At 36.9% G+C, this 139598-nt stretch overlaps 6 protein-coding genes across 7 annotated transcripts; 2 read left to right on the forward strand and 4 right to left on the reverse strand.

The window, feature by feature from the left end:
- Positions 1–4505: 4505 nt before the first annotated feature.
- On the reverse strand, positions 4506–16616 carry LOC140161709 (lambda-crystallin-like). Its single transcript, XM_072185009.1, has 7 exons — positions 16576–16616; positions 15475–15556; positions 14757–14909; positions 9223–9384; positions 6742–6936; positions 6200–6305; positions 4506–4859 (listed from the first exon to the last, which is right to left on the reverse strand). The coding sequence occupies exons 1-7, from the start codon at positions 16614–16616 to the stop codon at positions 4630–4632; spliced, it is 969 nt and encodes a 322-aa protein (XP_072041110.1). The 3' UTR covers positions 4506–4629.
- Positions 16617–18575: 1959 nt separating this feature from the next.
- LOC140162145 (lambda-crystallin-like) lies at positions 18576–22361 on the reverse strand. Its single transcript, XM_072185417.1, has 4 exons — positions 22221–22361; positions 20449–20643; positions 19886–19991; positions 18576–18840 (listed from the first exon to the last, which is right to left on the reverse strand). The coding sequence occupies exons 1-4, from the start codon at positions 22332–22334 to the stop codon at positions 18611–18613; spliced, it is 645 nt and encodes a 214-aa protein (XP_072041518.1). The 5' UTR covers positions 22335–22361; the 3' UTR covers positions 18576–18610.
- A 4093-nt stretch (positions 22362–26454) lies between these two features.
- LOC140162587 (uncharacterized) lies at positions 26455–37444 on the forward strand. Of its 2 annotated transcripts, XM_072185849.1 has the most exons (5): positions 26455–26592; positions 32853–32903; positions 33565–34453; positions 34936–35123; positions 36510–37444. In XM_072185849.1, the coding sequence occupies exons 2-5, from the start codon at positions 32880–32882 to the stop codon at positions 37005–37007; spliced, it is 1599 nt and encodes a 532-aa protein (XP_072041950.1). In that variant the 5' UTR covers positions 26455–26592; positions 32853–32879; the 3' UTR covers positions 37008–37444. The 2 variants fall into 2 exon arrangements, with proteins under 2 accessions (XP_072041950.1, XP_072041949.1); XM_072185848.1 differs by lacking the exon at positions 26455–26592 and having other exon boundaries at positions 32815–32903.
- Positions 37445–40266: 2822 nt separating this feature from the next.
- Positions 40267–86589, reverse strand: LOC140162588 (cilia- and flagella-associated protein 43-like). The gene is given in 32 exon segments (XM_072185850.1): positions 40267–40480; positions 41896–42049; positions 42364–42444; positions 43698–43788; positions 45010–45083; positions 45863–46022; positions 46820–46932; positions 47526–47745; positions 48819–48994; positions 49639–49746; positions 50454–50573; positions 51490–51618; positions 52301–52471; positions 53028–53105; positions 53107–53235; positions 57836–58018; positions 59193–59243; positions 59422–59538; positions 61491–61595; positions 62401–62526; positions 71722–71799; positions 72741–72842; positions 74065–74242; positions 75351–75631; positions 76322–76506; positions 77189–77338; positions 78115–78367; positions 81644–81724; positions 83258–83374; positions 84007–84245; positions 85655–85757; positions 86369–86589. Coding segments are annotated over 32 exon segments (4425 nt in total). The 5' UTR covers positions 86471–86589; the 3' UTR covers positions 40267–40310.
- Positions 86590–87750: 1161 nt separating this feature from the next.
- On the reverse strand, positions 87751–110512 carry LOC140162590 (cilia- and flagella-associated protein 43-like). Its single transcript, XM_072185852.1, has 4 exons — positions 110356–110512; positions 92343–92595; positions 89815–89911; positions 87751–87848 (listed from the first exon to the last, which is right to left on the reverse strand). Exons 1-3 carry the CDS (start codon positions 110382–110384, stop codon positions 89822–89824), a joined length of 372 nt encoding a protein of 123 aa, XP_072041953.1. The 5' UTR covers positions 110385–110512; the 3' UTR covers positions 87751–87848; positions 89815–89821.
- Positions 110513–110570: 58 nt separating this feature from the next.
- Positions 110571–117925, forward strand: LOC140162589 (small ribosomal subunit protein mS26-like). Its single transcript, XM_072185851.1, has 4 exons — positions 110571–110920; positions 114346–114480; positions 117029–117152; positions 117614–117925. The coding sequence occupies exons 1-4, from the start codon at positions 110688–110690 to the stop codon at positions 117851–117853; spliced, it is 732 nt and encodes a 243-aa protein (XP_072041952.1). The 5' UTR covers positions 110571–110687; the 3' UTR covers positions 117854–117925.
- Positions 117926–139598: the final 21673 nt, after the last annotated feature.

Raw genomic sequence — 139598 nt, forward strand, 5'->3', positions numbered from 1 at the left:
CGTGTCTGAACACAGTACTGATACGAACCACCAAATTGACTGGGATAATGTCAAGGTTTTGAATCGTGAAGACAGAGAATACCCCCGCCTGGTGCGGGAGGCCCTTCAAATCAGAAAACACACTCCAGCGCTCATTCCTTAATGTACGTCCAGATTGAGTGAAAACTGATGATATTTACATGCCAACTGCTTACCTTCCTTAGTTGCCATATTTTTATCTGTAGGTATGCCAACTGCTAGAACTGACTGTAGTTAATTGTAATGTAGAGGACAGTGTAACCACGCATCTCACACTAGCACAATTTAACATGAAAATACAATGGAAACATAACATAGGCAGATTTTTAAACATGATACTGTTAACTCGACATTAGTGAACCAAATTTGTACTTTTCGAGTAAAAATAATTACAAGTCAATTAAATTGATTTACATTTTAAAATGAAAACCTACCCTTCTAAATAACTGCAACCAATTTCTTTCTGATTAACATTTTATAAAACATAATATCGTTAACTTTATATTAGTGAACCAGGTGTGTACGTTCATCGAGTTGTAGCTGGTTCAAAAATGACAACAAAAATCATAAGCACTTTCAAAGTCTACATAATTATTTTATGTTGCTATTTATATGGCAGAAAAGAACATCACACAGTAACACGAATGGTGGTCTAAGGAGCCGTTTGGTTAACATGTTCATTATTTGCAATACATTTTATATTCTTAATCATATGTGAGCAAGTGTGTACAATATTCATAGAAATAACAACAAGTTGTCCTTACGATAATACACGCCAACAAAAAAATTGTAAATGAAAATAATTATGTTATCATGGTTATTACGTTTTTTTAAGTTAAAGTTTTAAAATACAAGTTATGGTGTCCCATAAGGGTACATTCTTTGACCCCTATATATAATTTATATTACCGTATATGGGCATATATAAATGATAATAAAATACATCAAGGATGTTCCAGAATTTATTCTCTCTGCTGACAACACAACATTATTATACTCAAATAAGAATATAGCTAGTAAGGTATTTTTAATATAGAAATATAGTTATTCATCGTGAACCAGACCAAACAAGCACAATGGGGATAACTTTAATGATAGTCTACAAGAAGAAACCGAATATAATCTTAACAAGAGCAAAGGAAAGTTTAACCCAACCAATGTGTTATAATAAAACTTGAAGAAACGAAATTAGCAAGTGTCGGCGCAAACTAAAAAAAAAGAAGCTCGGTATCGGAAGCGGTGGTTTGACGGGCTGTCATTTTCATTAAAATCAAAGGAGGGGGGGGGGGGTCATGAATAATATGTCCAACGTAAATATAGACAAGGCCCGTGCGCACTGGAGAGAAGCACAGGAAATCATCGAATGATGCTTGATCGCCACTCTACAAATTGAATAAAATGTATCACCAAATTGAGTTCAAAAATCTCAGAAACTCAGCGGGAACATACACCTCTAGCTTCCACCCCACAATACACCCAGGTGTCCACGCGCAGCCTAGCTGTTTTTCTAAGAATGTTGGACATTGAGACAAAAGGAACTAAAAGCATTCCATTTGCCAACATGCAGTGTCTTTCCCCCCGAAAATAGCTCCTGCCGTGTGGGGTGACAGGGGTGGTCCTCAACAGCGTCCACGTTTGGAGCGATTACACGTGTGTGTGTGTGGGGGGGGTGTATGTGGTTGGTACGTATGGTGGAGGTGGGTAGAGGTTGTTCTTGAAGATGCCAAATAGCGTATTAACATTATACTTATATTGAATAGTAATTTCAATCGTGAAACCGTAGAACAATCTGTTGGTCAGGATAGACATATTGAATAAAATTGAAACCCATCACATCAATTCAAAGGTACATTCTTTTTTTAAAACACTGCTTACCAGCGACTTAATGTACTACAGCCTCTATTTGTACCCAGTATGTTACTTATTATTAGTATTATTAGTTACAGACAGTGGCGTAACCAGGGGGGGGGGGTCGGTGAAACTGTGTGGAAATCATCAGCATCATTTGACTAAAATTACAAGGTCACAAGGGGTAATCTATCTATCTATCTTGCGGACGCATCCGAGAAAGAGTTTACGATTCTTTTCCAGGAATCTCTATCAGCCATCAGATTTGGGAGGTCATTAATTTCTTGATTGACGTCCCTTGCCACACAGTCGATGTAGTTGAATGGTCTTCTTCCTCTACATGTTCGTGGAAGCCTCATACAGATGACATCTGAAATTATTTGGTCTTTTGCACGGTAGCAGTGGCCTGCAAATCTGGCTCGCCGTTGAGCAACGATGGAGGACACCTGTGGAACACCATCATAGATCTCTGCTTTGGTTTTATGTTCACGCCAGGATATATTTCGAACCCTCATCAACAGCCGGGTGTAGGTACCATCAAGACGGTCCTGAAGATCTTTCTTCATTGTCCAGGTCTCACTTCCATATAAGAGGATACTCTCTATGCAGGCTCTAAAGAAGGCAAGCTTGGTATTTCTTGATATGTTGGACTGCCAGATGGTGTGCAGTTTGTTGCAAGCTTTCCATGCTTGAGCTTTGCGAGTCAGAAAGTCTTTCTTGCTGTCGGCAACAAATGAACCAAGATATTTAAAGTCCGACACCTCCTTGAGTTGTGTGCCATCCCGAGAAAGGATTGGAGTTGGGTTCTTATCTCCATTAATACACATATATTCTGTCTTCTTGGAATTGAGAAAGAGGCCAACTTTGGCGGAAGCATCTTCTAAAGATGACAGAAGATCTTGGGCATCTTGTGATAACGTAGCTGTTAAAGCGATGTCGTCTGCGTAGTCAAGATCGGTTAAATACTTGTTCTTCTCTCTGCTCGTCTTATTGGGCATGATGTCAATCCCTTTGGACTTGTCAGTGTCTATCGACTGTCTGAGGAGATAGTCTACCACTATCACAAAAAGGTAAGGGGCCAAGGTGTCGCCCTGCAGGATTCCAGCAGTAGAGAGAAACTCTTCATCACCTGTTTGTACAAAACTTGAAGGATTATCATACATTATTGCAATAGCATTCACAATCTCCTGAGGGATCCCATAATTACGAAGAATATGCAGCATGGCCTTCCGGTTAACACTGTCGAAAGCTTTTGAGAAGTCAACAAACACAATATATGCCTGCTTCTTTGAGATTTTAAGCTCTTCTATTATCCTTCTAAGGGCTAGAATCTGTGGTGTGGTTGATCTACCCTTGCGAAAACCATTTTGGTTACGTCTGAGAATAGGATCTAGATGAGGAGAAATCCTGTTGAGCAGCATAGTGTTATACAGCTTGGCAGCAAGTGCTGACAGTGTGATACCTCTATAATTTGATGGTTGTGAAAGATCCCTTTCTTCGGGAGAGGTATAATTGTGGATCTTGGCAAGGCTTTTGGCTTATTTCCCTTCATGGTTTCATTACAGAAATCAAGCAGTTGCTGATGGAAGAGTGGGTTTTTCCAAACAATGGCTGGTATGTTGTCAGGACCAGGTGTTTTTGACTTGTTGAGCTTGCTCAGACCTTTTGCAGTTCCTCCATAGTAAATGGACCAGTGTGTATTGGGAGATCGTCAGAGACATTGCTGTTAAAGAACGTATCTTCAAGGTTTACGTCTTGCTCTGGTTTCCCTAGTAAGTTGGAAAAGTGTAGAAACCAGTTGTCACGACGCTCTTCAGATGTATTGCCTTTCACTCTAACCACAGGAGCAGATTTGGTGTCAGTTATCTCCCGGAGGAGTTCCCAAGAAGCTGCATGTTTATATTCATGATGGAGGTTGTCAAGTTCCTCTGTCTTCTTTTGAATAGAGGACTCCAGAGTTTCTGTGTAGGCTTTATCAAGAGTAACTTTGGCCGATTCGAGGAGCTTTTGTGATGCTCGGGTGGATCTAGCATTGTGTTTCATAGATGCACTCTTTAAGACATCTCTTGCCTCAGTGACTTTGTCTGATGCAGCAATGTTGTAGGACTGCTTTGATTTTTTAGGGAGCATCTCCAGTGCAACTTCCTCATTAGCCGCAACTAAGGTATCATAAGTGGTGCTAATATTGGGTTCTTGTAGCTCATCGTGTAGAGAACTGAAGCGGTTATAGACTGCTACCACAAACTGCTCACCCAGGATGGTGTCTCTGGTAACCTTCTTCCAGTCAATACGTTTCATTGGGTCTTTCATGGAAGTTCTGCATTTCCGGTAGCTGATTTGACATTTGCATGAAACAATCCTATGGTCCGAGTTCACACCCTCGAAGGAGCTGTATGCACGTGAATTCTTGATTGAGTTGATCCACTTCTTTCTTACCAGGACAAAGTCTAGTTGAACTAGTTGGCCATTAGGACGCCTATGTGTCCATAATCTGTTGATGCGGTTTTGAAACCTTGTGTTTGTGGCTATGAGGTTATGTTCCTGCAGGAAGTCTTTCATGTGGTTGCCATTTCTATTGGTTTCTTTAGCAGGTGTGAAGAGAGCATCCAATGGCCCAAGCTGAGCATTAAAGTCCGAGGTCAAATAACTATAAATTGCCGGATTTGGCTACTTGGTAATTAGGTAATTAGTTTGGCAGAAGCACGATGACCAGGGAGCAGCCACATTACATCGTAATTTTGGCTAGATGGTCCGTTAGATAGTTTACTGCTTTTCGGGATCCTCGGCGTCCATTTCTCTCTTTAACTTGGCCACAGCCGACATTCTCTCATCCCGCCTCTTTCGTCTTTCCTCAAGTTTATCCAATGGTATCAAGTGGTTAAGCTCTTCGACTATTTTGGTAGCTTCTGGTCCTGAGAAAGTTGGCGGTGGACCCGCGGAGTTCACTGTATCTTGCATCAGTTGCCCGTACCTCTCCAGGTAACTGCCAATACCTGATACGGAGAAAGGATAAAAATAGTGAAATATTATATGATTAGCGGCTGTGTGGTTTGAATTTTGCTATTATTTAGAGAACAGCCCATACGGTTTAATAGGGCATTTTAGATTAGGATTAGTGTTAGAGTTAAGGTTAAAGTTAGCAATTTAGCATTAGGGTTAGTGTTAGAGATGGGGTTATGCTAGTGTTAGGGTCAGAGTTAGAACTATCTTTAATAGATTGCATGTAGCAATGGTCTGTTTAGGCTATCCTCAGTAGATAACAAAATACATGTACTTTGCTATCTACAGTAAATCGCAGTATGTCTGTCTGGGCAATACTATCTTATGTATATCGAATTACGTTTTTGTGACGCTATTTTCAGTAGATATACTACATCATAGCAAAATGCATGTACGTTGCTATCTTCATTAGTTAGCAAAGGGTCTTTTTTTTTACATAATTATCTTCAGTAGATAGCAAAGAGTCGGTCTAAAATGCTATCTTCAGTATATAGCAAAATGTCCATGCGTGTATATTGGGGGAAGGAGGTGGCGGCAAAAAGGAAGGGGCGGCAGGAGATGAAGTGGCGTCAAAAAGAAGTATCAAAGAAAAAAGGGCTTAAAATTGTCCAAAATGTTTAAAAATTGTGAAACAACATTTTTTTGCGCTTCACTTTTTAAACCATAGAAAAAATGGGCCAACCTTTTCGGGCTGTTGGGAGGGGACGGCATAATTCACCCCACCCCTAGGAGCGGCCTGGGTACGCCACTGGTGTCTGTGCATTGCTATATATTGATAGCAACTGTTTGTACATTGCTATCTTCAGTAGATAGCAAAGGTTCTGTAAAATGCTATCTTCAGTAGATAGTAAAATGTATAATGCATTGCTGTTTTCAGTAGATAGCAATGTATGTAAAGTGCTAGCTTCAGTAGATAGAATCATTGGGAGATGCCAAAATGTACTTACATCGCTGTCTGTAAAAGTATAGTATCTTCAGTAGATAGAGAGGTTTGAAAAGTGCATGCTTCAGTAGATAGCATGGTGTCTCTAACTATTTTGAGTATATCTTTAGCTGATCGCAAGGTCAATAAAGTGTTATCTTCAGTAGATAACACATTATTGTCTGTCTAATGATATCCTCAGTAGATAGCAAAGTGTTCATTATACAGATATCTTCAATGGATAGTAAATTGTCTGCAACGCTATCTTCAGTGTCCATAACTGACCATGAGGCCTTTATTTTTAGAAGACAGCAGTGTTACTTTACCCTACTACTTCAACGTTCTATAACAATAATGTTTTTTTTCTATGTGCTGATGATTAATAAAGAAAAAATACTTCAAATATTTTACCGTCTGCGTTGAGATGCATGACTTCAAATGGTCCAATGAATGCCCAGCGAGGTCCTAATCCAGCCCACATTACTCGATCCATGTCTTCAACGGTTATCACACCGTCCTACAGAGAATAAATCAATGTTTTATTTATATTAATTAGATTAAGACTTATTATTCCTGGTCCTCGTATATTTTAGCCATTCAGCTTGTAGTGCTGACAATCCTCTATGTTTAGCCCCCATTAAGCGTTCTTTAACATAAAAAAGATCATAATACTTGATCCTACAGACCGCATTGTCTAAGTTCCTTGTTCAATTTTTCATATTATACCGTAGCTTCCTGTGGTATATGACAGATAATCACTTCCAACATCATGGAATTACGATAATGATACCACGGTTAACAGCACATAATGATGCTCTTACTCAAGTATACCATATTATCGGAACTTGACATGATTGTGCGTACACTTTACATTATTCTTAATTACAAATTGTTAAACAAGTAAAGCAGTTTATTAGTATAAATAATTTGTATACATGGCCTTATTGACTTACATTAACTAATCTCCAGCATTCTGCAACCAAAGCATATTGCACACGGTTTAATGCATACCCTCGTGGTTCCTTGTTCACTGTTACTGGTACTTGACCAACCTCTTCAAGTAACGCCCTTGTACGTCTGATCACATCAGGATCGGTCCATGGTGATGGGACCACTTCCACTAGAGGGGCGTGATATGGTGGGTTGATCTGTATTTCATTCAAAAATAAAGAGTAATTTCCGTTTATTTTATGAACGTTTGGTTGGTTATGCTGAAGATTCGTTGTTTTCAATACAGCAGCAGACCCACCCTCCAAAAAATGCATCAATCAAAATTAAGAAATAGCTTCATTGTATATGTAATCACAGTCATCCAAAAAAGAAAGACCCCACTACTTTGAGGGTCCGTAACTTTGATCTCATTTAATCAATTTATAAGCGGTCTTTAGCAAAGTCATAGTTCATTGAATTTACAACCGTATGACAACTTCAAACAGGCGAAAATAGTAACTTTTTGCACAATTTAAATAGAATTGGCCATTGCTCATTGAAATGAAGCTAGTATAGGGACAATATAAGTGTGCTCTTTCATTTAATGACATAAAATTTGAAAAATATTGTAAGGAACACACGAAGTTTTGATTCTTAAAACCTACATATTGGTCAAAATTGTGCTTGAACAGGTCGTTTTCAACAGATTTACCACATTCACCTTGCTATAAACATTGAATGCGTTATCTGTTGACGCAATGAAACAAAGTGTTTTTAGAGGGAAATGTTAGCTTTCGTTCGATATAAAAAAATTCTGATTGGATGAAGGGAACACTTGAGGTTTTGACAAAAACCAATCACAGATGCCTATTTCCACTGGTCACCAGCAAGAAGCTCACACCGCTCTTGTGATGCTATGCACTCAACCGTGTAGTGTAATTAAAGACTCCGGTGTATCGAGTTGGAAACTCTGCATGTTTTATAAGAGAATCGTTTTGTAGCCAAACTTTTCCAAATCGCATAATTTGCAACTTTTCAAATCGCATAAAATTCCATTCGTTTTAAATCTCAAATTTCTCGATTATTCCGATTTCGTTTGATACAAGTCACGGTTGTTTGATGGCATAGAACGATTCATTTAAAGCAAAGTTGAACACTGATGGCGCTATCGCTTAAAATATTGGCATTAAAAAACCATACAAATTAGCAATTAATGTCTAAGATCCTGTCTACTCAACGGAAACTCCTGGTCTACCACCGTCTTAGTACAAGTCCTGACGTCACTATCCTAGCTGCTATGCTAGTGTTTTTCAAATGTTGACCTTAAGTTCCTCACTTGATCAATCTCCACTTGACAGTCAGATAACACACAGTGTTAGTCCAGCAAAATACCACAGTTCGTTGATGGAAATAATTCAGTCTGTCACTTCAGTCCTTGAATCGACAAGGCAATCAAGCACTATTTCTTCTCACTAACACACAAGACCCGCGAATCGAAGTTTGAAGACTTCACACAATTTATGGTAACTTTTATACCACTACTGGCAGGGGGGGGGGGGCGGCCAAGATTGGCTCAATTTTGACGTTGTCATTGGTTTTACACGTAAACACAAAAATGTCTCAAATTATTCCAAAACTGTACGTATGTTATTAAGCACTATTTTTATCAGTCTAAATCCGTTGAGGTTCGCCAGTGAACCTCATTGCAAGTACTGTTTTTTTGATTTTTTTTGTATGAATAACGCACGATATGTTACGATATATACTGAAAATTTCCCCTGTGTGTATCAATGAGTTTACGTCGTGTAGTGGTTACGGATCTCGCCGCCCACGCAAAGGGTCCCGATATCGATTCCCATCCCCGGCGATGATTAGAAATTTTTCTTCTTCTTTTTTCTTTGAATTTAAAATTATTTATTTTCATGTGAAAATGTATATATTGCACTGGGAAATATATTTTGTGCATTTTTTTTCTGTAATGGGGCCACCCGGCCAATAGAGCTAAAAACGGATCTTGGCTCTCCGAGAAAAAAATAATTGCGTCCATCGTGCAGGCAGTGTTGCCGTCATATTGTCTGTTTTGTTTACGCTTTTGGCTGTTGCCACATTGAATAATGTAGTCCACCATCGTCTGACTACTGGCTAACATAAATTCTGTTAGGCTACAACTCCAATCTGCTGCCTCTTGTTTAATTACTCTCCAGGCCTTATGATTAATATATATATGTATCATATTATAATAATTCACTAATTATAGCATATTAAACCATTTCTAAATATAGCTCATTACCTCAACACAAACCAATCAGAATCATTCATCTGTGTAGTTGCTTACTGTAATAGCGCCACCACCTCATCCTGAAGTAATCATGATCATTCTAGTGGTTTACATTATGTATAATTGTTTACTAGCCTATATGGTCAATAAAGATCTATTTATTTTGACATGTTTTGCACATATGTCTATATTGTATATTTCGTGTCTATTTGTATTATATACTTACAGGATGGCATACTACGCACTGATGTCGCCTTTTAACATCTTCTGTAAATTTAGATGGCTGTATACCAGAACAAGAACTAGCAAGTATAGTCTGGTCCTCAGCAAACTGTTCCATCTCAAGAAAGACTTTGTTCTTTACTTCACAAACTTCTGGAACGCATTCCTAAAAAGGGGTAAAAATCAACCAAACATATAGAAAACGTATACTGTATAGAAACTTCGAGTGTGCGCTGTTTCGATTAAATTTCGATTAAATTTCGGCTTTATGGTCGAAGTCAGTGAACCGAATTTTCCTTTTTACTAAGACCTGATTTAGACTCAGTTCTCAGTCCTATGTCAATGACTCACCCCATTGGGACTGAGATACGTCCCATAGATATCTTCAGGTTTGGAAGTCAAATTTCGTGTTTAATACATATTTCGTGATAAATAACACTAGGTTGAAACAAAACCAAGGATCAAATACCTGTTACTGTCCAAAAATGGAAAATCTACTGTCAAACTTTCGCCGAATTCTACACCCTTGCGAAGGGTTCCGAATTTGCGTCAGCAATAATAAAAAATCTCCCATCTTTGCAATCAAAAACACAGAATTATACAACTTTGGATATAATACGGGCACAAGAAACCATTGCCCAACAATATAGAATAGAACATTAGAAGTTAATTGTCGAAATAATGTGCTCCCTATGTGTGCGGAAAGTGCGCAAAACACTTCCCATAAAACATGTGGGAGATTAAAAGTGCACACTCCAGGCTAGTCAAATCGTGCTTTTTATTCGATGTCGAATACAAAATTACATTCTATTTTCGTACTATTAATTTTTTTAAATAGAATCCCTACTAATTAAATTTTTGATCCCATAACTATTCGTTTTGCTGAGATATACTGTTCATTTTGATTAGGTATGCACTTTGAACCGACAATCTTATCAAAATGAATAGTTTCCGTCTTATTTTAACAAGAAACTCTTCAAACAAGATTACCCATTTCATTTTGACAAGATTCTGTTAACCCTCTGAGCACTACCTGCCGATCTAACATTGCCTGTGATTGGTCAATTACATGATATCTTCATTTTAATCACCAATCAGAATGGAGCTTTGCAAATAATTCATCCCATTTTTTTTGCGTGGTGAAATTATTCTAACAATGTTGCTGATTGGTCCAATTGATAATGAAAGCGAAGGTTTGTTGACGAATTACTGGCCACTGAAAACAATTGTTTTTGATAAAAAAAATGCCAAAAAACAAATCTCAAACCTGAAAGGACTATACAATGTGACAATCCTAATAGCTAATTTTTGCCACCTTTTCTGGGGGCAAGGCATATATATTTTGAGTAAATGGTCAAAAATTAGCTGAAAGTACATAAAAGGCCCATAATCTTAATAAATACCGTACAAACCCGTCTACAAGCATATAGTAGCGAATTTCACGCTAGCGCCCTCCACAATATCATATCATTATGGAATTTGAGCAAATCAATTACCGACACAAGCAGGTATACAATGTATTATTTTATCTTTATTTCGTAACTCACGAGCATAGCTCACTTGGTAAGGTATAGGACTTTGGTACATGAGCGCTTTAGACTATAGATCGAAAGATGGTGAGTTCGAGCCTCATCACGGTCACATGAATTTTATAAACCAAATATATTTCGAACTTTTCATTTATATTTTGGTGTTGTATTTATATTTTCTTACATTCTTCTATTAAGACTCTTTTCGTGTTCTCTCTTTTCATATTTGTTTAATTTTTTTCTATAATTGTTTTCCTTCTATTGTTTCTTTTCTTTGTTTTCTTTGTCTTTTTTCTTGTTTTTTTTTTTCTTTTCTTTTTCTTTTCTTTTCTTTGATTCATATTACCAGGAGAGGAGTGAATTAAAGGCCCATTCGGTGATTTGCTCATCCGGACGATCGTAAAAATCATCAAAATTCAGATTTTGTACTTTTGTCATTGTCATAGATGTGCTAACATAGCCTGCTAGTGGTTTAGCCGAAAACCGCATATAATCTGTAATAATCTGTAATTTATATAGAGGCATGCATGCTTTTATCGATTGACTCCAAACAAAGGATTTGAACCGATGTCCTTCACGCGTAGTGCAGTCGCAGTGCAGTCCATTCAATCAATTGCTGTCATCAACCTATTTGATCGCAGTGCATTTGTTATGTTTGTGAGAAGAACTGTCGCGGTATATTGCAATCATACTATTGTTGAATGCATTTGAGTAGTCCGCCATATTCACTGTATGATACGTCATATGCACAATCTCTTTACTGACAGTTAAAATTAGCTACATGTATTTGAATGGGGTAAATCCGATTATTGCATAACTTCGCCAGCGTATTCAAAACATAGGTTATGTAAAGGTCGACATACACGAAGCAATTTTCCAAGCAATTGCCTGTTGCACAGACCTTGGAAAAAGATTGCTCCGTGTATTTTGGATTTGCAAGGAATTAATCCCCCAAGCATCAGGCAAATTAATCCCCCGAGCAACAGGCAAAACAGTAGAGACATGCTCTACTTTCAAGGTTGTTGCATGCAATCTAACCTCCTCCAGCCAATCAGCTGAGTGAACACGACTGGTCACTGCATTCATTTGGGAATGCGTGGGGACCAGCTTGATTCACCATCCACAACATGATAATGTGTGCACATGCTACATTATACACTTGTAGGCCTATGTTTTTGTTGGTGGTGGTGTTTAGCCTTTTTTTTTTTTTTTTTCCTTAGCCTTTTCTTTATGGAAAATTGTATAGATATACAGGAGAGGATGGCAATCTTTTGCTTTCAGGACAACACATGAACCATTTGGATATTATTACGAAAATCATTAACCACTACTTATGTTTTGAGTATATCCCAAACCTATGGCCACGCTCAAGGAATTGCAAGGCCGAACATTGCTTCGTCTATTTTGATCAATTGCACAGCTTCATGGTCAGTGAGCACATAATCTCACCAACTAAGTAATGGGCCTTGCAATGGAAATTGCCTCGTGTACGCCCACCTTAAGGGATAAACTGACTGTGCATAGGAGCATAGGTTCAAGTTTTTGTTATGGTAATTAATCCTGTTAGTGTAAAGGCCGGCATACACGAGGCAATTTTCCAAGCAATTGCCTGTTGCACAGACCTTGGAAAAAGATTGCTCCGTGTATTTTGGATTTGCAAGGAATTAATCCCCAAGCATCAGGCAAATTAATCCCCTGAGCAACAGGCAAAAAGGTAGAGACATGCTCTACTTTCAAGGTTGTTGCATGCAATCTAACCTCCTTCAGCCAATCAGCTGAGTGAACACCAGCTGGTCGCTGCATTCATTTGGGAAATATAGGGACCAACTTGATTTGATTCACCGACATTGTAATGTGTGTACATCGTATGCTACATTGTAGGCTACATTGTAGGCCTATGCTGTTGTTACCACTGGGTTGTTGCTGTCAAATAAAACATCATGGCCAAAGCAACACCTATGGCACGAAAATTCCTTGACTTGCACGAGGAACACGAAGTTCTTTGGAACGTGGGGCACGCAGCTTACCGTGATAAGAAAAAAAGAACTATCGCTTTAAACAACATATCGGAGGAAATAGGAGTGAGTGGCGAGTGCACATATAAAGTTTTCAATACTTTGAATATATAGGCCTACGTTGCTTAGGGAACAAGAACATGTTATCCCATCTGTCCCATAATTCATTCATATTTTATTTTTGTTCTCCTTCTCCGCCTCTTCTTTAGGATAAGTTGTATATATATACACAGGTGATATGATTATGAAAATCATTAACCACTAAATATGTTTTGAGTATATCCCCAAATCTATGACCACGCTCATGGAATTGCAAGGCCACAAATTGCTTCGTGTATTTTGATCAATTGCGCAGCTTCATGGTCAGTGAGCACATAATCTCACCCACTAAGTAATGGGCCTTGCAATGGAAATTGCCTCGTGTACGCCCACCTTAACATCACTACTTCGGTCAATAAAGGTTGTGCATATGACGTAAATCACACCGTAAATATGGCGGACTACTCAAATGCATTCAGCAAAATTTTGCAATCAGACTACCGCGACAGTTCGTCTCACAATCATTAACGAATGCACTATGATCAATAGGTTGATGACATCATTTGACTAAATGGAATGTACTGCGCCATGAAGGACACCGGTTCAAATCTTTTGTTTTGAGCCAATCAATAATTTCACACACAAACTCTGTACAAAAGAAGTTGGCCTTTGTAGTTGAATGAGCTAAATAGTTGTCTTTGTAAGATGAAATGATTAAATTTTTGGAAGATATTCTATTTATGATGGGATAATAGATTCAAACATAGAATAATTATTATTCCTTATTTATTTTATTTTTTATTGAAAAGACTGCAATTGTGGCAACAAAACAATATTTTTTTTTAATGTCACCACAAGTCTTTCATTCAATATTATTCTGCGTTTCCTTAAGCGCTCCACAGACTCCGAGTATTGTACGTACAATATTGTATGCAACATATCTACGTTATTTCATCTATTGCCATTCTATTTCTAGTAATGTTTAAGTTCTAACGAATGGAGAGGAGCAGTTTCAGACAATAGCTTGGGATTATTGGGGCAGAGGTTATCTTTTGAATTCTTTCTTGACCACTGAAGAATAGTCAAGACTGTCAAGGACACTCGGCGCGAATTGAAAGACCATGTCACTCGCCACAAAAGAATGTCAATGTTCATAAAACACAAATAAATGTCAAAAAGTTTAATCAAAACGAGCATAAAACGGAACCAGTCCCCAGACAGTGCTCTCTTTACTGCCAAAGTCTGACGCTCTATCAATTGAGCTATATGGTCCTGATATATGAAACATTCGTTATTATGTCAATACAATTGATTTGTGTTACAATATACATAGATGGAATGTATTATAGCCACCTATTGCCAGTACACGGTGGTGCCAGTATAATTATAGTTTCTCAAACTCCAAATACAAAAAGCAACTAACTTAATTGAGGGCGTTTCTTTGATATATGCTTCTAGACGGGTTTTACGGTATCAGGGCTGCCAGCATGCCACAGGAGGAGCAGGGGCAAGTCTTCTCAGAAGGGCAGCTGCCTTCTTCTCCCCCTTGGATACGTCACGTCACTACCACCTTAAGGGGTACTACACCCTGCCCAATTTTGTGCCTATTTTTGCATTTTTCTCAAAATTATAGAGCATTGGTGACAAGTAAGATATGTATATTATAGGGCAAGGACTACAACTGCTACACTGGAAATTTTTATTTCAGCACAGACAACAGTTGTGGAGTTACAGTCAAAATGAGGGAAAACCAATATTTGATCAATAAATCAATAACTACTTGCCTTGAGTTGCTGAACTTTCAGTGCAGTAGTTGTAGTCCTTGCCCCTAAAATATACATATCTTACTTGTCACCAATGCGCTATAATTTGTGAGAAAAACGCAAAAATAGGCAAAAAATTGGCTAGTGGTGTAGTACCCCCTTAACGTTATTGTATCTGCAATTCCAACCAACCTGAATATATTTCGCTCCTCTCACTGTCTCCTCAAGATTGGTGCTCCCTTTAATAAGGGTCATTTGTTCATCAGGAGATAGAGACCCTTTTAGCAAACCTTTAGATTGAAGGTCCTTGAGTTGTTCTTCAATGAATTTCAGCCCTTCGGTTATCTATTATAGTATACGAGAAATGTTATGTATTTTTTATACGGTAATATACCGGGGTAATATACTGGTACTATAATAACGCAAATTGCCGAATTAGAGAGTTGTTGCTTGGTGGTTCACCAATTACTGGCATTATTTTGCTGTAATACTAATAGTGGCGGCGCCGGTCAGAACTCCTGCCCTCTGTTGTCCCAGTAAAAACTCAAAATTACGAAAATTTAGACTTTTTGCGGCAATTTTGCCCAAAAGTTGTTCATTTGGAGCTAAGAAATCGGAACGAAATTTAATAAATGAGAGATTTTATAATATCTCCGTGGTAAATCATTTCAAATCACGAAGGACTTGAATATTTTGGATTGAAATTTGAATCTACAGGATTTGATTTTTAATCTTGATTTAGATATTAATTTTAGATTAAAGTTTTAGATAATATTTATGTTTTAGATTGAAGTTTTGGGGTGCGCTAGCTCTTTTGAATATAATGCACCACATGCATATCATGAGGATACAACAAGAATGTTATTGACTGCACTTGTTTAATATACATTGCTATTTTTGTCTAATTTACCTGGGATTGTTTGACGTCATAAATGACGACATTGTATCCAGCACTCGCAAATATCATGGCCCAACTGCGTCCAATAAGACCACTACAACAAGAACATTGATAATAATGTCAATTTTATACAAAGTTGAAGATGGACATGGGTACAATCTTTTTTGTCTTGGTCGAAAGGATAGGACTAGTAGGCCTAACTAGTATTCATCGGAAGTATAGCATTTTCACCTGATGATCAACTTCAGTTTCGTATTTTTTATATGTGTGTGGGGAGGAGTACTGTTTGTTCGTTCGGGGCCCGGTATTCGGGTGGCCACTCTGTGGCGGAGACAAGCTCGGGTCCGTGCGATGTGGTGTGTGGGTACATGTGGGTGTCATGTATCATGCTGGGGCCGGGTGGATGGTTGATTGGAGGGGTGCTCTTGAAGATGACAAATAGTGTATTTACCTATTATACCATGTGTATAAGTACGATATACATCATATGCCAGTGGCGTAACTCCTATGCGCTGGGGGCGTCCCCGGGCGGGCACCCGGGCTAATGGGGGCACCCAGGCCTGGATACCCTTTCCACACGATGATACTTTGTGGAAGTGGAAACCTTTACCCACCATGCATAGAATTACTCTTTATTTGGGTGCCCCTTCAACACAAAATTTTCGCGCGCATTGCATCATAAGTTGTCATTTGAAAGACCGAAATTCAGCTTAATTATACCAAATTAGTGGTATCCGGGCGCCACAACAACTAGTGACGAATCTTCAAAAGTAAAGACATTGGAGAAGATGAAAACATTTCATTTTTTAATATGACGTTCATTGAAATATGAAATACATTTGATCTGAAACATTATTTGTAATTTATTTGGTAGGTCTATGGCTTTCAATATCAAAATTGATTAGATATGCACCATGCACACCCTTGGATAGGGGCACCCGATCTACTTTCGCACCCGGGCACCCTGATCCAAAGTTACGCCACTGCTGCCGAGGTACATTAGGGGTCTACACTTCGAAAGCTTTCGAACTTACGTCCAGTCATATGATTAAAACATCATTAATGTGTCCAGATTGGGTGGCAACTGATGATATTTACATTCCATGTGCTTACCTTCCTACAATACTTATCTTTTCCTTAGATTTAGTTGCCATTTTTTTTTATCTGCAGGTATGCCAACTGCTAGAACTGACTGTAGCTAAATGTAAAATATAAATCAGCGCAACCACGCATTGCACACTAGCACAATTTAACATGAAACTATAATGGAAACATAACATGCAAAGGCAGATAAATTTTTTTAAACATGATACTGCTAACTTGACATTAGTGAACCAAATTTGTACTTCCGAGCTACAGTAAAAAATAGTTAAAAGTCAATTAACTTCATTTACATTTTTAAATGAAAACCTACCCTTCTAAATAACTCCAACCAATTTCTTTTCTGATTAACATAATATCGTTAATTTTATATTAGTGAACCAGGTGTGTACTTTCATCCAGTTGTAGCTGGTTCCAAAAAATGACAACTAAATCGAGTCATATACTGTAAAAACTCGATAGTTAGAATATGTGCTTACTATCGAGCGCTTTTAAAACATGCAAACATGAAGAGCCCCATCCACAAAAGTGTAAAGGGTTTTGAGCAAATCATCGATACACATAGTTATATACGAACAATTTAACCTGCAAATGTGTGTCTCAACCTCATTAGCTCAGTTGGTAAAGCGCCGGGCTTCGGTACAATTGCATGTTTTAAAAGCGCTCGATAGTAAGCACATATGCCAACTATCGAGTTTTTATGGTATGCACTTTCACACAATAACGTGAATGGTGGTCTAACGAGCCGTTTGGTTATTATGTTCATTATTTACAATACACTGTATATTCTTAATCATGTGACCAATTGTGTATAATATTCATAGAAATAACAACAATTTGTTCTTACGATAATATTACGCCAAATAAAAAATTGTAAATGAAAATAATTATGTTATAATGGTTATTACGGTTTTTTAAGTTAAAGGTTTAAAATACAAGTTATGGTGTACCACAAGTGTACATTCTTGGACCCCTATATATTATTATAGGCATAAATGATAATAAAATACATCAAGGATGTTCCAGAATTTATTCTCTCTGCTGATTACACAACATTATTATGCTCAAATAAGAATATAGCTAGTAAGGTAGTTTTAATATAGAAATATAATTATTCATCGTGAACCAGAACAAACAAGCACAATGGGAATAACTTGATAGTCTACAAGAAGAAACCGAATAAACCGAATAATCTTAACAAGAGCAAAGGAAAGTTTAACCCAACTAATGTAGCTTAATGTGTTACAATAAAACTTGAAGAAACGAAATTAGCAAGTGTCGGCGCAAACTAAAAAGAAGAAGCTCGGTATCGGAAGCGGTGGTTTGACGGGCTGTCATTTTCATTAAAATTAAAAGGAGGGGGGGGGGTCATGAATAATATGTCCAACGTAAATATAGACAAGGCCCGTGCGCACTGGAGAGAAGCACAGGAAATCATCGAAAGGGGGAACACACTCCTCTAGCTTCCACCCCACAATACACGCAAGTGTCCACGCGCAGCCTGCTTGGGCATCAAGGCAAAAGTAACTAAAACATTCCATTTGCCAACGTGCAGTGTCTCTCCCCAATAGCCCCTGCCGTGCGTGCGTGGTGACATGTGGGTGCGTGTGGTTGTCATGTATGGTGGGTGGGTGGTTGGGTGGAGGGGTGTTTTTGAAGATGACAAATAGCGTATCAACCCATTATACTTGTATTGAATAGTAATTTAAATCGTGAAACCGTAGAACGATCAGTTGGTCAGGATATACATATTGAATAAAATTGAAGCCCATCTCATCAATTCAAAGTTACGTTCTTTTTTGAAATACTGCTTACCAGTGACTTATTATAAGTTATAGACAGTGGCGTAGCCAAGGGGGGGGGGTGTCGGTGAAACTGTGTGGAAATCATCAGCACTATGTGACTAAAATTACAAGGTCATAAGGTTCGAGGTCAAGTAACTATAGATTGCCGGATTTGGCTACTCGGTAATCAGTTAGGCAAAAGCACGACGACCAGGGGCAACCACATTACATCGTAATTTTGACTGGATGGCCCGTTAGATATTTTACTGCTTTTCGGCATCCTCGGCGTCCATTTCTCTCTTCAACTTGGCCACAGCCGACATTCTCTCATCCCGTCTCTTTCGTCTTTCCTCAAGTTTATCCAATGGTATCAAGTGGTTAAGCTCTTCGACTATTTTGGTAGCTTCTGGTCCTGAGAAAGTTGGCGGTGGACCCGCGGAATCCACTGTATCTTGCATCAGTTGCCCGTACCTCTCCAAGTAACTGCCCAAACCTGATACGGAGTAAGGATAACAAATAGTGAAATATTATAAGATTTACGGTTGTGTGGTTTGAGTTTTGCTGTTATTTAGAGAACAGCCCATTCGTCCGAAGGGTATAAGGTTTAAAGCAATAATGTGTGATTTGCATAAAGAATAGATTCCTATTTAAATATTTGTTTTCACTGATCACATCCCCTTTTAATTTTGAGCCAAACAAATGAGGTATAACGAAGAAAATTGCGATTTCATTCCAACGCCTACAATGCGTGTACTACGCTCGCCGATCATAACATGTAATACTACACGGAGCATCACGCTCGACGTGTTTACACATAAGCTGACATCCACGGGAGATGTTAGCAAGCATTCGATCGATGAACTCTGAATAAAACCGGGTCGACCCGGTTTTAATAAAAAGTTAAATTTTACTGTTATTAAAGCACTCCAAGCTTAGTCTTTCACATGGTATTTTAGTACACCACTGGGCATTACAATTATGCAAAAAGTAGAAATCCGAGTAAAATTGAGGACGTCGCTGTGAAGCAAATCACACATTATGGCTTTGATAGGGCATTTTAGATTAGGACTAGTGTTAAGAGTTAAGGTTAAGGTTATGGTTAGCAATGTAGCATTATGCTTAGTGTAAGAGATAGGGTTAGGTTAGTGGTAGAGTCAGATTTCAATCTTTAATAGATGCATGTAGCAATGGGTCTGTTAAGGCTATTCTAAGTAGATAGCAAAATACTTGTACTTTGCTATCTTTCAGTAAATCGCAGTATGTTTGGTATGGCCAATAGCCCAATACTATCTTATGTATATCAAATTACGTTTTTGTAACGCTATTTTTAGTAGATCATAGCAAAATGTATATGTTGCTATCTGCATTCGTTAGCAAAGGGTCTGTACATAATTTTCTTCAGTAGATAGCAAAGATTCGGTCTAAAATGCTATCTTCAGTAGATAGCAAGATGTCCATGCGAGTAAATTGGGGGAAGCAGGGGGCGGCAAAAAGGAAGGAGCGTATGTGCTGATGATTAATAAAGAAAAATATTTTACCCTCTGCGTTGAGATGCATGACTTCAAATGGTCCAATGAATGCATAGCGAGGTCCTAATCCAGCCCACATTACTCGATCCATGTCTTCAACGGTTATCACACCGTCCTATAGAGAATAAATCAATGTTTTATTTATATTAACTAGATTAAGACTTATTATTCCTGGTCCTCGTATATTTTAGCCATTCAGCTTAATTATAGTGCAGACAATCCTATATGTTCTTTAATTGACATTAGCCCCCATTAAACGTTCTTTAACATAAAAAAGATCATAATACTTGATCCCACATTGCATAATTACTGAATAATAACTTATTCAGTTTGTCATATTATGCCGTAGCTTCCTGTGGTATATGACAGATAATCACTTCCAACATCATGTAAATTACGATACTGATACCACCGTTAACAGCACATAATGATGCTCTTACTCAAGTATACCATATTATCGGAACTTGACATGATTGTGCGTACACTTCACGTCATTTTTAATTACAAATTGTTAAACAAGTAAAGCAGTTGATTAGTCTTAAATAATTTGTATAATGGCCTTATTGACTTACATTAATCAATCTCCAACATTCTGCAACCAAAGCATATTGCACACGGTTTAACGCGAATCCTCGGATTTCTTTGTTGACTGTCACTGGTACTTGACCAACTTCTTCAAGTAACGCCCTTGTACGTCTGATTACACCAGGATCGGTCCATGGTGATGGGACCACCTCCACTAGAGGGGCGTGGTATGGTGGGTTGATCTGAGATTAAGATTTCATTTTAAATAAAGATCATACTGAAAATAAAATATGATCAATTATATATTGGAGCGTTGGGAAAAGCTTAAAGGGCATTGGATCTAGACCATTTCCCGAAATAGGGTAAATAACAAAATAATTCTCGCATTTCACAATACTATGCGCCTCCAGCGGTCGCTGGGTCGAGGCCAAAATACGCAGTGCATCATGGGAAAATGAGTCGACATCCAAAGCCCGCGTAATACGAATACAATACAGGAACATGCATCATTGTGGGTTTAAATGTCATTATAATGATGTTACATGCGAATGCACACTAAAACAACAATTTACAACTATAGTAGATCCATATTCTATCTATTGATCACAGGGAATCCTTCGTGGAGCTGTTTTCAACATATTTATTATCACACTCGCGTGAAAATTCAATAGCAGTTAGAACGGCGATGTCGACTCTGGAGTTGAAAATTTGACTGCCAAAAGCAACCGCTGGCGGCGCATCGTATTGTGAAACGCGAGAATTGATCAGGACCACGCCATGCAGAATTAATGCTCAAGCGAAAAGATAACCTGTAGGCCTAATAAATACAGGTTACTCCAATTAAAGGAGTATTTCGTGATCCTAGCATCCTCTTTTTATGACATTTCAGTAGATATCCACGAAAAAAGCTTATTACAAAAATTTCAGTTGATTCCGATTTTGCGTTTGCGGGTTATGCATGATTATGTGTATTGCACTGCTCCATAGACATTGTGTTGTAATTTCGTTCTGGTATACCAGAACGAAATTCACATTTCACGATATCTTTGCCAAACGAATTAATCTGCAAGAAATTGTTTGTACATAAACATTATATGTAGCCAGACTTTTCCAGTGATATGAAAATCTCAACTTTTTTTGAGAAAAGTGGGGGGATGATGCTGTGGATCACGAAATGCCCTTTTAAATGAATGTAGAATGTATTCAATTTCCGCCTGTTCCCTCTCTCACAATGTGATCGTCGGCTTTTCATCCCACCTACATACACTTTAGGTTTAAATCATCAGATTTATAAAGTTTACTTCGAGTACTGTTAAATATCATTTTGTTTGATATCAGAAGGACATTCTTCGTATTCAGAATGCAATTCGATATGTCTGATGTGCTCTAATGTCCCACAATAAATACTGTCCAAACGTTCATACCCCTTCCCTTAAGTAAGATTGTCGATAAAAGATCTATAGATTTATTTTGACACACCCTTAGGAAGAAAGGTTCTTGGCTGTCCTGTATGTAGAACCCTCAAGAGAAAAGGGTTTATTTTGACACACCCTTAGGAAAAAAAGGTTCTTGGCTGTCCTGTATGTAGAACCCTCAAGAGAAAAAGTTCTTTAAAATTGAAAGAACCCAAGAATGGACCTTTCTGGCCTTACCAGAACATTTTCCAGGTCTACAATGGTTCTTTCTAATCTTTCCAGAACCATTTCCTGTTCTTTGTAGAACCATTTAAGGTTCCACATACAGGATAACTTAAGAACCATTTTAGGTTCTACTTAGAATTTTAGGTTCTACTTAGAATCATTTTCTACACTTTACTTACAGGATGGCATACTACACACTGATGTCGCCTTTTAACATCTTCTGTGAATTTAGATGGCTGTATACCAGAACAAGAACTAGCAAGTATAGTCTGGTCATCAGCAAACTGTTCCATCTCAAGAAACACTTTGTTCTTTACTTCAAGAACCTCCGGAACGCATTCCTAGGGTCAAAAATCAACAAAACTTGAAACTGTAGTGTAGAAAACTCGAGAGCTGTGCTCGAGAGTGCTTTCGGCTTTAATTTTTCATCTATATGCCCGAATTGCGATGTCAGTCCAACCGAGCTTCCCTTTTACTTGGGACTGGTTCCGACCGTGCTTTGTATTCGATGTTACATACTTTCGGCAAATATTCGTCATTCAGTGTGTAATCAGGGTATCTCAATTTTTTTGATCTTCTAGCAAATGTTTTTCGACGAAAAAGTACTTGCCATTTTGAACATTTGACAGCGAGGACCATTTCCTTTAAAATCGATGATGGATACTTTGTTTCGTCAACAAAAAATGCATTCGTTAGAAGATTCAAGCGACTTGAAATAGATTGAATAATAAATACTCGACATTGAAATATGGAGTATGTCTCGACCCTCAATATGAAATGATAACGAATTCTCGCACCGTAAGGCATATGATAACAAAATAGAGAGATTGCGATGTTGCAAACGCAGCACGTGGAACGTACGTTTTCACGTACGTTTTTACGTACGTTAATACGGTATTAAATATTGCTAGTCTCGGTTCCAAACTGGATTGTGCTCATTCGTCACGAAGGAGAACAAGTCAGCTGAAATGAAGACTATAATATTTGATCTAATCTAATCTAGGTCGATAGAGGGCATAGTGATTGAAAAAATAACATTAAGCTGAGTCTCTGTCTAATTCAAACAGGCCGCTTTTGATTTTGACTAAAATTTTGACCTACATGCTGATTAAACTTAATTGGTTTTTTTTGTGCTCCCCAAATATTATAATTGCCCCAAAACATATATTTTGGTAGATTAAAGATCACTACATCCATATATCATGACTTTACTTTCAAAATGAGAAAATTGGGCGCGTTGTATGGACTTAGACATGAGGCAAAATCAGCATATTTCAACGTAGCATCTGCGTTTTATTCTACGTTGGAATCCAAAATGGGAAATCGCAATGTCATTTTTTGTACGCAAAGTATCACACACATTTCAATGGCCAATCTCCGCGTATGAATATTGCGTTTAAATTTAGTCCATTTTTAACACATCGCTGTACCTTTGATAACTGAAGAGCTTGTTTCCAAAAGGCGCTAAATCCATATTAGTGAAATAGGAGAAAATCAACGTTTTTTAAATTAAAAGCCTTATTGGTATTTATTCATTAATTTTTGGTTTTAAATGTTAGTTCTCATGTCAGTAACTACAAAAACACATATTTTTGAGATCCTGAGTACAATGTTTAATTGTAAGTATTCTTTTATTAAACAGCTTGAAGTGGATTTAGCGCCTTTTGGAAACAAAATATCAAATAACCGTGGATTTAGCGCCTTTTGGAAACAAAATATTCAATGATATTCAAAATAATTTGCAATATTAAACAAAATACATACAAATATTTTTTTATATAGCAAACTGCACTTTATTTCAACAATGTAATGATATTTATTCACTGAAAGCTTGAAAATGTGAAAAAATTGTGCAAATTTTTTTCAACAAATTTACAACGAAAATTATGTCAAATCATGCAATTTTACACGCAAATTGTCGTCTGTGCTTGCTGGGGTGTACTAGTGTGTGTACAAGTTGAAATTCTAAACTTTTGTGATTTAAATTTTGATCAATAGTTGCCTTGTCAACAGGAGAATAGTCGTATGCAATTTTAGTATTTAATGGCCCACTGAGCACGGTGATTGGTCGAATGGATTTAGCGCCTTTTGGGAAAAAAACTGAAATGGAGTTAGCGCCTTTTGGAAAAAAAGTCAAAATTCTGGCCCACCCTGTAATGGGATTGAGCTCCTTTTGGAAAAAAATAGTTTGATTCCGTGAAACTAATGATGTAACACTATACATTGGTACCAATAACTCAATTTTTTTCCAAAAGTGGATTTAGCGCCTTTTGGAACCAAGGCCAAAAAAAAATTGTTGTGTTGCCCTCCCAAGCCTAAAATCTGGTAGTACAGCCGGCCGGATTTTTTTAAATTTTTTTACCAACTCAACCATTTGATACCTTCTATTTCACAGTAACATGAGTGAAGAGAGGCATATGCATAATATTGGCTGTATTTTCTACCCAATGTTGAATATTTTATTGAGGTAAATATTAATATTAAGACTCTTCACAATTAATTCTTAGTTTACTATTTAAAGATTTTAAAAAAGGCATGAGGTAACTTAATTATTAGTTATTTATTAGTTATTATTTTCTTCATTTTGAAACAAGTGGTCAAAGCCCAATATCAACATCTTGCATGGTACATTTTGGCACTGCAGATCATATTGCAATTATGGTTGATTTTATTCATTGATAATAATATGTGTTATTTGTTTGTTCAGGATTCATGATCAAAGTAAGAAAGTAGCAAATTAATGTAACAAAAATGTCATTTAACAGAGAAAATGACAGATAAAAAATCAAATAATTAAATATTTTGCAATTCTCAATTTTTGATGCGGGCGGGAAATAGGAAACTCAAAATCAATTGTGAAGGGCCTAACATCCATGTTGTTGGGATTCAATGAGTAAGTCCTACTATCCAATTAAAGTGCTGGCTTGGGGCACAATCTTTTTAGTGAACGTCAGGGATCCGTGAATAGGCTTGGGGGTACATGTATGATATAAAAAAAAAACATTTGTTAAAAAAAATTATTAAAAAAAAAAATTATTATACATTGTGGTCTTTGTAAAAATCTTTTTTAGCCCAAAATGAAGGTAAAATTTTGTGTTTACCAAGCCCATTTTCAATTTTACACTATTTTTTCCAAATTAAAAGGGCATTTCGTGATCCACAGCCTCATCCCCCCACTTTTCTCAAAAAAAAGTTGAGATTTTTATATCACTGGAAACCTCTGGCTACATAATGTTTATGTACAAAATATTTCTTGCAGATTAATTCGTTTATCAAAGATATCGTGAAATTACAACGCATTGTCTATGGAGCAGTGCTGTGGGAGCAGTGTAATACACATAATCATGCATAACTCGCGAACGCAAAACCGGAATCAACTGAAATTTTGGGAATATGTTTTTTTCGTGGATATCTAATGAAAAATGACATAAATAGAGGATGCTAGGATCACGAAATACTTCTTTAACATGAGGTGAAAATTTGTGTTTTTTCAATTTTACACTATGTATTTTTTTTTGGGGGGGTATTTTGGTTTTAAGGCGGTTGGAATTTGGAGGTGTTGAGTTAGGCAAAACAACTCATTTGGATATTCAAACCCCCCTAAAACACCCACCCTCCTCCCGTAAAGACCACACATTCGATATAATATAGGGGCCTAATTGGTTTTCCGCAATTAAATATTCGTTTGAAGATAATTGAAATAGGGCTTATTATTATATTATAAAAATAAAAAAATAAAAAATATTACGTTGAATATATTTAGGAGTAGGGCCTATAGGCCTACATGGCCCTTAATTTTTTTTTTATTAAACCATAATTTTGCGCACATCATTCTGGATCTTTATGATGTCACGAACTAGCATTTACTAGTATTTATATAGTATTTATTTATTTATTTATTATACTGTATTTACGCCATTTGGAATGGAACCCACCCAGTTCAACGACCCACCAAAAATTACACAACTAAACCCCGGGATTTATATAATATAACGGAAATTTCAGAGGTCGCGCGACCTGAAGAAGATGCTACATAACACTTCTATGACGTGCGACCGCTACCATAAATAGCATAACCGACATGTGTCGATTTCTTATACAGAAACTGACATTGTGCATGCATTGTGTCAATTTGTTTCTGATTTTGTGAGCTTGTGTAAGCTAATTTCTATAAACCCGATTTCACTGGAGGAAATAGATATGCAGATTATTTAAAAAGCTGTGTCAAATTTACGAGTTTTGATTGGTGGCCTGAACGTCTTTGACGGTCTTTCATCTTGGTGCGGGGAATTCGCTTCAATTATGTCGGTTTCTTTATTTATGGTAGCGATGGCATGTCTTACACTTCATACGTGCTGGAGGCTGAATGCTGCCAAGCAGCTCGAGAAAAACGTGTCATTATTGAACGTGAACTTAAGTTGGCTCGTCTCATCGAAAATACACAGGATTTCATTATAAATTGTAAATTCATCGTATCTCCGATGTCATATGGATAATGGATATTTAAGCAATTTCATCATAAGCTGAGGTGGACACTTTTGCAAACCAAAGGTAGGACGCAGCTCTTCATTTATTCTTAAATATTATTATGTCTTATATCACTAAATTCACTACCCAGCAAGCACAATTTTATACTTTCGTAACATCTTCAAAAGGGCACGGAAAGGTTGCCAGGGTAAAAACGTTTAGATTTTGAGTTAAAATATAGATTATATTAAATTAAGTTTAAAAAACGCTTTTGATTATAAAAATATTTGTAGAATTGCCACAAAATATTGTATATTAAAACGTTATGTTGACTAGGCCTATACGTCGATATTGTTTAGCAAAAAACAACAACAAAAAAAACAACAACATATTTTGACATTACAAGCTATTACAAAAACACAATTTTTGGATAGAATTTTAAAATGTTTAGTTCCTATCCTTTAGTAATTCGGCATTTAAACAACATTATATTATCCTGAAAAATGAATTTGAAAAGATATTTTGTGTTTGTTGGGTAGGCCTATAGCTTGCTAGCATTATAGATCCAACAGCCTTATAATTACACTGTATGATACTACATGTATAGTTACTGTATTTTACTATAGGGCCTTCGGTCAATGTGGTCAATCGGTCATGACAAGTAAACAAGTAAAAGTCATTTGTGTGCCGATGCCGTGCTTCAATTCCTATCGGGTTATTTTAATGTCAACTTACAAAATCAATTTGCATGATTTGGCAGGCTCGTCACCAGGATTTTTGTTTGTTTGTTTTTGAAGGGGGGTGGGGGAGGTGTGATTTTAAAAAGTGAACTGGGCAGATTTTTAAAAGTGGACCTTTAAAAAAAAAGTAGAATTGGTCTAAAAATAGGCCACCATAAACTATATTATTTACCTGTATGGCTGGAGGAACCTTGAGCCAATTCATGCACTGGTGCACATTAAAATTATCCATTGGTGCAAGACGTTATTGGTGTATAAGGCTAGCTTCAGACTCCGTATTGTACGTACAATATTGTATATGTACAATACTTTTCGTGACGTCAAAAATTATTGCACGTGCAATAAATATACGTGCCACGACTAGTTGAATCAGATTAAATAACGCGCTATAAGGCCGTATAAAATTAATATTTTGGTTCTCGTCCAGAGGATTTTCATGAATTGATGAGGGAGGGAGGTGTTTTTTTTTTTTTTTTTTCAGTGTAAAATCAGCATTGTCTGTAGTTTTCGGTCTTTTCCAACAGTGCTTGAGGAAACGATGAGGCATTTTTTTTTTTTCAAATGTGAGATTCTGAGGATAAACCCCTAGAGTACCACAAAAAGACTTGGAAGTGGTCCTTGTTCTCTAATAAACTTATTTATATGTATGAAAATTCATAAATCATTCCAAAGTCTAAAATAATTGAAAAATCTAAAAAAAAAAAAAAATCTGACAAATCCCAGAAATTGAGGAGGAGGGACGAGAACCAAAACATTAATTTTATACGGCCTAACCATGACGGTTTATTGTTTGCTAAATCCAAGCGAGGACACCAGAAAATCTATGCAAGATAAATTTCTACTGCTGCTGATGAAAAATCCTAGAGTGCGTTTGGAGGTTTTTTCTGCACTTTACCAGTAGGCCTAGGCCTAATAAATTCATAAAAAAATAAAAATCAAATAAAGATTTAGGGTGAATGTTTTTAATCACTGCTCATCTGATCCACTTTCCCAGGAAACTAAATACCGATACTCCTTAGTTTTTCCCTGACTTTCCAGACATAATTATGAGTAAACATCAAATTTAATGTTTACAAAACAATAAAATATATATAGGCCTACATTCATTTGCATTTTGTACATAAATATTAATATTAATAATGTACAAACATTAAAAAAGGGGGCCTAAGAGTATGTCTATTTTTAATCATATACTAATTCCGCCATGCCCAAACATATTTTATATAATATGAAATCGTGTAATGGCACCCAAATTCCAATCAAAAATAAAAACAAATTTGTTATCAAATACACTAGGCCTATGTTGTATTACAGGAATTTAATAGATGGTGCATTTTAATAAATAAATAGATTAACACGGGTAATGGACGATAAATATTTGGCAATACCGGATTTACCACAGAGCCAGTGGATAAAGAAATTAATTACAATTAAAACAAATTAAATGAGAAAAATGAAAGCAAGGACATTTTGGTGTTCAAAGTTCCGGTTCAAAGTATTGTTTTAGAATGCGAAGGAGTCCTAAATGTTATCCTTGCCCAGGACACTGATTAATGTAAATTCGACCCATAGTTATTTTATCTACTTTTGCCACCATTCAACGTGTTCAATGTGATTTGTGCCTATTTTAATACAATTCCGAAATCTGACGTATCAACGTTGTATCGGTCCACAAACTATGATCCGAGACTATTTCATTTGACACGGTTGTATGGATTTCAAAAGATCGGTCCTATAATAGATATCGATTAGAGAATTACAGCATGAGGCTTTGAGGATGCCGTAATCCTCTTGACAATCAACCAATCAGAGAGACATATTTCAGATATATGTTCGTATATTTGAAACTCTTTCAACTCTGAAATATATATTTCAAGTAATCTCGTTTCACATTAACACGTTTATGGATGTATTGGGATGATCATAAGTAGGTCTATAACATACACCATCATAACATGCCTCAACGATATCAACATGTAAAAAGTTGTTGCAAATTCATAACACAACGTGTTATAATGTATAATGTTATATGCCAAAACTTTAAAAACAATAAAAATATCGGTATCAATCAAATCAAAACCAGAATAAATACATAGGCCTACAAATAATACTTAAGAAACTGACTAAATCAATATATGACTAAATGTCGGTATAAATGAATCGCTAAATCAATTAATCAATCAGTAATCAATCAACAATCAATCAATCAACAATCAATCAAAATCAATCATCAATCATTAAATAAATAAATAAATAAATAAATAAATAAATTAATAAATAAATAAATAAATAAATAAATAAATAAACAAATAGGCCTAAATAAATAAATCTATAAATAAATAAATACAAACTGAATGTGCCATTTATATTATTATTACAATTTTAATATTATTAATATTATTAGTATTAATAGGCCTTTTAATATTAATTACAGTTGAATACAAGAAGACATAAAAAGATGTTCATCATTCCGTGCACGAACACTCACTAAATTTACCACTCTTAGAAATTTGGCAACTCCGTATCAATTAAGCAACCAATGATTGTAGCAAAATATATATTTTCCCGGTACATACTATTTATTGCACGTGTAATACTATACAATATTGTGCGCTTAAAGCGCGCTTCAGACTCCGTATTGTACGTACAATATTGTAGGCCTATGTACAATACTTTTCGTGACGTCAAAAAGTATTACACGTGCAATAAAATAGTATGTACCGGGAAAATATATATTGTGCTACAATCATTGGTTGCTTAATTGATACGTAGTTGCCAAATTTCTAAGAGTGGTAAATTTAGTGAGTGTTCGTGCACGGAATGATGAACATCTTTTTATGTCTTTTTGTATTCAACTGTACTTAATATTAAAAGACCTATTAATACTAACGATATTAATAATAATATATTAAAATTGTAATAATAATATAAATGGTGCATTCAGTTCTTATTTATTTATTTATTTATAGATTTATTTATTTAGGCCTATTTGTTTATTTATTTATTTGTCCTTTAAATGTCCTTGCTTTCATTTTCTCATTTAATTTGTTTTAATTGTAATTAATTTCTTTGTCCACTGGCTCTGTGGTAAATCCGGTATTGCCAAATATTTATCGTCCATTACCCGTGTTAATCTATTTATTTATTAAAATGCACCATCTATTAAATTCCTGTAATACAATGTATATAGGCCTAGTGTATTTGATAACAAATTTGTTTTTATTTTTTATTGGAATTTGGGTGCCATTACACGATTTCATATATATATAAAATATGTTTGGGCATGGCGGAATTAGTATATGATTAAAGATAGACATACTCTTAGGCCCCCCTTTTTAATGTTTGTACATTATTAATATTAAATATTTATGTACAAAATGCAAACGAAAGTATATTATTTGATTGTTTTGTAAACATTAAATTTGATGTTTACTCATAATAATGTCTGGAAAGTCAGGGAAAAACTAAGGAGCATCGGTATTTAGTTTCCTGGGAAAGTGGATCAGATGAGCAGTGAGTAAAAGCATTCGCCCTAAATCTTTATTTGATTTTATTTTTTTATGAATTTATTAGGCCTACTGGTAAAGTGCAGAAAAAACCTCAAAACGCACTCTAGGATTTTTCATCAGCAGCAGTAGAAATTTATCTTGCATAGATTTTCTGGTGTCCTCGCTTGGATTTAGCAAACAATAAACCGTCAGGGTTATAGCGCGTTATTTAATCTGATTCAACTAGTCGTGGCACGTATATTTATTGCACGTGTAATACTTTTTGACGTCACGAAAAGTATTGTACATACAATATTGTACGTACAATACATGATGCAGTCATGTCTACAGTAGAATTCAATTCGACCTTTGCAGGACTTAAACCCCATTAAAAGCTATTAAACCAAGATAACACTCATTGAAAACAGCTCAACTGATTAAATCATATCTTCTCTGGTTAAATACACACATCATATGTTTCTGCTTTTACACGTACAATGGAGCAATGCGCTGGGATTATCCTTTCAGTTGGGTGAACGATTATAAAGCGAGCGCTAGAGAACAATTGTGTGTGGTCTTTGTTTACGAAATGAGACAATACGTGCTTATTGTTAACCAGCGTTCTTGAAAATGAGAAACATGGTGGTTTGCAGACTTAACACGGTTTGGAAATAATTTCTTCATATTTTTTGGTGTTATCTGTCGTTTACATATCCTTCCTAAAACAAAGTGCGAATATTTCCAAACATCTAAATTAGCTAAAAATTTAGGACATGTTACAAAACTATATTTTCTAGAACTTTAGAAGAGTACTTTTAATATTGGCCGGTTATTTTTCACACAGCGACGTTAACTAGGCATATCCCCATACTTTTTACGTAGGCTATTTGTAGAGGTCACGCGTCAATGGGAAAGAGCACTGTGTATTATGTATAGGAAAACGGACAGTAACTGCAGTATGACGGAGTCTGAAGCTCGCTTGAGATTGTTAAATTTGTATAGGCCCTAGTTTCGCGAAAGAATAATGCCTTTATAGGTAGCATACGTTTCGGATGATTTAAGCATCTTCAAATATCGCAAGAATGTTAAGTAGACCTATATAGTTAGGCCATATTAAATTTAAATCTTGGAATCCCCGGGCTTGGAAGTAAAACATGTTTGTCATGATCATGTTACATTAGTAACATAAGTATATGTAACATTGAATTTGAAAAAAAAAAGAAGCTATAATCATGGTACAATCGGCGAGCTAACTCATGGGCCCTCAATATTAAAATCTTCCGAAGCCCCCAGTCTGAAGCTCGCTCCCCCAAAACCGCATTGCGCCTTTCTCTTCAGTTAAAACCTGCTACTAGAAACAAACTTCTGGAATAAGTAGGAGAAGTCCTTTTCAGAAGGCTGAGCTTAAGTTTGGAACTCTATCGAGTGCCACCAAGTTCTAAGAAACTAGGGGTCCGGGAACTGTCAAAAGTGATTGACAGGAAGTGTCAAGAGGGGGTATCAATCCCGGGTGTCAATATGACTGACAGGAAGTGTCAATGAGTCAATAAGGTCAATTATTAAAGGGCAGAGGTTAACTAACTTGGTCATCGATCACTGAAAGAATTTCCACTCCCTTGTCCCTATTGAATGGATATGTCAAGCTTCTATGAACTTTCTTTCAGACCACTTGGCATGCTTATGGTGTTCATCTCCAAAATCTCATTCCTTTTAAGGGGGTACTACACCCATGTGGTACATTTGTGACTATTTTGCATTTTTCTCAAAAATAATAACACACTGGTAACAAAAGTTATGTATATTATTGGGGCAAGGAATCCAATTACTACACTGAAATTTCAGTGACTCAAGACAAGCGGTTCAGTATATATGATAGGAAACGAGGTACATCCCAGCGGTACCTTATTTCTTATCATAAATAACAAACCGCTTGTCTTGAGTCACTGACGTTCCAGTGTAGTAACTGGATTCCTTGCCCCTATTATACACATAACTTTCGTTACCACTGTGTTATTAGTTATAAAAAAAAATGCAAAAATAGACACAAATTTATCGAGGGGTGTAGTACCCCCTTAAGTAAATGTATGATATTTTTTATTTGATTGTTAAATTGTAGGATCCCGAATAACGAGGAAGATACAAGATGGAAGAATCAACGCAAAATCAGGTAATTTTTCATTTTTGCACACGTAGTAACAGATTATTTCTCTATTCTATTTAAGGGTGAATGGATATATAAATGTCAAGATGACAAGCACCAAAAGTTGCAGTTACCCGCCCTATGAATTACTTCATTAGGAGCTATTAGGAAAATCCAAAATCCAACATGGCCTCCACTTTTCAAAATGGCACCCGTAAGTGACAAACTCAGACAAACTATTAAAGGGGTAATGTACGATCTTTTAAACTGGGTTTGGTGAATTTTTTTTTCAAACCTGAACCTTGAACGCTGAAATATATATTTCATATCATCATATTCAAAACAGAAATCTGCATAACACATCTAGGCCCCTATCTGAAACTGACTCCACATTTTATCGGTCAAAATACACTGGTCAAATTCTTCCTCACGATTGAAGGATTCCAATAGTTTCATTATAAACCATGCCCGGTTTTCCTGAAATTTGATACAAAATAGCAAAAGCCCATTGATCATGGTATAAAAAAACATCTCCCAATTCTCTCTTCCCTTGCTATGTCATTTATCATCAAGCCCTGTGTATGCTGTACTTGAATCTTTCAAATGTACTATCCAACGTTTTTGAACGTTCAGCGTTAAAACGCGTTTAGTTTACAGCTCTAAAAATGTTGTGTTGTTTTCTTTCAAGGCACAATACAAGCGGCAACAATCCTCTTCAATATTCCGTGGGGATGTCATTCTCTGGGCCACTGGTATGGTCTTTATCTTCGCCTTACTCGCTGCAATGTTTGGATTCGGCCACGTACGACAATGGGATGCCCAAAGCGGGTACACACACAACCAATCCGCTACCTCTCAGACCCGATTCCTTCCTGAACCTGTTGAACCAGAACCAGGGGTAGCAGGACGCTCTGATCCATCAGCAAGTGGCCGATGGTACTACTGGCAGCTTCCACCAGAGAAAGTCACCGCATGGTCGCGGATATTTGTGTGGCTTTGTTATATTGGTCATCAATTGACTATTTGGGGTACTATATACTATGCACAACGAAAGAAAACTAGTGCTGATTTTTCAGGACCAAAGTACAGCAAACAGATATCTGTTTTCAACATAGTGCCGTTTCTGCTGAATATAATCTTCCATGTACTTCATCTGGCGCAAACACACATCACATATGACGCGCTAGCGCAGGATGTATCAGAAGCAAGTTCTCAAGGATCTGTAATAATGATGCTTGTGCTAGTCCTACTGATGGAATACCGAGATCGTGGTCTGTTCTTTGGATGGCCAACCGCGCAACATAAAGATAAAATCAGTCGTAAACTTCGCTTCTCTCAAGCTCCAATCAATCTGGTGAGAAAATACCACGGCTATGCCTTCTCATGGGCTGTCATCTATACGTTTTGGTATCATCCGATGGAAAACACGTGGGGTCATGCATTTGGCTTCATCCATACGTGGATGGTTATGTTACAAGGAAGTCTGATGTACACAAGTTTACATCGCAATCGAATTTGGAGGCTAGTTCTGGAATCGTGGGTAACGCTTCATGGTCTGATTGTCGCGAAACAAACAGGTTAGTTTGGGTGACATCATAGCTTCTTTTAACTAGATCTCAATATTTTCCATAATTTTCAGCTTGATTTTAAAAATAAGATTAACACCTGCAAAACATGCCACTTCCCAAACAGAATTGATCACAACTTGGATTTCCTCCTGAGGTTAGTAGCTGTATGAGATTGCAGATAAGCGTAATTGTCATAGATCATAAGGTAGTCAGATATGGGCCCGTGGAGATGAGTCAATGAGTTACGGTACATAACATGGGTGCGGTGTTTAGTATTACCGTCGATTTTGTTGAAGAAGGAGCCGAGAAATGCCCTATTTTGTCGAAGCAATGGAACCTAAAACATCCACATGGAATGACGTCTGCATACTTTGCTAAAATAAAACAAGCTTTGAATAATCCACAGAGAGGAGAAAAATGCATCGGGAATTTAATTAAAATATACATCTAGATAAAATTAATAACGATTTTTTTTTCTTCTTTCTTTGCAGGTGGGCCCGACTTGAACGGCACCGCCTTATGGCCCATGTTTTGCTTTGGGTTTTTGTGGCTGTTTACGATGACGCAACTATTTGGGTTGACGTTCTGGAAGAAGGCACCATGGTGGACAAAGGCAATTCCATTCTTGTGTTATCTTGCTGTTTGTGTGTGGTGTTACAGCTGGATTCCGGATAAAAATGTAAGGATCCAACCCCACTTATATTATCAAAACTCGATACAGTCGAATACGCGTATGAAGTGTATGATAGATAATCACTTCGCACACATGACGACAAATATTACTTAAAGCCATATTATAACATTTGCTGAGGAGAACGCCCTCAAAAAAAAATTTAAATTCTGTTTTTCACACGATTGTAACGTACTTAAGTCAATAAAGATACTTTGCAAAAATCAAGACTTTAGGTGCTGTAGTTTTGTCAAAATCCGGGACTTTGAATAAAACGATGGAACCGGCGTTTTATTATTACGATGGAAATATTAGTCGAACACGTATGCACAGTACGTACACGGCGTGCGGGATACACATACACACACACTCCGAGGATCGTACCGTATTACAACCGCGGGATGCATTAAATTCCGATTTTCTATGCTTTACCTCACTTGTTCGGCACAAAATTAAAAGGGGACATATCTGACAGTAAAAGCTAACATTTTATGGAAAATAAATACTAATCTATTTTTACAGTAATGTTATAATATGGCTTTAATGTAAGAGTATGGGTAATTACTTGTTTGAATTCGTTATCATATTTGGTGTTTATAAAGATTATAGACTATTTAAAGAACTGCTATATGGGAGAGAATTGCGGTCTTTTCTAACTACATTATTTCTTTTACGAGGAGCATCAGTGTTTTATTTCAAGAAAAAGAAATGGCACATACACATGTACGTTCTTATAACTGTTTTAAGTGTATGATAGATAAACACTTCGCAGCCGCACACAAATGACAAAAATTATTTGATATAAGAGTACTGGGCTATTACTTTGACCTACGTGAAATGTTTAATGTAGTGTATGATATATAATACTTTGCACACATAAGACGACAAAAATTATTTTGATGATAGAGTAGGGTCTGTGGGCAATCATTTTACCTACGAGAACACGCAATTGAATGTTTTAAAAAATATCTTTTCATCGTTATGGATAATTCATGGCCATGATCGGTTTTAGTTTCTGCCCTCTCTTAAAAAGGTTCCAAACGTGTCTTCCTGGGAGAACATCACACTTGAACCCTCAAAAGGTTCCTAAAATTCATGAACCCTTTGGCGAATCATTACAGGTTCTGCAACCTCTTTATATAGAGAACCTAAAGTTCCTCAACGTGCCCAATGATCAAATATCCTTTAAGGAACCATCAAGGGTTCTCATGAATTTTAGAATCTTTTTTTCTGAGAGTGTACATGCTCATTCCAGCCCTGTAAATGCTACAATAAAACAGGGCAGTAAGAGAGCTCAACACTCATACTTCAACAAAACCATAGTTTCAGGAAAATATTTGACGTAAATAGTTCCATCAAACTAACGGAATCATTCTTCTTTCATTATTTATACAGGGAAATTATTTTGTCCGACTCCAAGAAATCATCCGTATCCCTGCAATAGAATACATATGCGTCATCTTCGCTTGGTTCGTCATTGACATGTTTTTACGAATCAAAACGAAGCTCACTTCCACAGAGGAAAGATCCGCGTCACCGAGTCCATTCTGGGAGACATTTTGCATAGGATGTTTCATGCTCATCTACTCACTCATGGTTCTGGTTAGTTTTTTGCTTCAAGAATTTGACTTGACCCTTGACCTGATTGCACTAATGGTGATTTTAGTATTCATTTTCATTTTGGGTACGGGGTTAAGTTTTATGATAATAGAACCTGTAATGAAGAAGAGGTCTGGGAAGACTCAGGCTACTGAGTACAGCAAATCTGTTGGTATGGCGAATACTACGGGTGATGTATCAGCAGAATATCCAAGTGACGATCAGAGTGATATGACTAAGAAGTATGCACCAACCAATGATGGAAATAATGCTGCATTTCAGTCTGACCATTAGCTGTAACGTATAGCTATATGATTTAGCAGGGGGTGGGGTGGGGGAAGTTGTATACCGGACAAAATGTCCATCTAAGTGAGATCGAATTTTAAAATAAGTCATTGTTGCTGTGTGTGCGTTTTGTAGTCCCCATGTGAGAGGTCGTCCCACTGTGAGAAGTCTCCTCACTTGTGGGATGTTGGCAACCTGATATTTAACATTATTTAGACATTTGTTCCTGCATTTTACCCTATTTTTACCATTTTCGCCAAGTTTCCCCCTTGAAACCTGCCTTGCCCCCCTCCCTTTACCACCCCTCTGGAAAATTCCTGGCTACTAGCGTTGATAGGTGTGTGTCGAGGGAGGGTGAGGGAGTTTGTAAATGCCTTCAAACGAGGACCTACATATGGATACACACCATAAAACGAGGACACACCTCCAAACGAGGACGTCCTCGGTTTGAAACTATGACAGGACGGGTCTCAGTTGGATAGTAAGTTGTCTGGTGTGTTTGTGTGAGGTCCACGGTGTATCGATTAAAAACGGGTGTGTAAGTCCTCGGTTAGATCCTCCTAAAGTCGAGGTCCTCGTTTGAACGTATTTACAAACAGGTGTGTGTATGTCGGCCCGACATTGTCGGGTGTGTGGGTAGATAATATGTGTATATATTTATATCAATTATGTCAATGTAGAGGCGTGCTGGCACGTGTCTAAGTTAAGACAGATAGGAGGAATTCTAATCCTGGTTTTTAGATATGTATATATTTTGTATACTAAATGATTAGTGTATACAGGCTTTTATATAACATAATAATGTAGATACCAATGCAACACTTTCTATAATTATGTATAAAAATTTTGTCGTACACGATGTCCCAAAAGTTGCTTTTCCATTTTAACCATGTATAACACTGGTAAGAGGTTTTAGCTGTTACTAAGCATTTGAAAACATAGGGGTACAGCGATATTCTTGTAGGTTTTGTTAATATGTACTGAATGATTTGATTTCAATGGACCAATTTCTTAAAAAATGTTTTGTGGACATATATACAAAACAATGGGTATCAAGCGTTATTGGCTACAGCATGTACTATTTTTCTACAATTCCCCACTTTACAGTAAATATAAGCGTTCCCGTAATATATATGACTTACTTAAAAGCGCCGGGTACTAAGTAGGCCTATATCAAAAAGAGTCGGTAAGAAAGGCAATTTACATTCCCTAACAAAACTCAGGCTTCCTCGTTTTAAAGCTTTGTCCCATGTTAACATGGTTAAGCAACATTTCCCACGAGTTTCACCAGAAACCTTCAGGCTTTCTCAAGGTGTTCATGATGTTATTGATCCATCTGCTTGAAGCGGGAACATTTGACCTGATGTGTTGGCTTTCCTGGAAGTATTCCTGCCTCCAATTGGCCTTTAGAGGATCAAAGATATGACTTGGAGAGAATATGTCCCCTCATCTCTGTTCATGGTGTTGCCCCCTCTCTTCCATATCCATATTGTTTCTTTGATCCATCTTGCAATATGGCTAAGCAGATAGATGGGCTATTCCTGTTGAAATCCATACACACCCTATGGAAGACATGACCTTAATCTCCCACACAGGGAGTGTAGATTTCAAATGGAGTCATCCATTCAGGTAACCCCATTTCAAATTCACACTCCCTGTCTTCCATAGAGGGTGTATGGATTTCAACTACATTAGACCAATTGAACACTATATTACTTGAAACATTGACCCAGAATCTTTTGATGCAAGAGCTTAACAAATTTGCAATATATTTATTTCAAAATGTAAACTATCAATAATATACAGTCTAGATATTATTATAATATTTCAAACAGAAAATATTACATAAATATTTGGTTGTTTTAATTCAGGACGGAATTATTAATATTTGGTTAACTTCTCAGGACGGTAAAGTTGAATAGTATAACTATGTACAAATATTTATCTATCAATAAAAGAATATACATACATACATGTACTTGAGTTACGCAATTGTCGTTGGGCAGGAAAAACCGCCTGTGTCATTGGCCCCTGAATATGTTTAAAGCAAAACATCCTATGTGCCCTTTTGGCAGTTTTGTTTTAAACATGTTCAGGGGCCTCAATCACATTAGGTTTTTCCTGCCCAGTGCGCAAAAGAATTAGGTACTAATTATGTTCACCCAAATATGTCCTAAACAAAGACTAATATCAAGTTGCATTTTTATGTTCTAATCAAGCATGGCGCAAGTTCTCTTGTTCGAGAACGCTTTGTGTACAAATCAATAAGGGCATGCAATTGAGCAAATTGCAACTTTTGAATTTGCTTCTTCTGTGGGTTTTGGATCATTGTGTCTTTATTTCTTGAACAATTTCAACAAATGAAGTCTTAAATCCAAGCTAAAAGATCCAGTCATTGGCAGCTGGTTCCAATTATGACAAATCTGTCTTTGTTTAGGATATACAGGGGTGAACATAACTGGTACTTTATTTATTTTGTGCACTGTATACTCAGGTTAAGCAAATTATGTGGTATTATCAATAGAAATGAGTTAATTTAAATATAAACCGTGAAACCACATGAAGATTGAACCTCTAGTTAACAAGAAACTAAAGAATTGAAGTGCTTTTTTGCCAACATGTCACAATCAATGAGCAACATTAGACTCGGGCCAATGCACAAATTGAATAAAAACTGACCTGAATGGTAAAATGAAAAATCTTAATTGAAAAAAAAAAAAAAAAAAAAAAAAAACAACAACAACCCAAAACGACATTTTGGTTCATTTTCTGTGACAGATGCTATAACTTTTTGGTTCATTTTCTGTGACAGATGCTATAACTCTTTAAGGCAGGTTTGGAAAGGAGCAAGATCTAGCGGTGTTTGCACCTTTGATAAGCGCATTTTATGCATTGCACCGACACAAAACCCACCATTTCAAAGATTATGTGTGCATATTTCTGCGTAACAGCGCTTGCAATGATATTTGTCATTTAAACTGCAACAAAATAGATCATACCTATTATAGTTAGTAATTTCACACACACATGTTCCTCTTGGTTCCACTCCCTAAATTTCAAATGACGTAACCTGAATGGGTGACTCCATTTGAAATCTAAACCCCCTTGTGTGGGAGATTAAATGTCTTCCATAGGGGGTGTATGGATTTCAACTGGAATTGCCCAATTCCAAGTGAATGTATTGACAGTATCCTTATTAAGGTGATAGTAAAACTATATCTATATATATATTACACATTTAATAATATTCATCGCATACAAGCTTGGCATTGGTCTTGCAATGTACAAGAGTCAGATTCTGCCCAAACTAGCTCATCTCTCCACCTGCACAAGAGCAGGGAATGTCCGCATCCGCAGGCGCTCTACTTCGGCTCTGAGTACTGCTACTTCTTGTGCTTGGGCTTTGGCTAAATCTACGAGCTTTCGTCTCTGGACTATGTCTTGCATTCGTTTTTGTGCACCGGTGTTGTTACGCATGGCAGCTGTAAAGAAAGAAAGTTTGTTGGTAAACATTTAGTTATTATGTCCCCTCTTGGCTCTAGTGTGTAGCACAAATTACAGAACTAATCGGAAAACATTGGTTTAGAAAGATCAACATATTGTGGGGGGAAGCAGCCTGAAGGGTATTTGAGCCTAACACCCAAATTATTGGACACTAGGCCCTCCCTGGTTCCAAAGCCTATGTAAAGACCTTGTAACACAGCACATTTCAATGTGAGTTGGATGGCTTTTGAAACATTTAAATCAGGTAAATGATTTGTCAAAGTCTTGTTCAAAAAACTTTAAAAAACTTTGTTTCCTAGCTAGAAAATATCTGAACACTCCCGAGTTGTGATATCTCCTTCCTTTGGTACAGTATGTAATGTCATACGATTATAAGAGCAATGCATCATCACTAAATGTAGCGAAGCATGTGTTTTTTTTTTTTTCCTAAAGTTTTGCCGTAATGTCTTTATGTTGGGTTTAAAATAAGAGTTTCAAAGATTTTATAAGTTAACTTGGACAAAATCTGAACATGCATGGTATGCCAGTTTTCACCCTGATGTGGCAGTGACATCAGTGCACATTTCTGGGCGCAACTGCAACTCGCTAACGGTCGCTCAAATCGCCTTTGTACAGACACACTCGCTCAAAGACACCGCATAGATGCGCGATGAAACAACTGCCTCAAGACATTGAGGTCACTGTCACATTAGGGGATAGTAAGCTGATATTGGAATGCAACTTCAGACCTCGATCAGAAAATGAGGGAAGGGGAAAACTAAAACATAATGAACCATTTTGAAAATTTACTGAACAACCTGCCAACTGTTCTGAACACAGAGATGAAAGCAAACACTGACAGAAATGCCTGAAATTGCTTTAACATTGCCACAAAATGTGAATTTCACAATACTTTTATACAGTGAAGATCCAAGCAGAATACCCGAAATCAGGCAAATGCCTAAAAACATACATCCATGCGTAATAGGAAAAGCTGCTATAGTAATAGACAGAATTAAAAAGACTAGTTGGCATCTGACGTCACTGTCAATCAAATTCCCTACAACCCTTGATTGGTTAATAGCTCGTAAAAGGAAGGTCGATTCATGTGGTGCCGATTGGAGAAAAGTAATCGCAGAAAATGGCGAAAAATCATGTACTTTCACAAGGCAAAAAGCAACTTTTCTAGGCATTGTTGACATGGAGCCTTCAGAAAAGAAAGTTTCCAAGTATGAAGACCAAACTTTTGAGATGATTTGTGTATTTGAAGGTGCAAAATTAACATAAGGTGTCCTGTTTTACTGCCGTGTTCAAGAACTCACTTGTAAACAAACACTGCTTGAGTATGATTGACAGAAGACGCCAGACGCAAACTAGTCTTTTTAATTCCATCTTTGATTATATGTTAACCTACCATTGACATCATTGATGTGTTTTCTCTCTGCCACGCAGACATTCATCTCCTCCAACTGATTATCAAGATCAGCATTGTCTTTCTCTTTCTTCCTCACCGTATGTCTTAGCTTCTTTAGAACCTTCTTCCTCTCCCCTATGTTTTTATCATGATGCTGAAAAAGAAAAGAAATAACTTTGTTTAATTTCTTGTCAAATACTATAAATTTTTGAGAGCGTTTGAAACATAATTTTCAGGATATGTTCCCAACGTAATGGGGTGAATGCAATTAGGTATTTATCTATCAAATTAAAAAAACTTTAATCTACAGTTGGGCAAAATTGGGAAAAGCTTATGTCACCTGTGATTTGTTTGCGGCAAATCCCCATATAGCCGTTTGTACTGAGCACCCCCTCCCCACCCTCCCCCGGATTTATACTTTCTTTTCTTGGATCTTAATCTATACCATGAATATATAAATACACTTACCCCTCGTTGATTCTCTAAAGTCTGTTCTAAGATTTGAATTTCTTGCTGTCGTCTGCCTTCGTGGTCTTCATTGTGTAGAAACTGTGAAGATAAATAAAAAATGCATCAATTCTATTTTGTCATTTCAATTTTTAAATGGGCTATTCCATTTGAAATCCACACTTCACCTGTGGACGATTTAAGAATTATCTTCCACAGAGGGAGTGAGTATTTTAAATGGAAGTTACCCAATTGTCTATTATTCTATTTGAAACCCATACTCCCTCTGTGAACAAATTAATTAAGAACAGCCCAATCTACAATCTAATCATAAACATGCCTCAATAGAGGCCGTCAGCATGACGTCATATGCCACCATCTTGTAGGTACACGCTGTGATGGTCGTTCGATCTCCATGCGTGAGCAGCAAAATCCCTGCGTTGAGGCACGATAACAGCTGCGTGGCAAGCTGCGCCCTGTGCGTAGTGTCCAACGCATGAACACACAGATCATTTGTACCCACAAGATGGCGAAAGGCTGACGGCCTCCATTGCTTGCATGTTATTATTATACAGCATACATGCATATTTTCTGTAACACATATCAATACACCAGTGGCAACGCATAGTGGCGTACATGAAGGACAAAATACTTTTCCAAGGAAAACATGTTTGAAGGATATGTTACTAATAACGGAGTCAATACTCCTACATTGTTATCCCTCAGTGGCCCGATTCCATTTGAAATTGAAGTTTAATGTTCAAACTTTTAAACTGTATCTTTAATAGTTAAAAAGGAATTACTTTTAAAGGATATAAACTTTTGCGTCACTATGTGACACAGAATATTTGGAAAAATCACTCTATGCCACTGTGTTGCGCCCAACAAATATATTCAAGATACGTCATAATGTAATGTGGTAATAGTTGATGAAATGTTGGGAGACAACATTGTATAAGGCTATCAATAAAAGGAAGGTCTGTTGTTTTTTTGTCCTTCAACCCCGCCTGACACGGACAGATAGAGACAATGTGATAGATATCATAAAATATCATAAATGTGTACATCCATATCAAAAGGATGCACTTGTCGGCTGCTACACGTTTCTCATTTCACATAATAGCCAGGAATAAATTACCAGACTCATCTCAAGTGAAGGTCACTTCAAATGATCCCCAAGTCACATGGTTTAGGAATGTTCTCTGTATTCCTAAACCATGTGACATGGGGATGAACTATTATGTGAAATGAGACACATGTAGTAGCCGACAAGTGCATGGTTTATACACAAATATGAAGTGAAGCGAGTACTTCATGTTAGCAAGCACCTTCTGTTATTATAAGTGCCTACTTACTTCTTGTAGTTCTCTTGAGACTTTCAACATCTGGATGTTCTTAGCTTTATTCAGTAAATCTTCAATTTGCATAACCATCTTTTTATGTTCCCTGCAATATATCAAAGACACAAAGATGTTTAGAAATCTAAAATTTCACAGTGGTGAGTAAAGTGGTGGTGGGGTGGGGGTGTCCCACAGAGGGGAGTAGCTGCCCACCCCTTGGCTGTGGCAAGTGCTAAATGATTTTACATTATTAGTGCTGAATATTTTATATTGTTAGTTCAAGGGAAATGAATCTGTAAGAAACCTTCTTGGTTGTGGGTACAAAAAGTATTTTGAAATGCTTTTGCAATGCCTGAATGGGACTAATTAAATCACATCATCATCACCACCACATCGGCATGAGTATCGTAGCATTGTGTGTGAGGCATACATAGTTCCTTCACACAGTGAGGACAAGCAGTCAGCCAGTGCGAAAGGTATTTGCAAAATACTGTAGAATTCCAGAAATAATTGTTCATACTTTGCTGCAAGAAGACTCCCAACACCTTACTGATATCAGGATGTACAATCAGTGATGTAACCAAAGGGAGGGGAAAAGGGGAGGCTGCCCCCCTGTGAGAACTCTTACATCCTCTTGTGGGATGCTGGCCACCCAGATATGTAAGATTTGTAGGTTTTTTTGCAATTTTTAAGCCCATTTTTGACCATGTTTTCTAAAAGTTTTCCCCCTTGAAAGTCACCTTGGCCCCTGAAAAGTCCTGGTTATGCACTGTGTACAATGATGTATTTAATAGTGCCAGTTTGCCACACAGTTGCATCACAATTTCGCATCTCCATATCTATTCACTTTAAATGTGCTGAATCAGAGAAACTTTGAGGTGCAATACGAAACAGCTTATTTTCAGTTCTGATACCAATATTGTTCTATCAGTGTCAGTTGTTCATTTTCATTTTAAAAAAACCCAAATCAAGTGCCTTCTATACTTGTGCACAGAATAATCAGAGTAAATTTTCCTGAAATATTTCCTGAAAAGTGGTTGACCTCTGGTTTGTGACAAAAATGTTAGAATTTTTACAAAACTGTTGAAATTTATGTTAAAACTTAAGTTTTGACATGACATACACTATTACAGAAAGGAATGGCTTCAAGGTTGACTGGCATTGACTGGCTTGATTTCAATTGTTTAGAACAAAAGACTGCAGTTAAACGTATCTGACATGCTTGAAATATTGTTTGCCAACTAGACTCAGGTTAAACCACTAGTTCTAACAGGGCAACACCAGTTGAGTTTTGATGAAATCCCTAAGTACGTATAATATATCTTACCATTCTAAACTGTGAATTCCTTTCCTGAAGTCTTTACTCTCTGTCATAGCTGCAATTTTCTGTTCTCCTAATTGCTGTAAAAGTCAAGCAATATAGTGAAAACTCTTTAACACAATATCATATAATTATTTTATATATTAGGACCCTATAACACAAAATCCTAACACAAACTAAAATCCGAGGCCCTGACACTTCGGTGTTAAAAAGGTTCCATGTATGATGTACTATAGTTTCAAAGTAACAACCTATTTGCAAGCTGGTGGCATGGTGGCGCAGTGGTCCAAGACTTTAAATCATAATTGTGTGGTAGTTTGAGGTTGTGGGTTCGAGTCTCCGCTGCATCAATGTGTTCAACACTTATGCAAGGCTCTTCACCCCATATTGCCTCTCTCCACCCAGGTACAAATGGGTATCTGCTTTCTTCAATACCAGGAAGGTAACAGACTCACTATGGATCCCCCACAGCAACATTATATGGAGGAGTCTGGCCTAAGTCGATTTGAAAGGGATATGGGCACTCCAACCTGTGAACACAGATTTGTCCTTTTACCTTTTTCTTTACAGCTGAAGCACACAGAATGTATGCAACATTGAAATAGACACCATGTTTTAAACAAAACAGAATGCCAGGCTCGTAGCAAGGATCCATATGGGAGGGGATGTGATTTGAGTGATCTTATGTTAATTTTTTCCTTAAAAAAAAACAAAAGCCTGGTGGATCTTTTGTGAACTTTTCCTTCAAAAAGGGGCTGATTTCCGAAGTTTTTTACAGAAAAAGGTGGAAATATTAAATTCGGATTGACATTTTTGGGGTCGCACCCCCTGCTTCGGCTTTGCAGACAATATTTCTTACCCTGATTGTCCCATTAAGGTCTTCCACAACGCTGCGGTGAACCAATATGCTATCATCATAACTCGGTATAAATGGTCCGCTATCAACTTCAACCTGGCCTTGTTTCAGCAAGAATTGTACTTGGAGATTGCAGCTAAATCGTAGACGTGTGTCACGCAACCTATATGATAAAACATTTATCATAATAATTAAACTTATTAAACCAACATTTGTAGAATTTCCAAAAGAAATAGAGTTGTAATACATTTCCACAAAATGTTAGTTTCACAGTGACTGTCAGATATATCCTCTTTTAATTTTCACCCAAACAGATGAGACAAGACAAAGAAATTGCTATACATAACAGGCCTTGCCGTATGAGGCGAGCAATCGCCCTCGCTTGCCACCACTCGCCTATACTCGATTTTTAGTGAGCAATTTTCCACTTGCCATAGACACAAAATACTGCTCACTGTAGTATTTGTGCAAATTTCACGCGCTCTGTGGGCAATTGTTTCAAAAACGAGGGAGTGCCCCCAGGAGTGCAATTCTGTATCTTTGACTCCGGGCGCAACAACCCCAACAGCACCTGGCATCATACTAGAGAGTGATTCGACCACTCGCCTAGGATCGTGCTAGCGAGTGATTAACCACTCGCCTATAAAATCTCACCTTTTAACCACTCGCCTTTTTAAATTCCAAGGCATATGCTACTAAATGCGTGTCATTCTGTCGAGAGTGACCGAGGTTGGTCCTTTTGACCTAAACGGGCAAAGGTCACATTGCCAACTTATGGTAGAACATAAGTGGCAGGGGCACATAATTTATGCTAAGTGCCTTTCCTCTCGGGGCCTCCTAATTAGTCCCTAGAAAACTGAACAGCCCATTGTCTCCCCTTCAGTGGGCCATGTCAGGATATGTAGAGGGCACCGGCCTTCAACCACACCTATTACATCTACACAAGTTTAGTTTTCTTACTGGTTAAGCTCTTCCATGATGTCTTCCATATCTGCCTTGAGCTGCTCGTCGTCCATCTGGCGTCTTTGTAAGAAAGCATTCATGTCTGCTAAAGTCAGTGCCTGTGCTTTAACCTACAAATAGAAGAGAGGTCATAACAGAGAGTAATATTAATTAAGCTGATTTGCATTAGGCTATTCCAGCTGAAACCCATACACCCCCTATGGTAGACATAACCTTAATCTTGCACACAGTGGGTGTAGATTTCAAATGGAGTCACACATTGTGAGATCTTCATCTACCCCATTTGAAATTCAAACTCCCTGTGCGGAAGATGAAGGTCAAGTCTTCCATGGATTTCAGCTGTAATAGCCACAGATTTCCAACTATTTATGTAAGTCAGTTCTCTATTTCTTGCCAATGTTATCATATGAAAAAATTTCATATTCACGTGTTGTTAAAATTTGCGATGTATCCTCTTTCCATAAAATATAAGAAACTAAAACCCTCAAGAAAATTACCACTTCAGTATTTGGTGTCAAATATTCTACTACTAAAAAGCTGAAGTGGTCCAAATTTGTGTCTTGGGAACTTTGGCCATCTTAATTAAATCCCGAGTCTCAAAGCTGCCGTGCGCATTAGCAAAATCGTAATAAAATGAAATCCTATGTGCCTTCTATTCAGCCCAGGGATTTTAAGTGTTTAACCCTTTACCGTTCATACTAACCTCTTGCTCGCTGATAACCTTTTCTCTTCTCACCCCACACATGCGTTTCCATACCGACGTGTCCACAATCAGACCCTCAGGAATGTGGCTTACATCATCCAGTTCTTCAAGAGCTTTGAGGAGCATTGCTGTATTGCTCGGTTGTCTGGCGGATAGAGGGCGTTCTCCAAATGGATTGTTTCCACCGATAGGAGTGTCCACATGAGGTCGTCTTGGGCCTCTGTAACAGTTCAATATTAAGATACTCTATTGGTAAAGTGAATTTCATAGTGTTTCAGATTTCCGGGTACAAATACGTGATGGTGATCATCAAGCATGCAGAAGAGGATAAGGAGGCTGTTACTTTCTTCAGAAGGGTATCATGAATATACTGGGGGGTCATAAATGTTTATACCAAAAATAGGGGGGTCATAACTTTTTTATTTTTACACCCCAAATAGGGGGATCATAAAATTATGGAGTGATTGCCAAATAGGGTGCAACAATAGAGTCTTATTACAAGACTGCCCTACCCCAACCCTAAACTCTGTAAACGACGACAGGACTCAAGTCTAGCAAGTTGCACCCTATTCAGTAATTGTACCAAAATTATCAAGGCTTGTAACTATCAAAATCTGTGTGCGCTATGCGTGCAATCTTTCTGTTTACAATCAAAATATCAGCGCACTCCTCATGCATCTTTTGCACATTGCAATCAAATATGCAAATAGCAACCGGCACCTTTTTCCAAATAGGAGATAAACTTCTTGATCTTTGGGAAATAATCTGATTTTGATCTATGTAAGGGTAAGAGTCAGAGTTAGGATTAGAGTCAGGTTATGTTTACGGTTAAGTTATAGGTTAGGGTGAAGTTTAGGGTCAGGGTAAGGGCTACGCAAGTTATTGAGTTTTTGGACTTTTGACCTTTAACCTTCAAATTCATCCTCACTGGGTGTTTGCTCCCTCCGAATGCACAGGCTGGTTTTCACCTTGGTTTTAACTTCAATTCCAAAATCTAAACACTAAACTATTGAACATAACCAATTCTAAAATATGATGTGATCAAGCAAAATGAGTCCATGTCGGGAATATTTATTTTGAGATATAGCCATCAATAATAGTATTATCCCTTTATATTTTATTGTTCTGTGCAAAATGACCGTATCTCTGGAACCATAAGTCTAATTATGATGGGTAAAATAAAGCTCTGAGAAATGCTCATGTAATGAAATTGAAAACCGAATTTTGATTTTGATCGACATCAGATTCATTTAGTTTGATCACACCACAAATACTGTCAAATTATAATCTGACCTTGGTCTTCTCCTGTAAGCTCGAGCCAGCTGGTCTACAATGGCTGCGTTGACATCAGGGAATTCTTTGCGGAAGTTCTTCTCCATGACCTTATCTTCTGCCACACGGATGTCATATGTATCGCGGTAGTCGTCTACCATTTTCTTAGCTTGGCCCACAGCTTGTTGACACATGTGCTGAGAAAAAAGGAATAAAACATTTTTTTTAGTTTGATCAATTGATGAGTTGTTGAAAAATGGAATTGCCCCCTCCCCCAAAAAAAAAAAAAAAGTCACAAAATTACCTCCTCATTTTAGGGCTTCTCAACCATTCACCCCTTTTTAAATGTCAAATCTCTTACCAAAGACCCTTACTTTCTCATATGGTCAGACAGACATTTTTATTTGTTGCAAATGGCCCTATAAAAATCACCATAATCGATAAAAAAAAAAAGAAAACTGCAAATTTTATTCATTCCCTTCAATCCCATTTTTTCCAGTTAAAAATCAATCCACTTTTTCCACATAAATGGCTGATTTTATATGTATACAGCAAATGAAGAAGAAAAAAACCATGGGTCGGTCAGACCCGTAAAAAAATTGTGTGTTTTTTGTTGCCTTACCCTTATGCTCAAAGATTTGCAATGTAAAGTTAATATTTTATTACTTCTGTGATCTAGGTATGCGCTAGTGATCGGCGATTGCGTAAAACTGACAAGGTCTCCTGTTTACGCTCTCGTGTACGCTCGGCGCACAGCACAGACCACAGAAGTAATAAATAAAAAATTAACTTTAGGCCTATATCCATTGTACATTGTAGAATGATAGGGCGATATAGTTACCTTGAGAGCTCTCTTGGCATTCAGCTGTCTGTTAAGCTCCTCTTCTCTAGCATCTAATTCCTCATCAATTAGAAGGGCGTGGTTCAATCTTAAGATCTTCAACTCTTCCTGTAAGTGTAAGACAAACAACCAAATGATAAATTTGACCACTAACAGAACCCAAGATCAAGCTTCACAAAAGAAAAATGAATTTCGGATTTTATATAGCGCATTTTCCCAGATCTCGGAAGGGTCAAAGTGCTGTAATTTTGCTGCCATGGTGTATCATCACAATCAGATTGCATCAACTAGGCTGGTTGCAGCCAAACCTGATGCAAACCTATCCGCACTTAGATTGTAACATCTACCAATAATCTGTGCAGCTCCTCAAATGCCATTGGGTGAAGAAAGTTTCTGATAACCAAACAACTAATCACAGATTTTTTAAAAGCAGAAGGAAACTGGAGATCCCAGAGAAAACCTGTGAAAGCGAGCATGGAATCGGGATAAACCAAGTGCAAGTGAGTTCTTGGCCCGTGCTGAGGCTTGAACCGGGACCTCAGTGGTGCAAGGCGAGGAGCAACTGTTCTCCTTATCTAGAAGCTAGTAGCCATGTTATTTAATTTTCAATTTTATTGATTAATTTATTATTTTTATTGTGTGTCTGAGCTCTCTCTAATCCACGCCTAGAATCAAATACAGCAAAACAAAAGAATACATACTTATAAACGTAATTTTGACCAAGTCATCATTAAATAATTCCAAAAGAGATCTTAAAACTTCTCAGAGTAACAAAAAAGCAAATAAAAAACACACATGATACATATCTACATTACCTGGAATACGACCATCTCAGTCTTAATCTTCTTATTGAATAGATTCATGAGCCTATCATCAAAGTTGGCCGTAGTGTCTTCAATAATGGTCTGGATTTTCTTCAGCTCAGCTTCCAATGTCTGCAAAATAAAATCAAACAATATAGGTGAAAATACACAACAAACTTATGGTCCATACCACAAAATAGCTCGCCCTATTATATTGTCGCAATGAGAAAAGAACTCTACATCTGAAAATGAAGCAGATATTTTTGTGTTCTCTTTGAGAAAATTGGCGATACATGCATATGAACGTTTGATTTACATGTAGTGTGGCATCCGACAGCTAACCATATTTTGATGAGGCTTGTCAATTGGGTCACCTCACACAGCGTCATCATCCCTATATCTTCGTGTCAAAAATTGCCGTGATAGTACGGCGAATCCTCTCGTTTTTCAATAGCTACGCATGGCGATTTTGTTCGAGATAGGCCGAGTGACTCAGGCTAAGCATAGTACGACTATCATATGAGATACCATCAAGTTCTATTCTACACATTATTACGATTTGCGCATGCTCTAGTATCCCATATGGTGTTGTTATTATAAGGAAATTTGATTTGTTTTGAGGTAAAACCAAGGTTTTGTTTTAAATACACTCACTTGAAATTAAATACACTAATTAGCGGCCATCACTGTTTGCTCTGGATACATTTTTACTGCATTTTTGGAGTAACGATTTTTAAATCGAAAGTTAAAATTGTGATATATTTAATTTTGAGAATTACAACATATTTATGATCCAGGTGTTTGTATAATAGAAAATTCGATCACACATGTATATCACAATGCATATGTAAACTTTCTTTATCTGTGTCAACAATAGAATATTGATCACCAACGGAGTATGGAGCTTTATGAAAAAAAATTATAATATAGCGTGTTGACACTGTGCCTCAAACACCTTTAACACAGGCATAATTCTTATCCTTACTTTAAGTGTAACAAAATTGATCCCCTGAAAGTATTTGTATTAAAACAATATAAGAATGCATACCTTTTTATATTTCTCCCTTTCTTCAATCAATTCCTTGCATTTCTTCTCATACTCAGCGTGAACCTTCTTCTCATCCTCGGTCCACTCATCCTGGGACTTGGCTGACATGAAGATTGGAACGGGAACATCCTGGATAGAACAGAAAAACAAAACATTGACATTAAAGCTATCACTGTATAGTTTTCAGTCAGGTTCTTCAGAGGTCTGCCGATTTGGTGCTGTTTACAGCGTAAGCACAGGAAAGGGGTTCTGATTGGTTTATCGAATCACGTCATCATCACCTCACAGCACCTCATTCGCCGATCAATATGCGTAGTATCGAATGACCAGACCTTGTTCTTTTTTCGCAATAATCAGGAAGAGCAGTCGGACACTGCTGAAGGACACTGCAGAATACTATAAAATAGTCATAAAATAATTCCTTGACAATTTTTTGCTCATGTACTACGCCGCTGGTCAAATAAGGTACAGTTGCAAACCACTGCCGTCAATCTAATTTCACCATATTTACATAATAGAGCTGCCAACATTCTAATACACTTTTCAGTATATTCTCAAGACTTAAAACCAGTATTTTCCCATGACAAAACAATACCAGGGATTACCAGTGCTCTCAGTAGCATTTCAGTATTGGCAGCTCTGCATATTTATATTATATTTCCCTTGGATTCTTTTATTTTTGTTTTCAATTTTATATTTCATTTCCAAAAATGGCATCAAAAATCAACTGATAACCCCCATCAACTTATAAACAGCAATTTAACAAATGTATCTAAAAAAAAATCAAAAATTCAAGCCACATTAGACCTACCTTCTTGAGTTCATCTTCCTTCTTAATCTCCAGTACGCCACCCATCATCATGTCAAGCGCCCTCTCTCTTGCATTGTCGCCTTTCTCTTTCAACTTTCTCTCTGCCTCTTTAGCTGCATCCTCCTCTATTTTCGCCTTCTGTTCTTCCGTGATAAATTTGTCAACTGTTACCTGCAACAAAGAAAAGATGAAAATAGTAGATTACATAACTACATGTATGTGTGCTACAAAGCAAAGGGTTCAAATCTCTGATGTTCAAACTTCCTTATTAATAAATTAAATGCTTTTATGAAGCCATAATGTACAATTTGAAAATAATAATGAATTAGGTCAATTTTTTTAAACACAACTTTTTCGGCATATTTGTAATGTTTACACATGTCCCAAATGAGCACCTACAAAAACAGAGCTAATTATTTTCTGAATCTAGATAATAAATGCCTCATAGGGCTCCATGTTAAACGGTCAAGATAAGCAAATTTAGGAACATTATTTGTGGCTACTCCCAAATCCATTTTCATTGGATTCAAATTCAAGACCAAATTTTACAGAATATTTACAAAATTGTTGGTTATTTTGTTTCAAATCACCAAATTCACTCCCCCACAAAAAAAGAAGAAATAATTAAAAAGTACCTCTTCTAGGAACATTGTTTGTGGCTAATTCCCAAATCCATTTTCACTGGATTCAAATTCAAGATCAAATTTTACAAATAATTAAAACGTACCTCTTCTTCCTCCACTGTCAATAGCTTCTCTGGTTTCTCAAAAGAATCCATCTGAGGTTGCCACATTCCTTCCGTACTCCATGAGGTCCTCCAGGATTTTGGTGATGCGCTGGTTCTTCTCGCCGATACGAGCAATTTCTTGCTCCCTCTGCTTGTACACTTCGTCAAAGGCTTTGTTGAATGTGTCCTTGATGCGATAGATGGCATCCTACGTAAAAAAAAAGCCACATATTTATACAGCACAATTACAAATTTGTGTACATCCATATCAAAACGATATAGATGCACTTGTCGGCTCCTGCATGTGTCTCTTTTACATAATAGCTACAATCAAGGAAAAAAGTCTTGGAACGCTTGCGTGTAAATAACGGAAAACTGTCACCCCCTCTCCCCCGTGCAATGTTGAGAACTGCCAATGTCTTCAGCGGTTCCCCAATGTGTTCCAACATTGCTTGATGGGGAGAGGGAAGGTAAATCATTGTTGTAGATGTCATGTTTCTTCCCAAACACAATATAGGTAATTTCCATGAACATAAGAAATTCTGCACGAATTTCGACAGAGTGTAAGCGTTCCAAGGACTTTTTTTCCTTGATTGTCTCTACCGAATGCAAAATATTTCATCTAAATTTCGTTTTTGTCTCATAACCCAAAAACGGAATGTCGTATGAGCTTCAAATTTCACCGCGATTTGAGAGTGGGTTATAGACTTTGCAATCATCATAAAATTGTGCATATCGAATTTGGTTTACTTAGGGAGTGGTCACCGAAAACACCCCATATGCTAAATTACACACGTTTCATAATTATGGCTCTAAACTGCTCTAAAATGTCGTTTTTGTCCATAACTCAAAAACAGAATGTTGTATGAGCTTCATATTGTACCACGATTTGAGAGGGGATTATATGCTTTGCAATCATAATAAAATTGTTGATAAAGAATTTGGTTTATTTAGGGAGTGGTCACTGAAAACACCCCATATGCTAAATTACACACTTTTCATAATTATGGCTCTAAACTGCTCTAAAATGTCGATTTTGTCCATAACTCAAAAACAGAATGTTGTATGAGCTTCATATTGCACACGATTAGAGAGTAGATAATATCCTTTTGAATCATAATCAAAATTGTTGATAAAATGTTGAGTTATTTAGGGATTGGTCACTGACAACACCTCCTATGCTAAATGACACAAGTTTTGTAATTATGGCCCTCTTCTGTATGATACTGAGTCAATTTTCGTTTTTGTCTCATAACTCAAAAACACTACAAATGCATTTTTCGTACAATATCACAATGTTTTGCAGCATGTTTCCAAAATGTGTTTTTTAATGTTATTAAAACGTTATGTACCCTTTATGATATAACCTAACGTGTAAAATTTATGTTTTCTCTAAAACTTGTGTTTACTGAGTATAGGCACATCCGAGCGAATCAGAAAGATTATGATGTAACAATTTGAAACAACGCTTTTCTGAATAGTATTTATAACAAAATCCGCTTTTGCGATGAGAAAAAAATAAAAGAAAAAAAAAAACAATTTAATACACTTAAAGAAAAAATAAAGACCACCATTGGGACTCGAACCATGCACATCAGTCAATAGCCAAAGGTTAACAGTGGGAGGACTAATCCGCTTCATACGCTGCCATTGCACAAGCGAGTAACAAGTTTTGTTCTTTTATAGTAGTCAGGTATCGGGAAAGTGTAAACTTGTATAGTAGAAATGGCAAAGTGTATCAGTTTACCATAATGACAAAATGGTCCAAAATCGACATTTTATGTTTTGAGGCGCATCTCATGGCATCACGTTCGTTTACATTTGCTATACCAATTGAGAATGTTTTAATGCAAAAGGAATGACACCTTGATCTCTTATATGAAATTTGTTAACACTTTACCATTTTGAATTGAAATAAATATATATGCGTATTTCTTTCAATTCAAAATGATAATGTTTCATTCCTCAGACTGATAACCTTTTCACTATTTGACCAATGTGGTTCGAGTCCCAATGGTGGTCTTTTTAAAAGTATATTCAATTGTTGTTTTCTTTTTCTTTTCTTGTTTTTTTTCTCATCATAAAAAGCGTATTTTAATATAAATAATATTCAGAAATGAGTTGTTTATGCGTATTTATTTCAATTCAAATTGGTAAACTTAACTGTTAACAAATTTTATATCATTCCTGTTGCAATAAAACATTTTCAATTGGTATAGCAAATGTAAACGAACGTGACGTGACGCTTCGTGAGATGCGGACCTAAAAACATAAAATATCGATTTTGGACCATTTTGTCATTATGGTAAACTGATACATTTTGAGGTTTCTACTATAGGGTGCTTGCATGGAAGATCACAAAGTTCAAACCATCCTAAAGACACGCTCCAGAGGACATGCAAATGCACGGAGTACAATACCAATCACCTGTTTAACTGGTTTTGATCAAAGTAATTCTTTGTACTCCATGCATTAGCATATCTTATGGAGCGTGTCTGGAGATGATTTGAACTCATGACCTTCGTGCAAGCACTCTATACAAGTTTACACTTTCCCGATACCTGATTACTATAAAAGAACAAAACTTGTTACTTGATTGCGAAATGGCAGCGTGGCGTGCGGATTAGTCCTCAGACTGATAACCTTTTGACTATTGACCGATGTGAATGGTTCGAGTCCCAGTGGTGGTCTTTTTTTTTAAAGTATATTCAATTGTGTTTTTTTCTTCTTGTTTTTCTCATCGCAAAAGCGTGTCTTAATAGAAATAATATTCAGAAATGAGTTGTTTCAAATTGTTACGTCATGATCTTTGTGATTCGCTCGGATATGCCTATACTCAGCATACACAAGTTTTCCAGAAAACATTTATATATGCCTATACTCAGCAAACACAAGTTTTAGACAAAACATTTACATGTTGGGTTATATCATAAAGGGTACAAAATGTTTGAAGTTTTAATAACATTGAAAATATTTTGGAAACATGCTGCAAAACATTGTGATATTGTAAATAAATGTATTTGTAGTGTTTTTGAGTTACGAGACAAAAACGAAATTTAACTACAGTAGAGGGCATAATTACGAAACTTGTGTAATTTAGCATAGGAGGTGTTTTCAGTGACCACTCCCTGAATAACCCAACAATTTTATCAAAAATTTTATTATGATTCAAAAGGATATTATCTACTCTCAAATCTGGTGCAATATGAAACTCATACAACATTCTGTTTTTGAGTTATGGACAAAAACGACATTTTAGAGCATTTTAGAGCCATGATTAAGAAACGTGAGTAATTTAGCATAGGGGTGTTTCAATGACCACTCCTAAATAAACCAAATTCTTTATTAACAATTTTATTATGAATACAAAGCATATGATCCACTCTCAAATCGTGTGCAATTTGAAGCTCATACGATATTCCGTTTTTGAGTTATGAGACAAAAACGAAATTTAGATGAAATATTTTGCATTCGGTAGAGACAATCAAGGAAAAAAGTCTTGGAACGCTTGCGTGTAAATAACGGAAAACTGTCACCCCTCTCCCCCGTGCAATGTTGAGAACTGCCAATGTCTTCAGCGGTTCCCCCAGGTGTTCCACCACTGCTTGATGGGGAGAGGGAAAGGGTAAATCATTGTTGTAGATGTCATGTTTCTTCCCAAACACAATATAGGTCATTTCCATGAACATAAGAAATTCTGCACGGAATTTCGACAGAGTGTGCCAAGCGTTCCAAGGACTTTTTTCCTTGATTGTAGGAATAAATACCAAAATCATCTAAAGTGGAGGTCACTTCAAATCATCCCCAAGTCACATGGTTTAGGAATACAGAGAACAATAAGTTCATTGCTCTTTACATAACATCGTTGGGCAGGCAAAACCTCTTAAGTGCTTGTGGCCCCTGAACATGTTTAAAACAAAACTGCCACCTGGTTACATGGGAGGTTTTGTGTTAAACATATTCAGGGGCCAATGATACATAGGGGTTTTTCCCTGCCCAACGTCTTTGAGCCAAGACATACCTTATAAACCATTTAGCATCGTTTATAGATGCAGCTCCACAGGTGCAGTACCCTAATAAGCCTAAATATAGAATAACCATCACAGCCAGGATCAATTTTCCTAGTTTTGTATGAGTACATCAGGACAAATAGGAGTAAGTTTCTTTTTCAGGTGAATTTCAAGCTAGCTCAATTTTAGCATGAGAACAGAAATACGACACTGCAGAGGCTTAAATTTGTACCGTTATGTACCATGAACTCTGTAGTACCTTGCTGATTGAGTCATCTGGACTTGGGTTCCATCCCAAGCTGTGGTAACATGCTGGGGCATTGCTTGGGGAAAAAGGGCTGAACATCTATAGATATGATTAAATACAGACATTTGCTCTCCGCATGATGCATTTAGAATTAGATAAATGAACCATAATAGTACTCTGTCCTTTGGAGAGGATGTTAAGCTGTCAATGGGCTATTGCATTGAAAGTCCACACTACCCCTGTTGAAGATTTAGCTAAAGTCTTCCACAGAGGGAGTATGAGTTTTGATTAGAATAGAGAGTTGGGTAACTTCCATTTGAAATACTTACTCCAGTTGTGAAAGATATAGGTAAAGCCATCATACAGGGAGATTATGGGTTTCAAAATGATTAACCCTGACCAATTACCTTTGAAAAACATACTCCCCCTGCAGAAGATATTCCCCAAATCTTCCACAGGGGGAGTGTGGATTTTAGCTGGAATAGCCCAATCCTTTGGACAGAGAGAGCCGTACTTTACACCAAATTTCAGGTATGCTACACAATTCTCACCTGAAGTAAGACAATTTGGTTGCGTTTTTGTTGTCGTGTATGCAACTCAAACTGACTGTAGAACAGCGGATTAGCGCCACCATATTGCGCACCGAGACTTCCTATAGTCGCAGGTTGCTCCTGTCTGTCCCCTTCTTCTGATTCATCATCATCTCCTTCACCTTCACCGGATTTCTCCTTTTCCTGAAATGGAGAATACAAGATGCGATAATATTTATAGGTTAATGAATGCGTATTACTTGTTGGGAGAGAAATTAGACAAAATAATGCATGTGCGCTGATGTTGATGCATCCAATGCACGAGCCCCTAAACCTATTTCAAACATGAGAAGTTGAAAAAAGTGAATTTTGCTGTTTTTATAACAATTATTAATTAAAAATGTTGAAAAATAGAACCAAATATAAATGCATCAACCCGCCTGAAAAATGAATCAAGCCTACGCGACACGAACGCGTGCAAAAGCACTGCACGTAGTCCACGGAGTGCACATTATACACAATCAATGCACTACGCATACTTTTCTAACCGCTTTTCTGATTGGCTGCTTTGATATAGGAGTGTATGATTCAAAAATGAGGATGCTTCATTCCACAGTTGAGTCAAAACTTCCCAATGGCATACCAAAATTTGCTTGTCCTCCTCTGCCTGCCAAAAATTGCTCTATACCTCCTCTTGGCCTGCCAAAACAAATTCTCCCCCCTTTGCACATGCCAAATTTTTGGGATCCCAATTTGTAGTCTAGATATATAATGTCTGGACAGTGAGCAGGAATATTTGCATATTCAAGCATTTCTATACTGTTTTCCTATGCCTTTTTCAGAGTGTTTTATTTAAAAGGTGCCCCACATCAATCGCATACCGGACTTTGCTTTGCTTCAGATACAACACGGCTTACTGTACATACATTAAATGCCAAATCTTTCCATTCTGCCACAAATAAAGCTTTTTCTCTGGCTGCTCCTAGACTGTGGAACAATTTACCCATCACCATTCGTATTGCAAACTACCAGTCTTCAAGAAATTACTGAAATCATATCTCTTCCCATAAAGTTGACTGTTTTTATTGCTCACTTTGTTTTGTTATATTGTGTTTATGCATTGAATTTGTTTATGCGCTGTGGTCTAGATGTAACGGCGCTTTATAAAAGAATTCAGTATGTATGTATGTATGTGAAAAATCACTTGCCCCCTCCCATTTTGATTTGGCAAAACTCCCATGCTCCAATTTTGACTTGCCAAAAATTCTCACTCTCCCCAAGGTATCATAATTATTGCACAGCCCCAAAGTTAATCATTGCTAATGCAGTCAATATACAACAAAGGGAAATGATCATGTAAAACAATTATTGCTTTTACCTTATCCTTGGTATTTGTCTTTGGCTGCACATCCAAGATTTCTTTTCTTGCCTAACAAAGAAAAGGAAAGAATTATTTTCAATGACTTTTGCATCGGCTTAGTTATATATTTGGTGCATTTTTATCGAGCAAAATGGTTGTCAATTAAAGTCAACGTCACAAGTTGAGTCATGTCCAACAGCATAGCATAACATAATGTAATGTAATGTGATTCTAGATATCAACTTACCGCCATTTCTGCTATTTCAATTTGCCTCACGTTGGTAACAAACTCCAGTTCTTCTTGCTCTTCTTTGCTACGAGCTCTCATAGGGTAATTGCTTACTTCAACTGCATTGTGAAATGCCTACAAACAAACAGACAAACTAATGAATAAAACCAGAAATGTCACGCTTTCATTCACTGCACTAACAATGCTTGTCAAAATTATGTTGGTTTCAAGTGATTTAAATTGCCTATTTGGAAAAACATACATTCCCTAGCTTGCAAACTACACTACTATCATGGTGGTCCTATTCCAGGCTTAAGGCCAGAGTAATGGAAGACACATTCGTCCACGACCGAATTTGAGATATTTTGATATTTATCAACACTAAGATGTATTCTTTCACTTGAAACTGATAAAATACAGCTTGCTAATATTTATTCGTATTTTTGCTTGATTTATTTCACTCTTTTCAACTCTAAAATGTCACATGGCTCAAGACAGCTTAGTAAATTGGCGGGAAATAATGAGTCAGAAATCTTGTGAATCTGAAATATTGTGATTACAGCTTGAATCGCGATGACGCTGGCGCAACTCTGCTTGGCGTATGTCCAACGCAGTCAAAGGCGCATTCGATGCGTTATTAACGCCAGCAAATGTGGTGTAAACAAAACAAAAATTTGCAGTCAAAATGCCACTAGATTTTTTAATTATTTTGAATTTTGGCGCACTGAAAGCAGACATTATAGATTCATTGGTGCAAAAAGATGCATATTTAGACCATGCACCAGATACAGCTTTTACAAGTGTGAAAGTCTTACCGTTTTAAAATTTAAGGACGTTTTGTGCATAATTTTGACATTTTTTTTTTATTTCGTCGATTTCTCAGAGTTCACTTTTGACAATATTATGCGATTTTTGTGACAAGATAACTTTCGAAAAATATGCAAGCAAATGGTAAACTTTTTGCACTATCCTTTAGAGTACATCAAAGTCTAGGAAGGTTTTTTCATTTTTTCAAAATATTTGTTTTAAACAAAAATATACACCATTATGTGCAATTTTTAGCTTAATAGAGTGACAAAATGGCATTTTTCACATGTTTTTTCAATATTTGAAAAAAGAGGCGAATTTAAAAAAATAAAAAACCTTCCCTAAGTTCATGTCTCTTCTTCATGAAAAGCTAACTGAATTTTTTTTACTCCGAACGGATTTTTTTCTAAGTTGTCACAAAAAATTGGGGTAAAAAAGTGAATTTTTGTGATTTTTTCAAAAACTTGAGATTTTTGAACAAATCTGACGTCACCATGGGATTCCTTGACTCATTTCCTTTCCAAAAATGTATAGTTTTATATACTTTGGACATACAATTCAGAAATAATGAAGCTCGAAAAGGTCCATGTTCTCTCCCATTACTCTGCCCTTAATCTCATACACAGAGGGTGAGAATTTCAAATGGGTTTACCTGAATGAGTGACTCCATTTGAAATCTACACTCCCGAATGGGAAATTAAGGTCATGTCTTTCATAGGGGAAGTATGGATTGGATTTCAACTGGAATAGCCCAATGTTACAGAAAAAATTACTTGGGTTGTTATTATATTGTCACCAAATTGACCTATTTATACTTAGGGTTTCAAGGTTGTGAAGTACACAGAGCCTTGGCGCAGACATGCCGGATGCAAGTTGTTCAACAGTGATCATAAACAATGGTTACAACAACAAAAACAAGCTGAAGATGGTCTAATTCACATAATTATTTCATGTCATTGCCACTCAAGAAGATGGATGTCTTCTCTGTTGATATCAGCAATAAAACTACAGGCTATGTTTAGCCACTTCCTCTGAAATAATGAATTCAACATTTACGAGTGTACATTGTATATGGATACAAGTTCTAGCATGATAAATATATGCGCAGATGTGTAAGGCTTATGCGTGCTTCTGTTAACATGCGTTCGAGTATACGCTACTGTAAAACTGTGCTTTCATCACCGATTAACAATATTTGGCTCCTGTACAAAGGTATAGGAATAGTTGCTGAATCATTGATCAAGGGTTCATATTACAAAATAAGAAGGGTAAAGACTTACCTTAATGCTACGACCTTTGACCACCATGGAATCCCAGCATTCATTCTTGATGAGTTCTCGCAGGTACATCTTGGCAAGATCTTCCATTTCCATCTCTTCGCGAATCTAATAAAAACACCAGAAATCATGATGATATCAGCAATCAATTTGCATATCGTCACCCTCATAACCAAAGTGTCTAAGTCATTATTACATGTTTCTCATTTGCTATTTTGATTTTCTGAGTAATAAACCCATAATTAATCAAATTTCCAGCCGCATTCTTCATTCACTTGTGCAATTCATCACTTTTGATGTATTCCACAAGTGAATGAAGAATGCGGCTGGAAATTTGATTAATTATGGGTTTATTACTCAGAAAATCAAAATAGCAAATGAGAAACATGTAATAATGACTTAGACACTTTGGTTATGAGGGTGACGATATTTTATTATGTCAAGCATTTTAGCAGCTGAAATCAGGGAGATAACCCTGATGAAGCTTCACCTAGGACAAGTGGCCTGGTGAAGAATCGATGTAGAGAGATGGTTGGGCCGGCATTTTTACAGGACAGGCATTGTAGCCGACAATTGGAAGCTGATCTGAACAGACTGTAACGAGGTCTTTATTACGGTCATCACGCATCCACCCTTGATATACACCCTGACAATTACTTAACCCCCTGAGCACTAACTGCCAATCATACATTGCCTCTGATTGATCAATTACGTCATATCTTCACTTTAATCACCAATCAGAACATTTGGCGTTTTGCAAATAATTCACCGCAAATTTTTTGGGTGGTGAAATTATTCTAACAATGTTGCTGATTGGTCCAATTGATAATGAAAACTTCTTTTTGACCAATAGGCAGGTAGGTCTCATAGGGTTAAGCATTTGATGCCAATTTGCATGGTCCTCCATTATTACCTGTTGCACATGCTGTTCCCCTTCCAACTGAAGTCTTTGTTGTTCTTCTGAATCCAGGTTGAATTCATCATGACCAAGCTTCTCAATATCTGGTAGAGTCTCGTTGTTCTTCATCATATTCTGGATCTGTAAATGGTAAATACATTGACAAAGTAAGATTATGGAGACAAGTCCTTCTTCCACTAAAACTTTAAAAAAAGAAAAGCGCATTGATTTATAGTGCGCTACACACAGGAACAATGCCTAGATGTTGATCCACAAGCCTCAGCACACTTTACAGGTTGTTGCTGACCACTACAGCCCCATATCATTCCACAAAACCATTAAACAACAGCACAGGACTTGTAGCAAAGAAGCGCACACCATAGAATTTCACAATTGACCATCACAGCCAGAATCAGCTCCATGAGATTTTGTACGGGCTACAAAGAGACAATTAGAAGCAAGTTCCATGTCCAGGGGAATTTCAAGCTCAATTGTTAACACGAGAATGTACTAACCACCGCCAGGATTTGCACCGACAACCTCTCGAACCAGTCGATTGCCTTGATTGAGCTTACTTGACTGGAAGTCTTGCAAACCATTATAGTGGACCTATGGTAATGGAGGTACATAGAGGGGCATAGTGCAGGTATCAGAACTGGAGATGCCCCCTTCTTTTTATGAACAGTCCTGCTACATTAACTTGCACAAGGATGATTCTTCTGTATATATACACATGACCTACAGTAATTACTTGACTTCTGAACCATGATATGCCGCTACGTACTACTTGCCCTGCACCTGCTAAGCAGTGTGTTGGGATGAAAAATTACTCTGCACTGCTTCCCACTCATGCAACTAATATCGCTAGAAACTGATCTGCAGGATAATATTCCTGACCTGATAGGAATATTCTGGGATACGCTAATGAATTCTTGCAAGCCCAGGATTGACTCCCCAACAGCTTGTATATTCCCAGCCGATAGACCACTCGGCCATCTCTCTCACCATCTTTGGTGCAATGTAACCTTTCTTTTAGCATACCGTACTCTTTTTAACCCCCCAGGATATAATAGTTTAACACATAGTTTGAAAAATTATGGCCCATATTGCATTAAATTATGGACCATTAGATGACTGTTATTCTCATAGTGTGGTGTTTTGTCTTTTATTCTACAGGTTGTTTAATACTGTCAAGCATGACATTTTCACAGCATTGAAATGTCGCATTTTGGAGGGAATTTTAGTGAATTTGTACATATCCTTAAAGGCCCGGCCTATAGGAAAAAAAATATTTGGGCACATAAAAATTTTGTGAATCAACTTCACTCGCGAAACTTTCTCAATTTTCTTGCACACAAACATTTTATGCTTTATTACAGTATACCAATAGATTAAGGTGACTATTATTATGAGTATATGGGTAATATAATTGGCTATATTTTTATTAAACTTAAGTTAATCACATTGTATAAACTTGTTGGGAAAAGGAAAATAATACATTTTGATAAGGTTAAGAAACGATTAAAATATACCATAAAATCATATAGATATTGTGAAATATGGGCACTGTTGGATATACGGCAGGAGCAATAATATATCATGTTACACAATCTGATTCAACCATACCGAAAGTGACAATTGTAAATTGAGGCAGAGGCATAAAAGCTCATCAATTTGTAATGCTAGGGATTTATAGATTTCAGCAATAGCACATTTTAGGAGGGCCACAGCTGTTCATTGCCCAATGGGTAACATCCATGAACAAAGATTGGTACAATTACCAAATAGGGTGCAACTTACTAGACTTGAGTCCAGTCCTTGTTTACAGAGTTTAGGGCTAGGATTTAGGGTTAGGGTAGGGCAGTCTTGTAATAAGACTAGTAGAGTTGCACCCTATTTGGTAATATCGCTCCCAAAGATTTATGTACAATAGGTAATTTTCAAGATCAAGCACTGTAAGTACATAACGTGAATATAATTTATCTAAAGCAAGCAAATTTGAGAAAAAGGGTACCTTGGTAATTTAGGGTCCTCTGTGACAAATGAGTATGAAATAGAATGAGCTTTCTGATCTTACAAGTTTCAGTGCTTTATTCCATAAAGAGTCAAGAGTTTAGAGTCAAGAAAATTGATAATCTACTTGCTTTGAAGTTTGTAAGATAATGCCAACATTTGCTTAGGGTAAAGAAATGACACTTGACATACATGTATATACTTGTTTGGGTGCGTTCTCAGTTCAATGTGTATAGCCACTATAGGGTGCTTTTCGAAAGTCCATGTTCACAGATAATACACCTTTGTCAATGTCAACTGCCCCCACCCCCAGAGCTTTTATGATGATAATGTTAATGATAATAACCAAGGATGCGATTCAAAGCTTAACTGTGAAATATCCTGGAAGTAGTAGAAAATCTGAAACAGTGCGAAACTGGGCTAAAATGCCCCAAAACAGGCTGAAAATCAATAAAATTATGTAAATTTTGGCCTAAAATAATCCAGGAAATCAGGTAAGATCCTGAAGAATCACACCCCTGTAATAACTCAATTTTCACATTTGCCTCCATTGGTCTGGTTGGTTCATATCATGTCACATATGTTAGGTCCATTGATACTGGTTGAGAAATAAACAATGTTAACCATATGAAATAAATGTATGGATAGGCACAGGCTTAGAGAGCCATAAAATACCCACTTACCCTTCGATACTAATACACATGATGCAACAATATGATGAACAGTGTGTGAAAGATACAAGAACTATATGTTGTTAGTAGATGAAACACAAGAAAAGTATGAAGGTGGAGAAAGAAAGAATTCATCTATACTATGATAAGCTCATAATGGGCAAGAATTATTTGGTTTTTGTTACTGTGCGAGTCAATAAAGTCCAAACTTAAGCCTGCATATATTCACAAAAGCGCGCATCAGTCAAGCAATAAGCAATTCACATAGGTGGTGAGCCAAGCTGTGTGTATGCGCTATTTTATTAATCCACAATGTTATGCGTTCTGCCGCTTACAATTAAGCTGATTAGACTCATCACACCACCTGGTCTCACACCCACCATGTCTCACTTATCAGTGTGCAATGTCTCAAACAAAACTATCACAAATTTTGAAGAAGAATTCATACTTGCTTCCAAAGACAAATTTAAAAAAAAAGTTTGTCTCAAAGTTTCACACATACATTCCACATTTTTGCCGCATTCTATTTCTTACAGCTTTTTATTTAATTTTCATATCCAGGAAATGGATCCTATTTTCCATTTTTCTACTAAATTAACTCAAAATTTCTGACAAGTAAATGAAATTGAATATAAAATATGAACTTTTGTAACCAAACATCCAAAATTGGGCCTCTTTTATTAAGGGCTGGGGTATGAACGTTTGGACAGTATTTATTTTGGGACATTAGAGCACATCAGACATATCGAATTGCATTCTGAATATGAAGAATGTCATTCTGATATCAAATTATTTTGATTTTTTGAAATTCGCAATTGAATACACATTTTATGGCAAATCATTAAAAATTGATATTTTTGATATTTAACAGTACTTGAAGTAAACTTATAAATCTGATGATTTATACTTAAAGTGTATGTAGTGGGATGAAAAGCCGACGATCAATTGAAAATTTTGACCTTTAATTATTGAAGATATGGATTTTTTCCCAAAACACCAAAAAAATTAGGTCTTTTGGGGAAAAAAATCCATATCTTCAATATGAAAGGTCAAAATTTTCAATTGACCGTCGGCTTTTCCTCCCTGCTACATACACTTTAAGAATATATCATTAGATTTATATAATTTACTTTAGGACTGTTATATATCAAAATTTGAAAAATATCAAATTTTTATAATTTGTCATAAAATTTGTATTATATTGTGATTTTAAAAAATGAAAATTATTTGATATCAGAAAGACATGCTTCAGTATTCAGAATGCAATTCGATAGGTCTGAGGTGCTCTCATGTCCCACAAAAATACTGTCGAAACGCAATAAACGCTCATTTTGGATCCTTAAAAGATAATAAAAAAGAAAAAACAAATTTCAAATTTCTCATCAGCTTAGACATATATTTTTTTCCTTAATTGAAAGGAAACATGTAGTAATTTTTTCTCATGCCATGAGAGTGCCCTTCAGGTTGTTTTGACCTCTGTGTGCACAATAACACAAAATAAACTAGAGTCAACAGACGCTGAATACAAGCCGCAATTTGACCCCTATAACTTGACCCCTGGGTTACGGATGGGGTCAACTGCTCTTGCATTCTGCTTAGGATGTCATAAGAAATATTCCTGGTGAATTTCAGCTTAATCGAACTTATACATGGATTTTGATTTTTGAAAATTTTTAATTAACCTTTAGACCCACTTAATGACCTTTGACAAAAAAAAAAAAAAAAACCTTATGTACACCGACAAAATGCATTGTTCCAATTTTAATTAAAAAATTCTAACATGTTCAGTTCTTGAGATAAAAATTCTTGAAGTTATTCAGCTAAAAACAGGAAGTGACCCCTTAATGACCTTTGACCCCCAAAATAAAAATACCATGCATACATCAGGGAACACTAATTCATGTATGTTGGTTATATTATTCTGGTCTGTTTACATTTTGAGATAAAAATGTTTTGAACATTTTGATAATTTTGGTTTTTGACCGGAAGTAACCCCTTAATGACCTTTGACCCCGAAACTGTAGGCATCCTAAAGACCCTGGCTAGTAGCAATGCATGTGTGCTAATGGCGACTCTCTGCTATGTAATTTGTAAAGACAGTGAATTTTTGAATATTTTTTAGACTTTGACCGAAATGACCCCTTAATGACCCTTGACCCCTTATCTGAGCACACCCTATAGACACCGACTAAAGTCGAGTCACATGATATAACCATGTCCTCATCGCATGAAATTTGTGGAAGGAGTAGCATTTTTTTTGAAAATCACATTTTTGACCATTATAGCTAGGTCAAAGGTCACAGCGAGGTCAAAGTCAAATGGAAGGTTTGGCCTAGCCCAATGGTCATTTGGGTCAACTTTGGTTGAAATCTGTCAATCCTTGCGGACTACATGCAGTTGATTGCGGTTGCCAGAAGAAAGAAGAAAGAAGAAAGAAACTAGAGTCAACAGACGCTGATACAAGCCGCAATTTGACCCCTATAACTTGACCCCTGGGTTACGGATGGGGTCAACTGCTCTTGCATTGTGCTTAAGAGGTCATAAGAAATATTCCTGGTGAATTTCAGCTTAATCGGAACTTATACATGGATTTTGTTGATTTTTTGAAAATTTTGATTGACCTTTTGACCCCCTTAATGACCTTTGACCTCAATCAAAAAAAAACCTTGTGTACACCGACAAAAAATGCATTGTTCCAATTTTAATTAAAAAATTCTAACATGTTTAGTTCTCGAGATAAAAATTCTTGAAGTTATTCAGCTAAGAACAGGATGTGTCCCCTTAATGACCTTTGACCCCCAAAATAAAAAATACCATGCATACATCAGGAACACTTATTCATGTATGTTGGTTATATTATTCTGGTCTGTTTACATTTTGAGATAAAATTTTTTAAACATTTTTGATAATTTTCGTTTTTGACCGGAAGTAACCCCTTAATGACCTTTGAGCCCAAAACTGTAGGCATCCTAAAGACCCTGGCTAGTAGCAATGCATGTGTGCTAATGGCGACTCTCTGCTATATAATTTGTAAAGACAGTGATTTTTTGAATATTTTTTACAAATTTTTCAGACTTTCACCGGAAATGACCCCTTAATGACCTTTGACCTCAATCTTTTTAGGAAGTTTTAAGCACTGCTACATGTTGATTCATATGCATGAGTCACATGATCATTGCATGTAATTTGTGGAAGGAGTAGCATTTTTTGTGAAATCAACATTTTTGGCCATAAGGTCAAGGTCAAAGGTCACAGTCAGGTCAAAGTCAAATGTAAGGTTTGGCTTAGTCCAGTGGTCATTTGGCTCAACTATGGTTGAAATCTGTCAAAGCATAAGAGAGCTAGGGCGAAACGTGGCAAGTCACGCAAAATGTCACGTGTTAGAGGCATTTTGAAGGTTTTTGCTTATGCACGGAAATGACCCCTTAATGACCTTTGACCCCAAATCTGTGAACACCCTATAGACACATGATATAGACGATGCATATCTGCAAGTGACGTCATTGTAGCATGTAACATGCAAGAGAAGAAGCTGGTTGCCAGAAAGAAAGAAAGAAAGAAAGAACTAGATCTGGTTACAGATCTGGACCTAGCCGGGGCTGGAAATGCCAGTCTTAACTTAAAGTTTGACCTTTGACCGGCTATTATGGACATCTCACACCATTAATGGTGCATCACTGTAGCATGTAGGGGCTTTATCCGTCTTTCATACAGCTACTTTTCCGTAGTTTTAAACATTTTTTTTGCAAATTTGACGTTTTGACCTCCTTAATGACCTTTGACCCCAATATAAAAAAAACCTCATATACACCGAGAAAATGCATTGTTACAGTTTAAATTTAAAAATCTACTATGCTTAGTTATGGAGATAAAAATTCTTGAAGTTATTTAGCTTAAAACCGGAAATGACGTCTAAATGACCTTTGACCAAAAAATAAAAATACCGTGCATACATCGGGTAACACTAATGCATATATGAAATTTATGTCACTCTGGTCTGGTTACGTTTTGAGATATAAAAAAATGAACATATTTGATGATTTTTGGTTTTTGACCGAAGCGACCCCTTTAATGACCTTTTGACCCCGAAACTGTAGACACCCCAAAGACCCTGGTTGGTAGCAATGCATGTGTGCTAATGACAACACTCTGCTATGTAATTTGTAAAGACAGTGATTTTTTGAATATTTTTAGCTTTCAGACCGGAAATGACCCCTTAATGACCTTTGACCCAAATTCTGTGAATAATTTATAGGCACTGGATATAGCCGATGCATATGTGCAAGTGGCGTCATTGTAGGATGTAACATGTAGGAGAAGAAGCATTTTGAAGATATTTGGTTTTATACCGAAATGACCCCTTAATGACCTTTGACCCCAAATTTGTGAATATCCTATAGACACTGGATATAGCCGATGCATATGTGCAAGTGACGTTATTGTAGGATGTAACATGTAGGAGAAGAAGCATTTTGAAATTTGTTGCCAGAAGAAAGAAGCAGAAGAAAGAAAGAACTAGATCTGGTTACAGATCTGGACCTAGCCGGGCCGGAAATGTCAGTCTTAACTTAAAGTTTGACCTTTGACCGGCTATTATGGACATCTCACACCATTAATGGTGCATCGCTGTAGCATGTAGGGGCTTAATCCGTCTTTAATAGGCTGAGATACAACTACTTTTCCGTAATTTTAAACATTTTTTTTGCAAATTTGACGTTTTGACCTCCTTAATGACCTTTGACCCTAATATAAAAAAACCCTCATATACACCGAGAAAATGCATTGTTACAGTTTAAATTTAAAAAATCTACTATGCTTAGTTATGGAGATAAAAATTCTTGAAGTTACTTAGCTTAAAACCGGAAATGACGTCTAAATGACCTTTGACCAAAAAATAAAAATACCGTGCATACATCGGGTAACACTAATGCATATATGAAATTTATGTCACTCTGGTCTGATTACGTTTTGAGATATAAAAAATGAACATATTTGATGATTTTTGTTTTTTTATGGAAGCGACCCCTTAATGACCTTTGACCCCAAACCTGTAGACACCCCAAAGACCTTGGTTGGTAGCAATGCATGTGTGCTAATGACAACACTCTGCTATGTAATTTGTAAAGACAGTGATTTTTGAATATTTTTAGCTTTCAGACCGAAATGACCCCTTAATGACCTTTGACCCAAATTCTGTGAATAATTTATAGGCACTGGATATAGCCGATGCATATGTGCAAGTGACGTCATTGTAGGATGTAACATGTAGGAGAAGAAGCATTTTGAAGATATTTGGTTTTATACCGGAAATGACCCCTTAATGACCTTTGACCCCAAATTTGTGAATATCCTATAGACACTGGATATAGCCGATGCATATGTGCAAGTGACGTCATTGTAGGATGTAACATGTAGGAGAAGAAGCATTTTGAAATGTGTTGCCAGAAGAAAGAAGAAGAAGAAGAAGAAAGATCCGATAGCATCACAAGACCTAGCCGGTGTCCCGGCTAGGTAACTAGAGTCAACAGACGCTGAATACAAGCCGCAATTTGACCCCTATAACTTGACCCCTGGGTTACGGATGGGGTCAACTGCTCTTGCATTGTGCTTAGGATGTCATAAGAAATAATCCTGGTGAATTTCAGCTTAATCGAACTTATACATGGATTTTGATTTTTTAAAATTTTGATTGACCTTTTGACCCCTTAATGACCTTTGACCTCAATGAAAAAAAAAAAACCTTATGTACACCGACAAAATGCATTGTTCCAATTTTAATTAAAACATTCTACTATGTTTAGTTGTTGAGATAAAAATTCTTAAAGTTATTTAGCTAAAAACAGGAAGTGACCCCTTAATGACCTTTGACCCACAAAATAAAAATACCATGCATACATCAGGTAACACTGATTCATGTATGATGGTTATATTACTCTGGTCTGTCTACATTTTGAGACAAAAATTTTTTGAACATTTTTGATAATTTTGGTTTTTGACCGGAAGTAACCCCTTAATGACATTTGACCCCAAAACTGTAGACATCCTAAGGACCCTGGCTAATAGCAATGCATGTGTGTTAATGGCGACTCTCTGCTATGTAATTTGTACAGACAGTGATTTTTTGAATATTTTTACAAATTTTTCAGATTTTGACCGAAATGACCCCTTAATGACCTTTGACCTCAATTCTTTTTAGGAAGTTTTAAGCACTGCCACATGTTGATTCATATGCATGAGTCACATGATCATTGCATGTAATTTGTGGAAGGAGTAGCATTTTTTGTGAAATCAACATTTTTGGCCATAAGGTCAAGGTCAAAGGTCACAGTCAGGTCAAAGTCAAATGTAAGGTTTGGCCTAGTCCAGTGGTCATTTGGCTCAAGTATGGTTGAAATCTGTCAAAGCATTAGAGAGCTAGGGCGAAACGTGGCAAGTCACGCAAAATGTCACGAGTTGCCAGAAAGAAAGAAAGAAGAAGAAGAAGAATTGGAAGAAGACAGAACAAGCCGACGTTTGACGTCGGCTTGTAAGAAGAAAGAAGAAGAAGAAGAAGAAGAAGAATTGAGAAGAGACAGCACAAGCCGACGTTTGACGTCGGCTTGTAATCATTGCAATTCAAACAAGAATATGCATAACTTCAGTCAATACTTACAGTTCTTCTCAACTCCCTAATGTCATTTCTGAGATCTTTCTTGACGTCCGAATATTCCATATCTTCTGCTCGCACAGCCTACAGAAATAATGAATAGTACATTACACATTAGGCAAAAAAAAAAAATAGTTTGTCTCAAAGCTCACGAGTGATTTGAAAACAAATGCGAAATGCTATTTTTTTTCCCGACTTTTTTCATGGTATTTGGAGAAAAAAATCTGATTTTCGCCGAATTTTTCCGGAAAAACTAAAAAAAATTCCGCATTTCTTTTTTTCCAAATCTCACGATTTTACAAATGCGCGCGCGAGCTTTGAGACAAACCTTTTTTTTTTTTTTTTTGGCCTTACCACTGAAAAATACCACAGATTTGTCTGCACCTCTTTTCATTTTGTCTGCTGCTTTTTAATTAATTATGTCTTCTATACGGGGTGTATAGATTTCAACTGGAATAGCCCAAGTGATACTGCATTTACTTTGGGAGTCTTCATAAAACATTAAGAATAGTCCATTAACAATTAGAGATTAATAACTGTGCATCTTTTATTTGGGGGGCATTGTGAAAAATCTAAACATTTTGCCTTTGGAACCGAGGAATATCCCGAGGGCGTACTGCCCGACATATTACCGATGCAAAGTTATTAACTTCATTCATAACCGTCACTTTGATCTTTTGTAACTTTACAAAATAACACAAAATTTTCCTCAAAAGTTTGTAAACAATTTTTACATCTTCCCTTTCCCAAAATCGATCAGGCTAAAACAAGACGACCAATAACAAAAGTGCGTATCAGAATCTGTGCAAATATGGTAGCTCGCAATCCAAATCGCAGCCAGCGCCAAGCAGTTTGTTGGACGCCTTTGTCTGCACACGGAAGTCAATTGTGTGCGACATTGGAACAATTACGCATTTTTGCGGTCAATTGTGAGATTGTTTTCACAAATAATAAAATATGATTGGATTGCACGCATCGTGTTTATTAATGAGGTTATCAATAGCAGATACTGCACTGAATCCTACCTCCATTTCTTTGACTTCTCTCCAAGTGGGATCACCAGCTAGGGTTGGTGTAGGCGTCATATAGATCTCATCCTGCTCTAATGCCTTCTCCAGAGCCGTCTGCTGGACATAAGGAAAGAAAAGGAGAATTATTTAACAGCATTCATGTAATACAAATCATTTCATTGGTCTCATCACATACAGAGCTGTAAATTCAATAATGTGTGAAACAAAATTGTTTCACATACAGAGCTATAATTGATACCATCTTAAATAATATTACTATACCCTGTCAATGAAAGTTAATTGAGCAATCTTGCAAGCAACATTGTTTAACATGGTATTAAACTTATAGCTCTGTATGCGAAAAGATCGTGTTGTATCATGTAGATCAGTATGTGATGCGACCATGATTTATGACCCACAACAAGTAAATGAGGCACATTGAGGAAAGTTTAAATACCAAAATGTTCATAATATTGCAAATCTGGATTAATCAATGAATAAAAAAATAATTAACAATTAACACCATGCAGCATTCCTATCAATGAATGATTGAAAATATTTTGTCTGACAACATCTATAATAAATTAGGGAGTTGGAAAACTACTCACGCTAAAAACTCGAAGGAGTAAGTCATCAAGTTACAGGCGTTTACCGAGGCATTTAAAGTTTTGTAATTGGTTAAAAAATCAATGGAAAGAATACAAAACAAGCATCTCACAAGCTTAGTGTTCAGGGGTCCATTTCACTAAATTTTTAACCCTTTGTAACTCAAGCAACCGTTCGTAAAGTTACGAATACCCAATACTAGACATAACTTTACGATGGGTCCCTGTAGTAAATCCCTATTACTTACGAAGGGTACTGTTCGTAAGTAAGTTTAGTGAAATGTAACTTACGACTCATCGTAAGTTGCGAAGAATTTTGAGACTTACGCAGCTGTCAAGTTTTGTGGAATGGACCCCTGGTTACACAGTCTGAAGGGTCATTAGTCCGAAATATCAGATTCGAATCATTATAAAACCCAATCCCTACCCTAACCTTCATTCTAACCCTAACCTATAATCTAAGCCCTAATCCCTAACATAACAATATTTCTAAAGTAACCCTGGCTCTTATCCTAGCTCTGATCCAAACCCTGCACCTAACACTAACCCTAATCATAACCTTAAACCTAACCTATATTGTTCTTATCCCTAACTTTAACCCTCTTTGGACTAATGACTCTTCGGCCAAACAGGATGTTCCACTTCCAATTGTTCTTAATTTTTTTGTTGTTGATGAAACCAAGTCTTATACTTGTCAACTGCATTCTTGAAAATTGGATCTATTATGACCTTACCTGACCATCAAAAGACTTGGACACAGTACGCGAGGCTGGCAGGGAAGCTGCTTCTGCCCAATCAGGTAGTCCACTCAGTATTTGGTCTTCTGATTTCCTTGTTCCATGTAACATTGCATTGTTGGACCTGGCTGCCTCTATGGCACCTGTGGCTTTGTTCTTACCAGATGAAGTAAAGCTATGGCACAATAAGATATTTTGAGAAGGAAATTAAATAACAAAAGGTTGGCTTTCAAAGAAATTAGCCTTAGGCCAAAAAAAAAATTGTTTGTTTGTCCATAGAGGCTTATGAAACAGTTGGGTCGGTTTTTTTTTACAGATATTGCACTTGAAACTGACAATTTGAAGACTGGTAAATAAGTCAAAACACACAGCACTTCACTGGTTTAACTCTTGAGATGGTTCTGCATGTTATACTGTTCATTTTCTTTACATTTTCTTTCTTTAAATTTGTACTAACCACTGTTTTATACAATTTCCCATTGATGTCAAAAAAAAATCAAAAAAAAAAAAAAACAATTTCCAAAAAAAAAAAAAAAATTCCCCCAAAAAAATTCCAAAAAAAAGAAGAAGAAGAAAAAAAAGACACAGTCGGGACCAGGGTACACGGTCGGTCGGACATGGACAAACAAACAATTTTTTGGGGGGCCTTATTATATCGCGGGTTCAGAACCAGAAAGCCTCACTATGACAAGCTTTTACAAAATAGCCATTAAGTTAGTAAAATAACTTTCTGAGATATTCCAGATTTGAAATCCTTATTTTATATCCTCTAACTTCATACCAAGCATGTTAGGATAGCTCCTTGCTTTGGTCTTCAAAAATCAATATTTCCTCCAGAATTTCTTTTGTTTTCTTGATTAAAGGACAAGATACAAGATAATTTATCTTCCATAATTCACAACAAATCTCACAAGTATAAATTTTGAAAATGGACTGTATCTTCTATAGTGTCCTGGCGACTTTATGCTCATTTTTTGGGAGCAGGTGATTGTGAGTTAAGGCTTTCTGGCTCTCAACCCTCGATATATTTTTTTCCTGTATCAAACAAAATTATATGTAAAGCAACAAATAGTCTTAGGTTTTGATTTTTGAGGTGAGGAAGAATAATCACTTTCCTAACTGCTTTGCTACACTTTCTCAGGAGTAAATGTTATGTGTAGTTTCCCTGCAAAGTGTGCTGAGGCTTGCGTAGCACACTATGTTTTTTTTCCCTGCAATTTTCAAAGATCAAGATCTGAATGACACATCTTCCTTATTGTCTTAAATTTCTTGAAGCAACTTACTTCCATTTATAGCATGCAATCACGCCATCACCAGCCCCGCACGTCACCATCCACTGGGCATCAGACGAAAACCGTGTCTCGAACACTCCACCCATAAAACAACTATGCACTGGCACGTTCATGGGATGCTCCGGATCGTCAAGTTCTCGTAGCGTAAGCATTCCATCTGGTGCTGCTGATGCAAGCCACTGACGGTGAAGAGAGAATGTGAGTGTGCCACCAGCAAGATCGTGAGCTGGGAATTCTGCATCGGGTTGAAGGTAGGATGCCTTGTTGTTGGCCTGATGGGTAACGAAAGGGAGACAGATATAATTTACAAGTGTGATACAGAGATAATAAGTTGATGTTATAATAAAGTCAGAAATCGACCCTTGACCCGGGGAAAAGGGAGGTCGATTCATCGGGTGCCTTCATCGGAAAAAAAAAATTGCAGAAAATGATGGAAGGCAAAAAGCAACTTTTCTAGGCACTGTTGACATGGTGCATTCAGGAAAGAAAGTTTCCTATTACCATACTAAGACCTAACTTTTGAGACAGTTTGAATATTTAAAGGTATAAAAATAACAATAGGGCTAATCTACCCCATGATAACAATAGAGCATGTTGTTTTTTTGCTGAGTTCAGAAATTTCAATTATCACAACAGGTGCCTAAACAAACCATCTCCGACTTTAACAGGAAACGTCACGAGGTGAACTTTTTATTATCTCAGACTTTTATTACAGGTCACAACCTAACACCATGTGCAATACTGGCTAAATTATCGGCCTCTAAAAGCTATTTTTATTGGCTACAAAGAGGGCTGTAAAATATATTTAGCCAATCAGAGATATGATAAGAATAGTCAATAGGGCTGAGGATGATTAAGCTTAAAATTGCTAAAAAGGATATATTTTGCTGATTGCTGAGATGATTATATCATGTAATTAACAAATCAGGGCTAGATTCATATTATCGAATATACCATCTTACCTTTTTAGGTGGCTCTTCAGGGAGTGTAATCTGAAGTAATTTCTTGGAGTCACTTGCCATAGTATAGAACACTCTGTCAGACTTCAATGCAACGCCATAGGATGGGATGGACAGGTTAAGGGACATCTTGTTTATGACGTCATCTTTGAGGTCGCAGTGCTTGCTGGCTAAATAGCTTGGTAATGCTAAAAAAAAGTAAACAGTATCAACGGGCTATTCCAGTTGAAATCCATACAACCGCTATGGAAGACATGACCTTCATCTTTCACACAGGGGTGTAGATTTCAAATAGAGTCACCCATTTAGGTAATGCCATTTGCTATTCACACTCCCTGTGTGGAAGATTATGGTAATGTCTTCCATAGAGGGTGTATGGATTTCCACTGGAATAGGCCACTAAGAGCATCTTTTTATATGTCAAAATTAATGAAAAGAAATTTCATCACAATTGTTCGAATGCAGAGTCCGCACCATTAAATTCATTTACGATCTGATAATATAAAATTGGTGGGTTTTTTTCCAAACCAGATTTTTTGCTATATAAGTTAACATTTGTAATGTTATGTCCTAACTTACACCTAAATAGAATTATTTGTTGTATTTGTAGGTCAACAAAAGCAATTTCGATATTACAGTAAACATTGAGTTCCCCATATCGAATTATTTCATGTTAAACAGCCAAAATAGCCAGCGGGGGTTCTTTCACTTTACCTCGTTATTTTGGCTTAAAATCGACAGAAACTCTTTCTGACAGATATTACTAAATTTTTTTAGAATTTTGGGTAAAGAATAGCAAAGAATTTAAAGCAAAAAAAAAACCCTATCCCCTGCACCCCTGAATTCACAGAGCGTCATTCACTCGCATACCTTTGATAAGGTCATCAGGCAGGTCAAACTGTATACACTTATTGGCCCCTGACATCACATCATTGTTATTATTGGCTATTATGATGACTTTACATGGCCCATGCTTCTGCTCTGTGTTAGTAGCTATTCCCATTACAACACCTTCCACCTCTGAAAAAAAAAAAAAAATAGACGTAATTGATACATACAACATAAAAATGATGAACACCAATCTGCAACTTATAAAGCATTTATTGCTGACTTTGAATTTTAGAGTAGTAATTAAAAAGGATAATAAATTCTGCTTAAAACACGTTGCTGGATGATAAATGTCCAAGCAAACTGCAAATAAATGATGCAATGTGATTCACTCATACCGCCAGTTTTAGAAACTAATTTTAAAATCACAATTTGATGTTTTGTGCGAGGAATAATGTTCCCATCATTAAGCAATTCCTCTGAGGTGTGATCACATGATGACAACATAGCTACTGTCTAGCTATATCCACAGTCTAAATAACAAATTACCCACTTTTTCTTGCTTCTTTATATCATCTTGTGTAGTGCTCAAACTATTTTAACTATATGAACACTAGAATACTATGACGACTAAGACTCTTCATTAAAAACCCATTGTGAATTCATGAAAGACCTCTGAAGTGCACAATAGTAGTAGACTACATAAATCAATATTTTTTCTTCTATAAATCACAGGCTTAAAGAGGAAACCCTGCTGGAGCAGTCCGGGGTGAATCAAACCTCTAGGGAGTGAAATGTCTTTGATCATGTTAAGAAAATGTTGCCAAACAAATGACCCTGGCATAGTATAAACATAGACATTATAAGTCACTTGTAAATGGTCACTGATTAATTTGATAACCAGGCAGGTTTGGTTAATCCCAGAAGGACTGCTCTGGCGGGGCTTCCTCTTTAAGTTCATAACTTACCAGTTTGTGCTGCAACTTTGAATTCAGCGCTAGGCCTTGCATCCGCCACAAAGACATTGCCATCATCAGACCCTGTGATGAGGAATCTTCCCTCCGTATCGTAGACCATCTGTAAAACCGGTGTCTGATGAATATGAAGGCGATGCACAATACGTGGATTCTCCATGTTGGTTGTATCTATCATGTATACATGGCCTGAGAGAGTGCCTACTGCTGCACAATGAGATGAAGGACATGCAGCAATACAGGATGCCTGGTGATATAAAGGGATGGAGAAATAGTGTTAAGGCATCAAGGATTGATCTCACAGTGGGATAATATAGGGAAGGTGGACTCTTCATGTCAGTTGTATCTATCATGTACACATGGCCTGAGAGAGTGCCTACTGCTGCACAATGAGATGATGGACATGCAGCAATACAGGATGCCTGGTGATATAAAGGGATGGACAAACGTTGTCAACATGACATCAAATGTTTGATTGCATAAAGTGAGATTGGACATAGTATAGGGAGCCCAGGGTCAGAAATACGGCAAGAATCTGAGAATCCATTCTCGCAAAGATTCTCATCAATAAAATGGCAAGAATCTAAATGGATTCTCGTAAATATTTCAGTTTATCATACAAATTATATGGCGAGAATCCATGGATTCTTGCAAAATTCCACTGGGAGAATCCAAACGGATTCTCATTTCCTGTACATAAAACAAGTAAGACCTGGTCTAACGCTATTTAAAATATCCACTTTAAATCCCCCCCGATGATTAAGGTCATGTTTCCACTTAGAGGGTGTAGGGATTACAAGTTGAATTGGGCATGCAAACATGACAGAGTTAGCTGCCTTAGTCTAACGACTTTGCAAAAGTGCAAAAATATCATTCAAGTTCCCCCTAAGAGAAATTCCAAAATGAAATCACTTAGTTAGCAGGTCTTTTAAAAGTGAGGGGTGGCCACACGGGTCTTGATTCCACTGACTGCGCTCACTTCGTAATTGGCACCCCGTGATTTTTCCCCGACTGGGTGCATTTCCCCAGACTGATGAACATCAAAAGTGGGGGAGGGGGGGGGGGGGAGGGCATTTACCCCCAGACCACCTTTGAACATGCCATTGCTTATAATTTTGTCTACACAAAAGGTTTTAGCTTTACTTTTGTAATTGGTCAACTCAGTAAGTTCAATTTAGATCAAATAGTAGGTACATCCAACTAAAATTATAACTGCGGCAGGTCCCGGACAGAACCTGAATCCAGTCAGAAGCTATCTCATTGGGCGATGAAAATATAATACGAAAAACATAGAAATATCCAAAACTATGGAACAATTTAGAGTCTCATTTTTGTAAGGAATTTCTATCTGAAATCCTCGGTAATTCTGGCTAGAAATACCCGAAATATCGAATCATGCTGTAAACATCTAAACATGTTAAACACCATCTGATCTCTTCACTCTACCGTGTACATGGTATAACAATATTGATTAATCGAAACAACTTTGTGAGAGATCAGTGTTACATGTCTTATTGGCTTTTAATGCGGCGTTCTGAAAAGTAAGCGTGCTAACTAGGAATTAAACAAAATATTAATTCCATACAGCTTAAAACACATAGCAAAGACTTGCAATTAATGGAGTTCACATAATTTTCTTTCAGACTTGAAAGCAAGTATACTTTATATGTACCTGCACTTGGTACTATATTTTATGATAATGATGATTTTACTAGAAGTCTCTTTTGCCTGCTCTTTGGAGCCTTGCAAATGTATTAAGTTATGCTACTCATGCATAACATATTCTCAAACGAAACCCACTCATATCGGCAATTAGCTATACTTTGTTCCAATATCATGATTATCTACCAAAATTGGAACAAGCTAAATCCGTTGCTACTAAACATACAGCTAGCAAGACGTTGATTTGCAAGCTGTATGCAAGCTTATATACAAATTCACGTTTCTGGAGTTACACTCCGTCATCAGTTGCGCTATGAAGGTCTAGAATGGTTCTAAAACTGACCCATGTTTAGATTTTGAACATAAATTGATGTGTCGAATTATGTATCGGTTAGCTTTTACTAAAGCTCTCACGAATTACTACAGCGCCATGACAATGTCATCTTATGCCGTAATATAGAATAATTCCAGACACTCTATAGGCTTACTGCTTTACTTATTCATAGCAGTACAACCTATACTAGTAACATGCTACTTAGTTGAAGAATGTCTATAGTTGAATTATATCGTTTTTCTTATATAATATAGGCCTATATGGTATATCATATAAAAGCATACAAGAAACCATAGATTCCGAACTTGGATCTATGCAAATTTCAGCACAGTATCCATTTCTGGTCTTTTCGTGTGATGATTGCTAAAAATGACCTTCCTGTCCTTAGGCACGAATATCCATTTCGGATCTCTCGTGTTAGGACAATAACATGAAAACAAAATTAATGAAGTCATGTTAGCATGATATTAAAGCTCAAGCTTGAACTTAAAAGCACATTCTAGTATATACTAACTCCAGCTCTACAGGTACAGAGCTGCTGTATCATCAACGCCCGAATGTGCAGTGCAACTTTATCAAGTGTGGTTTTCATGGCTGGTCTTGTAAACAAGCCAGCCAATCATAGTGAAGACCACAACTTACACGTTATTATAACTCACGTGCGGTTCCATTCAGGTTATCCTTTTAGCATTGTATATAGTAACAATGGTATTCCTGAATGGACAAAAACAGCCGCCCACTTGAGTAGGCATAATGCTTGGCTATTTTATGACATGATTAAAAGACAGTCTCGCCTTTATAGTCATCCGTGGGAATTTTTTCTGTCTGAAAAAATATTGACTTTTTATAAATTAACTTTATCATAAAAGTCTGTGATAAAATTCCACTCCAATGCAATTTCTTGTCTTTGCAATTGTCTTTTCTAGTTTTTTAGGAAAAACAGTCATCACGATAATTTATACTAATTAGGTACGTTGACTGCCACCTGACGATGTTAACTAGTAAAATACGCCAAATCTAGGCGTAATAAAAATGGCGGAGATGAAACTTGCCATATTGGAAATAAACACCCTTTCCTTGTGTGTCAATTCCAAAATTCAAATTACATAATAATTTATATAATTTTTTATAAACGCTTCTGCCAACTATTATTCGACGCATGACCCAGAGATTTTGATCATATAAATGAAGTAAAACTATGCCAAGTCTAGGCATATCAAGAAATGCGAGGATAAGACTCCAAAATTAGGAAAGTAAACACACTTTTGATATGTTTTCATGGAACATATAAAATTTGGCTTATGTGTTTATTCCAAACATATAAACAATGAAAACTGCCCATGAGATAGTCCAACTTTCAACGAGGGATTGACTATCCACAATCCTGTAGGATCGTGTGTAGGAACTATATAACATGCAGGACTCACATGTACTATATACCCCTATTTTAAGCCCATACAATTACTGAAATAGAATATCGTATTCAGGGATAGTGTTTGTTAATAGAGCATTATAATGTCAACTCACAGGTCTTCCGATATACACACTGCCAACAAGTTTCTCTTCTTCCAGGCTCCAAATCTGTACCTTGCCGTCTTGACGAACAGACTATAAAAAGAAAAAGTTAGGAAATAAAATAGATTGAAACATAATATTCTGTACATGTTGCCATTAACTTGATTTGTTATTTTTAATTAACAGCTTTTGTTTGTGAACCCAGTTATACATGTAGCTACATATACACATGTGTACATCCATATCAAAACGATGCACTTGTCGGCTGCTACACGTGTCTCATTTCACATAATATAGCTAGGAACAAATACCAGACTGAAATCAAGTTGAGGTCACTTCCAATCATCCCCAAGCCACATGTTTAAGGAATGTATCTCTGTATTCCTAAACCTTGTGACTTGGGATGCTTTGAAGTGACTTGCAGTGAGTCTGGTATTTGTTCCTAGCTATTTTGTGAAATGAGACACATGTAGCAGCCGACAAGTGCATCGTTTTGATATGGATGTACACATATGTGACGCGATCAAGGGGAATGAGTCGGATGTCGCTAATATTGATTCTGAGATATTGGCAAAGAAAGTGTTAAAATGCTTTTGTCTTCTATTGTTTGCACCGATTGATAAATTGATGTAACTTCGCAAAGAAAAGTCGTATCAACATGGGGTTTATAGTTTTTGGAAGCTCTATAGATGAGTTCACCTCAATGTTTTTCAACAAAGGCAAGGGACTGGTCTATTGATATGCTTGAGTGAACCCCATGCAACCACTGCACTGTTCAATAGCCTCATTGTGATGTGGCGGAAGTTTTAAAAACATGAGCCCTAAACAAAATATGATGCGCGCGCATACTGCCAGGCAAAAAACAAAGGAAATTGTAATGATGCATGCGCATACTGCAAGGCATTGACGTCAGAAGTCAACTCTAGAAACATTATGCAAAACTCATATTCAACCAGGGTCGACATGTGACTCATTCCCCTTGATCATGTCACATATTGCTGTACATGTGAGTGCAATAGAAAATGGACTATTGCACTCACATGAAGTGGAATAGTCTTTTTGCTAAAAATAACAAAAGATATCAATAGTAATTGGCCAATGTGAATTATATTATAACACCCCATCTTGTATGCCCCTTTTAAGAACATTTTTATATAGAATTTTACAATTGAATGATATTATATAAAGACAAAGATAAAAAGACTAGTTTGCATCTGACGTCACTGTCAATCAAATTCTCTACGATCCTTGATTGGCTAATAGCGCGTACAAGGAAGGTCGATCAGAGAAAAGGAATAGCAGAACATGGCGAAAAATTACGTACTTTTACAAGGCAAAAGGCAACTTTTCTAGGCATTGTTGACATGGTGCCTTCGCGAAAGAAAGTTTCCTACTATAAAGACCTAACTTTTGAGATGGTTTGTATGTTTGAAGGTGTAAAATTAACAATAAGGCGCCCAGTTTTACTAACGGCACGCATCTAACACTTTACTTGGAAAACCACTTTTATCGCCCGGTTTTACTGCCGCGTTCAGCAACTCATATCATCACGAGTTTGATTGACAGATGACGTCAGACGCAAACTAGTCTTTTTATCTCTGTCTTCCAGTATAGAGGATATCTTACCACACAATGCTGGTTCCCAGGCGCCAAGAAATCTATTCCCACAAAGTTGCCAAAATGTGTATCTGAAAGGAGCTCAGCAACACCAGGACTCGAGTAGTCATACATATGCATGGAGCCCTGAAAGTAAAGATGAACTATTATTGAGAGGACGCACACTCAATCACTATGCATTTTATGTATTTTATGTAACAACAATATTTGTGTTAGTCCTTAGTGAAGATTAGATTGCAGCGACCATCTACCGACTTGTTCACTTTAAATCACTCAATATCAGCTAAATATGAATTTGATAAGCATCTTCATTGATTGCATGCAGAAAAAAATGACAGTATATTTCAAAAGCGGTGTTTTGTGGCAGAGTACGACAATTTGCAACTTTGAAATGTAAGTGATGAGTTTAGTATATTTTTAGTCCCTCTTTTGCATACCGAAATAACTAAAAAAAAAGTATTGGGACAGCAATATATGCCCATAAAAGTTATAAAATCTACAAAAACAGCTTTAATTTGATACCATATTATTTAATTATGCCAAGTATTACAGGAAGTCAAAATTAGTGCTCAAAGTAGGCCAAATTCCTTTGAGTCACCTATACAATGCCATAATCCAAACTACTGATCTTCATACACAAGTCTCAATAAAGATTCAAAATCATGAGGGAAGACTTCTCACAGGGGTGGCGTATCTGGGGGTCAAGACTTCTCACAGAGGGGCAGCTGTCCCCCTTTGGCTATGCCATGTGGTATTACCTTTGTACTACCAACAGCCAGTCTCATAAAGTTTGTAGTCCAACTGAGTGATGAGATAGGAGAGCCACTCTTCCAGCTATCAGCAACTTGCACTACGTCTTTAGTCACATGAAGATTACGCAAGTAGCCATCGCTACCACCGGCAAACAAGCCATGCTTGTGCAGGGCTAGGCAGTTGATGGAGCCTTCCTTCAGGATGTTACCTTGGTCTTTAGCACTGGGTGATGGCTCTGTTTCATCTGGAAATAAAACACAAAAAGACTTAGTGCAAGAATGTCATTTCTCTAACTGATGATGAAGGTAGCCATTGATACCACCAGCATACAAGCAATGCCCTATTTCATTTGAAATACAATGTACCATTACATTTAAAAGACATGAACTTCTCCAGGCCCTAGATTTCGTCTTGGTTTGCGAGAATCAAAATCCATCATATAGTCACTGCACTTACTGTATGATACAATGAGAGAAGTTGATTCTCGTAACCGAATCTTACGAGAATCATTACAAGAATCAATTCTGTGATTCTCGTCGAAATCTAGGCCCTGTTCTCGAAATAAATTGAAACATCTGTTTACAAGGAAGTCATCTTTAACTGTAGCCCTCAACATAACTTTCATGGTGAAGGTACATGTATCCATTCCTACCACCAGCAAACAAAAATTGCTTATGAAGACTGTTAGAATGCCATTACTAGCACCGACATGAGAGCATGGTGGCTCACACAGTTAGGTGATAGGACTCATGATCACAAGGTTGTAGGTTCGAGTCATATCAAAGGCAATGTTTTGTGTCTTTGGTGTGTTGGGATTTCGTGCTTCAGTTCAGGTAAATCATGTAAATGGATACCTGCTTATGCTGGGACGGTTATGTTGGCAGGAGGAATAGCAACCCCCTACCCAGCAACATTGTACAAAGAGGAGTCCAAATCACTTTGAAAGAGAGATGGGCACTCTGGCATCTGAACATTTATATAAACATTTATCCCTTACTCTTAACTGTTACAATGACAGTCTATTGAGTCTAATATAAAAGTTATGTTGAGGGCTATACAGTTCTCTGCTAGGTCCTTTGGAACTGGCTTAAGTTAAGTGTGCCCCTTTTATTATCAGTATAAAGAACCCGGTAACAATACAATAGTTACAATACAATTGTATTATAGTAAGCTATTATAGTGTATAGGTTAACCGGGAACAAAATTACCCTAAAAATCCCAGTCTTAGTCCTTACCCTCACCAGCTACAGTGACATTGTTTTGAAGTGAAAATGCAAACTTTGTTCAAGGCAATGGTAACGTAATGCAATATTACTGACTTGTAATTTGTATGTTCTAATGACCCTCATCAGGTACAGTGACATTGATGCAGCCTTCAAAATAAGCCCCAAAATTCATCTTCTGGGATATAACTTGTGGTGCAAAATTGCGATACCACATTGTCCTGACTTTATGTGTTGGTTGTCTGAGACTGCACTTCAAATTGCTCTGCATCAGATTAAATTGCACCACAACTTTCAAAATGGGGTGCAAAAGCGCATCCCAAGGTAAAAAAATGAATTTAGATACTGCTTTGAAGTGAAAATGCACACATTTTTTAAGGGATTGGTAACGTAATGCAATATTGATGACTTGTAATTTGTATGTCCTTACCTTCATCAGGTACAGGTGACATTGTCTTCTCTTTCTCCAATGATGACAGCTCCTTAGAAACAGATTTGAAGACTTGTTTTGGGATGGGTGGGCTGTACAGGACCTAGAAAAACAAAATTCACAAAATCATTAGAATTGATATTTATATAATTTAATATCTCTTTCAAACAAGATCGATAAAACCAGAGTCAATTCATTTATGGCTGTCACCCTATCTCTCTCTCCGTTTTATCTTTTTTTTTTCTCTAACCTTTCTTTTGTTTCTTTCCTTCTTCCATGCAATTATTCACACATTGCTAAAAACACACTCAAACACTTATAAAGACTGGCAAAGATGGATCTAGGATTTTATAACCATGGTCCTACAACTTGGAAAATAAAAAAGATTTTTTACACCTGAATCTATCCAACCCGACCTACCCCTATCCGAGAAACAAAATATAGTCTATTACAACATGCAGGGGTGTGAAAGACCACAGATAACACAGTCTGAAAAACTTTGAAATTAGGAAAGCTCCTGTACAGAGGAAGTGCAAAAAAAGAGATCAAAATCAACATCAAAAAGTCTGAATTCAAGATTTCGGAAATTTCACACCCCTGCACATGCTGCTGGGGAAAGTATCTGAGGATGTACACTGTTATCTGAGGGTATCTAGGTGTGTCCTCGGTTGGTGTCCGTGCAACATGCGACACTGTTCACGACATGATACCTACCTTTACACCATGGGTTTCTGTATCAATCCTCATCAATTGTCCTCCTTCACATCCACAGTATATATCACCACTTGGTGTCCAACAATGTGACACTGGTACCATCCGTCTTTTGCCCCCGTCAAAGACGGCTTCAAAATCCTCTGCCACCTCGCCAACGAGACCCGCAATGGCAGCGTCATTGACCTGGACTTCCTGTTTATTGAAGACTGATCCGGGTCTCTCTGGGACATTGTCTTTATCATCCGGGTGTGATTCAGTTTCGCCTTCAAAAGGAAGTTTGATTTTCCTGTGATGGTAGGAGAGAAAACAAACGTAACAGAAATAATATGACATTTTATTGTTTCCATGGGTGTATTCCCAAAAGAAATTTATTTATTTTCAAAATAAAAAAAATAAAAATTACACAACACAAAATGACTATTCTAAATGTGCTGTTGGTGACATCATAAATGGAACAAATGCAATAATTATAATTATTTGCTCTATTCATGAAGCATTCCCCTTGATTACAAGACTATGGAAGAGTATGGACCATATTAATTTCATTAAGCACATAGGGTGCTTACGAACATCATTTTTGAGAGGAACTTTTTTTTTTACAATCCATGGGCAGTTGAAAGTTGAATGCAAGACAATCATAAGTGCAGTACAATGTCAAAGCTGCTGTATGTAAAACACATGTAGTTTGCAGCACACTAAGCTAGAACCCAAGATATCCCATTGATCATATTGAAATGATGTAAATGGCAGCTTTTACATTCAACTTTCCTTACGATGGTCTTGCACTCTGCCCATGAATCATAAACCCTACGCTACACCATCTGGTAATAGGGACCTTTTATGACATTTTGGTTAGGCCAAAAAAACCCCTTTGTCTCAAACCTTGCGGGCGCGTTTGTAAAATCGCGCAATTTGAAGAAAAAAGAAATGCGAAATTGTTTTTTATTTCAAAATTTTTTTTTTTTAGTTTTTTCCTGAAAAATTCGATAAAAATGAGATTTATGTTCTCAAAATACCATAAAAATACCAAGTCGCAAAAAAATTGCATTTCGCATTTGTTTTCAAACCGCTCATGAGCTTTGAGACAAACCCTTTTTTGTGAGCCTTACCATGTCCAAAAAAAAAAACACGATGTGGAGATGAGAAACATTTCACAAAATGTATTTATCAGCTGGCATAAAACTCAGGGGCAAACCTTTGTATGATATGGAAACTTTAACCAATTTAATCCCCCCCCCCCTCCCCATGCACCGCTGACTCGACCAGCCGACCATGTAGTTTTCAAAATCCAGACTGCCTCCCTGATACTTACGTTGGTAATAAGACATATTTCTTGTCTGCTTGCTCAATGTTCCACACAGTCAATTGCTTAGACTCAATCAGGCATGCCCTGTGCCAGTCTGTAGGGTTGAATGTGATATTTTGGACCTCTATGTTACCCAATGATTTGGTGCATAACAACTCTCCAGTAGACCAATTCCTGCATGGTCAAATATTTAAAAAAGAAATAAAGAAAAGGAAAGAACACTTAGTGTAGAACAAGCCTTGTAATGATAATAAAGCCAAGATGGAATTAAAGTCAGATTGTTTGAATTTTAACCTTGCAACCTCATTATGTTACATAATGATATGCCTACTAAGAAAAATAATTTGACCTGAAAAGCTCCTGCACCAAAGTATGTCCTTTTTAAGGAATGTTCTTGTTTAAAGAGCATATATAGCCCAAACCTGCTTAACTCAATTTAAAACCTACTATTGCTATTTTTAATTATCTGACAAACATGTATGTGCCGAGCATCGTGTCAAATGTATAATGTGCCTACTTTGCAGAAGTTCTGACCTAAACAAACTGGTTGCCTAGTAACAATATTGCGTAGTGTAATTTGTTTATTTTTTCTGAGTCATGCATAGTTTACAATGTCACATGCATGTGGAATGCTTGTGTATGCACTCTTTGCTTAAATTGTACATGGCGTGTCCGAGAATTAAATAAAGCAACAGTAATAGATATTTAGAACTAAAACACAAAAATGTGAAATTAATATAATATAAAAATTTTGAAGATTTTATTATGTTACACTGGTCCATTAAGCGTGACACTTTTTAATTATTATTATTATTATTATTATTACAAGGATTTATTGAGCGCATTTCCACAATGCAACAGGCACTGCCATTACTATGGAGTAATTTTTGTTGTAAGTCAGCATTGAGCTTGTCTTGATGACTTTGGTATCAAAATTTCATATCTACATTATATGTTACAAAATAGATACCACCTTCTTAAAGGTGGATAACCTGATTGACAACCTCATCCCCCCACTTTACCTCACCAACATGCTGATGTTGGTATCAGATGAAAGCTCATATTTTTCTCATACACATATTGAAATTAGGCGTTCCAAATCGGTATATTTCCAAAGAAATCATCAAAAAACTGTTGAATTAGTCTCAAATGTGGTATACCACATTTGAGACTAATTAGGCAGTTTTTTGATGATATCTTCGGAAATACACCGACTTGGAACTTCTAATTTCAATATCTTTATGAGAAAAATAGGGCCTTTCATTTGAAATTAATATATTATTTAATTACATGATCATAATGATTATCATTTAAAATAAAAACACTGTAGACTACCAAAAATGTCGGTAATTCCATTAGGAATTAGTCACATTTACAAAAAACATTTAATTTACATGTTCTTTTTGCATGCATGCTTGAAAGGGATGACATTTTAATATTTTATGTTATACGTAAGTTTTAAAGAATTTGATTTTCCATATATATCAGGTCACCTACATTTAAGTGGGAGAACAAGTGGACTGTTCAAAGTCGAAATGTTGTATATCTATTGTAATAACGCAGCAGATACTACACTTTGATTTGGGAAGCAAATATTTTTTTTAATCAGTCTGTTCCCTGAAGTAAAAGGCAGTAACCTGCTAGCAATAAGAGTTCCAGTTATTCCATACATGTTATAATCCATTTATGTACATATTTTGTACACCCACCTGGCACCAAGACTAATACTAATAGGGGGGTGTAGATTTCAAATGGAATTACCTAAATGGGTGACCCCATTTAAAATCTACAACCCTTGTGTGGGAGGGGGTGTGTGGATCTCAACTGGAATGGCCCAGCTAGGGATGACCAGTGGCGTACCGTGGCCGCTCCTACCCCGGGGGCTGAAGAAAATTCAATTTTACCACCCCTTCCAAAACAGCCCGAAAAGGTTGACCCAAATTTTATTTCGGTGGTTTGAAAAAGTGAAGAGCAAAAAAAAAATGCTTTTTCAAATTTTTTTCCCCCCTTTTTCTTTACTAATTCTTTTTGCCACCCCTTTGTTTGGCCGCCCCCTGCTTTTGCCCCCAAAGCCCCCCCCCCCCAAAAAAAAAAAAATATGTGCATGATGACAGATACACATCCAAGCCATTACACTTACCACAAACTCAAAGCAAAATCTGGAATAGCTGAGCAGCTGAGTAGATAGGAGTGGGAGTGAGAAATAGCCAAGGCGCTGTATTCAAGTTTGGCTCCACCTGCAAGAGAAAATAATAATATGCGCTACATGATTATTGATTTGAAAGCCCGGGAGGGGATCTCAAGTTTAGCTTGGGTAGCCTGGATGTGCCGGTTATAGTTTGAAAGTGGACCCACTCCACCACTATACAAGTCAACATTTAGCTTAAATTAGACTATTTTTAGGAAAAAATTTAGAACATTTTGAAAATATCTACCACAATTGGCCTAGAAAAAGGGGTCATTGATATACCAAATGGCTGAAAATGAAAGCCATATGTTGCAACACATCCCCATGTGGACATTTGCACTGAATTACCCCTCCCCTGTTTGAAAGAATCTTTTCAGAGCATGTGACAATTGCATGAAAATCACCCCCTATTAGGTTAGATTGGCAAGAGCTCGATTTAGAGGGGTTTTAGGGGCTGCGCTGTCAGTCAGAATTAATAGGTAAATTTTCAAGGGAAAATTTTCTGGACACGTGACACCCATGGGCGCAGACATTAGCATTATGGAATGTGACCCCGAGCACAGCGGGTGTTCTTCCAATGTATTTGAATAGGAAGAATTCTTCCTTTGAGGCAAAATAAGTTACTTGTCGCAAGTTAATAATGTTATGGTAAGAGTTTCCGTAGATAAATATTTTTTCCGTAGATAGATATTTTTGAAATTACGTTTTGATGATATTGTGAAAAAATTAAGATAACATGATATTCAATAAATTTGCAATGCACAAATTTCTATCAAAATTGCGGTCAAAATACTATTCCAATTCAAAATTACTAAGACTTGAATAGCGAGGTCACCGCCGGGGGTCAGAGATCAGGCTCGAGGTTACACTCACATTGATACGCATTGGTCACGTGTCCAGAAAATTTTCCCGTGAAAATTTACCTATTAATGTTGACTGGCTGTGCAATAATTATGAGCCCGGAGGGTAAAATTTTCAAATGGCATTCCAAAAATGTTTGCCCTTCTTGACCTGCCAAAAATTGTATGCCCCCACCCTCTCTTCGCCTGCCAAAAAATCTTTGCTCCTCCCCCCCCCTTTGCACATGCTAAAATTTTGAGTTTCCTATTTGCAAACTTGAAATGGTCTAGATTGAAAGAATCTATTTTCAAAAATGGTATTTTAGACATCCGAAGACCCTCAAAAATTGTTTGGGACCCCATAGTTTTCAAATTGTACGTAAAGAGTGGTACCGTAATGATAATTGCAAAGTAGCTCGTTTATCTGCCTCACCCAGTTGGTAAAAAAGATGAATTGGGTAATTTCCGCAAGAGATTGCTGTAACAGATGTTGTGATTAAGCTTAGTCTATTAATTAACAGTAATTGTACAACATAAAATATGTACACAAAGTATACCATGCCTAGTTGGCAGTGGTGATACAAACCCACCCTTTTTATTTCAAACCACCCTTTATATTTTATACCCTTTATACCAAAACTCCGAAACCCACCCTTTCTAAGCGTGGTTACTACTTATTAATCAAAGTGGTTATGGTGGTCCAGGAGGTGCAGATTTGCATCCAAAGAGAATTATATATTGAAGTTTTAGATGACCAAACACTACAGAATGGGATTTCAATGTTTTTTGTGTTTCCATAATCGGAAAATTACAGTAAGCTTTGAGATTGCAATTGTTGACTTCTAAACCCACCCTTTTTATCAGTGACCACCCTTTATATTTGGACACACATTTTAACCAGAAATTTTTCAAACCCACCCTTTTAAGCATTTTGTGGACCTCTCGAACCCACCCTTTCTAAAGCGTGGGTTAATATAAGTGCCATGTTTTCAAGAACTATACAGCTACACAACATAATGTTAATAATGTACAGTGTAGGTCTATATTCTACTACGTTCATCAATTTCTTCATGGCCATTTGCCAAATATCCCCATGAATGAACTTCTTTACACTTCAAACACCACAAAGTATAGATTTCAAAGTTGCACTCATGCCAAAAATAGGACAAAAAAAAAGATACCGGTAATTTGCTTGTCGTCCACAACTTTTTCAGAATTGGATCGGTTGGTCAGGATTTTTTTTTTTTTAAATTTTTTTTTAAAGGTCATAGCAAAAACATGACTGTCCAAATAGTTGTGAATTGGTAAATTTCTCTACGGTATACCACTTCATTCATGTTTTTAAAACAGTTTATAAGTGTGTAGAAACTGTAAAAAAAAACTTTTCAGGATGTCAAAAATGTTGAAAGAAAAAAAAACCTTTTTCTGGAATTTCCTAAATTAGGGTTGGTATTCATTTGTACAGTAAAACAAAAAACAACTTTTCTAGATTTCGCAGATTAGAGTCGGTCGCTGGAGGAAGCAAACAATCTTTTTTTTGGCCTAGTTGTAGGAGTCAAGATGTGCAATTTAGAAAGAAATGAAGTTACCATACTTCAAACTTGTGTTTGCAAAAGCTTATAATGGCACCATTTCACTTACTCTGACAAATCGCTTTTCTACAAAATCTGGGTAGGAGTATACAAATATTCTTGGGTTGATGCTGAGTTCTGAGAAGGCCACCAAATGTTGAGTTCCGCCGACGGTAAATGCGCCTATCCCTTCTCCAGGTGACGGATACACCGTCTCCTTACCGGTGATGATTTCAATAAACTTGATGTTACTACCGCAAACTAGGCAGAGTGTGTGTTTGTTGATGAACGAGGCTTCAGAGCCACTGTATCCTTGTGCCCACCTGAAAGGAAACCAAATTCAGAATTCAAGAAGTGAGCCCTCATTGTAATTATAACATAATAATTTTCATACGATAACAATAGGCATAATATACAGACAAGGCCGCCTTTAAAAAAGCGAAAAAAAACCCTGAAAATGCTAAAAAAACACTGAAAACATGTGTAAAAATCTAAAAATTGGGGTAAAATGGCTCCAATTGGGTTGAAAATAAAAGAAAATGTGTAGTTTACTTTACTTTTACTCTCACAAAATGTTTCCGTACTGTTTTCCTAAGCCTTTAATTTTAGAGCGTTTTATTTACATGTAAAAACCGCCTCATGAATGTGCGCCAAAAATTGATTCTCATCCCTCAGTTTGCCAAAAATTCTGCAATCTTTTCCTTTAGACCACCTTCGCTATCTAAACTATTACTGGGGTACTTTTGCATGATCAAGGTTTACTTTTGCATCAAGTTTAAACAGTTGCCAAACACTTTGAAGTCAAGGTTTAATGTAAATTATGGGGCAAAAAACAAGGTTAAAACAACTTTTTGAAAACAAGTGAAAATGACTATCCTGCTAGAAAGTTTTTGTCTCAAAAAACAATTTAAAAATTATCGGAAAAGCAACAAACATATCTTCATCAAGTCAGCATCACTTCCGTCACATAAAAAGATGAGTGGAAAGTGGCAAAGAATTTGTGAAATGAGGGAATTTTTTAAAAGAAAAATATATCGCGCTTTTCGAGAAATTCACGACTAGAATAAATGTAGAATTGCGTCACGCAGTAAAAAAGCGACAATGCTTGATACGCGACGTAAATCACCGTCAAAACCTTTTCAAGCTCTGTTTGATTTTGTGGTCAACTCGGATTGAGAAAATACTCCCAAACTATACCACATGTTCATTAAAAAGGTAATTTTGTTACACCCTATATCTTCTGGTACACCCTGAATATTGACTTCAGGTTTGGGTCATTGTAATTTCTTTTAAATAATCTCCAACAATGTAAACTTTTACATACCTGTAAAAGGTGCATAAAAGGTGTAACCATTCATCTCAAGATCGATGTTTTCAGAGAGGTATGTCACGAAAGAGGGCCCCAACTTGGCCATATTATTTGAGAAAATTAACCATGAAAATGTCTGATTTTTGTTTGTTTACATCATTTTGACCGGGCTGTGTGTTCATGCCCAGATAATTGTAAATATCACACAAATTTTCTTTTAAAGTTTGGGTTAGGTTCAAGTAATTCTAAGGCAGGCCAAGGGTTTAATTAGGATTATGGTTTTAAAGAGGTGGCGGCAGGTGAATCACATTTGAAGCATTTACGGTCCACAGAAGACCCCAAAACTCAGTTTAGTAGGAACTCTCACTATGACCAATCGTAGTACAATTAAAAGATAAATCGGTCTATATGTGACACACTGATTATGTACATGTTTATCATTTAGTCAAAAAGGATTGCCAAACATGTGTGTATATGATATAAATTTTCCCACACGTATCAAGCCATGGTCCCTAGAAAGTTCAAACATGTCTGTCTGTGTTTGTGTTAATTAGTCTGACCATCTGTGCACGCTGAATGGTCGTTCACAGTAATTATGACTAAAGCAGTATTCAGACTTTTTATTGTGCGTAAATATTGTATGTAATATATCTCGTTGTTTAATCTATTGCCATTCTATTTCCAGTAAGGTTTAAGTTCTAACGAATGTTTGATGACGTAAAATCGATAATATATTTCTACTAGATATTACATGTACATGTAACATATTATCGATTTTTCGTCATCAAACATTCGTTAGAACTTATACATTACTGGAAATAGAATGGCAATAGATTAAATAACGTAGATATGTTGCATACAATATTGTATGTGTAATACTCGGAGTCTGTGGAGCGCTTTAGAATTTATTTTTAACATGTATCCAATTCCAGATACTAATGTTACCACAGATTTGCACATGTGACGACGTGTGTTTACAATTGCATTCACAATAATTGCAGTCTCAGAACTATATGTGTATGAAGCTTTGGATTTGGACACTGTTAAAATCATGATTCATGAATGTACATCCCGAAATTTACAAGTGTATGTGCTCAACATGACCATTCATGTACATTGTTACGTGCTTGCCGGCTTCTCTTCTTAGTAAAACTATGAAATCACACAATTATCACACCATCAAGCAAAGTTTTACAATAATTCTTAGACTTTGCCGTCACATTCAAAAGTGAATTCCAATAATAAAATACATTCGCAATCATGGCGCTACGCAAATCTGCGGACATAGCGCGCCGCACCGCGTAGGCCTACTAGTTTGAGCGTATTGCAATTAATCACGCACATTACTACATGACATACATATGTATTCATGAATAGAAATTCCTATAAAACAAATTGGGATTTCTAATGAGTAATGAATGTGTCTGACTTTCGCTTTTAATCAAATTCTAGAGTGTGACGTACAATACATACAGTACAGTTTGCTATGACATGGTCTATCTCAGATTTGAAGCAGGTTTCACTGCCAAAGTGTGTAAAAATTCACCCCAGAGTGAAAATAGCTATGTTTAATTTCTAAGGTGTCTTTTCTAGGGTAAAATTGTTTGTAGAACATGATTTTGTTATCAAAACGCGTGCATCGTACATCGTTTTGCTACAAAATGTTGATTTGTGGCCGTTTTTGCCTGAAAACGCACTTTTTGGGTGACAAAAATTTTCACATGCCAACTTTGTATACTCATAGAGTCTACAATATATACATAGATATGGCCTTTTAAAATGTTAACATATCAGCTGAGGGTACTATTTGATGGATTCAGGTATTTGTTTTGTGATTGACTTGATAATTTGCGCGCCAGAATCATTCAAATACAATGACATGCCTCGTGACAATTGACATGCCAAAATAAGCCGTTTTCAGCAAAAATATTGATTTTAAAAATCATAACTCTTGATAGGAAGGTGCTACAGTGATGGTTGACCTACATGTACCAGGCTATGCAGTATTTAATGGGCTTGCTTTCATTTGATACCTAATTTTGTTCATTTTATCTAAGGGAAAGACTTGCAAAATGTAAAAATGTTACCCCTACCCCTTAAAATTTTGATGTGTGTAAAAATTCCTGCCATTTATAAAAATCGGGATTACAAGAAAACTACAGAGCTACAAGGCTTGAAAAACTAATCAGTTATGCACAGTATAAGTTCCTACTTGGGTATAAAGTAATATCTTTCCATTCCTTCTCACTTTTCTTTTCTTTTCTAATTTTTTTATCAATTTGTGACATTTTTTATCAATTTGTGACATCTGTAAATTACGTAAAATTTGACATTTAAAAAAATCACAACAAAAAAAATATGAGGGCGACATGTTTAAAAAACTAATCAGTTATTCCCATGATACAGTACAGGGATATAGTACCAAACTTGTGCTAAAATGCATATTTTTTGAGTTCTAATTTTTTATCAAATTGACTCGCCACCCCATTTTGAGCAAAATCGGGAACAATTACCGTAGTACCTGTAATATTGCGCAATCATGTGACCTATATTCAATGTGTGTGTGCACCAATCAGATGTCAGACTTGCACTACAACATGATGTATTGCAGAGCCTTTATAAGTGTGCCAATAGAGTTCAAATATGTTGTGATGATGTTGTCACTTATGGATCTCATATTTTTATTTCCGTCATAAGCATGCCTCTACTGTAATGCTCATATCAGGAAAACAATGACCGGTTTTGCATTTCTGACTTCAGAAATGAATTCTGCACAAAATTTCAGTCTAGAAAACATATTTAAAACAATATTTTTTGAAACTTTATATTTTTCCAATTGTGGCAGTCAAACCTGCGTCAAATCTGAAACCGTGTCCTATACATTTTTAAAATTCTCTGACACGACATGTTTGTATAAAACATGTTGTTCAACCTTGATCACTTACTCATCCAATGTCATCACTCATACATTGTCATAAATCACATGCACTGCCACTGTTGATGCGAAAGTTCAACTTTATAATTAGCTTGGGTGGTCTAAAAGAAAAGATTGCCGTTTTTGCATTGAATAATTGTTGGAATAATAATAATGGCGATCTTTTCTTTTAGACCACCCGAGTTATATAAGGTTAAAATTACGATTTTACCAAATTAAACTTTCACAACAAGGTTAAACATGTTCTTAGCTATACAAACATACGTACCTTTTATTTTGTCGAACAAGCTTTATTTTGTTCCAAAATCCATGTTTTTATCGCAATTTTTGACATAAAAGAGCTGAATACTAAACCGGTGATACAAACTCCAAAACTTTCGTGTTGCACGAGCGCTTGATGTACGCTCGTTTTGACGGTGATTTACGCTCGCGTATCAAGCATTTTTAAGCGTGTGTGACAGTATTATAGGTCGCATGTCATGAGGTGGTCCATTTTGTGTTACATGGTCAAAATGGTCAAAAAAATTATTTTTTAATATGTTATTGATATTGTAAAACTACAACATCTCATACCATTTCTACCTCAAAAATGTTTATCGTTTTGGCGTAATTGCCTAATTAATAACTAATTAGCCCATAGGCCGCAATGTAAATCAAAATTTTCAAATGTGTTTTTCTCAAATTGGACCTTATTCACATAAAATACCCCACAACAAATGTCTGAAGTTGGTGATGCATCAGTGTCACCCTTCAAAAAAAAATTATGTAATCGCATTCACGATATACATGGTGCGCCAAAAAAGTTGATATTTTTAAATTAAAATTTAATTAATAATTCATATTTTCCCAGCACTACTTCCTACCATTTTTATTTAATGCAAAAATTAGTTGCCTTGTGCAATTTCCTTTCAGAAAATATATACATTTATCATGATACAGTGAATATTAAAGGAGATATGGACCTTTGCAGTTTTGCACGTGATTGCATTGACTTCTGTGCATTTAGAGGCAACCCGTGGTACAAAATGTAATGAGAAACTAATATGGAATATGAAATTGATCAATTTTGAAGTCAATCTTGTTTCTTTGAGTAATTGGCTCTAAAATGAGATATAAAAAAGCTCAATATGACAAGGAGTTATGAAGATACAATAATTTATTCAAACCAACACTATGGAAATCTTACATTTTCCTACGCTAATACATTACTCCTCACCCACCTGCTCCTCACCCACCTGCTCCTCCACCCCATCAATTTTCAATTCCAGCTGATGTCATTTATTTAGTTTGACTCACTTTTCAGTACTAGTTTACACAGTTTTAGCCCTGTTCTTTAGCTCTAAAATGAGACCCAAAGTAGCTCAATAGGACAAGGGGTTGGTTCACTATTTTTCATTCGCCTACATTCGAAAAATTGTAACACCTCCACCTTTTTAGGGTACCAACTTGTGACATGCGACCTATACTGCATGACGCAATTTTGTATTTATTCAAGATGGCGAATTTCTCTAAAAACACGATGTATTTTTCTTTAAAAAAATATCATTTCACACATTCTTTGCCACTTTTCACTCATCTGATCATCTTTTTATGTGACGGAAGTGATGCTGATTGTATGAAGGTATGTTTTTTGCTTTTCCGATCATTTTTAAATTGTTCTTTGAGGCAAAACTTCTTTGCAGAATAGCTGTTTTCACATGTTTTCAAAAAGTTGTTTTAGCCTTGTTTTTTACCCCATAATTTCCCTCATTTATCGAAGCCCTGCCCTTCTTCCAATAAACCTTGACTTCAAAGTGTTTGGCAACTGTTTAACCTTGATGCAAAAAAAAAAAAAAGTAAACCTTGATGCAAAAGTAATATTTAGTCCCTATATTGCGAGGGTGGTCTAAAGGAAAAGATCGCCATAATAATAATAGTTTTTGTATGCATGATTTTTCATGATTTATTTTTGCATGTTTTCAGTGCATGCATGCACTAATGATCTAGTCCTGGCCTGCCAGTGGCAGTGCCAGCAAGACTTTCAGTCTTTATCATAAACATAATGACATCAACGGATCTGAACAGTAATCAGATAATGTCATAATCTTACTATAATTTGCCTAATGTTGTGTGTATGTATGTGTGTAAAAGGCTCCGTCAGTTTTGATCCCAGCCTCGCCAAATTCGCACGGGGATGCAGAAAAATACGGGAGTGTCGTAGCTACCTTCGGTCGACATCGGAGGTCGAAGGTCAAAGGTCAAATTTTAAACTTGGTCCGATTGGGCTGTAATTCATACGGGAGATCAAGGGGGCGCAACACTAAATCACTACGCATTTTATGTAAGAACGAAATTCGGCTAATATAGTGCATAGTGAATATGAGATTGTAGCGACCATATCTACCGACATGTGTCATATGAATTCCACAAGTGTCTTCAATGATAAGATGCAGAAAAAACCGGACATTTAATCTCAAAAGCAATTCTCTGTGGCGGATGAAGACAACTTCCGATTTTGAAATGTGAGTGGTGAATTTAGTATATTTTTAGGCCATATTTTTTGCACCGCTAAATAGCGAAAAAAAGTCAACGGTCATCGATATATGCCGACAAAAGTTTTGGAATCTACAGAAACAGAGCTTTAATTTGATACCAAATTTATTTTGCCAAGTATTGCAGGGACGCCAGGAATGGCGCTCAAGTAGGCGAAATCACACGTTATCCTATGGGACGCTTATTTAGTGTTGCGCCCCCTTGTAACGGCCGTCATTATGAACGCGTTCCTTTTACATTCTTCGCGCAAAATAAGAGACGCGCTTCACAAAATGTGTTCTATTTCCATCATGATGATAAACAAAGATTACAAAAAGTCATCCTCATGAAAAATTATTGGAAAAACACTTTATTGGCCGAGTAGGCGCCTTCAAAGTCTAGAAATGTGTCCAAAAATCCTCAAAAAGGCTCATAAATGGATTTTAAGGTTAATAGACATTGTTAATCTGCATGAAGCCGTTTTGCTGAATATTCAGTAGGCCTACGCTAAAAGATCTCAATTGTTACCATTGGAACGAGGGGGGATATTTATACTTGAGACTCAGTAATAAATGATTTCCAAAAGAAAATGGCAACACTGATAATCTAGAAAATAAATTAATCTTGGTTCAAAGACGTGCTCAAATTGTCGTCTGTCACTAATTTTGTGAGTTTTGTATAAACTTTGCATATTGGAGGAAAAGTCGAAATATTCGATTTTCGGCATTTCGGCACGGATCTTTGAAACAACCTTGCTCTGGAACGGAATGTCGCAGATACATGAAATGTTCGGTGCTGAGCTTCAAATTTTCTCTAGTTTACTTAATGAGTAATAAATGTGGATTTTGAAAACTTTTAAATCCTTGTAACGGCCGTCATTATGAACGCGTTCCTTTTACATTCTTCGCGTAAAAATAAGAGACGCGCTTCACAAAATGTGTTCTATTTCCATCATGATGATAAACAAAGATTACAAAAAGTCATCCTCGTGAAAAATTATTGGAAAAAACACTTTATTGGCCGAGTAGGCGCCTTCAAAGTCTAGAAATGTGTCCAAAAATCCTCAAAAAGGCTCATAAATGGATTTTAAGGTTAATAGACATTGTTAATCTGCATGAAGCCGTTTTGCTGAATATTCAGTAGGCCTAGGAAAAAAGATCGTAATTGTTACCACTGGAACGGGGGGGGGATATTTATACTTGAGACTCAGTAATAAATGATTTCCAAAAGAAAATGGCAACACTGATAATCTAGAAAATAAATTAATCTTGGTTCAAAGACGTGCTCAAATTGTCGTCTGTCACTAATTTTGTGAGTTTTGTATAAACTTTCGCATATTGGAGGAAAAGTCGAAATATTCGATTTTCGGCATTTCGGCACTGATCTTTAAAACATCATTTCTCTTGAACGGAATGTCGCAGAGACATGAAATCTTCGGTGCTGAGCTTCAAATTTTCTCTAGTTTACTTAATGAGTAATAAATGTGGATTTTGAAAACTTTTAAATCCTTATAAGGGGCGCAACACTAAATCACTACGCATTTTATGTAAGAACGAAATTGCAATATAGTGCATAGCGAATATGAGATTGTAGCGACCATATCTACCGACATGTTCACTTTAAATCACTCAAAATCAGCTCATATGAATTCGACAAGTGTCTTCAATGATAAGATGCAGAAAAAACCGGACATTTAATCTCAAAAGCAATTCTCTGTGGCGGATGAAGACAACTTCCGATTTTGAAATGTGAGTGGTGAATTTAGTATATTTTTAGGCCATATTTTTGCACCGAAATAGCGAAAAAAGTCAACGGTCATCGATATATGCCGACAAAAGTTTTGGAATCTACAGAAACAGAGCTTTAATTTGATACCAAATTTATTTTGCCAAGTATTGCAGGGGCGCCAGGAATGGCGCCAAGTAGGCAAATCACACGTTATCCTATGGGACGCTTATTTAGTGTTGCGCCCCTTGTAACGGCCGTCATTATGAACGCGTTCCTTTTACATTCTTAGCGCAAAATAAGAGACGCGCTTCACAAAATGTGTTCTATTTCCATCATGATGATAAACAAAGATTACAAAAAGTCATCCTCGTGAAAAATTATTGGAAAAAACACTTTATTGGCCGAGTAGGCGCCTTCAAAGTCTAGAAATGTGTCCAAAAATCCTCGAAAGGCTCATAAATGGATTTTAAGGTTAATATACATTGTGAATCTGCATGACGCCGGTTTGCTGAATATTCAGTAGGCCCACGCTAAAAGATCGCAATTGTTACCATTGGAGCGAGGGGGGATATTTATACTTGAGACTCAGTAATAAATGATTTCCAAAAGAAAATGGCAACACTGATAATCTAGAAAATAAATTAATCTTGGTTCAAAGACGTGCTCAAATTGTCGCCTGTCACTAATTTTGTGAGTTTTGTATAAACTTTAGCATATTGGAGGAAAAGTCGAAATATTCGATTTTCGCATTTCGCACTGATCTTTAAAACATCATTTCTCTTGAACGGAATGTCGCAGAGACATGAAATCTTCGGTGCTGAGCTTCAAATTTTCTCTAGTTTACTTAATGAGTAATAAATGTGGATTTTGAAAACTTTTAAATCCTTATAAGGGGCGCAACACTAAATCACTACGCATTTTATGTAAGAACGAAATTCGCTAATATAGTGCATAGTGAATATGAGATTGTAGCGACCATATCTACCGACATGTTCACTTTAAATCACTCAAAATCAGCTCATATGAATTGACAAGTGTCTTCAATGATAAGATGCAGAAAAAACCGGACATTTAATCTCAAAAGCAATTCTCTGTGGCGGATGAAGACAACTTCCGATTTTGAAATGTGAGTGGTGAATTTAGTATATTTTTAGGCCATATTTTTGCACCGAAATAGCGAAAAAAAGTCAACGGTCATCGATATATGCCGACAAAAGTTTTGGAATCTACAGAAACAGAGCTTTAATTTGATACCAAATTTATTTTGCCAAGTATTGCAGGGACGCCAGGAATGGCGCTCAAGTAGGCCGAAATCACACGTTATCCTATGGGACGCTTATTTAGTGTTGCGCCCCTTGTAAGGAAAATACGGGAAGTGTCGTAAGCGACCTTCGGTCGAAATCGGAGGTCGAAGGTCAAAGGTCAAATTTTAAACTTGGTCCGATTGGGCTGTAATTCATACGGGAGATCAAGGAAAATACGGGGAGTGTCCTAAGCTACCTTTGGTCGAAATCGGAGGTCGAAGGTCAAAGGTCACATTTTAAACTTGGTCCGATCGGGCTGTAATTCATACGGGAGATCAAGGAAAATACGGGGAGTGTCCTAAGCTACCTTCGGTCGAAATCGGAGGTCGAAGGTCAAAGGTCACATTTTAAACTTGGTCCGATCGGGCTGTAATTCATACGGGAGATCAAGGAAAATACGGGGAGTGTCCTAAGCTACCTTCGGTCGGAATCGAAGGTCAAAGGTCAAATTTTAAACTTGGTCCGATTGGGCTGTAATTTATACGGGAGATCAAGCAAAATATGGGGAGTGTCTTTAGCTACCTACGGTCGAAATCAGAGGTCGAATCTTTGTTAAAAATCCAAAATCCATAGTGCCACCCTGTGTGCACTGTCTGTACATATATGCACTTGCTCTGGTGTTTATATTAACCCTTTAAGTAAGAAAGGGAGTAGTCAGTAAAATAAATACATGCATACATTAATTAAATTAATTAATTAATAGATTAATGAATGTCATCCAAGGTCAAATCCGATTGGGCTGTAACTCGGTGGGTGGAATCTTCGATGCGAGGGGAATGCGGAGGTCACATTTGGTTGAAATCGGTAAAGAATTAGGCTTAAAATCTGCGAAAATGTGATTTCTTTTTTGTTTCATCCAAAATCCACATTATCAACCATGGTATTGCACCCTGAATGCCCTCTTCTCTGTTAATCTATAAATAGCTCTGATGATATGCTCTGATCATGCTGATACACGTATAGGCCTTGCACAATATTCTGTCGGTCCGTGTCACGTCACTTCCGGTTGATGATGTTCGAGTGAAAACAAGTCCCTGATTCGATTTTTGTTGATGATTTCTGTCATTGGTGTTATGTAAATTTCGATCGCAAATAGTCAGTGGAATCAAACAACCGTTTCTAAGTCTTCAGAGTGGAAGAAACTTACTTGATTTACCGTGTATATACTGACAAACTTAAAATTAAATTCCATGGTCGAGTGTCGTTTTTTCCGAAATTGAATATCACTCCAGCAACATCGCTATGTAGCCTCCTTCACAGCCGGCTTCTGTTGTTCATAACAAACGTGAGCCACATGGGTTGGAATTCCGAAAGGGGGTTTAAACCTAGGTTTAGCTAAACCCAGGTTTAAACCTAGGTTTAAACCTAAGTTGCGTTTCCGTAGCTGGTTTAAGTTAAACCCGGTCTAAAGCTGAGTACTAAAGTCGCAAAAGCCGGGTCTAACTTAAACCTGGCAGGGGGTAGGTTTAAGTCCAGGTTTAAGTGCATTTGTCTGCATGCCAACCACGGCCGGAAGCCTGCTTGTTACGGAAGCGGACCACTGCACTTCGTGGTATTTGCAACTGGAAAAATGTGCCACAGAACCAATTTTTGGAAGTCATAATAAAAGGATTATGTTCTATAATGAATAGAGAAGAGTTGTGAGAATTGTAACCAGAGTTTGAAAGCGGAGGTGATCGGCCAAGCTTGTACACAGCAGCAATCATGGACATGGCAGTGGCAGTGCAATTATACACGGCATCGCGGCAGTGACAGTCATACCGATACCCGGTACTCAGGGCACAGTGCAATAGCATAGGGCAGCGTCATGACAGTGAAGGTAAGAAACGCCGGCTTATTCGTGACATATTAATACTGTTTTACCACTTAAAAGCCCCTATATATGTAAATCTTCACTCATTGTTAGTGACGATTTTAGGCTGTGGTATTGTTTTAGTCAAGCTTATAGGAATCGATTTAAATATGTTAGGCAGTAGGCTTAACAAATTACATGTAAATACCCTACAAATAGGCCTACATGAGAATAGCCTAGCCGAGGCTTTGTGGATTTTTTAGTAAACGAAGCTCGGACAAAGCTTTTTCAAATATTTATCGAAGTCCGGGCTTTTTTCCAATGAGTTCCAGCTTGAAAATGAAGCAGCTTGAAATGAAGATGTAAGGACTCGGGAGTTACTCACGGTAGGCCTACGTAGACATGGTAGAGTGATTAGAAGCCGGTTTAGTAAAACGTTTAGGCCTACCCCCATCAGGCGGCCCTGGCCTGGTCATGATGGTCCTAGCTGGCTAACCTAGGGCTTAGGCTATCATGGGCTGTAGCCATGTATGTAGCCTAGGCAAAAACTGTATCTGACCGGTACCCACTAGACAGATATTTTCCGTAGGCCTATGTTCTTCAAGATGTAGGGATTTTGTCTATGTAAATAATAGGCCAGGCTTCAAGTTCAAGCTTGGTAGTGGAACATCCTAGGCCCTAGCCTTAATAATGCCGGTCTGTACCATATGGCATGGGGCATAATTATGTGATGACATGCCCTACATCTAGGCCCTATGTTTACAGGCTGGCTAGGCCTGGACTCGGGCTGTTCCAGGCTTGTTATTGAACTTGAAGCTCCGCCTAATTAATTAAATATGAAATCTACCGTTTGTTTAATATTTTGTCTGACTCGTGCTAGGGCATTTATCAGGTCATCGTGGTATAACTGGTATTATGAAAGTTTGGCCAAATATTCATATTATCAGGCATAAAATAGATTGCTCATCATTCCTGTGACTGATTAATTTTATTGAATTCTCAGTGCTCACTGAAGTATGATTTTTATATACCACCATGATCATGCAGGCCTAAATATTACTACAATTAATATTGAATTGCAAATTATAAATGCATGAAACTAGGCATATTCGGTATACCGAATTTCGCGGTTTATATCGGTTTGAAATCAATACCGAAACCGATACCGACCGTTTTTTCAAAAACCGAAAAACCGAAAAAAAAAAAAAAAAAAACGATTTTTTTTTTTTTTTTTTTTTTTTTTTTTTTAATTTAAAAAAAAAAAATGTTTTTCCTAACCTTATAACCCTCTAACCCACCCCAACCTTACGACTACCCCTTCTGCCAAACCTTATTATAACTATACAAACCCATCCAAGCCCAACTAACCTAACACCCTTGCCCGAATCGGGAATTAGGGATGAAATTTATTTCACCTAAAAATCGGACCTATATATATTTTTTTTCAAATTTTATTTTGTTTAAATGTTTTTCCTAACCTTATAACCCTCTAACCCACCCCAACCTTACGACTACCCCTTCTGCCAAACCTTACTATAACTATACAAACCCACCCAAGCCCAACTAACCTTAGAACACCCTTGCCCGAATCGGGAATTAGGGATGAAATTTATTTCATCTAAAAATCGGACCTATATTTTTTTATCAAATTTTATTTTGTTTAAATGTTTTTCCTAACCTTATAACCCTCTAACCCACCCCAACCTTACGACTACCCCTTCTACCAAACCTTACTATAACTATACAAACCCACCCAAGCCAAACTAACCTTTAACCTAACCCAAAACCCTTTCCCCCTTATTAGGGGAGAAATTGATTTCACCTTGAAAATCGGGACAGGTATTTAATTTTTTACGTTTTAAATGCATGAATGTGGTAATAACGTTTTAATTACTTTATTTTGCCTCATTTCATCGATTTGCTATTTTTATTGCTAAATTATAAAAGAGAAACCTTTAAAAGAATTTTTGAAATTTCAAAAAAAATTCTAAAATTCTGAAAATACAAAAAATATACATTGGAGTGCACAAGTTGTTTTCTTCTGGGTATGAATTTTTATCTTACATGCACCAGTTTCTTTCTTGCAGGTTAGAAATTTGATAAATAGGTCATCATATACAAAATTCATGCATGGGCCTATTTATCAAATTTCTAACCTGCAAGAAAGAAACTGGTGCATGTAAGATAAAAATTCTTACCTAGAAGAAAACAACTTGTGCACTCTAATGTATTTTCTTTGTATTTTCAGAATTTTAGATTTTTTTAGAAATTTCAAAAATTATGTGAAAGGTTTCTCCTTCCTATAATTAGCCATAAAAAATGGCCATTTTGATGAGATGATGCTAAATAAAGTAATGGAAACTTTATTAATATATATTCATGCATTTACTAAACATGCTAAATATAGGTCCGATTTTGTGGTGAAATCAATTTCACCCCTATTCCATTTTGGGGTTTGGGGCAACAGTGTTAGGCTAGTTAGGCTTGGGTGGGTTTGTATATTATGTAGTAAGGTTTGGGGAGGGTTAGAGTTTGTTTATGGGTAGGAAAAACATTAAAAAACTTGTGAAAAAATTTAAAAAAAAAAAAAAATAAAAAAAAAAATCGATTTTTTTTTTTTTTTTTTTTTCAAAACCGATTTTTCGGTTTATATCGGTTTTACACAGACGGTTTATCGGTTTTCGGTTTTTACAATACCGATTATGCCTACATGAAACTCTGCGACTGATTAACAGCAGCACCTTTGACAAATAAAATGGTATGCTTTGTTTTGTTTTTTCGTTTACAGGTCCGGTTTAATGTCATGTCAAGAGGAATGTTTTCTAATCTGAATGATACGGATGATTCCCATGCACCATAACTTGAGGTTATTTTGGTAAGTTTAAAAGTATGGCAATGTACAAGGTATGAGGTAATTTACTGCCCCATTCCAGAAAAATAAAGCACTGATTTTATTGGATTAAAAAAAAACATTATCAAGTCTGACAAACGAAACATAGCTCAATCATAACTGACTGTAGATAATAGAAAACGTTCACTATTGTACTAATTTCTTGGGGGGAAAAGCCAAAAACATGCATTTCGACATGTTTTCCGACAATCGAGTCACAAAAATTAAAGACTTGGAACATGTCTAAGCATTCAAAATCTTGAGTATATGCCTCAATTTTGCTCTAATTTTTACTTTTTGTGTGTTACTTTTGAAATGATTGGTTAAACGAATAAAGGATGCTTTTCCCAAAAATTAGAATGCATAAATTTAAATTAGACTTCGTACAAATCTTTATATACTTTTTGTTCATGAATATGATACCATCAGGCCTAGTAAAAGAAACATCTCAACAGACAACAGCAATTATGAGATAATTATAAATTTTCTTCACATGCCAAAATCTCAAAATTGAGAGTGTGGGCAAGATTCTTGATTGTGGAGGGGCAAGATTTGTATATAGGTCTAATTCATATTTTAAAAATACTATTTTTTTCCTTTCATTACAGAACAATCTACATGATGAAGTAACCGTCATCGATCCCCGGCTGAGATCCACTGGCCATCAAAGTTTGGACTACAGAATCGATGAGCAGTACAACTACAAACAAGTGTTTTTAACATGAAACTTTTTACCTTGCTGAATGTTATAGGCCTTTAAGCCTAATAGTGTAACACAAACATGATAACATATGAGACTTTTGGTATCGATATTTATTACTTGAATACTAGTTTGTGTATACTACTCAATGGAAATGAAGACAAGTTCTGTACGTTGCACGTTTCACACATAGTAATTATTATTATAAGTCTTAGAAAGGTATTAATAATTTTAAACACGTCCTTAGGTAACATGGTATAAGGGTCTACTAGTCTTCACTACTTTCCTATATGAAACCAGCATGGGCATCAATCCTGGAGGGGGACATAATATCAAATGTCCGAGAAGGCCTATGTGTGCGGCGCTGACATATCTTTTCACATCCGTGCCCCCTCCATTTTCAGAACGGATCGACATTACATGACAGTAGGCCTGACATAATCTTAATAAATAAATAAACAACAAACCTCTATGCTACTTGAAACGAATTCATTCATTTCTAGTTTTATTTAATGTACAAGGTGACTACTTGCTCACTATTTGAAGTGATGGATTATGTATCATCCCAGCAAACACAAAACGTTTTCAACATCATTCGCAAAAGGTTATAAAAGGTTGTCAGAAAACGTTTAAATGTCGGGTTATATAAATGGTATATTAAGAGTATAAAACGTTTTCATAACCTTAAAAAACGTTTTTTGATAGTCTACTGCTCAGCAAACAAAAATGTTTTACAGAAAACGTTTAAATGTCGGGTTATACAAAGGGTATAAAAACGTTTTAACAACATTCCAAAAACATTCTTGAAAACTTGATACAAAACATTCTAAACAGAATGTTATTTGAGGGTTGAAAAATATTTTGCGAAAAATGTTTGCCCAAAATATTTTCAATAACGCTTTAAAAACGTTTTCATGACCTTTATATATCCCGACATTTAAATGTTATTAAAAGGTTTTGAAAAAACATTTTAAGAACATTTCTGTGTTTGCTGGGTTCAAATATTTTAACATAATGTTATTTAAGTATTGACACAATATTTGGCAAAAATGTTTGCAAAAATAGTTTACAATAACATTTTTGAAAACATTTAAAAATATTGTTGTAGTGTGTTTTCACACAAAACGTTTTAAAGCGTTATCATGACCTTTATAGGCTACAACCCGACATTTTAATGTTATTAAACCGCTTTTACCTAAACCAAAAGCCAAAATATAACTTATTTAAAACGTTTTTAAAACGTTTTTGTGTTTGCTAGGATGTTTATTAAACATTAATAATAAAATAAATATGCTACACAGTTTGCACTTTTTATTATAATAGGTCAGTGTTTTGTTTTAATATTCTAAATCTAAATTATAGCTATTTTATGCTTGCAATAGGATACACCAGGCATTTTCAATTATATAGGCCTACCCTCTGCGCTGTCCGTAAAAGAGAGAACCATAAACGGACAGCGCGAACTCCTCGAAGGGTATTCCGTAGGCCCAATCCTATCCTTGCGGAAATTTCCAAACAACGTGCCACTTTGAATGCCCCTCTCAGCCTGACAAAATTGCTTGCCCTCTCGGCCTGCTAAAAATTGCTTGTCTCGCCCCCCCATATGCTTGCTCTTCTTTTGGCTTGCCAAAACAGCCCCCCCATCTCCCCCAGCTTCATAATTATAATTCCACCGGTATTATACGTGCAAAATCAAGAAATGAAATACCATTTCAGCTTAATCACTGTTAGGCCTATAAATACAATGATGCAACGTGGGTGTTGGTAAAAAAAAACCTGGGGAAATCACAGGGTTTTTAGTAGGCCTAAAATAAAACTGAGCTTTAAATGGATTCATTTGGTTTTTAAAAATTAATCATTTTTATCAATAAACTCAGAAACATGAAAAAGATAACAAATCTAGGCCCTATACTGCCTGCTGTTTATTCACAATTTCGTACGCAAATGCCTATTTAGCCTTTTAAATTAATTGGAACATCATACCCATGCACAAGTTCCGTGTAATATGCATAATAGTATACACCACAGTTAGTACTATGCGGCTACGAAACCAGGTCTAAGTTTAAACCTAGGTTTAAACCTGGGTCTAACTAGTCCGAGCTTTCGGAATCGTAAAATAACTTAAACCTGGGTTTAGGCTTAAGCCGGGACTAGTTAGACCCAGGTTTAAGTTAGCACCGGCTTAAGTTAAACCCCCTTTCGGAATTCCAACCATGCAGTTTGGGCCCGAGACTAGAGATAGCCCGGATGTCCGACCGACAGAATACCAACTTTTGCTATAAGTATAAAGCCAATGTCTTCCACTGTGGGTTTCATATTAACCCATTAAATGAAGGAAGAAAGAAAGTGTAGTCAGTAAAACAAGTAAATACATAAATTAATTGATTTAATTAATTACCGGTAAATAAGTCACATAGGTCAAAGGTCATCCAACAGATCATCCGGGGTCAAAGGTCAATTGGGGTCAACGGGGTGAAACAGTATCCTATTAGCTGGATTTGGCTTAAAAGTTAAACTTGGTAAAATAAATCTGAGGAATCAGGCTACGGTAAATAAAAAGTCCCTAGGATTAGACCTATGCTGGTGATTGCATATTAACCCTTTAAAATAAGAAATCAGTTAAAAATAAATAAATAAATAAATAAATACATGTCATCCGAGGTCAAAGGTCATCAAACAGAGGTCAAAGGTTCCGGCTATGTTGCTGTTATGCATACGGGCATATTGAGCTTAATAATCATTTGCGCATACGGGTATTACCTCTAGTGTTAAATAAAGATTACTGAGTTACTGGAACTATTATGCACATCATGCAATGCATGATCATGGGGATTCATGATGATGATGGATGATGAGTGTTGCTTGTGCATTGCATTCGATTTCTCACAAACTATGACTTGAAAATTATACTTACTTTAAGTCTAGAGATCCTATAGCTTCCATTATGAACGTTTCACAATATGACAACAATTAAAATTAAATTAAAACATATTTTTTCCCAAAATTATTGTACACAAAATTTAGTATTGACACCAGTCAGCTGTGTACCGTTGCTAAGTTTTCTGCGCATGAGTAAGGTCATAGGTCATCCATGCTGCGGCGCTGTTGATCACAAACAAGTGTGTCGAATTTTGATCTGCATAGAGTCTTTGGTTTCTGCACTGACATTGCTGCGTATTCTACACCTAAATAAGCCTTCCATTTATCAACAGTTGATATGATCGTGTAGATAAGAATACTCTTAAGATGTTTACGAGGTGTATTTTATCTGTAACCCGCTCAGGGGGCCAAATCGTAAATTGGGAACCAGTGTCGATTTCGTGTGTGAATAAGCAGTGCGTGAGATGGAGGAAAATGAGAACTGATCCGCCTCCTAAAAATAAAGTTATTATAAAAAGACGACCAGTGTACAATGAATGGGAGGATAATTTTTTATCAACCAAATTGAATCATTATAGAACAATGATGAGAGGAATACAGTAAGTATTATTATTAAATTATAAAAACATGAAAATATCTGTGACATTTTTGTAATTTTATTAATTTTTATAATTTATTGAGTGTCCCTACATGTAGCTCGAGATACTCTAGCTAAAATACAGGTTTACATTTACTATCTTACATTATCTTGCTGTATTTCAGCTAGAGCTCCAAACGACAAGCTTCCGGGTTTTTTTGGAGAACAATACTGTTACATTGTACGTAAGATGAAGAAGAAACCCGCCTCGGAGCCCGCCCTACTCATTATTTCATTGTACCGTACTTATTGCAATTTGCCTCCACACATTACGTAATCAACACAAAGGCAAGCTTTTGTGAGGATTAGTGAGTGGATAAGAAATTGACAGTGGAGGATACGAAGGACACGCCGATTGTTACTTGTCAATCATGAATTGCCGCAACGTATTAATATTTTACTGCACGGCATTCCGCAAACACCAAGACAAATTATGCCGTATTTTTCCAAAGATCATCTCATATGAAGAAAGCTGAACGCGATCTGTCATCTGTACTTTTGTAACATTCCGATCGCTTTTGATCACCTATTATCGGCGAATTTGCTTGAAAACATGTGAGTTCATGTTGTGTAAACATAATTAGCATAGACACAAATGAAATTACGATGCAATACAATGCAATTTGAATGCGCAGCAGATCTATAGAAATAACGCTGCCGGTTTTATGCAGAATTAGACCCTGTCTGACCCCACTCTCTCCTCTGTGGTGCCCCCCCCCCCTTTCCCAAATTCCTGGATCCGCCACTGTCTCAGAGAAGCAGTCAGTCATGTATACATATACATCATACGTAGGCCTACGCTAGACTGCGGAACTCAGTCCTCAATGATAGTCAGTAATTAAACTTTTGGTCGTTACAATACATGACTATCATTTGTAGGTATCCCAGGCAAACCTTAGTTAACACATTTGCTAGTCAGCGAAATTCGCCGAGACCGGGGCCCAAACACAATGCATATATTACATATAAATTTGAATTTTTTTCGAGAATAGGCCGGTGAAGGAAACCTACATAAATATGTTTTCTATACTTCACTTGACCCAAATATATGATTTTTTATGGTGATAATCAAGTCGCACATGGAATTTTAGAGGATTTTGATAGCAGTTCCATTAAAAAAAGCTGCTATCGCCATGAGACTAAGATCTAGAAACACCCCTAAATGCCGTTTTGGGGAATTTTGCTAGCACTGTAGCAGAATCTTTTTGATGACGAGTCAATCTTTGACAAGATGTAACTTTGTTACGGAAAGTGCTATGGCAAAAATGTTTTCAGTTTTGGCTTTCTTTACTCAATGGCTTTAATTTGATATGTAAAATGATGCAGTTTGATGGCAAATTTGAATTCACCTAGCATACCTATCATTTGTCATGCCTGTCAAGGACACTCGACATGAATTGAAAGACCATGTCACTCGCCACAAAAGAATGTCAAAGGTCATAATGCTTCGGTCAATTGCAAGCCGGGCTACCAGGGACCCGCGCACAGCGTAGACGTAGCGGGTCCCTGGTAGCCGGGCTTGCATTTGACGGAAGCATAAGACACCAATTTGGTGTACTTCCGCGCCTCGGAATATGATGCTTAAAGTCTATGACTGGGCTACATACATGTAATGTTTATGTACAAAAAATTTCTTGCAGATCATGAGATTATTTCGTTTAGCAAAGATATCGTCAAATTTGAATTTCGTTCTGGTATACCAGAACATTGAAGCTTGCGACCCTTTATCTATATAATAAAATACGCATCGTCTATCTGTCTATCCGTCTATCTGTGTGTCTGTCCGCTATTTTCTCGGAGACTAGGGGTCGCACGTTCCTCAAACTTGGTGGGTGGGTGCATGTTTACCCCATACAGATCAAGTTTGTATTGGTTAGTGGGTCAAGGTCACCCAAGGTCATCCAGGGGTCAAATTAGTAAATACTGTTTTTCTCAGAGACTGGGGGTGGCACGTTCCTCAAACTTGACGGGTGGGAGCATCTTGACCCGGGACAGAACAAGTTTGTATTGGTTAGTGGGTCAAGGTCACCAGAGGTCATCTAGGGGTCAAATTAGTAAAAACTGTCATATGGGCATGCAACTTGGTGGGTAGGTGCATCTTGACCTAAGACGGAACAAGTTTGTATTGGTTAGTGGGTCAAGGTCACCCAGGGGTCATTTGAGGTCAAATTAGTAAAACTGTTTTCCGCCTATTTTCTCGGAGACTAGGGGTCGCACGTTCCTCAAACTTAGTGGGTGGGTGCATCGGGACCTCAGACAGAGCAAGTTTGTTTCGGTTAGTGGACCAAGATCCCCCGAGGTCATTCAGGGGTCATCTGAGGTCAAATTAGTAAAAACTGTCGTATGGGCATGAAACTTGGTGGATACAGTCAACTTTTAGAGTCAAATTTTTGGAAGGTCATCCGAGATCACCCAGGGGTCATCTGAGGTCAAATTAGTAAAAAATGTTGTATGGGCATGAAACTTGGTGGGTACAGTCAACTTTTAGAGTCAAATTTTTGGAAGGTCATTTTGGAGTCATCTGGGGTCATCCAAGGTCAAATTACTAAAAACTCATCTAGGGGTCAAATTAGTAAAAACTGTCATATGGGCATGCAACTTGGTGGGTAGGTGCATCTTGACCTAAGACGGAACAAGTTTGTATTGGTTAGTGGTTCAAGGTCACCCAGGGGTCCTTTAAGGTCAAATTAGTAAAAACTGTTTTCCGCCTATTTTCTCTGAGACTAGTGGGTGGGTGCATCTGGACCTCAGACAGAACAAGTTTGTTTCGGTTAGTGGACCAAGATCCCCCGAGGTCATTCAGGGGTCATCTGAGGTCAAATTAGTAAAAACTGTCGTATGGGCATGACACTTGGTGGATACAGTCAACTTTTAGAGTCAAATTTTTGGAAGGTCATCCGAGGTCACCCAGGGGTCATCTGAGGTCAAATTATTAAAAAATGTCTTATGGGCATGAAACTTGGTGGGTACAGTCAACTTTTAGAGTCAAATTTTTGGAAGGTCATTTTGGAGTCATCTGGGGTCATCCAAGGTCAAATTACTAAAAACTGTCATATGGGCATGAAACATGGTGGGTACAGTCAACATTTAGAGCCAAATTTTGGAAGGTCATTTGAGGTCACAAGGGGTCATCTGAGGTCAAAGGAGTAAAAACTGTCCTATGGGCATAAAACTTGGTGAGTACAGTCACCATCAGCCAGGTAATCGCGACAGCCGAGAACCGCCAAATACGGGTAACCGCCTAGTTTATTTATTAATTATAGGGGTTCATTCATATATTTTCATGAAATTCACTTTGCCTCCCCAATGCCCCCTCCCCGAAAAAAAATTCCTGGTGCTGCCACTGTGAATTTCATCATGTGATTTCTTCTCTTTAAAATCTTTCAGGAGTATTATAGTGAAACAGGTGGAATTTGCAGCAGCAAGAGATGAACTACTTCTGGCACGAAAGAAAGAATTGGAACTGGTCCCTGAATTATTAAGATGGAATGAAGAAGAGAATGAAAAGACTAAGAGGGAAAGGTAATTAAATTTTACCGTACTGACGCGAGTATAGTCCCACCCCGTTTTTGGGTGAACATTTTTCAAAATTGGTGGGTGGACTATACTCGAATTAAAAAAAAACAAAAACATTTTAATTTCTGAAATTTTTCGACAATTTGGGGGTGGGACTTTACTCGAAGGTGGGACTATACTCGCGTCAGTATGGTAATCACCAAGTGATTGGTATTCTTTCATTTTTTTGGGGGGTCATTCCTTGTCAGATCATCCAATGGGTAGAGTCTGAAGTGTACCGTTTTCTAAAATCTATTTTCCGTGTTGTAATCCATGTTGTAAAATTTGTAAATCCCATGTTTTATGAATAAAGCTTAAAATGTATAAACAATGATTATGAATGATATTAATGTCGCAATAAAGTGTTCAATACATGTACTTCAATATCGTGATCAATATGCTCTGATTGGAATATTGTCAATTTCTCATGATATAAATACATTTGTAGGCCGACTGTTACGATGTTTGGATGGATAGGGGGTTATATACCTTTATTTCGGTATTATTAAACAGTATTTTTATGCCTCCACCGCGAGGCATACTGTTTTTGCAATGTCCGTGCTTCCGTCCATCCGTCCTTCCGTCCGGACACTATATCTCGGGCATGCATGGGCGGATTGACTTCAGATTTTCAGGATAGGTGGGTCATGGTCAGAAACTCTGGCTACTTTTTTGGGGGTGAGGTTCAAGGTCATATACTGAGGTAAAAGGTCATTTGAGGTCAGGGGGCCCCATTTTCCTTATTTACCTCTTTTCTCGGAGACTAGGGTGGTCTCAAACTCAAACTTGGTGGGTGGGTGCATCTTGACCCCATGCAGAACAAGTTTGTATTGGATAGTGGGTCAAGGTCACCTGAGGTCATCCAGGGTCATCTGAGGTCAAATGAGCAAAAACTGTCGTATGGCCATGATACATGTACTTGGTAGGTACAGTCAACATTTAGAGCCAAATTTTTGCAAGGTCATTCTGGGGTCACCCAGGGGTCATCTGAGATCAAATTAGTAAAAACTGCCACATGGGCATGACTTGGTGGGTACAGTCAACATTTAGAGCCAAATTTTTGAAGGTCATTTTGGGGTCATCCAGGGTCACCCAGGGGTCATCTGAGGTCAAATTTGTAAAAACTGTCATATGGGCATGAAATTTGGTGGGTACAGTCAACATTTAGAGCCAAATTTTTGGAAGGTCATTTCGGGGTCATCCAGGGGTCATCTGAGGTCAAATTAGTACAAACAGTCACATGGGCAGGAAACTTGGTGGGCATAATCAATATATAGAGCCAAATTTTTTGTAAGGCATTTTGGGGTCACCAGGGGTCATCTTTGGTCAAATTAGTAAAAACTAGCATATGGGCATGAAACTTGGTGGGTAGGCCTACAGTCAACATTTAGAGTCAAATTTTTGCAAGGTCATTTTGGGGTCATCTGGGGTCACCCAGGGGTCATCTGAGGTCAAATTAGTAAAAACTGTCATACGTGCATGAAACTCGGTGGGTACAGTCAACATTTAGAGCCAAATATTTGGAAGGCCATTTTGGGGTCATCCGGGGTCACCCAGAGATCATCTGAGGTCAAATTGATAAAAACTGCTTTGTATCAACTTTTGAGTGCCACATCGCTCCCTTTGGTGGAGGCATCACGGTCGAAAACCGCGACATCCGAGAACCGTGGTCCATCTACATGTAGTTTATCATAAAAATTGACACACACAACTCAAGACTGTTTGTAACATTTAATTCTCTTATCTTTTAACAAATTTTGTCACATCATACAAAAATGTCATTTTCCTTGTTGTACCTCCGATTCCGTGATTTTTTTCTGTTTTCCGTAAAACGGAAAACTTCGGACTCTACCAATGGGTTACACCTTTTAGCCTCTTCAAATTGGTTCAAATTTGGTTCATGTTATGGGGTACTTGAGGCTGAAAAAGCTTAAATTCAAAGACCTTGAAAGTCCTTGAATTTGAAAACACCTTTTCAAGGCCTTGAAAGTCCGGGAAATTTGCACAAGGTCCTTGAAAGTCCTTGAAAATTGGAATTTTTGACAAAATTTGGGGAGTGGAGAGGATCTTAACTTTTGTTAATATGTGTCGCATGGAGAGCCGCATCATGATTTTTGTGTTGTGGTAAGTCCTTGAATACCATGCTTTGGGACCTTGAAAGTCCTTGAATTTTCAAGGATTCAAAGTGCGGGAACCATGTACATAAATTTCAAATTTTAGTTGGGATTTGGCAAAACCGGAAGATGTGAGGATCTACCATCATCATTCTTAAGATGTATATCGACCATGATAGACGAAACCATCAATCGTAAGAAAATTCTGGTTTTGTGCAAAAGAGATTTATTCAATCTATGCTCAGAGCACTTGAATTTAATGAAAATGCCTAGTTTCAAAAGAGGAACATATTCTGAGAGGCATTCAATATCAATTGATTGTGGCCTGGTGAAATGATGGAAGATAGGGATTCAAATATCAACCATTTATTAAGAAAACCATGTATTTTCAATTATTTCAGAGCCCTCAGATTGGCAGAAGAAACCACAAAATCAGAAGAAGAGAAGCTGCAACGTCTCCTTAGAGAGGACGAGAAAAGAATTCTTCATCTACAGCAGGCTGAAGAAATAGTCCGCTTAGAGAAGGTAGGCTTATATCAAGACCCAGGAGTAATCTTTTATTTAAAGCCATATTGTAACACTTGCTGAGAAGGACGCCCTCAATACTTTTCAAATTTTTTTTTTTTTTCATGATGGTAATTTACTTTAAAAAAACTAACATACCCTGCAAAAATCAAGACTTTAGGTGCTGTAGTTCATAAAGAGCAGGAACCTTCGTTTAATTATTACGATGCATTATATGAGTTGAATGCGTACGGTACACAATGTTCATACCATAGTACATACATGGCGTGCGGGATGGTAATACACACATCAAAGGACCGTGCCATAGCACGACCAACGGAGTGATACACATCTATTTGGCAACAGCTGTGCTGCAGTAGTAAATTCCAAGTTTCTTTGTTTTACCTCGATTGTTCGGCTCGAAATTGAAAGGGCACTTATCTTACAGTAAAATCTCTCTCCTCATTTTCCACAATTTGCAGGAAGCCAGCAAATCCTTCATCACCCTTGAGAACATGGAAGAGAAGATCGAAGAAGCCATCGAGAACCCCAAGAACTATAACTTCCTCCTAAAACAAGATGGTTCACTGGTACTACCAGATGACACAGCATGGAAAGACCTCAAAGAACTTTTGGAACTGAAAGAACAGCAGAGAAAGGCGGCAAAGGAAGATCATGAAGCTGGGAAGGTCGATGATGAGACTGGTGACAATCTTAGATGAAGACTGAGATTGATGTAACACTGCAGGAGTGAACATTTTGGGGAATTACAAAAATATTATCATGTTTTGCCAAATGAAACATAACTAAATCCTGATCCTTTATAACTGGCAATAAAAGTCAATTTTAATATTTGTCCCATTTTTTAAATAAGGGCCCAAAAATGTGCGTTTTAGGATGTTTTTCATATGCTGTAACAATCAAGCCCAAAGACTCGTTTCAGGTTAAAGGGCCATTTTGTGTTCCACAGCCTCATTCCCCACTTTTCACAAAAAAAAGTTGAGATTTTTATACCACTGAAAACCTTTGACTACATAATATTTATACAGTGCAAAAAAAAAACCCTCTAAACTGCAGTTAAATACATTTATCAAAAATATCATCAAATTTCTATTTCATTCATACTTATGTAACGGTGAAGATTTTTTAGGGTGATTTTCTTTTTGTTCAACTTCTGGATTCAGGGGCTTACTCGGGCGATAATAAATGTCCAATACCGTTACACAAAATAAATAGACACGATGGAAGACTTGTAAATATACAATGTTAATGCTCGGCTTTAATATATGATGATGTAATAATAATGTAGAAACAGTATGAAGATCGATGCAATAATAATATGATGACGATTGAATTGATATTGACAAGTTGGCAGCTAAGATGGAAGATTTGATGTTGATCAGTTGAATGCTCGGATGGAAGTGAAGTAAAATTATGTAAGGGGCAAGCTCATATGGAAACCAGCTTAAAGTACCATCTCTGCAACAGCATAAATAATAACCCTAACTAAGCATTTACTTTGACAAATCTTAACAATACATAACCTGATAAAGAGATAAAACTTTCTCATGAATAATTCATAAGTAGGTCACCTACCATCTTAAGCTAAAAGATAAGTGGCAATAATTTACACCACACTTAAGTTTTAGGATAACAATACACACTCATATAAAAGAATCACTTGAAATTGCTAAAGTGCTCTTAAAACTTCTATGAATGGAAGACAATAAACAATGAAGACATAAATATTTGAAGCATGAGAATCAAAGGATGCCTACATTTTCATGATCAATGCATGAGGTAAATGACCTTTTCAAATTAAAGATAAACCATGATCTATTAAAACAGTTTCAAAGACAATAATGATTACGATGGAAAATAAGTTTACTTGATGATGATTATGATCGATTAATTACACAACAGATGGAAATATAATTTGATATGAAACCAAAAACCTATATTAATTAAGAATGACACAATCAAAATAAACAAAATAATAAACATGGTAAACTAACATTTCAAAACACACCCTTATTATTAAGACCAACCATTCTGGTGCCCGTTACATTCACCCCTGCTGCAGAGAAAATGACGTCTCGGCATTTTACATGAAATTTGGAAGATGATAATTTGCAGAATGTTACAAATTTCAACAACAAAAACATAATAATCCAATACATGTACATACTTAAGTGATGTAACTATCTCTTTACAAATTAAAGTGCATTTATGACCTGCTAATTTGGTGTGAAATCCAAAAGATACACTTTGCTGTAAATACCAAACAATACAAAAGAATCAATAACCACACTTTCACTTTTATGACTTTCATGACCACATCCAAATCTGACTTACAAATCAAAAGAAACTTTTCATGATAAACCAATTAACACTTTGGAAGATACAAACTTTACAATGTAATGAATGCAATGACTCATTTTAAATTAAGCATGATATTAAACAACACTAAAATTTGGAAGAAAATAAAGGCCTACATCAATGTAGAATATATTTTTGATATTCTACTTTTAATTTAGTCATGTGAAAATGACACAGATCAAAAATAAACAAGTGAATAACTTTGCATGTATACGATGGAAAACAAACAAGTTATAAGATGACAAGAAAATTATGAACTTAATGAACTTAAGATGGAGGATACATAATTAACTAATCATTAATATTCCTGACAATGAACTCAAGAACAAAATAGAACACATGATTGATGGTTCTACATATAACTCTTTCATGTAGATGATAAATCAATAAAATCAATATCGTGATGATGAATGAGACATGATATCATAAAATAATAAAACATTTGTGAGTAGCTATTTGGAAAAATGTGATGACATGTTGCGCAAATTAAGATCATCTTTTCCTGTGATCCTCATGCCAAAAACATAATTAATAAAATATAGGTTTAATTTATAAAACCTACACTACTCAAACAAAATAGTGAACCAAAAACAATCCTGGCAAACCATAATCTTTATGATATGATTATTGAACAAAATAATAGAACACAATGTTGATGTAATGATGTTCATAACTTAGCTTAGGTCATATCAAATGACATGTTTAAAGAAAAATAAATTACGAGAAAAATTGGTTGGCAAATTACTCAAGATGGTATCATGATGGAAATGAAAAATGCTTTTGTTTAAATAACTGATGCCAAAGAAATATTCAGATGATTTGATGATAATTTTGGATTGACAATTGCATGCAAATTGGATCAATTTTGGTAATGATCTAAAATATGCCAAAACACAAAATACCACAACAATAGGTTTAGTTTAGAAACCTGTTCAAATCAATTAATAAAACATCAGTTTGCAGAATGAAAATCAATAAACATGTAAAACAACAGGAGACTATCAAAAACTGTTTTTTAAGAGAAATTGGATGTGAGCAGTTTTTATGCTCAACTAACTCCTTTGGCCAACATAAAACATGGAGTGAAATAAAATAATGAACTAGGCAATGGCTTCAAACACAAAGCAATAACATGATTAATAAAATGGCTTGACATACTCAGATTTTTATGAGCAAAATAATAGAATCGCAAAAGAGGACCGCAACTCTTAATTTGAAAGAGGAACTAAGTTTGAATAAGTGCACGTCTTCAAACTTACTCTTTATGAAACTATATAAACATGATTAACACTTCTAAAATAATGATTTAAGAATTTACGTTGTACACACAGAAGACAACAAACTTAATCATGATCATAAAATGAAGCATTAAGAACCATTATCTGAAAAACATAATATAATAAAGTTACTCAGGGGTGACAGCTTTCAACTCTGCTGCGAGGAAATGGCGTCCTCGACATTTATATAATTTATGACACTGTAAAAACATGATGAAAATAATGTTTGATTTGGATTTTAGCAACATACACTTCATTATACATGTACATGAAATATTTTGATAGAGTCAGTACAGTCTTTGAAAGATATTATTCAGATGACAAAAATATGTAGATCGCACAATAATTTGAAATTTAAATGTTATATGATAATGTCATTTGAAGTGTTTTGCAAAAGTCAATTTACTTTTGTTGTTCTGCTGCTCGCTGGTAATATATCTTCCATCTGCGAAAACAGTTGTATAATGTAGTGGTGATGAGTTCTTGTTCCTTGCTAATGTAAAATAAGTGACATAATTTATCAAGCAAATGTCCATATTGTGCTAGGTTGTTACCTTGAAAGTTCAACAGTATTTTACTCGCATGTGTACTAGTTGCATTTGCAATTTCTGAGTCCGAATATGATGTAAGGACGGCAGAATCATCAGAATATAAGCTGCGATATGAGGGGTGAGAGTTGATGGCTACATATCCACAGGAAATAAAAGCATGGTACTTCCTAAGTACTGTCACAAATGGTGGTATAATATCAGTAAGATGTCCATGGTGGTCGATGTCCAGAAGGTGTTGGCATAAACATAATAATACTTTCAAGATATCTTGGGATGGAACACGACGGGAAATATCTTCCAGTTGACACAATATAAGAAAATTAAACTTTCTATCAAGCAACTGGTCACAACAATCATCAGTCTGTAAATTACTCAATTTCTCCCAAGCTTCAGACATAGCAAGTTTGTCATGTTCACTAACCAGGTGATTATCAAGAGTAGCTGCAGCTGGTGTGTAATTCAGTTCAGAGTCACTACATGAGTCAGATTCAGATGGTTCTTCAGGAGAAATATCAACCAGGGGAGTAATGTCATCATGATCATCAACTGGTGGCAAGTCATCATGAACAAGTATAGAGTGTTCACTTAATACATCACTTGTATCACATGGAAAATCGTCAGAATTGTATGCAAACTTATATCATCACTATCAACATGATCAGGTTCAGAGTCAGTTTCACTGTCCAATATATCCAGAGGAGAGTTGTCACTACAATGGCTTTCATGATCTGTCTGCGTATAAGAAGTCAAACATGCAGGTTGATGTTGTACATTATCTGGTCTGTCCATGGCATAGTTGCTACCGCGAACACATATGCCTCCAGGGCCGGTGACGTGAATGGCTTCAGGAGTTCTTCCAGGAATGAGCACAATGTCAAATACAACCGCTTCACCGTCGCCTACACTCGCCTCAACTTTCGCGGGATTGTTCCTGGCAATACCTCGCCAATGCACAAATACATCTTCTTCAGTGTCATCGCGAGTGATGAATCCATATCCATTCTTGACGTTGAACCACTTAACATGTCCTGATATCTGATGGGCAAGATATGTTGGTCCTGTAGGCCTATATGATGGAGTTAAACGCTGTCTAATGTGATGGAGATGACGAAGATGATTCACTTCAGCTTCCAGGGCTTCCAGCCGCGAGATAATATCAGTTATCATGATGTAGTCCAAGGGTCGTGGGTGCCCTGATCCAATTTGTTGAAGAAAAGTTATCGCCAATTTTGGCCCCACGTTGAAGACGCCAATGTAACGGTGAAGATTTTTAGGGTGATTTTCTTTTTGTTCAACTTTGGATCCAGGGACTTACTCGGGCGATATCAAATGGAGAATCCCGTTACACAAAATAAATAGACACGATGGAAGACTTGTAGATATACGCTGTTGTTATGCTCCGGCTTTAATATAATAATATCTGATGATTCGTAGAAACAATGAAGATGGATGCAATATAAATATATATTTAATGAATATGATGACCACTGATGTTGACAAGTTGGAAGCTAAGATGGAAGATTTGATGTTAATCAGTTGGTGGCTAAGATGGAAGTGAAGTAAAATTATGTAAGGGGCAAGCTCATATGGAAACCAGCTTAAAGTACCATCTCTGCAACAGCATAAATAATAACCCTAACTAAGCATTTACTTTTGACAAATCTTAACAATACATAACCTGATAAAGAGATAAAACTTTCTCATGAATAATTCATAAGTAGGTCACCTACCATCTTAAGCTAAAAGATAAGTGGCAATAATTTACACCACACTTAAGTTTTTAGGATAACAATACACACTCATATAAAAGAATCACTTGAAATTGCTAAAGTGCTCTTAAAACTTCTATGAATGGAAGACAATAAACAATGAAGACATAAATATTTGAAGCATGAGAATCAAAGGATGCCTACATTTTCATGATCAATGCATGAGGTAAATGACCTTTTCAAATTAAAGATAAACCATGATCTATTAAAAACAGTTTCAAAGACAATAATGATTACGATGGAAAATAAGTTTACTTGATGATGATTATGATCGATTAATTACACAACAGATGGAAATATAATTTGATATGAAACCAAAAACCTATATTAATTAAGAATGACACAATCAAAATAAACAAAATAATAAACATGGTAAACTAACATTTCAAAACACACCCTTATTATTAAGACCAACCATTCTGGTGCCCGTTACATTTACAACACAGTGGCCTATTAAACAGTGTAGTGATATATATAATCATGCATAATCTGCAAATGCAAAATCAGAATCAACTGAAATATTTTTGGAATGCATTTTTTTTCATGGATATCTACTGAAAATATCACAAAAGAAGATGCTATGATCATGAAATACTCCTTTAAGCTATCTAATTTTTGGAACCACATTTTCTAATACTTTTTTAACCAGTTATCTAAATTAACATAAAATATAAAATTTATGAGCAAACTCATAGTCTATACTACAGATTTTGAATGTTTATCCTTGTGAGAAGTCTTGGAATTTTGAGACTGAAATTGTAAGATGCAAAATTGCATGTTTTTCGCCTCAAATTGCAAAACTATTAAAATTTGACTTTTAATTTTAAATTTTTATAAAAGGATTACGATTTGGCCGTGTTTCATATGGCAAAACAGGTTATTTTGTTAATCCCAAATAATGAGTGCTGTATTTTTCTGGAATAGGGAGTATGTGCCTGTATCTCAATGTCACCTTTAGCCTGGGTGCATCAGGTTGTGTGGATCAGATTTGGGCTGTTCCAATTGAAATCCTTGCACCCTCTGTGGAAGACATGATCTTAATCTTTCACACAAAGTGGATGAGCTTGGGCAGTTGGGAGGTACCACTTGGAGGGGGGGGGCAAAGCTGCACTTTAACCATAGTTGACATAATGGGCTACATAAAAATGCATGATAGCAATTGAACCAAAAGGTCAGTGAACATTACACAAGGTCAAACTGTAAACTTCGCTCAAAATGTGTTAAAAATTGGGTAACACAGCAAGATAGGTTAAGTAACATTTAGTCCTTATTGACCTTGACCTATTTTGATGTAGGTACGTAGGTAACGGAACATCCTAGATTGTGCAATCCTATCCTTAGTTGAATTATTTGAAACAAACATTTTGACACCTCTTTTTGGAGCACTTTGATATTTTTGACCCCCATAGTGTCAAAATCGTGAACTTTCAAGTTGACTGGCGCATGCTTAATGTGCATATACGCGAGCATTAGTTGGGACTTTATTGACGCACGTATACAAAAAAATAAACAATTTCCACCTATAAGCCGAACAAACTTTTAAGTTGTTCTATAAATTGGTTTATTTTAGCATTAATATTGTTGCTAATGGTATGGAACATTGTGTATTCAAGATGTTTTTGTCCGTACCACATCCCCACACTTTTTAGATTCCTGAGTGCCCTGGCGTAAAAAGTTAGGAAGGAACTCATTTCACTACATTACATCCGATATAGTGGCGTAGCGTCATAGGGGCACGGGGGAGGGGGTGCATGTCCCATAGGAAAATTACCAAAAACGGCTTGCCCCCCCATTAGACCCGGTGCCACCCTAAACATGGTTGGTGCCCCTAACATGATGACCCACACTACGCCACTGATCCGTTATCATTGGACTGCCTCCAGGCATCTGGTGATGAAGTTGCAGGGAATACCTTTTAGGGGCTGTGCAATAATTATAAGCCCCCAGAGGGGGTAAAATTTCCTTACGGCCCGCCAAAAATTACTTCCTCCCCCTCCCGGCCTGCCAAAATCGCTTGCCCCCCCCTCGGCTTGCCAAGGCTTTCTTTGCCCCCCCCCCCTTTTACACATGCCAAATTTTGGGGATCCCAATTTTCAAACCTTAAAAATGGTTGCGAGCGCAGCAAGCAGGAAAATTTGCATATTAAAGGGTTTTCCGCACTGTTTTCCTAAGCCTTTTTAGAGCGTTTTATTGAAAAGGTGCCCCATGAATGTGAGCCAAAAATTGCTTCCCCCCCCCCCAAAAACTTCACACTCCCCTTTCGGCTGCCAAAATTTCTCCCCCCCCCCCCAATTTTACCCTCCCCAAGGCTCATAATTATTGCACAGCCCCTTATTCAGGAGTCAAAGGGGATGCTGGAAATACTGGGGAAAATTGACAAGAGTTGTTGTGGCCTCAGTTGTTTTAATTTTGGTATATTTTATTGAATGTTGTATAATGTAAAAGTGGAAATTTTCGTGGTACATTAATTTCTGCGCTTTTCACGCACAACACAGCTACTGCGAAAATAAACACATGCGAATGTGTTCTTTTAACATATAGGTAAGCACAGGGAAAATGCGCGATTTTTGAGAGTAAAATGCGCGCACCAGTTCCTGAAAATGCGCTATTTTGCGCAATTTGCACATTTTTTAACAAAATGCACGATTTTTCTCCCCAAAAAGTTCGAATACATGCAATATTAATTTTTTTAAACTTTTTTTCCTTTTATATTTTCATGAAGTTTTTTGCAATGGCCTATTTTCCATACTTTAAATAACATGGATTGTGTTGCAGGTCATTGTGGATTCTTAGAAGTTTGTGAAAACTTCAGGTTTTTGCAAAATAGTACTTGAAAAATGGTTATTTTGGGAAAATCTTAAAATTTGTGGTCAGACCCAAAATGTGCGCTAATACCCAAAATGCACAAGTTTCTGCGTTTTTTGCGCATCGCGCATTTTCCCTGTCCTTACATATAGGTCTATGTAAGAAAACTCAAAATCACAAAATTATAAAAACAAGCAACGTAGTTCAAAATCGGGAAAGCGCGAAAAATTATACACCTGAAAATTACCACTTTTACAGTATTAAAGATATATTGACTTCTCCCAAAGCCCATCAATAAATGATCATTGAATGAAAGTCAAGAAAACTGAGAAAGTATAATGTTATCATAATAAATATAAATTAATATTATGAACAAATTTTAATCTTTCTCCAAAGCAGCCAGCGCACATAAACGTTAAAAAACCAGAAAAAACAAGACAATTATTGGTTATGTTGATCAGTTTGTTTAAAAAATAAATCTGAACAAAAGAAGAAAAGTTGTCTTTATCTCCACTGGATGTAAACCCAATGTGTGTGAATAACAGTAGTCCTTTTTTTAAACATAATCTTTGCCAAAATACCTATTAAATATTTTTACACCGAAAGCCTGACCTTTTTTTTCTCAAATTTCTAACATAATTAAGACACTCAATATCCCCATTTGTGACTAACAGACTACGCTGATTAACATTTTGCGCCTTCCTGGAATTATGGAAACTTTCGGGCCTCATAAAGTCTGCCAAATTGTTGGTCTAAAGTACAATGTATATAATAGTCCCGGATAATAGTATACATACAGGGTGTCCCAGAAAAAATTACAAGGCAAATAAATTCGGACGTAACTCGAAAAATAGACATCAGAATCTAAATATCTGCGTGTGGGCCATCTTATTCTGCATTTTATACGTAAATTTTACTGGAATCGGTCCACTGATTGCGGAGAAATGAGCGATTACATAACGCATGCGTCAATTCACTTTATTCCAAGTTTGAAAGAAAGATCATTCAACACAATGCACACTAGTGGTTAATTGTCTGTGGGCTTCAGATTTTGTTTTGTGAAATCCTTTTCGTTCTCTGTTTCTTGCAAAACAATTAGGTTTTGTTCAAATTTGAAAACCTGCACGATATTGAAAATGAAAGCTTGGTGCTCGGTACTTGTAAATATCTTTTATCGTTAATGTTGATATACATGTTACATACATAAATAATTATTGCATAAAGAATTCTAGCTGGCTTAAAAAATTTCTCACACACATTAATGTTTTTGGAAGAAATTGTAATGCAAAGTTTAAATCATTAATGTTGCATTGTATCAAAAATTACACGCAGAGCTGTAAGCACTTGATCATTGTCATTCTTGGCTCAAATGTTCTTTGGAAAGTTAAAATATATACAATCTAAAGAATTAAAGTTTAAAAACTTCCAATTGCAGAAATCATCCAAGTTTTCTCGGACAAACCATTATTCATCTTCAGTGAAAGCATCGTCGGATTATAAAACAGATAATGTGGACTAAATTTAATGAGATACACAAACTTTTGGAAGTGGTGAGCAAGTATGAAAAAAGCGCCTGTTGATCAAACTTGGCATGAACTGCATAGGCCCATTATGTAATTGTTTCTTCGCAACCAGTCAACCGAATCAAATAAAATTTTCGTATGTGATGCACACAATAGGCTATGCACTACATTTTATTTATTTTTTTATTTTGATGTCTATTTCGCGACTTGTGTTCAATTTTATTCAGTCAGTAATTTTTTCTGGGACACCCTGTATTTAGAACGGCAAAGACTTTATAAATTCATCTGTGAGGTCAAATTTGGGCCAAAATCCCAAAATATTTTTTAAATTTTTTTTAATTGTTTAGAGAGTAAACACACCACATGTTTACAAAGTAAACACATGTGCATTTACTTTACAAACAATATGAAAGTACACATGTTGAATGTTTAGAATGTGTTTACTCTTTGTGTTTATGTGCTTACTTTGTGTTTACTTTGGTGTTTAGGTGTCATATACCTTTACTGTGTAAATGAAAAATTAAACACCTTTTAAAAAGAGTTACAGAAACCCTAAACACTTGGATTTACAGTGTATGTAATTTTTACATAGATTTTTTTATTATCTTTCGGCCTTCACTTTTACTAAATTCAGAAAATATTTTGGCGTATATAAAACTGAAATAGAATTCTCTGCCACCTAAACCACATAAATTGTAGCACGATTGGGTATCACAAATCGTTATATATGATGTACTGTTAATATTCAAATATTCTTTTATACATAATGATGCTTCTGACAGTTATTACACAAAAAATATTTCATTGAAAACCCTCCCACTCGGCTATTTTAGAAAGATAATCAGGTTTCCTCAGCATGTGCAATAATTTAGCATTAAATTTTTGTTATTCTAGCAGCCTTTAGAAACACTTGGTGAATCGCGCCCACTGCTGTAATCAGTAGCTTACACAAAATACGTCCACGGGCCTACGTAGCTTACACAAAATACGTCCACGGGCCTACGTCATACAAAAATGAAATTCGGATTATTTTTGAATGACATTTTTTATTTCAAAATAATTTTGCCCTAGGCCTATTCAACAATGACATAAACATAATGTGAAAATTCAAAGACTTTATGATCAATTTTTAAAAGTATTTAATCATAGCAAAGCTTGTCCTAGTAATATTTTTGGATTGATTTTGCTAAAAAGCCATCCCCTTAAGATATGTTTACAGAACGTATGAAAGTACCATCGAAATAAAATAATTAGGATATTATTCTATGAACGAATTCTGTGGAATTCAATCATGCTAGCTTTACCCATCATACCATTTCAAGCCATTTGTATTATCGGATGGCAAGGAGAATAAAAGATCTTCCAGCTGTGATCATGTTTATTTTAAGCCTGTGGGGCAATTATTAATAATTAGGAGCTATTAAAAAACAAAGCACGGCGATTTGCGCTATTACATCCGGGATTACATCAAGATAAAGACAAAAAAAAATTGTTAACAAATATTGAAAACACATGTAACATGTATATTCTCCACCATTGTCCACAGCAAATTATGAAGTTCATACTATTTACTTTCAAAATTATATATGTTTTAATAATTGGCATTTTTTGGTAAAAAATGGGGAAAATCACAAAAACTGCATTTTTCAACTCAAATATCTCAGCTGACGTCACTCTTCAGTAATGCCAGCCGGGTTAATCAGAAAGATGAGACTCATGGTTAACCCGGCGGCTGGCACCTTTGTCTAAAAATGATGCACGAAAACCGATAGATAGACCGATGTGGACTCTACATGCACAGGCTTAGGCCCTATAGGTCTAGACCCACAAGCCGCAGCACACATTAGGGGCACCCATTGTCTTTCTAAGTTGGTCTTAATGATAAGTATATATATAAAAGTATACATTTTCAGAAAGGAAATGATGCAAGGAATCCAACTAACACGGCAGATTTCTGTAAAAATGAGCAGTTATTGAGAAAAGTGCCAAATTTGATTTCCCATGCCAATTTTTTTCTTTCCACTATAGGCCTAACAACTTACTTTCAACTTCCAAATTGTTGAGCCAATGTTTTTATTGTTAAAGACACAAAACTAGAAAACGGTTTTCTCAAATTGTAAAATTTGTTTTGTTTTGTTAAAATTTGGGACTCAAGTTTTTGTTTCGAAAAATGTTTAAAGAGTGTTAAAAATGACCTATTTTTGTGCCAAATTGACGTAGAAAATGGGCCTCGTCCCAGTAAAATCAACACGCTTTTCAGACGCTTTATACTGGTTATGTTTTGGGATTTGGTTTTGGTCAAAACGTTGTAATAACATTGAAATTGTGTCGGATTTTATAAAAGTCATGAAAAAACAAAAATTTTATAAAGCTTGTAAAAATGTTATTGCAATATAAATTTGCAAACATAAATTTTTGCACAATAATATTTTGTCAACACAAAATAACATTCCCCCCAAAACACCACAAAAAATTAGGTCTTTGGAAAAAAATGTATATCTTCAATATGAAAGGTCAAAATTTTCAATTGATCGTCGACTTTTCATCCCAGGTACATACGCTTTAAGTACATATCATTAGATTGATCAAAAATATCAAATTTTAATAATAATTTGTCATATTTGTATTATCGCGAATTTCAAAAATTCAAAATTATTTGATATCAGAAGGACATTCCTCGTATTCAGAATACAATTCGATATGTATGATGTGCTCTCATATCCCACAAAAATACTGTGCAAACGTTGTTACCAGAGCCTTTAAATGAAGTTATTATAAATAGGCCCTAATTAGGCCTACGCCTACCAGTAATTACATCCTACCAGTAATCACGGGTGATTAGAATTATATCATTCCGTTACACACGTTCGCATCATAAAGAAAACTGATTTCGCCCTTGAGTTGCTTAGACTAGAGATATTTCTGATATAGAAATCGTACATTATATAGAAATCGTACATAAAGGAAGGCTCTATATGCTTTTTTGTGGATTAACAACGCTTCAGAATTGTAAAAATGGAACATTTGGAGGTAAGTTTTGATTATTTTGTTTTGTCGTTCTTAATTATTCAATTCAATTAAAACTTAACATTATATTTAAATGTATATTTTAAAGGTTGGGCTTTTGTACTTTATCGAACAGTTTGGTAGGATAGGCTTATTCGCTAATGGTGATGATGATGTGCAGAAGCTTGCAGATGTGACTCCCACAGCATGATCAGGCGACTATTCTGTTTTAGAGTATGGGGTTGTACAAAATTAAGAACTAAGTTTTTTTTAGCCGGAAGCAGTTACGGCACTAGGGGGAATCCCCAATCTTTTTCAACATTTTACATTTAAACTGTGCATACACTCATTCATCTGGGTATGTTGAAATTAAGATTTAATTTAAATCTGGTCAACCAGACATACCTATTTTTTGACGGACGAACCGACGTTGCGACTGAAACCTTGAGTACCGGACACTTCCGGTATTGATGACAATCGACGAGGAATGTCCTTTATGATCCTGTCCCAGCCGTGTGATAGTTTGGCCCGGACGCCCCCACCGCGGTTGAGGGATATGGTTGCTCAGCCCTCACCCAGATTGCCTCTTTCACTCCACTTTCACAACCAACGGTGCTCGCGATCAAGGATTCGGACATCCTTGGTGTCAAAATGATGTCCAGTGGCTTTCAGATGTAAGAACACTGATGAGTCGTTTCCAGCTGAAGACTGAAGGTTTCAGTCGCAACGTCGGTTCGTCCGTCAAAAAATAGGTATGTCTGGTTGACCAGATTTAAATTAAATCTTAATTTTACATTTAAGGTTTTAAAGTTTAGATCCCAAAAATTTGGCATAATTATGCAAAGGGGGAGGGGGAGGGGGCAAGCGATTTTTTGGCAGGCCGAACGGGTTGAGGGCACTGAGCATAATGTCAAACTAAAAGCTAATCTAGGCATTGACAACATATATTTAGGTAACATTGACGGGTTAGCGCCAATATAGCTATCACATTAACCGGCCCGCGCTTGAAGCTCTTCAAATTCTAATAATTATGTGACGTGCCATGTCAAAAGTAGACACTTTTGGGCAGGATCGTAAATGGAGAAATAGCCAAAAATCTGCCCGGGCCAGGTGATTTTTTCACAATTTGTGTTTGTTGCGAATTTGTGATGTTATTTAATATTAATGTTTAAAATATATTGTCTGATACTTTCAGACCGGAATATAACTGGCATCTTGTAAGATCCGGGGAGGGGATGGGGATCCCCAATATTTTGCCAGGGGATGGTCCATACAATCACCCCACCCCCATGTTGACGCCTGGCAATGCCTTTCTGACCAAATTAATCATATATTTGCCCATTTTAGCCCCAAAAGTGCATCATGATGATAATATTTCCAAAGAAAGATCATATTTTCAAACTGTGAAGTTATATAGAATTTGCATTATTCCGGGTTGATCCGAAATTTGATCTTTGAACAATTATTATTGTAGCTGAAAATAACTGAAATGCAACCAAAATGACATGAATGAGGGAAATATGGCTTTGTTGTGGAACGTAGTCCTTCCAGAAGGACGTCACAGTTAACAGTTAGCACGACAAATCACTCCGTCACGCCTGACGGCGTGGATGTATAGTCCGTCGGCCGGCTATAGATATAGACTTCTCCGTAGTCCACTTGCCCATTTATAAGCATACTCTTAAAACTATGATTTTATTAATTTGTGCACAATTGATAGATTTTCACATCTGATCTTTTTAGTCACCGTACTCCCTCTGTTTGTTGGCTTCCCAAGTGGACTACTTACTTTCGATTGCGGTTAACAAAGTTTAACACGGTTGTCTATGGATGAGATTGTCGGATTTCTGGCCTACTAAAATTGGCCATGATGTACTGCATCTTTAAATGGATCTGGCTTGTGATTGGTCGCCCAGATCTCGTTATGGTTTAAATCCTCCGGGCATGTGGCACTACCATTGATAACTACATTGTAAACAACTATGCGGCGCTTTGTGTAATAGGTACATGAGCGCGTCTTGCACGTACAGGGTTTGTGCTTTGCGTTTAAATAGGATTGATAAACAAGTATGATTGACAGTGTGTGTTAGGGACTAAGTCCCCGGTCAAAGTCCTGTTAAAAATGCAATGTTCATAGTCGATTTTTAACTCGGGCTTTCGCGATTATTAAACTGGTAGATTCTAAAATCAGAACTGTTCAGTATTGAAGTGCCATTTATATAATATGTTGCATTCAATGACCCTACGTACCGTATACTTTACTGTTACTGTCACTAATATAATTATATACGCCTAAACCTTTTTATAACCATTTACTAGTATTTTGATGTAATAAAATAATATCAGTATAATTTCGAATTCAACTGAATGCGTTCATAATGATTAAATACCATATTTTTATTTATCAAAAATCGACTATGGCATAGTCTAGCTCAGATATAGTCCGTGGTCCGGTGTGGATATTGTTCTTCTAGAAGGACTATGGAAACATGAATCGTGACGTATGACTTAACAACTCTTTCTTCAAGTTTTGAAAGCTTACGAATTCAGTTCGGGGGCACTGCTAATTCAAAGACGTCTCTGATATCAAAGACTCTTCAGTGCCGAGTCACCTGACAGTATCGTAATTCAAAGACGTCTCATAAATCACATACTCCCTATTCTCAAAACCCAGCCGCAAACGATTATTGTGAACGTGAACTGGCGCAACGGGAATAATTATGCGAGTAGGCCTAATCAGCATGATCAGGGTTGTAGCTAGCCCAAGTGCCTGCTAGCTCCTGCTAATTTTACTATCCAATTGATGAATTAAATCGCGGGCTCGGGATACACTCTTTCTAGTGAACGTGAGAAATCGGAGAATGCTAAAAAAATTGTTGCTCTTTTTCATAACTTTGAGCTTAAATGCTGCAGAATAACTTTGCTCCCTCGACGACATTTTGCAGACTTTCAATTCTCCAGACACATCAAAACTCAACACGTGGTGATGAATGCACCAAACTTTTACAATAATATTTCATAGAGTACTCATACTTGAACTGCAACATTATATAGGGGGAGTAGAAAATTAATTGTTCAGGCCCGACTCATGGAAATAATTTCAACCAATACCAAGAAGAAACAAGAAACATTTTTTGTCACTGTTTCATTAAAACATTTTTATTTCTTAAAATTATTATCATCGTTATTACTAGAATTACCAGGCGTTTCCAGAATCCGGGACCGTTGGGGGGCTGAACTACACAAAATTTCAAAAGGATGAACATCGGCGCGGCAGCCCCGCTAGGGCCAGGGGTGTCTGAGGGCGATGTGCCCCTCCCTCTCCGAATTAGTCATTTTTTCAATGTGAAAGCCCCAATGGAGCCATTTGGTGTAACATGTTTATTGGTTATTTTCGGAGCATATATAGTTTTACAGATTTCCAACTGAGCCGCGAATTTTAGTTTTAGGCCTATATGAACACTCGTGCTCAATAATTCCTCCAATTCAGCCTAAGTTTAGGCTTTTCTGTTTTGACGCAAGGGGTGCTTGAGGGGGATGTGCTATAATAGGCCTATGAAAGATAGGCCTATAATTCCTAACAAATTTCCCGCGGACCTGACTTCTGTATGGGTATGAACCTGCTCAATTAGGCCTATATGGATACTTGCAAGTTAGCCTTTTCTTTTTTGACGGAGAAGGGTGCCTGAGGGGGTTGTGCTCCCTCAGAAGTTGGAGAATTATTTTAAAAAGTTATGAAAGGCACAATAAAGTCATTTGGTGTAAAAGTTTACACTTATTATTCGCATTATTTTGGGCATAACAGATTTCAACGGACCCGACTTGTGAGGGGGATATTATCCTCAAACTAAAAGCCAATTGGTGCATCATTTTGCATTAGGTCCCTATTATTAACTTATTTTTCCGACCATCATGATTAAGCATAGCCTATAGGCCATATAACCATGTCATGATAATGCATAATATGTATTTTAGAACGGATTTCCAGTGGATGCGACTTCCGTGTCACAAATTTCAAGCATGAACATAATTATGATGCGCAATGACTCAGAACGTACTCTTCCTTATTTCTTCTTGTTTTCTTCCTTGTTTTCTTTCCACTTTTCCCCCTTTCATTTGCCTAAAAATCCCCGGATATTGAAATGAACTAGGGTGGCTGTGGCAAACCAAAATTTTCAACCCAGTTTTGCTAATATTTTGTCCTGATTTTTGTAACATTTTCGTCCCGGTATTGGCAGTTATTTTATATATTATGTTTTCAGTTGTCGGGATATTTCTTTCAATTTTTGGGAAATCAGACCGAAAAAGTAGACCTTTTCCTTTTCCCTCCCTTCAATATTTTAGAGGGCACTATACTGTGCCCCACTGGCTATGCCCAGGCCCGTACGCAGAGTGTGGCCGTGCGGTGGGGCAAAAGTCCCCCAAAAAATCCTAATTTGCGACCGTAGCGAGCAAAAAATATGTTTTTATGCTTTTTAGTCAAAAAAGGTCCAAAGTTTGTGAAGAAGGTCCATTTTTACAAAATCGCCCCTGGAAAAAAAGAACCACTTTTTCAAAATCAGCACCCCCCCCCCTCCAAAAAACGGGCCTGGCTATGCCACTGCTCTGTCATGTCACTCCCCTTCCTCTCCCTCCCTCTCCCTTCTCTCTTTCTCTCTCTGTCTCCCTCATTTTTTTTTAAGACCCGGGGCTGCAGGCCCCAAAGCCCCACTCCCTGGGCAGTGGGCACGCGCCTGGTTTACCGTAATTTGTTGATCTATTTTGAGCCACCTAATCATAACATAACCCTACCCCTATCAATAAAATAAAAGTGTCCATTATTTCTCTGAATTCATCCCATGCACGTGTGCAAGAGTCAGGCCACGAGGTTAGGCCTGAACGTTTCCGTAGGGACCTACCATTTTTCAAGTCATTTTTGAATATATTTTTGAAAAGGTGCCGCCACAATGCGTGCCAAAAATCGCTCCCCTCACCACTCGTTGACTGGCCATTGTTCCCTCCTTTTTTTGCCTTGCCAAAATATTCACTCCCCCCATGACTTGAGATTTTTGTTACTTCAAAACGTTGGATTTGGGTCATAAATGGCTCGATTTTGCCAATCTAAGTGTTTTCTGGGACCATTTGTCAGAATTTGCACAGATAGATATGATGTTTGCACATATTCCGATACAGTCACCTTCGTTCCGATGTGCTGCATCTAGTGCCGAAATGTAAAAAAAGCACGACGTATGTGATATCACAGACCCCCGTATGTGAAATCACTGACCCGTCTTTGATATCAGAGACGTCTTTGAATTAGCAGTGCCCCCGAACTGAATTGGGGGATGGGTTTGAAAAAAATCTTGAAGTAGGCCTTTAATGAATCCAGCACCTTTTGGCGATAGAATAAGTTTATGGTACAAATGTGCGCGAAAATGTTTGCCACTTTGAAGCTAAAATGGTGAGATATGGTGCAAAAGTGGAACAAATTGGCGAGAAGCGCGCAACTTGAAATTTGCATATTTTAGCCTAAAATGGCTTATAATAATACGAGTATGAGGTTAATTTGGTCAGAAACCCACAAACAGGCGTCAAAATGGGGTGTGGGTGGGGGTGTGTAGGGGGGGGGTAATTGTATGGAACATCCCCCTTATCAAAATATGTCGGGGATTCATCCCCCACTCCGAATTTACGCCTACACTATACCCTCATGACCCTTATCGGAGAAAAAGTGTTCATACATGTAAATTCCGCAGATTTCACCGTCCAGATTTTCAATATTTATTATTTTCAAATTATGCATATTTTTCTGTTATAGAAACATACATGCAAAGCATGTCGACATGTTCCTCTTTGTCGTATGATGGTACTTTTTGGTGCGATTAGTATACTTGGAACACTTTTGTATTATCAATCATATGTGGTTCATAGCGCAACTGGTGTCATCTCTAATGTTATGCCAGGTAAGTCTATATAAATATAATTAACTTACGCTGCCAACTCCTTACACAATTGGTCATATTTTACCGTGGCATGGGACTTATTACACATTTTGTACATGCAACACTTTTGTATTATCAATCACATTAGTCATAGGTCATATGTCAGGTTATATAATAGGAATCGTTGTACTTGGAACACTTTTGCATGCACACTGGTGTCATCTCAGCTACATTAGGCCTACATTTTGCATTATATTGTGCGGCTCATAGTCGGATTTCTGGCCTAACTAAAATTGGCCATGATGTAATGCATCTTTAAATGGATCTGGCTTGTGATTGGTCGCCCAGATCTCGCTATGGTTTAAATCCTCCGGGCACGTGCTATTACCATTAACTACATCGTATTTGCGGCACGTTTGATCTGGCGCGAAAGTTAAACTCTCAGTGGTGTGTATGGACGTACATTTTGCGCGTCTTACTACCATGCTTGGTACTTGCGATTAAATTGGATTAATAAACAAGTATGATTGACAGTGTGTTTTAGAGACCAAAGTCACGGGGTAAAGTTCTGCTTAAAAGTCAAAGTATATAGTCGGATTTTTTACTCGGGCTTTCGCGGTCAATAAACTGGTAGATTCCAAAATATTATAATTATGCAAGATATGTTGAATTCAATATAACTTTTATTGTCACTAATCATCTAATTATATAAACTCTTTATGACCATTTTACTATTGAACACTTTAATTCTAATAAACACTCCCCAGTATAATATTGAGTTCAACGGAATGCGTTCATCATGAATAATAATAACAAATTTTTTAAATCAAAATTCGACTATGGCATAGTCTACCGACTCCTGGGCCCAGAGTCTGTCACATAAGATTTCATCTTATTTCACCCAGAAGGTTTGACCCCTTAGTTACTTAGACCATCTGCAATATGTATACTTACGTTACCTAATCCTTCAACAATTGGCTATATTTTACCATGTCATATGACTTGTTATAAATTTATTCAATTATTTTGTATTATCAATCTCCACATGTTGCTCGTCTTCATCTTCATCATCTTCATCTGATACAGTGCATCCCTCAAAAATGAGTATTGCTGCACCTTGAATAATAACATGGCGAGGCGAACAAAAGTGCTGTGAACGTGAAGAGAGTTTGTTATATACAGTGCTTCGTGCGAGTAAAAATAGCATCAGCAATTATGGAAGCTGGAAGTCCGTGCCGAAATGCTTCTACGGACGGTGCTGCAACGAGGATGGAGGAAGATCATTCCATAGCTTGATGGTATATGGAAAGAACGAGTACTGGAAAGCTAAAACTCTTGCACGCGGTTGGATGAACTTATGATTGTGGCCTCTCAGTGAGTCAATGTTCCTGCCACTTCTGATGGTAAGGTAGTCAGCAGCTGGAATATCCACAATGGCTGCTACAATTTTGTAACACATCACCACCTGCGATCTCATCCTCCGTTGGTGTAGTGTATCCCACTGCAGTGACTGAAGCATGTCAGTGACGCTACTGGTACGGCGATAATCACTAGTGACAAATCGTGCTGCCCGTCTCTGTACAGCTTCTAGACTCTGGATATTACGTTGCGTGTGGGGTGCCCAGGCAGATGATGAATACTCGAGAATTGGGCGGACAAAGCTCTCGTAGCACTTGGTCTTAATGTCAGGAGGACATTTGCTGACATTTCGCCGCAGGAAACCAAGTGTCTGGTTTGCCTTTTTGGTTATGGTGTTGATGTGAGCATTCCAGGATAAGTCAGAGCTGATGGTTACTCCCAGGTACTTGGAATTGGTTGTTAAGGCTAGATGTTGGCCATGTAGCGAATCAGCTGGCGAATAAGTGGTGTAAATGGGAGATCGCTTGTTGGTAATACGCAGGACTTCGCATTTATCAGGATTGAATGACATCCCCCACTGCTTTTCCCATGTCTGGAGACAGTTTAGATCTTCTTGTAACAATCTGGCATCGTCGGGACTTTTGATGACTCGGTAGAGCAGAGAGTCATCTGCAAATAGGCGCGTGGTTGATGTGACACACTCTGGCAAGTCGTTAATAAAAACCAGAAAAAGCAAGGGGCCCAGGACGGACCCCTGCGGGACTCCAGATGTTACAGATGTTACAGATGAGACTTGCCCCTCAAGTAGAACACGCTGGGAGCGATTGGATAAGAAGTCCTCAATCCATGCCAAGGTGTTACCACCTATCCCGTAATGAGATAATTTATGAAGGAGGCGCTTATGTGGCACAACATCGAAGGCTTTGGAGAAGTCTAATAATATTGCGTCAATTTGTTGTCTCTCATTCAATCCTTTTGCCAAATCATGAACAGTGCGTATCAGTTGAGCCTCACACGACCGTTTTTTCCTGAAGCCATACTGGGCATCTGACAAGATATGGTGATCTTCAAGGTGTGATATGATGGTACTATGCAAGATATGCTCCATTAATTTGCAACTGACAGATGTGAGAGTTATAGGACGGTAGTTTGATGCTTTGTGTCTGTCTCCCTTCTTGAAAATCGGTGCAACATGCCCAAACTTCCAGTCAGTTGGAATTTCACCTTGAGCAAGTGAAGCTTGAAAAATCAAGGTCAGGCATGGTGCAAGCTCCTCTGCATATTCTTTGAGCAATCTGGTTGGGATGTTATCAGGGCCTGCAGCTTTGTGCGGCTTCAGATTTTGAAGAAGTTTCAGAACACCTTCACAGTCAATGGTGATGTCAGGCAATTTAGGGTAAGGTGATGAGCCAAGATCAGGTAGATTATTGGTATCTTCCTTTGTGTAAACTGATGTGAATTGCTTATTCAGAATCTCGGCCTTCACTTTGCTGTCACTGAAGGTAATTCCATCTTGATACAAAGGGGCAACGCCACTGTTGTCACATCGTTTTCCCTGTACAAATCTCCAAAATTTCCTTGGATTCTGATCAACATTTCTCCCCATGTCATGTACATAATCATGGTACGCTTGTCTACATTTCTGCTGGTCAATGCGTTTGAGTTTCTTGTAGTACTTCCAATCATCTTCATGATTAGTTGTTTTTGCCTTTTTGTAAGCTTTTTGTTTGCGTTTTGCAAGACGCTTGACAGTTGAGTTAATCCATGGTTGGTGAACTTGGGAAGAGGACATTTTAGATGGAACCAACTCATCCATTACATTCATGCACTGATTTCTAAAGGTAGACCATAAATCACTAATGGGAGTTGACGAGTCA

This window comes from Amphiura filiformis, chromosome 10, assembly GCF_039555335.1.
Source record: "Amphiura filiformis chromosome 10, Afil_fr2py, whole genome shotgun sequence".
Taxonomy (NCBI): Eukaryota; Metazoa; Echinodermata; class Ophiuroidea; order Amphilepidida; family Amphiuridae; genus Amphiura; species Amphiura filiformis.

Bases quoted from the DNA above. Each gene is read 5' to 3' on its own strand.
- LOC140161709 (XM_072185009.1), bottom strand. From the start codon at position 16,616: ATGGCAACTAAATCTAAGGAAAAGATAAGTATTGTAGGAAG. The intron at 9,385-14,756 runs GTTGGTTGGAAT...ACCCCTTTTTAG, and splicing joins GAGGAGCGAAATATATTCAG to GAATGCGTTCCAGAAGTTTG. The intron at 4,860-6,199 runs GTAAAATATTTG...TCTCCGTATCAG, and splicing joins CATGCATCTCAACGCAGACG to GTATTGGCAGTTACCTGGAG.
- LOC140162145 (XM_072185417.1), bottom strand. From the start codon at position 22,334: ATGGAACAGTTTGCTGATGACCAGACTATACTTGCTAGTTCTTGTTCT. The intron at 20,644-22,220 runs GTAAGTAAAGTG...TCTTAATCTCAG, and splicing joins AGTGTGTAGTATGCCATCCT to ATCAACCCACCATACCACGC. The intron at 18,841-19,885 runs GTAAAATATTTT...ACTCCGTATCAG, and splicing joins CATGCATCTCAACGCAGAGG to GTTTGGGCAGTTACTTGGAG.
- LOC140162587 (XM_072185849.1), top strand. From the start codon at position 32,880: ATGGAAGAATCAACGCAAAATCAG. The intron at 34,454-34,935 runs GTTAGTTTGGGT...CTTTCTTTGCAG, and splicing joins GATTGTCGCGAAACAAACAG to GTGGGCCCGACTTGAACGGC. The intron at 35,124-36,509 runs GTAAGGATCCAA...TTATTTATACAG, and splicing joins GCTGGATTCCGGATAAAAAT to GGAAATTATTTTGTCCGACT.
- LOC140162590 (XM_072185852.1), bottom strand. From the start codon at position 110,384: ATGGAAGCTATAGGATCTCTAGACTTAAA. The intron at 92,596-110,355 runs GTAAGTATAATT...GTTTCCTTTCAG, and splicing joins ATAGGATCTCTAGACTTAAA to GTGGGCACAAGGATACAGTG. The intron at 89,912-92,342 runs GTAAGTGAAATG...TTTCTCTTGCAG, and splicing joins TAGAAAAGCGATTTGTCAGA to GTGGAGCCAAACTTGAATAC.
- LOC140162589 (XM_072185851.1), top strand. From the start codon at position 110,688: ATGTTTACGAGGTGTATTTTATCTGTAACCCGCTCAGGGGGCCAAATC. The intron at 110,921-114,345 runs GTAAGTATTATT...AAAATCTTTCAG, and splicing joins ACAATGATGAGAGGAATACA to GAGTATTATAGTGAAACAGG. The intron at 114,481-117,028 runs GTAATTAAATTT...CAATTATTTCAG, and splicing joins GAAAAGACTAAGAGGGAAAG to AGCCCTCAGATTGGCAGAAG.